At 39.5% G+C, this 141409-nt stretch overlaps 2 protein-coding genes across 5 annotated transcripts; both read right to left on the bottom strand.

Annotated features, from left to right (window-relative positions):
- Nucleotides 1–38671: 38671 nt before the first annotated feature.
- CNOT10 (CCR4-NOT transcription complex subunit 10) lies at nucleotides 38672–107424 on the bottom strand. 4 transcript variants are annotated; one of them, XM_063113972.1, is made up of 19 exons: nucleotides 107165–107424; nucleotides 91094–91188; nucleotides 90098–90259; nucleotides 87481–87631; nucleotides 85958–86100; nucleotides 83683–83769; nucleotides 82967–83050; nucleotides 80875–80992; nucleotides 74237–74386; nucleotides 73096–73298; nucleotides 69410–69531; nucleotides 67751–67927; nucleotides 66387–66467; nucleotides 49333–49446; nucleotides 45607–45737; nucleotides 45004–45039; nucleotides 44674–44801; nucleotides 40767–40842; nucleotides 38672–39081 (listed from the first exon to the last, which is right to left on the bottom strand). In XM_063113972.1, exons 1-19 carry the CDS (start codon nucleotides 107184–107186, stop codon nucleotides 38927–38929), a joined length of 2235 nt encoding a protein of 744 aa, XP_062970042.1. In that variant the 5' UTR covers nucleotides 107187–107424; the 3' UTR covers nucleotides 38672–38926. The 4 variants fall into 4 exon arrangements, with proteins under 4 accessions (XP_062970042.1, XP_062970043.1, XP_062970044.1 ...); XM_063113973.1 differs by having other exon boundaries at nucleotides 66387–66464; XM_063113974.1 differs by lacking the exon at nucleotides 66387–66467.
- Nucleotides 107425–113853: 6429 nt separating this feature from the next.
- On the bottom strand, nucleotides 113854–114533 carry LOC134391331 (NEDD8-conjugating enzyme UBE2F-like). Its single transcript, XM_063115359.1, has 2 exons — nucleotides 114238–114533; nucleotides 113854–114100 (listed from the first exon to the last, which is right to left on the bottom strand). The coding sequence occupies exons 1-2, from the start codon at nucleotides 114531–114533 to the stop codon at nucleotides 113854–113856; spliced, it is 543 nt and encodes a 180-aa protein (XP_062971429.1).
- Nucleotides 114534–141409: the final 26876 nt, after the last annotated feature.

Here is a 141409-nt window from a genome sequence, read left to right as displayed (position 1 = left end):
CGACACGCGAGGGGCGAGCAGGGGCAGGGAGGTCAGAGGACTCCCTGGAGCAGCTGGGGCTTCGCTTCACGGTAGCCGAGAGGAGTCCCCAAAAAGAGAGTCCGCTGTGCAGTTCCAGTCCTGGCGACAGCAGAATTTGGTTCGACCAGAATTTGGCTCGACGAGTATTTGGTGCGTTGCTTTTCTTTAAACGGATTTAGTCTCTTCTTGGGAAGGGAAGGCGCCACAAACTAGTAAAAGCGGGAGCGGCGCATCGGGAAGCCGGTGTCTCCCCGCGCGACGCCGGCTGTCCCGCCGCATGACGCGGCGGCCAGGGGCTCCTGGGTGGGCCGGCGTGCTGCGCTCAGGGCTTGCGCACAGCCAGGCGCGGCCTCCCTCTCAGGGCGGTCGGCCCTGAAGCAGCTGTAGCTCGTGGCGGCCCAGTCGCGGCTGCACGCGTGCACTACGCACGCGCGTCCCACGCGCCTCGAGTCTCCCGCGCGTCCGCCCGCCCAGCCGGGCCGCGGCTGCCTGCGCTTAACACGCACGCGCGCCCCACGCGGCCCGGGGCCCTCGTGCCCCCGCCTCGCCCGGCCTGGGCGCCTCCCGCGCGCTCCTTTCACTCCGCCTTAGCGGCGCTGTAGCGCGGGGCCGCAGGTCCCCGCGGGCCACCCTGAATTATTCATCGGCAGGAAGATATTAGATGTACCCGCTGCCCGCTCAGCGCGGGCCGTCGTGCAATGCTATCCGAGCTCCGCGCGCGCCCCGCGCCCCTCCTCCTCACGTCCGTCCTCTGAAACCTTGGCAGCGAAGGGGGATCACATTTCCTTTGTCATCGGGCCATTTCGCCCTCGCCTTGGTGCCCCCCCTCCGATCCCGAGCGTCGGGGACGGAGCCTTCTCCCGGGCGCGCTGGAATCAGCGGAACCGGCGGCAGCTGCCCCGCGCGGCGAGCTCGGGAGCCGCGTGGCCAACGCCAATGGCTCGCTCCCGCGTCATCTTCTTTCTGAAACGAGTCGCCGACTGGGACGCGGGTGGCCGCGCTGCGCCTACAGGGCTTTGCTCCCGCCGTGCCCTGGCCTCCTGGGGCTTTGCGCAACTCCCCCACTTCGCGCTGCGCGCGCGCGCCCCCTCTTTCTCTGCTTTGCCGCCTCTTCCTCCTCCTCCTCCTCTCAGTACGCCGGTTATTGGGACTGATCGGAATTCGGAATCCTTTTAATCTCCAAAGGAGCAAACTCACTTCCGCCCGAGTGCTGGGAGGGGGCTGGGGGAGGGGACCGAGGGGAGGGGGCTCCAGGCAAACAGGAAACATTAGCCCTCTCGGCAAGGCCCGCTTTTGTGTGCTCCCTCCCTCCTCCCTCCAACCTCCAACCCCCTCCCTCCTCCAGGCCGCTGGGGAGATGAACGCCCCCAGGCTTCAGTGTGACGACCTTTGAAACCTCCCGAGCGAGGAATGGAGAACGACTCTTCCGTTTATTTAAAAAAGAAAAGATTTCATTCTGAATCCCTGTCTCAACGGAGGCTGATATCCACTGCCCGGGAGATCTGGGTTCTTCCCCCCCCACCACCTTTTCTTTTTTTTTTTATTTATGTTTTCTTAAGGATTCTGCATATCTGTGATCAGCACCAAAACATAACACAGTGTGCAGTTGGATGCGTGGAATTAAACGAATCTGAATTCTGATCGGCGGAGGGGCCAGTTCCTTTTTGAGTTTTAACGCGGGGAGGGAGGCAGGGGGCAGCTGTTCAAGGGAAGCGACCTGGTGACGCCCCAAGGCCATCTGGGTGGTGCCCTGGGCTGCTTGGGCGGATCTGGGAGAGGAACTTGCTTGGCCCTGGAAAGAGACTGACTTGGAAGGGCAAAGAGAGCTTCTTACCAGGATTTAGGGAGTATCTGGCCTGGAGCCCAACAGGCAGAACAATTATCCCCGTCTTAACACTATCACTGTCAATGAGGTCTTGGGTCCTATTTAAACTGGTACAGGCAACAACCTGGATGAATCTCAAAAACATGTTGGGAAAAAGAAGCCAAACTCAAGAGTTTTTACCTTATGATTACATTTCCGGGAAATTGTAGAACAGACAAAACTAAGCCTGGGGATAGGAAAACTACCCTTGGGGATGAAGAAGCTATTGACTGGGAAACGGCATGAAAGAACCTTCCGGGGTAATGAAATAAAAATATATTGGTATGTACATGTGTCAAAACTTATAAATGCCATTTAAGATCTGTGCAAAATTTTGCTGTGTGTAAATTATACTTCAATAAAAAGAATTTATAAAAGACTTGGTGTCCAACCTGAATAACGATGCCCGGATCATAAAGATGGGGAGAAAATACACTACATAGACATCCCCAGCTCCTCCTCTGATTTTGCTCATCAGAATCCAGGGGAAGATGGAAAAAAAAAAAAAAAAAAAGAATCCAGAGGAAGATCAACCTGGAGAGTGCCCTTCAATCAACCCACCTGGACAGAACTGCTGAAGGCCCCAGGAAGCTGCAGGAACACCCACCTAAAGAGACAAAGCCATTTCTGGGTTCCACGTTCTGTCCTGAGATGGGAAGAGCATGGCAGCCCCACCAGGAAGGCCCAAGTCCTCAGCTCCCGTCCAGAGCACCCTCAACACCTGGAGCAACGTGAAAGATTGGTGAACTGAAAGAGGAGTGGGAAAGTTATTGAGCAAAAAAGCCAAAACAGAGCTCCATTTTTGCCAAATGAAGAAGTAAGCTTTTTATAATTTAAAAATTAGAGAGGAGCTTCTCATGCCACACCATCTATTGCCATATAATGAGTTTCTTCCATCATTTGAGACCCTTGTGTAAATATCTACAGGCTTGTATATGAAATCTACACACTCGTGTAACTTTCAGCCATACTGGCCTTACTCCAGAGGTGTTTTATGTATTTTTTGATTTTGTTTCTTTTCCTTTCTTTGACTGCTTTTACTTCCTTTCTTAAAAACAAAAACAAGAGGAAAACAGATGGGGGAAGAGAATTGCCAGAAGGAAGATGGCCCCAGAGGGTCAGAACAGGGATGGCCCAAGCCTGCTCTCTCCCTCTTCGTTTGGCCTCACCCACCACCAAAAAAAGAAGAAAAGATGACAAGGGGAAAAAAACCTCAATAGTTCCTCTGGTCCTAAGACTCAAAATATCTTGAAAGTGGATAGCAAAGGTGAAAAGCCAGCTGAGCCATCGTGGAGGAGCAGGAAGGCTGTAACTCCAGAAAGAGGAATCAAACTTTGACAGCGGTCAGTGGCTTGGTTTCCTGGGGACAATTGCTCAGAAACCAAAAAGACAAAAAAGAGAGCAACAGAGAAAGGGGGGTTGATTTCTCTTCATGAAGTAGCTTCCCTTCTTTCCTTTCTTGAATTGACTTCATATTGCCAGGAAGAAGGCCTGCAGTGTAAATTGTTAAATTAGCACATTCCTAATTTCTAAGATTTAGTTTAGCACTGGTAAGAAAGAGGAAAATCTTTAAATCAACCAATTTACCCCCAAAGTTATAGAAATACTCGTATAGTTATGATTTTTTTAATGTAGTCTAGTGATAGGTAAATAATAAATTAATATAAGAATCTAATAAGATTTTCGCTTATCCTTGAGAGGAGCCAGAGCTACATACCCTGATGAAAGGCCAAAGTCACAGTCCCCTGCTATAAACTGCATACATTGTATTAAATTTTTCATTGCCATGCTAGCTAATAAACACCCTTTCTTAGTAAGGGAGGAGCACACAGACTTCCAGTTTTTTTTCCACTAGTTTACATTTGAAAGAGAGTCTATATGCCTTTTTGAATCTTGAAAATAAATCATCTTGCTTTTTAATAAGTAACCTCTTTTTAAAAGAAACCAACCCTGAAATTACATAGGCAGTAAATTTGCATTCTTTCTCAAATTTGTCTGTAACCGTATTTTGTTTTCAAAAATGATACTAGCTCCTGCCACTGTCTCACGCCTTGGGTTTGGGGGTTAGACCACATTTCCATCAGACCAACATTGCCTCTGCTTTTTTAAAATCTGATCCTTTAATTAAATATTCGATGCACCTTGTTTTGATGTCAAAATTGCACCTTTCACCATCGTGCTCAGGGTGCATTCACATAATTTTTAAGTACATAAATCACGAGTATTTTTTAAAAACAGTAAACAAACATTACATCATAATTACTATTTTGAACTGTGGCAGGGAGGGGAGACCAGCCTAACAGACACCATTGAGTCACTGTCTGCATCCTGCCAGTTGAGGGGGAATGGAGTTCTATACAGTGGGCTGACTCTTCACTCTGCCCTGACTCCGGCCTTGGAATCATTAATAGAAGTGTGCCAGCTGCTTTCAACAACCCTGAGTTCATGATAGCATGAATAACATGTCAGATGATATAATGGAAGCTCTAGTAACCTAGAACTTCATAAACTACAGTAGAGCAACTTGAATTGCACACACAAAAAGTAGAAGTAAATATCCAGTTTGGGTAGTTAAAAGTAGTTTAGAACACGGCTAGGCTGATATCCCAGCTCCACCACTCTTTACTGTGTGACTTTGGGCAAGTTACTTAACCTCTCTGGTCCACACATTTTTCATCCACCTAGGGGAATGATACAAGTACTTAGCCTATCACGGTTAAATGAATGTACAGTGCCTAGTATAGTACCAAGTACATGTAAGTACTCAGTAAATATTCACTTTTTTTTTATCATCTGTATTCAGCAGTATGGTTTGCAATCTGCCTGCCTACCCTGAAGTTTGTCATTGCCTAATCATTACCCTCTGCTGAGCCTCGGCATCTCGGCAGCTCAACACAACCAATCACGTCCTCCTTCCCCTTCATAACAGAAAGTCAGGATCTTGCCTCCTGTCATTCCCAGCTCAGGACCCCACAGTGGCTGCCTCTCGCCTGCCATTTTAAAACTAAGTTTGTAGTCTGGATTTTCCAAGATGAAATCTGCGTCTTTCATAATAAGTGGAAAAACTATAAAAGTTGTTATTAAAATAAATATAGCCGAAAAAATCAAAAGATATATAAATCAGTACCTGCTGTTAAGCCTAAGCAGCTTCTAACTCCCAATGCTCTCTGATTTTGTAACTGAAAAACTCTGCGCCATTTATTCATCACTGTTTCAGCCTAACTGTTCTTCACTCATTCCACCTGCTCCAGAATTCAAGGGCTTCCTCTTAACCTAGAAGAGTAAACTCGAACTGCTGAAGCTGGCAGCCAAGGACCTCTCTGCTCTGATCCGAAATGTCTCTTTCCGGCATTACTTCTCATGACTCTTCCACGCAAACCCCACCCAGAACCAACACGAGCAGACTCAAGGGCTCATGAACCATATGCTTCTGCCTGGCAGTTCCAGCTCAGCCTTTTCCCTCTTCCCAGGGCTCTCATTGAGAGGTGGAATCTATTGCTCCTGCCCTAGAGTCTGGGTGGATTGGCTCGTGACTACTTTGACTAATAAAGTATGGCACAAATAATGCTGTGCCAGTTCCAAGCCTAACCTTTAAGACAACTGGCAGCTTCCACCTTGGTTTCTTACAGCCTGAGCCACATATGACTTCCCTTCTAGAGACCACCAGAAGAGACTCAGAGTCTACAGGGAGAGGCAGAGGGGCCCATTTGAGCCCAGCCTTCCAGCTGTCCCCGTCAATGTGGCAGGTATGCGTGATGCCATCTTGGAACCTCCATCTCTGAACATCCCAACCCGAATACTACCTAGCTGAGCCCATCTGAATTCTTGATCCACAAAATTGTAAATATAATAAAATGTTGTTTTAAGCCGCCAAGTTGTGGGGTCATTTGCTATATAGCAATAGATAATTGGGACACCCCCTACTCCAGCCTACTTTACATTTTCTGCCAGATTATTGACCCTAGGTTTCTTTCTCTTTTTTTTAGACTTTATTGAGGAATAGTTGATATACCATGAATAAACTGCATACATTTAAGGTGTACAATTTGATAAGTTTTGATATATGGATATCGCTGTAAACGTATAACCACAATAAAAAGAATGAATATGTCCACCCCCAAAAGTTTGGGGCTCTCCATTCCGCCCCTCCCCAGACAACCACTGATCTGCTATCACTGTGCCTTAGTTTGCATTTTCTAAAGTTTTATAGAAATGGAACCATTTGTTCTACTGTACAATTTGTATGGGGAGGTCTGACTTTCAGTCAGCATAATTACTTTGAGATTAATCTGTGTCGTTGTATGGATCAGTAATTCCTTTTTCTTGCTGAGCAGCGGTGCATTATGTGGGTGCACCACGATTTGTTTATCCATTCACCTGTAGATGAACATTTGGGTTGTTTTCAGGTTTTGACTATTACAAATCAAGCTGCTGTGAACATTCACATACATGTCTTTAAGTGGAAATGTACATCCTTTTCTCTTGTGAAAATACCTAGGAATAGAAAGGCTGGATCACATGGTAAGTGTATGTTAACTTTTCAAGAAATTGTCGAATGGTTTTCGATAGTGGTTGTACCATTTTACATTTCTACCAGCAGTGTATGAGAGTTCTGCTTTGTCTGCAACCCCACCAAAAGTTTGCATAGATGGTTTTATTTTTTCTTTAATTTTAGCTGTTCTAATAGGTGTGTGGTAGTATCTCATTGTCGTTTGAATTTGCATTTCCCCAGTGTTTAATCATATTGAGCTTCCTTTCATGTGTTTATTTGCAAATCATAGATCTTTTCTGGTAAAATTTCTGTTCAAAGGTTTTGCTGTTTTTAAAATTGTGTGGGGTTTAGGGCTGAGCCTGTGGCGCACTCGGTAGCGCGCTGCGCTGGCAGCGCGGCGACGCTCCCGCCACCGCGGGTTCGGATCCTATATAAGAATGATTGGTGCACTCCCTGGCTGAGCGCCGGTCACAATAAAAAAAAAAATAAATAAATAAAAATAAATAAATAAATAAATAAATAAAAAAAAAAAAAAAAAATAAAAAATAAAATTGTGTGGGGTTTAAAAAAAATTTTTGTTGAAAAATTTTGTTTAGGGCCGGCCTGTGGCTCACTCGGGAGAGTGCGGTGCTGATAACACCAAGGCCCCGGGTTCAGATCCCATATAGGGATGGCCGGTTTGCTCATTGGGTGAGCGTGGTGCTGACAACACCAAGTCAAGGGTTAAGATCCCCTTACCGGTCATCTTTTTAAAAAAAAAAAAAAAAAGAAAAAAGAAAAATTTTGTTTATTTGTTTACTTTCATTTTGTTTTGGCAGTTGGCCAGTACAGAGATCTTAAACTTCACCTTGGTGTTATTTTTAAATTATTGAGATATAACTTTATTGGGCTTTATTGAGGTATAACTGATAAATAAAAATTGTGTATATCTATTATATACAGCATGACTATACATTGTGAAATGATTACTACATCAAGCTAAGTAACATATCCATCGCTTTTAGCAAATTTCAAGTATATAATACAGTATTAACTATAGTCACCATACGGTATATAAGATCTCCAGAGCCTACTCATTCTGTAACTGAAATAGCTGTATTATAATATATAACATAATAATAACTGACCAGCATCTCCCCATTTCCCCCAGCCCCTGACAACTACCATTCTACTATATTTTGATGAAGTTCAACTTTTTTTTTTTTTTTTTTGTCTTTTTTCATGACCGGTACTCAGCCAGTGAGTGCACCGGCCAGTAGTCCACACGGGCTCGGCCCAAGTTCAACTTTCTTAGATTCCACATATGAATGAGATAATGCAATCTTTGTCTTCCTGTGCCTGGCTAGCATAATGCCTTCCAGGTTCATCCATGTTGTCACAAATGAGAGCATTTCCTTCCTTTTGTAGGCTGAATAATATTCCATTTTATGTATATCACCTTTTCTTTATCCATTCACCCTTCAATGGACACTTAAGTTGCTTCCACCTCTTGGCTATTGTGAACAATGCTGCAATGAACATGGGAGTACATGATATCTATCTCTTTGACAAACTAATTTCATTTCCTTTAGATAAATACCCAGCAGTGGTCTTGCTGGGTCATATGGCATTTCTATTTTTAATTTTTCAAGGAACCGCCATACTGTTTTCCATAGTGGCTGTACCAATTTGCATTCCTTCCAACAGTGTGTAAGAGTTAGCTCTTCTCTACATCACTGTCAACACTTATCTTCTGTCTTTTGGATTCTAAAGGGTGCAAGGTGACATCTCATTATGGTTTTGATTTGCATTTCCCAGATGATTAGTGATGTTGAGTACCTTTTTTTTTTTTTTTTTTAAAGATGACCGGTAAGGGGATCTTAACCCTTGGTTTGGTGTTGTCAGCATCACACTCAGCCAGTGAGCCAACCGGCCATCCCTATATAGGATCCGAACCCATGGCCTTGGTGTAATCAACACCGCACTCTCCTGAGTAAGCCACAGGCCGGCCCCTTGAGTACTTTTTAATATACCTGTTGGCCATTTGTATGTCTGCTTTCAACTAATGTCTGTTTAGGTTCATTGCCCATTTTTTAATCAGGTTATTTGTTTTCTTACTATTGAGCTATTTGAGTTCCTTATATTTTAGATATTAACACTTTGTTAGTTATCAGATATATGGTTTGCAAATATTTTCTCGCATTCTGTAGGTTGTCTCTTTATACTGACTGTTTCCTTTGCTGTGCAGAAGATTTTTAGTTTGATATAATCCCATTTGTCCATTTTTGCTTTTGTTGCCTGTGCTTTTGGGGTATATACAAAAATCATTGTCTGGGCCAGCCCGTGGCTCACTTGGGAGAGTGTGGTGCTGATAGCACCAAGGCCACGGGTTCGGATCCCATATAGGGATGGTCGGTTGTCTCACTAGGTGAGCGTGGTGCTGACAACACCATGTCAAGGGTTAAGATCCCCTTACCGGTCATATTTTGGGAAAAAAAAAAAAAATTGTCCAGACCAATGTCAAGAAGCTTCTTCCCTATGTTTTCTTCTAGTAGTTTTGTGGTTTCAGGTCTTACATTTTAAGTCTTTAATCCATTTTGAGTTGATTTTTGTGTGTGGTGTAAGGATCCAATTTAATTCTTCTACATGTAGATGTCCACTTTTCCCATCATCATTTATTGAAAAGACTGTTCTTTCCCTATTGTGTGTTCTTGGCATCTTTGCTGAAGATCAATCGACTAAATGCATGGGCATATTTATGGTTTCCATATTCTGTTCCATTGAATTGGTTTTATGCCAGTACTGTGCTGTTTTAATTACTACAGCTTTGTAGTGCATTTTGATGCCTCTAGTTTTGTTCTTCTTGTTCAAGATTGCTTTGGCTACTCAGGATTATGGGCTGTTTGTTTTCTTATTATTTGAGAGTTTTTTATGTATTTTGATAGAAGTCTTTCCTCCCAATCTATAGTTCATGTTTTCTTTCTCTTTTGAATGAGTTTTAAATTTTGATGAAATCAGTTTATCAGTTTATTCTTTTATGGATTGTGCTTTTGTTGTATCTAAAAAGTCTTTTTCTAGGCCTTGTTTTCCTTTTCTATAAAGTTGGGATAAAAATAGAACCTATAGAATTGGGTGAATTTGAGAATTAAATGAGATAGTGCTTTTAAATCATTTTTTAAAAAATTTTATTTTGTCGATATATATTGTGGTTGATTATTGTTGCCCCTTACCTTTTTAAATCATTCAACTCAGAGCCTGAGTTATAGCCTGAGCTCATAGCCTGGCCAGTTAGCTCAATTGTTTAAGTACAATCTTATAACAACAAGGTCAAGGGTTCAGATTTCAGTACTGGCCAGCTGCCAAAAACAAACAAACAAAATAACATGGTAAGAGCTCAGAAAATGGTAGTGATCTGTGTTATTACTAATAATACTTTTTCTCTCTAAACATTTTGATCACATACCATCTGAAATGCCCTTACCTTCCATCTCCATTCATCTCAACTCTCCTATCTGTAAAAGGCTGACATGAAGTCCACTGCTTTTTCCAGAACCCTGGGTCAAAAATTATTTCTCCTCTTTGCCACCTCCCATCCCCATTACAATTTAGCTGCTACTCATTCCGAAATTTCATGATTTCCCCTGTTGGGGTAGATTGTTGTTGTAGTAGTGGTCCCCAGTTTGTTCACACCTCCCTGTATGAGTGCCTTATGGTAGTGCCTGCTCACAGTGACTCTGGGAAGGGCCACATGACTTGCTTTGGCCAATGGGAAAACATGACATAAGCAGAAAGAGCATTTGGAGCTTGCTCTCTTGCTGCTCTTGAACCCTTGTGATCACCTGTGCTAACTTGCTAGAGGATGAAAGACATGTGGCCCAGTTACCCCATCACCCCTGATAGCTGGCCAGCTAATGAACATGTGAGTGAGGCCCTGCAGGAACATCCAGCCACCAGCCCACCTGCCAGATGACCAGAGAAGTGATTTGCCCAAAGTAACGTGGTGAGGGAACAGGCAATAGATGAAGTCACTCAGTGAATATTTATTGAGCACCTACTATGTGCCAGGCTTTGAGAAGGCAGCAGTGAACAAAAAAGTCCCTTCATTGAAGGGGGAGGCAGACCATGCACACGTAAATGACTGTGGAGTATAGGGCCGGCCCGTGGCTCACTTGGGAGAGTGCGGTGCTGATAACACCAAGGCCACGGGTTTGGATCCCTATATAGGGATGGCCGGTTTGCTCGCTTGGGAGAGCATGGTGCTGACAACACCAAGTCAAGGGTTAAGATCCCCTTACCAGTCATCTTTAAAAAAAAAAAGAAAAGAATGACTATGGAGTGTATTGGTTTCTTATGGTCAGTGCTATGAAGCAGAGCACAGCTGAACTGGCCAGTTAGCTCAGTTGATTAGAGCATGACCTTATAACACCAAGGTCATGAGTCTGGATCCCTGTACCGGACAGACCAAAAAAAAAAAAAAAAACATAGAGCTCAGCCAAGCAAAGCTGGGCAAGGGGACAGAGGGTGATGGTGTGGGGATGCTGTTTTGGATAGAGAGGTCAAGGAAAGCCTCTTTCAGGAGATGACATCTGGGCAGAGACCAGAATGAGGTGAGGGGAGGGGACTAGCCATGTAGATATCTAGGGAAGAAGAGTAACAGGCAGAGGGAATCACACATGAGAAGACCTGAGATGGGAATATGATAGATTCATTTGAGAAACAGCAATGTTGCCAGTGAAAGTAGAATGCAATGAACAAGGGGAACCTGGTAGGAAATGGAAATAAGGTCAAATATGAAGCAAGGGTTTGACTATATAGGGCCTTGTAAATCAAAGTTAGAGCTTTGGGAGCTGGCTGGTTAGCTCAGTTGGTTAGAGCACAACCTTATGACACCAAGGTCACAGGTTTGGATCCCCTTACATGCCAGCTGCCAAAGAAAAAAAGAAAAACTTATTTATTTATTATTTATTTTATTATTATTATTTTTTTAAAGATGAGGGGTGAGGGGATCTTAACCCTTGACGTGGTGTTGTCAGCACCACACTCTCCCAAATGAACAAACCAGCCATCCCTATATAGGGATCCGAACCTGTGGCCTTGGTGGTTATCAGCACCACACTCTCCCAAGTGAGCCATGGGTCGGCCCTGAAAAACAAATTTAGAACTTTGGATTTTCTTCTGGGTGATGAGAAACCAATAGAAGGTTAAGATCAAGAGAGACATATGATCTGATTTATGTTTTATTTTATTTTATTTTATTTATTTATTTATTTTTTCCTTTTTCGTGACCGGCACTCAGCCAGTGAGTGCACCGGCCATTCCTATATAGGATCTGAACCTGCGGCCGCTGGGAGCGTCGCCGCGCTCCCAGCGCTGCACCCTCCCGAGTGCGCCACAGGCTCGGCCCTGATTTATGTTTTAAAAGATCACTCTAGGGCCAGCCCGTGGTTCACTTGGGAGAGTGTGGTGCTAATAACACCAAGGCCATGGGTTTGGATCCCTATATAGGGATGGCTGGTTTGTTCGCTTGGGAGAGCATCGTGCTGACAACACCAAGTCAAGGGTTAAGATCCCCTTACCAGTCATCTTTAAAAAAAAAAAAAAGATCACTCTATCTCCTGTGTAGAGAATAGATGCGAAAGGGAATGGGGGCAGGAGGGAGAGTGGAATCACAGAGGTAGATGGATGCTGATTATGGCTTGGACCATGGTGTTAGCAGTGGAGGTTGAGGGGTGGTCGAATTCAAGATAGCATGTTTATGGACTCGAAGACCCCATTAATTGTAAGATACACTATGGCAGTTCTAAAACACAGCTCCAAGGTCTTTAACACTCCTCACATGGAGAGGTAGGAGATCTATGTGTCTTCCCCTAGAATTTGGGTCGGCTTCTAACTGCGTCAAGCAATAGACTACAGTGGAGGTGATACTGTGTGACTTCCAAGGCAAGCTCACCTTGCTCATTGGGCACACTGCCCAATTTCTGTGTAGGGCAGAAAACAGCTTCTGACTTAGGCTGCTTCTGGGCCTGTGCCCTCAGAACCATTCCTGACCCTTCCCCTGCTCTGTTCTGTATCATGGGGGCGGGGGGCGGGGGACTGATCCCTGCAGCTGTAATCCTTGCTGAGTCAGTCGGCTTCTTGCTGGGTCTAGCCAATAGGAGGCTGGCAGTTGACTGGAGGGTGGGAAAAAAGAAAAGCCGAGGTATTTCTCCCCTTCTCTCTTGGCCTTGGGCAGCACAACTCCAGTCTCCAGTAGTGGCTGCATCTTTTCCATGGCTCGAACTCCAGGTCTTTCATGGTTCTGACCCTTGGTTGAGGTGACTTCAACCCCTGGGTTCTGGTAATATCACTTCTTCCCTTGACCTTCCAGCCTACGAGTGGCAGTGGCTTCCTGCTCTAGTTGACCTCTGGATTTCATCGCCTGTCCAATCGTATCTCCCCATTAAATTCCCTCTGTTATAAATATGTGAAGTCATTTCTGTTTTCCTGGGTTGACCCTGACCATGGGACTATAGGCTGAGGCCTCACATGAAAGCGTGTAGGCTCAGGTGAGAGGCAAACACCTTGCACAACCCTACCTCTTACAGACTCCCAGGCTCCAGGGTGTTTACCAGCACCTCACCTTGGGATTTGCTCATTCCTGACCTCTGTGCTTTGTTCCAGACATTCCCTCCGTCCGTAACACATGGTTTTCAGGCATCCTTGGCAATCTATTTCTTTAAGACCCAGCTCAGAAACCCTAGACTCCTCTAAGCCTTCCAGAAGTGATTCACCTGTCCAGCCTCCTACCTGATGCTTTTCAGCACCTGCTTTACTCAACATGCACTTGCTGAAATGTTGCTTGGTAGTTGCATACTGTCTCCTGCTGCTGTGCTTTTTCAGACTGTTCCCTCCATCGATGCTCACAACTCCCTTCTCTGACTTGTACTCAGCCTTTAAAAACTGCTTCAAGTGTCACATCTTCTGGGAAGTAAGTCATTTCTAGCAGGTTCCCTCCCAGATGGAGATTGCACACTCCCAATTCATGCTGCCATCACAGTTCCTGTGGAAACTACACGGCAGTAATTTTGTATATGTCTGTCTCCCACATAAAACCAGCAACTTTTTGGAGGTAATACACAAGTCACAAACTCTGGTCTGGGCACTAGAGGTCTTCAATAACTCTTTGCTGAATGCCAGCTGCTGGATGCATGGATGACCACAGGTTTTCAATTATTGCAAGCAAGTGCCTTAGGTCTTCCCCATTTGGTTACAAGCCTTTCTTAGGGGTGATTCCTAATTCTTGTGCAGCCTATTTACACCTATCTAAGTACATTACTGTGCAGAGGAAACTGATAAATGTTGCCATCAGACATGAATGTTTTGTTTATTTTCCTATCTTCCTCCTTTTCTTTCTTTTTGTTTTAATTTTTTGTTTTTTTAGCTTTTATCTCTTCTTAAGTTTATTAAGTTTTACTAATTTTTACTTCTATTTTGTATTTTGAAATAATTTCAGATGTAGAGAAAAATTGCCATAATAGTACAAAGAATTCCCATATACCCTTCAGAGTTCCCAAATGTTAACATTTTGCCCAATTTGCACTATCACTTCCTCTCTCCCTCCCCCATATGTTTATGTACATATTATTATATATACATGTAATATGTATATACAGGTATTACATGTACATAATATGTATTATTGGGCATGTGTATATTGGTTTTTCTGAACCATTTGGTAGTAAAGTTGCAGATATGATGCTTCTGTTCCTAATCACTTTCTTGTGCATTTCCTAAGACCATGAACATTATCTTATACAACCAAACTATAGTTATTAAAATCAGGAAATTTAATGTTGATACAATACTATTATCTAATCCACAGATCATATTCACATTTCACCAGTTGTCCCAATAGTGTTCTTTCTGGGCAAATTTGTTTTTCCCTTCCCAGGATCTAATCCAGGATCACGTGCTGCATTCAGTGGTCAGATCTCTTCTATCTCCTTTAATCTGTGACAGTTCCCCAGCTCTCCTTTGTCTTTCAGGACCCTGACATTTTTGAAACTTCCAGGCCAGTTGTTTAGTTTCCTCACAGGTTTAAAAATGCCCCCTGAAGATTTTACCTCTCACCACATTGTTTCCAAACTCTCTTCTCCAGACTTAGGGGAGGGACTCTTTGCAGAACCTTGTAAAACCTTAAATAAACTACACGAACAAATTCCACTTTGACCACTATCTTGTTAAAATTCCTTAAAAAAGTTAACTCATTGGACCCAAAGTACCTTAACAAAAGCCAGGCTGTACTTCTAGTATTCGCTGTTCCTCAAAGGGTTTTATGTGCTGTTTAATGATTTTTCACAAATAGTTTTTCTTGCCCTTAAAGTCAGATTAATTGAATTTTAATTCAGCAGGATCACTCTCTAAAAAAGGAACACTGGCTATGCAGGTCGAGTTAGGGCCACTAACTAAACCTAATGAAGGCCTTTTCAAGCAGAGTGGGATTCTGAGGGACGAAAAATCCAGCCATACAGCACCCTAAACTTACCTCTATTTTGGATGATAATGAAAAAAGCCCCTTTTCCTTCTCCACAAAGGAAAACCTGGATTGCCTAAGAAAGGAAACCTACCACTTAAGCTTTCTCTGGCATGAGCTACTCACCCTCTCAACCTTAATCTTCTCCCGTTGATTTTGTGGACCTAAGAACACTTCCCTGTGGTCCACATCACCCCACTATTAGCTCCATTTTCTTCCATTTGTTCCTGATCCTTCAGAACTTCACTCTCATTTTTATTAAAAAACCCACAATTTTTGTAGTTATTGAAAATTTTCTGGAACAGCTAAATCTGGTTAAAATTTCCCAAATCAAAAGAAAAGTTTAGGCCTTCTCTTTTGAATCCTGGCCTCAATCTCACCATCCTCAGCTCTCTTTCTGCTGGCTCAGGTTTCCAGCCCTGAATCTTTTCCTTCTATGAATTTTACTGAATGAATCGCTGAATGAAGGGCCAAGGCTTGTCATTTCCTCCCACAATCCTGCTCTCTTTTTTCATGATTGCCATAGCTTGGTTTTCCTAAAAAAATAGACACAACAACCCATTCTCAGAGTTCTATAGAACATTAGACTTGAAGTAGAAGGGGCAGTTATCATATTTGTTTTTCTTGTTTGCAGCTGGTCTGTACAGGGATCCAAATCCTCCACCTTGGTGTTGCAGGGCCATGCTCGAACCAAATGAGCCAACCGGCCAGCCCAGTTATTATGAAAATACTGGGCTAGACAACAGCTGCTCCCCTTCTGTGGCCTATGCGGGGCTGACAAGGGAAATGAGGAGTTGCTTATGACTTCAGATTCCTTATCCATGAAGCCACTGATAGGGTTTGTAGGGTTTTTCATACTGTTCTTATGAAAAGCCAGAAAGGAAGAAACAGCCTCTCTTTTTCCCTGGAAGAGAAGACCTGGAAATGTCAGGAGATCCAAGGAAGGGGCAGGGTAGGAAAGGCCCCTTCTCACCTGCTCCTAACACCTTGTAGCAGCTGCCATCTCTGGTGGATTGGATTTTCACAGGCAGAAATTGAAAACTCAGCCTGGCTGTTTAGCTCAGTTGGTTAGACTGCAGCCTTGTAACATCGAGGTCAAGGGTTTAGTTCCCTGTACCATCCAGCTGCCGAAAAAAAAAGAAAAGAAATAAAAAACTCAGGGAACCACATCTACAACACTAGATGTCATTTACTGTGCAACCTTTGCTAAGGAAGCACTCCTCTTTACCACTGCCCTGAAAAGTGAACATTACCCTTATTTTATAGATGTGGAAGCTGAGGTCCAGAGAGGCCAAGCAGCCTATACATGGTCACACAGCCAGGGAGAGGCAGAGTGGCAGAGCTGGGATTGAATCCATGATGTCTAACTCCAATGCCCTTGACTTTTCCATGAACCTATCCTGCTTCACCTCCAAAACGAGAGGAGAGAGCTGGATTTAGTATCTCTACATGGCATCGATAGTAGTTTCTGTATTTATTTATCTAACTTTCACTGATCTAGGTGCCAGACACAGTTCTTAGATCTTTACAGGTACAAGTATAACATCATTTAAGCTTCATAACAGGCCTACAAGGTATATATTTTTATCGTCCCATTTTCCAAGTCAGGAAACTGTAGCACAGAGAGGTGAAGTAATTTGCCCTAGGTCACACAGGAAGTAGTGGAGCTGGAAATTGGACCCAGGCAATTTGGTTCCAGAGTCTATGTGTTTTCTACTTTCCCTGAATCCCTATCTAGAGGGAGAGAGGATATACAAGTGGGTGCATCACAAAGTAGAACGAAAGCAAAGTGGGGGGAGGGGGGGAAAGAAAGCAAAGTAAAAACCCCAAATCCGTGGAAAGGAAACCCATCTTTTGCCCAATTTGCATGATGAGAGCCTGCGTTGGGAATTATGTCCAGGCCGTATCATCACCGAGTCTGTTGCCAGCCCCACCCGTCCATGGGAACCCTTTCCCAGGGAAACAATAGGAATCTTGTCCGAACAGGCTCATTGGCTCCTCCACTTAGTGTGGCGATGTGACTCACAGGCCTGAGAACCTGAAGGAGGCTTCTTTCTTTATAACCCCTTCTGCCCATGAGCCTCTCCAGCCCTGTCATAAAGCCTGTATTAGTCTGTTTCTATTTCTTATAACAAAATACTTGAAACTGGGTGATTTATAAGAAAATGGAATTTATGGCTTGCAGTTTCTGAGGCGGGGAAGTCCAAAGTCCACCTGGTGATAGCAACAGTGACCCAGGGGTCTCACAGTGCAAGATGGTGGAAGCAGAGAAAGCAGAGAGAGACAGACTCTCCTTTTAAAGCCCTCAGAACCATGCCCCCGACCACCATTTTTAATCCATTCATTACTCCATAGTCCTACAAGCCAATCACCTCTTCAAGGCTCCGCCTTTCAATTACCATAATAGGATTTCCCACCTTCTTAACAGTCACAGTGAAGGCTAAGTTTCTAATACATAAAACTTGGGGGACACAATTTAAGCTTCAGTAAGCTTAGGGGGGGTCATAAATTCAATCCACTACAAAGCCCTACTGAGCTATAAGTCCCCAAAGACCTGCCCCCAACTCAGGACTGCTGTCCACCCTGCACTTCAGAAATGTGGGTCAAGCATGAAGAGCCACACTGAGTGCTTCTCACCGCTGTTGTTTGTCTCCTGAAACCAAGAGGGTTCCTTGGACAGCTTGTGGATTGTTGCCTGGGTTTCCATCTACCTCCACATCTCCCAGATTCCTACCTTCCCAGTGTTCAGTGCTAACAAAAGCCAAAGCAAATTATCATTATTTTTTTTAAAAGATGACCAGTAAGGGGATCTTAACCCTTGACTTGGTGTTGTCAGCACTATGCTCTCCAAGTGAGCTAACCGGCTATCCCTATATAGGGATTCGAACCTGTGGCCTTGGTGTTATCAGCACCACACTCTCCCAAGTGAGCCATAGGCCGACCCTAGCCAAAGCAATTAAATGCAATGGAAAGCTGAGTCTCTTAACCTGGAAAACATTCCATTTTAGGAAGGGAAATTTGGATGTCTTGGTGCTATCCTTATTGGGTTGTTTAGGAATGGTGTGGGGACAGGAGTGCAGGGATCTAAACAGACTAAACAAAAGCAGAAAACTTTTTAAGAAAACAGTCCAAGCCCTCTCTCCTGGCCAAGTGAGGCTACAGGGAGCCCGTAGCCATCTACAAACCTGGAAGAGAGCCCTCACCAGAACCTGACCATGCTGGCACCTTGATCTTGGACTTCTAGCCTTCAGAACTAGTATAGAAATATAACAGCAGATCACCAGGGAGACTCTCCATTTGGTATCTAATTTCCTTAAGGAGGATTATGATTTCAGTCTTAAGCTGTATAACTTACTGTGACCTATGAAGTTAAATATAATTAATTGGATGATCTGACAATGAATTGATTTATAGACATTATACAACATTATATTTTGTTTTCTGTGTGGATTCTGCAAAAAGTGAACTTGGCATTTTAGATCTAATTCAAGTATTTGTGGAAACATTAGACAAGTGTTTTGAAAATATCTGTGAACTGGATTTAATTTTCCATGTAGATAAATTTCACAATATTCTTGCAGAGAGCTGGCTGGTTAGCTCAGTTGGTTAGAGCTTGGTGTTATAACACCAAGGTCAAGAATTTAAGATCTCCGGGGGCCGGCCCGTGGCTCACTCGGTAGAGTGCGGTGCTGATAACACCAAGGCCCCGGGTTCGGTTCCCATATACGGATGGCCGGTTCGCTCACTGGCTGAGTGTGGTGCTGACAACACCAAGTCAAGGGTTAAGATCCCCTTACCGGTCATCTTTAAAAAAAAAAAAAAAAAAAGAATTTAAGATCTCCATACAGGCCACCTGCCAAAACAAAACAAAACAATATTCTTGCAGAAATGGTGATGAGAGGGCCGAGCCCGTGGCGCACTTGGTAGAGTGCTGCGCTGGGAGCGCGGCAACGCTCCCGCCGCGGGTTCGGATCCTATATAGGACTGACCAGTGCACTCACTGGCTGAGTGCCGGTCACGAAAAAACGACAAAAAAAAAAAAAAAAAGAAATGGTGATGAGGGAATTGTGTCAGAGACCCACATGAATGAGATTGTTACACAAAATACATAAACTGCACAAAAAATAAAATACGCAAAATAAACTGGAGAAATCTGAGGCTGGCTTAGTGGGAGCTCCAGCATACGCTGCATCAGCTATAGAGAATGCGAATCTTGGCTGGTCCAAAGGTAGTGAGTTATCTCAATTCATTGTTCACAGTCAGTTACAGATTTAGCACCTCTACTCTTTCTTCCCTTCTCACTACTGCACTTCACTAGTTTAGAAAAAAATTAAAACAGATATGATCTTCCTGAGGTCCCCAAAAATATTAACATTGGTGATTTCAGTATAAAAGTTCCAAACATGTTCTCTCTCTTTTTTTTTTTTTTGTCTTTTTCGTGACCGGTACTCAGCCAGTGAGTGCAACCGCCATTCCTATATAGGATCCGAACCGCGGCGGGAGCGTCGCTGCGCTCCCAGCGGCGCACTCTCCCAAGTGCGCCACGGGCTCAGCCCTCTCTTTTTAATAAAAAATTGTAAAGACCACTGTTAGGTAAAATCCAGGGAGGAAAGTCATCTAAGTTTACCATGCAGTTGTTTACAAAAAATAGGAGAGAGTTTTTAACTTTTCTCTCATATCTTCTATTCAATCAAGATACTCTGTAGGAGTTGTGTAAAGCCAATATGGAAGTTCAGTGTTTCTTTTTGTGCCCAGAGACTTTAAAGAAATTGAATAGTTTCACTGCAATTCTTTTCTTATTTTATTTCTATTTTATTTATTTATTTATTTATTTATTTATTTTATTTATTTATTTTTAACTTTTATTTTGTTGATATACATTATGGTTGATTATTGTTGCCCCTTACCAAAACCTCCCTCCCTCCTCCCGCTCCTCCCTCCCCCCCAACAATGTCCTTTCTGTTTGCTTGTCGTATCAACTTCAAGTAATTGTGGTTTGTGGTTGTTATATCTTCTTCCCCCCCCCCAGTTTTTTTTTTGTGTGTGTGTGTGTGTGTGTGTGTGTGAATTTATATATTAATTTTTAGCTCCCACCAATACGTGAGAACCTGTGGTATTTCTCTTTCTGTGCCTGACTCGTTTCACTTAATATAATTCTCTCAAGGTCCATCCATGTTGTTGCAAATGGCAGTATTTCATTCGTTTTTATAGCTGAGTAGTATTCCATTCTGTAGATGTACCACATTTTCCGTATCCAGTCATCCGATGATGGACATTTGGGCTGTTTCCAACTCTTGGCTATTGTAAAGAGTGCTGCAATGAACATTGGGGAACAGGTATACCTTCGACTTGATGATTTCCATTCCTCTGGGTATATTCCCAACAGTGGGATAGCTGGGTCGTATGGTAGATCTATCTGCAATTGTTTGAGGAACCTCCATACCATTTTCCATAGAGGCTGCACCATTTTGCAGTCCCACAAACAATGTATGAGACTTCCTTTTTCTCTGCAACCTCGCCAGCATTTATCGTTCAGAGTCTTTTGGATTTTAGCCATCCTAACTGGGGTTAGATGGTATCTCAGTGTGGTTTTGATTTGCATTTCCCGGATGCTGAGTGATGTTGAGCATTTTTTCATATGTCTGTTGGCCATTTGGATATCTTCCTTAGAGAAATGCCTACTTAGCTCTTTTGCCCATTTTTTAATTGGGTTGCTTGTTTTCTTCTTGTAAAGTTGTTTGAGTTCCTTATATATTCTGGATATTAATCCTTTGTCAGATGTATATTTTGCAGATATTTTCTCCCAGTCTGTTGGTTGTCTTTTAACTCTGTTAATTGTTTCTTTTGCTGTGCAGAAGCTCTTTAGTTTGATATAATCCTATTTGTTTATTTTTCCTTTGGTTGCCCGTGCTTTTGGGGTCGTATTCATGAAGTCTGTGTCCAGTCCTACTTCCTGAAGTGTTTCTCCTATGATTACTTTAAGAAGTTTTATTGTTTCAGGGTGTATATTTAATTCTTTAATCCATTTTGAGTTGACTTTAGTGTATGATGAAAGGTATGGGTCTAGTTTCATTCTCCTGCATATTGATATCCAGTTCTCCCAGCACCATTTGCTAAAGAGGCAGTCTCTTCCCTAGTGTATAGGCTTGGTACCTTTGTCAAAGATCAGATGGCTCTAGGTGGGTGGGTTGATTTCTGGATTCTCTATTCTATTCCATTGATCTGTGTGTCTGTTTTTATGCCAGTACCATACTGTTTTGGTTATTATAGCTTAGTAGTATAGTTTAAAGCCAGATAGTGTTATGCCTCCAGCTTTTTTTTTTGCTTAGCGTTGCTTTCGCTATGCATGGTCTTTTGTTATTCCATATAAATATCTGGATAGTTATTTCCATTTCTGAGAAAAATGTCATTGGAATTTTGATGGGTATTGCATTGAATTTGTATATCACTTTGGGTAGTATGGACATTTTCATTATGTTGATTCTTCCAATCCAAGAGCATGGGATATCTTTCCATCTTCTTGTATCCTCTCTAATTTCTCTCAGCAGCGGTTTGTAGTTCTCATTATAGAGATTTTTCACATCCTTGGTTAACTCAATTCCTAAGTATTTTATATTTTTGGTGGCTATTGTAAATGGGCAGGCTTTCTTGATGTCTCTTTCTGCATGTTCACTATTGGAGAATAGAAATGCTACTGATTTTTGTGTGTTGATTTTGTATCCTGCTACTGTGCTGAAATCATTTATCAACTCCAAGAGTTTTTTCATAGAGGCTTTAGGCTGTTCGATATATAGGATCATGTCATCTGCAAACAGGGACAGTTTGACTTCATCTTTTCCAATCTGGATGCACTTTATTTCCTTCTCTTCTCTGATTGCTCTGGATACTACTTCCAACACTATGTTGAATAGGAGTGGTGAGAGTGGGCATCCTTGTCTAGTTCCTGTTCTTAAAGGAAAAGCTTTCAGCTTTTCCCCATTCAGGATGATATTGGCAGTGGGTTTATCATATATGGCTTTAATTATGTTGAGATACTTTCCATCTATACCTAACTTATAGAGGGTCTTTGTCATGAATGAATGTAGAATTTTTTTTTTTTTTTAAAGATGACCGGTAAGGGGATCTCAACCCTTGGCTCGGTGTTGTCAACACCACGCTCAGCTAGTGAGCCAACCGGACATCCATATATAGGATCTGAACCTGTGGCCTTGGTGTTATCAGCACTGCACTCTCCCAAGTGAGCCACGGGCCAGCCCTGAATGTTGAATTTTATCAAATGCTTTTTCAGCATCTATAGAGATGATCATATGGTCCTTGTGTTTGATTTTTTTAATATGGTGTATCACATTTATTGATTTGCGTATGTTGAACCAACCTTGCATCCCTGGGATGAATCCCACTTGATCATGGTGAATAATTTTACGTATGTGTTGCTGTATTCTGTTTGCTAGTATTTTATTGAGGATTTTTGCATCTATATTCATCAAGGATATCGGCCTGTAGTTTTCTTTTTTACTTGTATCTTTACCTGGTTTTGGTATCAGGATGATGTTTCCTTCATAGAATGAGTTTGGGAGATTTGCGTCCGTTTCAATCTTTTGGAATAGTTTGTAAAGAATCGGTGTCAGGGCTGGCCCGTGGCTCACGCGGGAGAGTGTGGTGCTGATAACACCAAGGCCACGGGTTCGGATCCCATATACGGATGGCCGGTTAGCTCAGTGGGTGAGCGTGGTGCTGACAACACCGAGCCAAGGGTTGAGATCCCCTTACTGGTCATCTTTTAAAAAAAAAAAAAAAAAAAAGAATCCGTGTCAATTCCTCTTTGAATGTTTGGTAAAATTCTGCTGTGAATCCATCTGGTCCTGGGCTTTTCTTTGTTGGGAGCTTTCTGATAACAGCTTCAATCTCCTTTATTGTTATTGGTCTGTTCAGATTTTCTACATCTTCATGGCTCAGCTTTTGGAGCTTGTGTGTGTCCAGGAATTTATCCATTTCCTCCAGATTTTCAAATTTGTTGGCATACAGTTGTTTATAGTAGTCTCGAATGATTCCTTGTATTTCTTTTTTTCTTTTTCTTTTTTTGTGACTGGTAAGGGGATCGCAACTCTTGGCTTGGTGTTGCCCGCACTGTGCTCAGCCAGTGAGCGCACCAGCCATCCCTATATAGGATCCAAACCCGCAGCCTCAGCGCTCCCAGCGCCGCACTCTCCCGAGTGAGCCACAGGGTCGGCCCGATTCCTTGTATTTCTGATGAATCAGTTGTAATATCACCTTTTTCATTTCTAATCTTTGTTATTTGAATCTTCTCTCCTTTTTTTTGTTAGCCATGCTAATGGTTTGTCAATTTTATTTATCTTTTCAAAAAACCAACTTTTTGATTCATTGATCTTTTTTATTGTTTTTTGGGTTTCAATTTCATTCAGTTCTGCTCTGATCTTAATGATTTCTTTCCGTCTGCTAACTTTAGGTTTGGATTGTTCTTGTTTTTCTAGTTCTTTAAGGTGAAGTGTTAGGTTGTTCACTTGCCTTCTTTCCATTCTTCTGAGGTGAGCATTTAATGCAATAAATTTCCCCCTTAGTACTGCTTTTGCAGTATCCCACAGGTTTTGGTATGATGTATCATTATTTTCATTAGTTTCAATAAATTTTTTGATTCCTGCTTGATTTCTTCTTGGACCCATATGTCATTAAGTAGACTGCTGTTTAATTTCCATGTGTTTGTATAGTTTCTAGAATTTCGTTTGTTATTGATTTCTAGTTTTAATCCATTGTGGTCTGAGAAATACATGGGATAATTACAATTTTTTTGAATTTATTGAGACTTGATTTGTGACCTAATATTTGATTATCCTGAAGAATGATCCATGTGCTGACGAGAAGAATGAATATTCTGAGGTTGTTGGGTGGAATGTTCTGTAGATATCTGTCAAGTCCAATTGGTCTAGAGTATTGTTTAGATCTTGTGTTTCTCTGCTGATTCTTTGCCTAGATGATCTGTCTAATATTGACAGTGGGGTGTTCAGGTCCCCTGTTATTATGGTATTAGTGTCTGTTTCCTTTTTAGGTCTAATAGAGTTTGTTTTATAAATCTGGCTGCTCCAACATTGGGTGCGTACATATTTATGATTGTTATGTCTTCTTGATGGATTAGTCCTTTTATCATTACATAGTGTCCCTCATTGTCTCTTTTTGTGGTTTTTAGTTTAAAGTCTATTTTGTCAGATATAAGAATCACTACTCCAGCTCGTTTTTCTTTTCTGTTTGCATGGTAAATCTTTTTCCATCCTTTCACTCTTAGTCTTTATGGGTGAGGTGGGTCTCTTGTAGGCAGCATGTAGTTGGGTCCTCCTTTTTAATCCAGTCAGCCAGTCTGTGTCTTTTGATTGGGGAATTTAAGCCTTTTACATTAAGAGTTGTTATTGAAAAGTGTTGATTTATTCCTAGCATTTTATTGATAATTGTTTGGTTGTCTTCAGTGTCTTTTGTTCCTTGCTTTCTGATTTACTGTTTGTTTTCTGTGTTTGTAGGTTCCTTAGGTTGTAGATAGCCTTTTTGTTTGTTTGTTTTCTCTTCATGAATGACATTTTTATTATACTAGTGGGTTTTGATTTTTCTTGGGTTTTTATGGCAGTGATAGTTATTTTTCAGGAACCAAACACAGTACTCCCTTGAGAATTTCTTGTAAGGGTGGTTGTGTGGTGGTGAACTCCTGCGTTTTTGTTTGTCTGAGAAATGTACTATTTGCTCTTCCTTTCAGAAGGATAGCCTTGCAGGGGAGAGTATTCTTGGCTGGCAATCTCTGTCTTTTAATATTTTGAAAATGTCATCGCATTCCTTTCTGGCTTTTAGGGTTTGTGATGAAAAGTCTGATGTTAGCCAGATTGGGGCTCCCTTATAGGTGATTTGACGCTTCTCTCTTGCAGCTTTTAAGATTCTTTCTTTGTCTTTGAGTTTTGCCAATTTGACTATAACATGTCTTGGAGAAGACCTTTCTGGGTTGAATACGTTTGGAGATCATTGAGTTTCCTGGATCTGAAGATCTGTGATTTTTCCTATACGTGAGAAGTTTTCTGCCACTATTTTGTTGAATTTGTTTTCAATACAATCTCCTTTCCACCCCCCTTCTGGAATACCCATGACTCGGATATTTGAGCGCTTAAGGTTGTTTGATATCTCTCTCAGATTTTCTTCAATGCCTTTGATTCTTTTTTCTTTCTTTTTTTTTTTTGTCTGCTTGTGTTATTTCAAACAGCCCATCTTCAAGTTCAGAGGTTCTCTCTTCAACTTCCGCAAGCCTGCTGGTTAAACTCTCCATTGTGTTTTTTATTTCGCTAAATAACTTCTTCAGTTCGGCAAGTTCTGCTACATTTTTTTTCAGGGCATTGATTTCCTTGTACATTTCTTCTTTCAGGTCCTGTATACTTTACCTCATTTCATCATGATGTCTAGCTGAGTTTTCTTGTATCTCATTCAGTTTCCTTAGAATTATCACTCGAAATTCCTTGTCAGTCATTTCAAGGGCTTCTTGTTCTATAGGATCTAGAGCTTGAGAGTTATTATCCTTTGGTGGTGTACTTTCTTGATTTTTTGTATTTCTGGTATCTTTTCTTTGATGTTTATTTATTGTGGCAGGGGGTTTCACAATCCACAGGTTTGACACTATTGACTGACTAAGATGTTGCTGTGGTTGCCAATTTGGTATGGCTACCTCAGTGACTGCTCAGTTGGCCACTAATGCCTTGCATGTGTGGTTGCCTCGGGTCTTGGGCCTCTCTGCCGAGCCACTTCTCTGGTCAGCTTGGACTCCGCCAGGCTGCTGGATCATGGGGCAGTACCGCAGGGTGTGTGGTCTCTGCTGAGCTTCCACCTCCCATGCTGGATTTCTCCCTGTGCTGTGCACAGTAGGCCAGGCTTGGGATGGAGCCAGGTGGCGGCAGTGAAGCCTACCTGCTACTGGATCACGTGGCGGCGGCCCCCCCACAGGGTGTGTGGACTCTACGGAGCTTCTATCTCCCCTGCTGGATGTCTTTGTGCTCCACATGCATTGGGTCGGGCTGCTGGATCTCGCGGCAGTGGTGTGGTCCCCGTGGAGTTCCCACTTTCCCTGCCGGAAGTCTCCCTGCTCCGAGTGCACTAGGCCAGGCTGGGAATGGAGCCAGGTGCCTGCGGTGAAGCCTACCTGCTGGATCACGCAGTTGCCGCCCCACAGGGTGTGTGGTTTCTGTGGAGTGTCCACCTCCCCTGCCGACGTCTCCCCACTCTGTGCACACTGGGCTGGGCTGGGAATGGACCCGGGTGGCGGCGGTGAAGCCTATCTGCCGGATTGTGTGACAGCAGCCCCGCAGGGCATGTGGTCTCTGTGGAGCTTCTACCTCCCCCGCTGTACGTCTCCCTGTTCTATATGCACTTGATGTTATGGTTTTATAGTTTAAATCGGTTGATTTGTGAGAGAGAGTGACGCTAGGGACTGTCTATTCTGCCATCTTGACCAGAAACACTGCAATTCTTTTTATTTTCTAAATTGCATTCCTATGCCAACTAAGGCATGCCTCTATGTATTAGCTACTACAGTATTTCGAAGGGTTTGAGACATTTCTTTAATTATTTATTGGCAGCTGGCTGGTATGTACCAGGACCCAAACCCTTGACCTTGGTGTTGCAATACCAGACTCTAACTGAGCTAACTGGCCTGCCAGCCCACCTTTACTTATTTACAATCCAAAATGTTGGGTGTTTTGTACGGATCACAAGGCATTCCTTGATCCTTTCTGTTATTTGTCACAATTGTTATTTAAAGAACAAAGTATGTGGATTAGTCCATTTCTATTGCTTATGACAAAATACATGGAACTGGGTATTTTACAGAGAAAATAAAATTTATTGCTTACAGTTTTGGAGGCTGGGAAGTCCACAGACCAGGGAATATATCTGGTAAATGACTATACAGCAATGCCACGTGTCACATGGCGAGAATGGCAGAGCAGAGAGAGATAGCTCCTCCTGCACTCTCCTTTTAAATCCCTCAGAACCATGGCTCTGACCACCATTTAAAAAAAATTTTATTTCACTTTAATTAATTTTAAGTTTAATTGGACAATTGATACCCAATTTCATTGTTGGAAAACCTTTTTTTAATTTTAATTTTATTTTTTTATTATTATTTTTTAATAATTTATCTTATTTATTCAATCAAAATTGATTATAAATATTTTGGGGGTTAAACATTGAGATATGTTGATCAAATCAATATTACTGGCATATATATTGTTATAAATCATAATGATTCTTTATGCCCCTTGTCCAATCTCTTCCCTTCCCTCATTCCCTCCCCCGCCCCCCTCTAATTACTCTAGATTTCTTCTCTCCTTCTGAAAGAGTAATGGTTACTTGTTGCCTAGATGATCTGTCCAATGCTGAGATATGTGATCAGGTCCCCAATATTATCATAGAGCAGATGTTGCTTCTATCACTCTGAAATGGGCTTTGTGGAAAGAGACATTCTCTTCTTTTCTTTGTCTCTGCTGGTGACTTTTCTTGTGTGAATGCACTCCAGTGGTTGGCGGACCATTTGTGTGGTGGTTGTGGTGTCTGGTTGCTTTTGCAGCAGCCATGGTTACTGTGGTGGCTGTGGTGGGACACCCACGTGGAGGTGCTGTTTTTGGTATGCTCCTTGGCACTGGCAGTATGCCTGGTTGTGGGGTGTGTCTGATCCCCTTCTCCATACCTTTGGTCCCTGGGCAGGCCCCAAGTCGCTGGCGCCATGTGCCTGGTTGTGGGAGGTATGTCTGGTCCCCTACTCCACGCCCTGGGTCCCTGGGCTGCCCGAGGTGCTGGTGTGGTGTGCCTGGTTGTGGGAGGGGAGTTCAGTCCCCTTCTCCGTGCCTTGGGTCCCCGTGATGGCCCTGAGGCACTGGCACAGTTTGCCTGGAGGTGGAAGCGGGTCCGGTCCCCGGATCCAAGCCACCAGTTTCCAGGCAGGCCCCACGGTGCTGGTGGTGTGCCTGGGCCGGAACTAATTTTTTGTCCTTTGCTTCTAACAGGGGGGAACTTCCTGTGAGAACCAGTACCTGAGCTGTGTGGTTGTTTAAGTTGCAGCTTTGCTGCTGTTTCCCTAGGGAAAGCTTGTTGTGAAGCTCAAGGTTTAATGGTTGGCCTTATAGATACTTCCGGCTCTCCAGAGACCTGGTGGATCTGTGTTCTGTAGAATCGCTGATCTAGGCCTGAGTTTTTTTTTATCAAACTGCACCCCATGCGGTTCTTCATTCCTGACCAGTCTCCTCTGAGTGGTCCTGTGTTGATTGGGGGTGGGTCATCTGTTATTGCTGTGTCCCAGTGATCTCCCGGTGTTCCCATCTTGCCCACTGCCCATGCTCCAAACACTTCCCATGGGACGGGCCCTGCGCGGGTCCCTTGCAATGACCACCGGTCTCTGAATGGCTCCCTTTTTTCAGTTGTTCTTGCTCCTCGCTCCTGCGTGGGTCCACGGGAACCCTATTAGTGCTGACCACCATTTTTAATCGATTCACTATAGCATGGTCCTACAATCTAATCACTTCTTCAAGGCTCCACCTTTCAATTACCATAAGATGATTTCCCACTCTCCCAACACTCATAGTGGAGGCCAAGTTTCTTTCTTTCTTTTTTTTTTTTTTTTTTAAAGATGACCGGTAAGGGGATCTTAACCCTTGACTTGGTGTTGTCAGCACCACGCTCAGCCAGTGAGCGAACCGGCCATCTCTATATGGGATCCGAACCCGGGGCCTTGGTGTTCTCAGCACCGCACTCTCCGGAGTGAGCCACGGGCCGGCCCGGAGGCCAAGTCTCTAATACATTAAACTTGAGGGGCACAATTCAAGCTTCAGTGAGTTGCGGGGGTGGACCTTCAATTCACAGCAGTATGTATTGCATGAACACATTTTAATCTTTTTCTCTTAGTTTAAACAAATTCCAAGGTAACTAGACTTTTTTTCTTTTTATTTTGGTGGCTGGCAAGGGGATCCAGGGATCCAAACCCATGACCTTGGCGTTTTAAAGTTGTCCTCTAACCAATTGAGCTATTTGGCCAGCCCTAAGACAACTAGACTTTTTTTTAAAGATGACCGGTAAGGGGATCTTAGCCCTTGGCTTGGTGTTGTCAGCACCACGCTCACCCAGTGAGCAAACTGGCCATCCCTATATACGATCCGAAACCGTGGCCTTGGTGTTATCAGCACCACACTCTCCCAAGTGACCCACGGGCCGGCCCTGACAACCAGACTTCTAAAGTGCCTTTCTGTTTGCCTGACTTCTACTATAGCAATATTTTTTTGTTTTGTTTTTACAACCCTCTTGCTACCGAACCCAAGTCCGGTTGCCTGAACAATACAAAAACAAATAACCCAAAATCAAATGTTGGCGGAAGAAGAAGTCAGCGTTTATTCAGGGACACCAGTGACTTGAGGAGAGATGTTAGACTAGCCCATCTCTCTGGTAAACCTTCAGGAGAATGGCCTGACTAAAGCCATCACAAAAACTTACATTTACTAAGGGTTTTTTTTTTTTTGTCCTTTTTCGTGACCGGCACTCAGCCAGTGAGTGAGTGCACCGGCCAGTCCTATATAGGATCCGAACCGGGGCGGGAGCGTCGCAGCACTCCCAGCGCCGCACTCTACCAAGTGCGCCACGGGCTCGGCCCTACTAAGGGTTTTTTTAAAGACAGGGTTGAGGGAATGGAACATGGGAAGTGAAAAGCAGGAGGGACGGGGATGTTTAAGGGGCAGGTGCAAATTTTCACCATCTCCTTCTGGCTTCTGTTCTCATCCTTAGGGTCCCGCAGGATTTTGATTTGCTTTGGGGTGGAATCAACATAGCTTTATTTATGTCTCCCTTGGTGTCTCAGGTTCTGGATAGTACATGTCTCATGTCTCATGGCAAGTTTGCAGCTCTAGGCTGACTGGAAAACAACTTTACATTTATGTAAATAATATCATCTTGCCTCTAACCAAAGTTCAAAATATCAAGTGATCATGGGAAAGAGGGAACTCAGAGAAATGCATGCCAAGAAAAACAACTGTGTCCCCCGACCCCCTTTTTTTCTTCCTAAAGCTCATGCAGTTTTAGGTCCCAACATGGCTTCAGTCCTGGTCACTCCAACACTCTAACTCAACACGGTAAGTAAAAGTATATTTTATCACTGCGAAAACCAAACAAACAAAAAACTCCAATCATGGCTTCTGAGGAGAGGTCCTTTACCTTGGGGGAGGGGGTTTCATGACTGAAAACAATGGACCTTCTCCCTGTAAAAATGGATGTATTCATCAAGAACTAATCAGATAAATTCAGATGAATGAAATTTCTCCGAGACCACTGGCCTGGAGCCCCCCAAACTGTCAATGTCATGAGAGACTAAAAAGGCTGGGGGAATATTCTGAATTAAAGAAGACTAAATAAGGGGGCCGGCCCGTGGCTCACTTGGGAGAGCGTGGTGCTGATAACACCAAGTCAAGGGTTAAGATCCCCTGCATCTTTTTTTTTTAAAAAAGGTAAAAAAAAAAAAAAAAAGAAGACTCAATAAGGACTTGTGACAACCAAATGCAATCTGTGATCCTGAATTGGATCCTAGACCAGGGGAAAAAACAGCAATAAAGGGCATTTTTGGAGCAATTGAGGACATGTAAATATGGACTGTGTATTATTAGATAAAATTATTGTATCAATGTTAAATTTCATGGGAATTATAATTGTGTTATGGTTATATAGCAAATGTTCTTGTTGTTAGAGATACAGGCCTTTAGTGGTGATGTGTCATGGTGTCCACAACTTATTATGAAAAGTTCAGCTAAAAAAAGAAAATGTATACACATAGATAGATAGATAAGGTGTGTGTGTGTGTAAGAGAGAGAGAGCATGCTAGAGTAAGTTTTGGCAAAGTGTTAATTGGTGGATCTAGGGCATAAAAAGGTTTATTATACCACTTTTCCATCTTTTCTATCTATTTAATATTTTTCAAACTAAAAGGTTTGGAGAAAATAAGGTGAAAATTCAAAAATGCAATTCATAGGGCTTTCTAGAGAATTGATAGCAGAAAAATAGTGAATCATCTTTCCTCCTCCCTCTCCCCAAGTAACACATGACACACACCACACTCTCTTCATATGGTATTTTGGAGGGCAAGGAGGGTGTCACAACCTCTAAGGCACGCCCATGAAATCCACAGAACCATAGGGTCTGAGAACTGAGACTTCCTGCCACATGACCCCCTGGCCTACCTTGAATTGCAGACAGCTCTCCCCAGCACGAGATTCTCTGCAGAATGACAGAGAGGATTTTTCCTACATTTATCTATCCAGAACATGCTTCCGTTGTCTAGTCACCCAAAGCAGCCTCCTCTCTGTCTCTCTGCCCACCTGAAATGACACCTCTTCCTTGAAACCTTGTTTGAATCCTTCTCTCCTTGTCTTCATCCTCAATTTGGCTTGGAGCTCTTGTGGTCACCTCCTGTCCTGTATGCCAGGCAGTGTCATACCCAGAGAAGGTGCCTTGATGGGGTTTAAAATTTGACTTAAGGCTGGCCAGTAAGCTCAGTTGGTCAGAGCGTGGTACGATAACACCAGGGTCAAGGGTTTGGATTCCAGTGCCGGCCAGTGGCCAAAAAGAAATAATTGACCTTATTTGCGGTGATTTTCCTACATTGTGTCAGCTGGAGACATTTATTTACAACATTCAGTCAATTAATAGATATTTCCCTGGCCCAATTATGACATAAAACCTTGTCCCTGACTTTCAGGAGCTTCGAATTTAGTTGTGGAGATGAGACAAATACCCTGTATAATTAGCTGAAACAATATTTATTTTCACCATTTCTCAAAACTCAGAGGCAGAAAAATATACAATATATAGGATGCAAAATGTGTCCACCCTTTCACCCACAAAGTAAAATAAGATAAAATAAAATATAGAAGTGAAACAAATAAAAGAGAAACAAAATAAATGAAATTAATCAACGAAATAAAATCAATAAAGTGAAATCATAAACCAAACAAAATAATGAAGTGAAATAAACGAAATGGAATAAAACTGCAGAAAACAAAGTCGAAGTAAAGTGAAATAAAGACGAAATAGAGAAAAGACGAAAATGAATAAAATAAAATAAAATGAAATGAAATGAATAAAATAAGCACGGCAATCACTGAATGCAACTGTGTGTGTAACGTGCTGTGCAGGATCCCGTCGCTGCGCCCGCGTCTTGGGGCGCCCGGGTGTCGGCCACAGCTGGAGTTCAGCTCTAGGAAGGGAGGGGCCGGAGCGCTGTGCCCCTCGGTGTGGGTGAGTTCCCCGCCCTTCCGGGGCTCGCCGAGCCGACCGTGCGGCCGGCAGGGGGCGCTCTGGGTACCGCGGTCCACGCGCGGCTGCACCGCGCTGCCTGGCTGCCCGGCCCGCCGCTCGCATCTGCGCTGCGGCGCCTTCGCTGCGGGACCCCGGGCGGCCCCTAAGCCCTGTGGGTTGTGTCCCCTCCAGGAAAGATGTGCATGAAACACCCTTTCCCCTTCGCCCCCGCCACCTGCGGTCCCACTGTATGAACCCACGCAATGGTTAGTTTGGAGTATCTGGTAAGGGTCGCATCAAACGCAGGGTACCTGCCACCAGAACATAAATGTGAACTGGACCGGAAGACTGTTCATCCAACAGTTCATCTTCCTTGATGGAATAGTCACAAGTTGTTTCATATAAAATGATTGAAAGTGCCAACATCTTTATAAGAATGGAGTAAAAAATATTCACTGCCTGGTGCCTCAGGGGAAAGGCTATTCACTCAGAAAGCAGCTACCTGTAGCTTTAGCGGGGATTAGGCAGTGGCAGAGGATATTTGCGGGCGGCCTCTCCCTGAGTCCCAGAAGTCCTCAGCAAAGCCCTGTTGGGGGAGGGGAGGGGTGGGGGTGGGGATGGGGACAAGGGGCCGCTCACATGCAAATGCAGCTGTGACAATCCGGCTGGGCGCCTCTGCGCCTCCGGGAGGCCGAGGCAAGAACAAAGCATTAGCATTTTCTACATGTGAAAGGCCCGCATTCCTGGGCGGGGAGGCCGCGAGGGCGCCGCCCCCCTCTACCTATTCACACTCGGGACCACACAGAGCGCCTCTCGCGCCAAATGCTCCAAAGGTTCGCTTCAGCTTTTCTTTTGACCCGGGCGATGCATATGAAATGTAGATATTTCCCTAAACGCCGGCTTTGACATTTAATGCGATCCTAAGTAGTCTGAAATGTGGACGGGATTAGGAGGAGTCTGGGGGCCCACAGGGACACTTGGCCAAATCCCCTAAATCCTCCAGGACAATTGTTTGTCACCACACGGATTCCCGTTGCTCCAAATGAGGGGGCTAATGAACTTCACTGCCTCCTCTCTGTGGCAGCCCCGCTCCCACCCTGGAGCCCACATTTCTGCCATCTTTCCCAGAGAGAGAGGGGAGGTGAATGTGTGAACTGCTGGCTTTGAGCGTGGGTCTGGTTACTTTAGGCTGGGCCAGCTGACTTGGAGGATTGAGTTTGACCAGTAACCAATTCACCCATCCTGGGCCACTATTTAACTCTCCGTAAGGCTCAGAGGGTCAAGGATGTTGAAGCCTGAGTCTTGGGGTTATGTTAACTGTCATTCCCACCTTGAAAGAAGCAGGTCCTGTGTTACATTGCCAGGCCTTAGAAACACCAAAAATTCTGTTCAGCAGACTATTGTTCACCTAGAATAATCCACATCCATGCACAGCCCGTTTTCAAAGGCACTTACAATCCAGGACTGACAGGGAAGAAAAAGTTGACAAAGAACACGTCATGAAAGACAGAACACTGACTGTGCTTGCAGATCTGCCAGATGACTGTGGGGATCAACCAACATGCTCAGCAGCCCAGAGCATGCCCTCATTAAGCACGTGTGAACAGTTGGGGCATAAGAGGACTCTCCTTGGAGAAGAAGGTCAGGGCTACGGAGAGGCACTGTAAGATGGCGAGGATGCTGACACGTTGAAACTGGAAGGGAGAAAATTCTAGGCAGCATGAGAATTTCCTGGGGGTGGGAAATGGTGATCCTTTTGGGAGATGGCAGAGAATCCGGTTTGGGGAACACATAGGATGTAAGGGAGGGATTAACAGAAGCTAAATAGGGTGGTGGAGTAATTACCATGAAGATACCTGAAAGGTCTCCCTGAAGGAAACCCATGAGGCAGAGCTGTGCTTTAGCAAGTTACAAGCTGTGGTGAGGAGGAAAGGGTGGGAGAAGGGGCCTGACACAGGGAGGCCTGGGACCTCTTGTCATCACAAGATGAGGACCTGGGCAAGGCAGGTAAGAATGGGATGAGAATATAGGATGCCAGTATTTACTAGGCACCAGACATTAGACATATCAAAAGCAGAACGGGGCTGGCCAGTTAGCTCACTCAGTAGAGCATGGTACTAATAAAACCAAGGTCAAGGGTTCAGATCTCCATACCAGCCATCCACCAAAAGAAACAAAAAAAAGTGGAGGTAATAATTTACCTCGAGTCTCTCTAACTCCCCACTGCCCACCCCCAGTATTAACTCTATAATGTCAGTGGCTCAGGAAAGTCTCTACTTTGGTATCACTTTTACATCACACAGTGAAAATTATGGAGTTCTCTCTTGAACATTTGGAGTTCAAGGCAAATTCAGCAATGAATGGTAACAAAAGCCAGGCCCTTAAACCTTATTCCAACCCTACGAGGTAGGTACTATTAGTATTCCCATTTTACAGATGAAGAAACTCAGGCACAAAGAAGCAAAAGCAACTTGTTCCAGATCAAACTTGTCACAGGGAGAGAGAACCAAGATTTGAAGCCAAACAGTCTGGCTCCAGGGTCCATGATGTCATCAGGCACTTTTCTCCAGGTGGCTTTCAAGACAGGGATAAGAGAGATTCAGAAAGGTAACAGAGTTGAAGGAATTATAGAGGGTGACTGGGCTGAGCAGGTCTTTCTGTTTTTTCAGTGTCTGGCCAGTATGGGGATCCAATTATAACATCATGCTCTAACCAATTGAGCTAATCGACCAGCCCTGAGCACATCTTTCAGGTAACAGAGGGATAAGTGAATTCACCTGTATTAAGTGTCCACCAGGGGCTTTTGCAGTCATGAGCTCATTTTAATCCTCACACTGGGCCCTGAGGAAATGTACCCTCATTTTACAAACTGATCAAAAAACCTTGAAAGAGATAAAGTCATTTGCTTAAAGTCACTTGGGTTGAGTAAGGGGCAGAGCTCCCAGCTAACAAGTTCCCAAAGGGACTGTGAGTGGTAGGACTATCAGGACGTATTTTGTTATGAAACAGTGGCACTGTGTACAAAAGAAGTGGCAGAGGGTGAGTGGTGTCCATATGCATGCAGGTGGAAGTAGACAGAGAAAGGCCATGGAAGGTTGCTGGGCCTAGATGCCAGTCAAGGACATGGCTTGAGTAGAGCTCTGCAGGGGGCTATCCTATGGTGGAAGGGCCAGGAGGTGTAATGGAAGACTATTCCAGCTATTCTGAGAATTCATGCGTTGCACTTTCAGAGACACTTACAATAACATTCTTATTGGGTCCATGAACAGATTCACAAGGCAAATTTTGTTCCATTTTGAAGACGGTGCAGCTGAATGGCTGGTAAAGCTTAAACAGAGCTAATGGGGCTCTTCACAGAATTCAAAACCCCAGCAAATAAGAGGCCATCCTTTGAGGTTGATGCCTATAGCACCTACATCTGTCAATTTCCATCAAACCATATACCACATAAGAAAGTGCATATACCAGGAAAGAAAGAAAGGGGGAAGAAACTGGGGAGAGTTAGGAAAAACTTCAGGGAAGTGGCATTTAAAACCTTTTAATTATGTTAAAAAAAAAAAAAAAAAAGGAAACTTTTATTTTTATTTTTTTAAAAAGATGACCAGTAAGGGGATCTCAACCCTTGGCTTGGTGTTGTCAGCACCATGCTCAGCCAGTGAGCCAACCGGCCATCCCTACATAGGATCCGAACCTGTGGCCTTGATGTTATCAGCACCACACTTTCCCGAGTGAGCCACAGGCCGGCCCCCAAAAAGGAACCTTTTTTTTTTTTTTTTTGTCGTTCTTTCGTGACCGGCACTCAGCCAGTGAGTGCACTGGTCAGCCCTATATAGGATCCGAACCCGCGGCGGGAGCGTCACCGCGCTCCCAGCGCAGCACTCTACCAAGTGCGCCACGGGCTCGGCCCCAAAAAGGAACCTTTTAGTATAGATAGGATTACCTCCCTTGGCAGAGGTGACTTTAATGAAGGGGCAGGAAAAATAAATAGGTGGGAAGAAGCCTTCCTAAGTGCAGGAAGTGTGCCTGAGCCACAGAGGTGAAGAGCTTACGTGTAATGTGCAGGGCTCTGCCAAGGGTGGGCTTGTAGAAGGCAAAGCTGAGCTGCTGGAACGTTCATTTGACAAGGCATCAGATATAGTTCACCTGGCTGGGAAAACACGTGACTGGCTCCTCTTAAGATGTGTGGGGCTATTCCAGCAACTGCAACAGACACTGTTAGTGACTTCTTTCCCAGGCTTCCCTGTGGCTAAGGATGGCTACATAACATGATCTGACAAAGGAAGTGTAAGCTGAGGTCTGCTGGGGGTTTCTGAGAAAGTTTTGTTCCTGATTTGTTCCAGATTGGTTGCCTTTGCCCTCTTCTTCTTGCCTTCATTGCAGTCGTGATGCTGGAACACCTTGTGGCCACAGGGATGAAAGCCCAAATGCTAAGGATAGTGGCATGGAAAAACAGAGCCGAGTCCCTGATGGCATCATTGAACACTAGAACCTGGGCCAGTAGCTGCCTAGGTTCCCCCTTCTCAAGTGAGAGAAAAACAATCTTTGTTGTTGCAACTAAATGTATTCGTATTTAAGATGGGGCCTGCCCTCTGCCCTTCATAGCTACTCATGCTTTCCCATAAACAAACCAACAAGCAGAGAAAATTCTAATTTCTTAAGATTTTGCTAAAGATGTGCCGTTTTCAAGAACAATTTATAGGCCTTTTCCTACTTTCATACTACCAAGACCCTGTGGGTTCCTAGCAATTCAGGAAGTCTGTGGACTCACTCTCTAGAAAATGCCCAGGCTAAGCAACTCTGCTACCATCATGCAGCATGAGTGGGTCCCACTCTGTTGTTGTTGGTCTGGGTGTTGGGAAATATAGGAAAATGGTCAGGGCCCCTCAGATGTTCAGAACCTTGCCAAGCATTTGACATAAATATGCATGTGCGCTGAGTTGTTCCTTGGTTATTGTCTAATGTAATTGTGCATGTGCGTCCAAGTGTCCTGGGTTATGGACTTAAGTATAAAGGAAGAGTGGCTCTAATCCCCAGGCACCTCCTGCCCCTGGGATGCCCCTGGGGGGGTCACGAGGAGGACACTACTGCTGCTGGAGACTATTGCTGCCAGGGCCCCCAGGACCCTTTGAGAGTCCGCCACTGGACTTGTAAGCTGCTGGATCTGTAAGCTACTGCTGCCGTAGCTGAGGACTGAGCTCGTGTCATTTGCCAATGGCTCCCAGGATCCTTCCCAATTACCTAGCTTGTGGACCTGCATGTGAGGGGTCTGTACAACGGTTTGAAGGGTCTGTGAGCCCTAGCCCTGATAATACAAATGGAAAACTTAGTATAACTAAAATAATGAAACGTTTTGGCTTTAGTTATGAAATGCCTGGCCATATAATTGGTGTAGCTATTGCTGTAACCCGACAAGTGGTGTAGTCGCGTAGCTTTATACTGGGGCTGGAAAAGCAGAAGCTGCAGACTTGGATCAATACCAGTGCTGCTTAAGGGTCCTACTCTCATCTCATCTGGAAAGGGCTTCAAGAGGCCCAAGGAAGCTAGGACACCTCTGCTATATCCACTTGGGAAGAATCTATTCTGTGTATAAAACAACTACAACTGGAAATAGAGCAATGAAGTCCCCACGCACACCCATCCATGTTTAAGTGGAGGAAGAAATCTGCCCCCTTGAGTCTGTGGGCAATGTCTACTTAAATCAAATACTCAGTTCCAGTATACATCCCTATCTGAATTTCTTTGATGTCAGCAACAGAATTCAGGTAAAATTTCAGATAAATCATGTACTTATCCAAATACTTGCCTGTCTAGTTATGAAACTGAGGAACCACTTACATTCAGCTAGTGTGTTACACTTCCCTATTTGAAGTTGGTCTCTAAACTAGGGAAGTGAAGAGATGTTGACAGCAAGAGACACGCTTAAATGGCAAGCCTTTATAAATCTACCAAACACCATCTTAACTAGAGGGTCACTTGATTTTTCTAAAGCAAGTCTGTATTTTTTTTTCCCCTACTTAAAGATAGTGTATCCACCCTATTGGCAAATTTTGGCCATATCAATCCCACCACACATACCTGTCTCTTGGGAAAAATCTTTTAACTTCTTTTTGCACGTGCAAAGGGCTTAACAATGAACCTTGAACTGCCTGCTAACAGACGCCAGAACCAGTGCTTCTGTCTATGAGTGTAGGAGGGTGAACAAGGCCAATGCACTAAACCCTGTCTGTAATCGGTCATTTCTTCTTAACTCAATTACACCAGCCCTATGGGTTATTATGCATTTTCTGGTCTTTTTAGTCATAAGTAGGCACAAAACACATCAACTCCCTCACTCTCCCTTCCCCACAAGGTCAGGTTTCGAGTAGCTATTCATCTATTGCTGATGTTCTTCTGTCGATTTTTTAAACTTTAATACTAAATCTCACATGCTAAAATATTCTAATGGTTGCAAGAAAGACTGTACACGACTGTTCTAAAAAGATGATGTTTTAATTGCCTGTGACACAGATAACATCACATAATGTCTCAAAATTAATAGTATGGCAGAGATTAAAGAAAACTAGCTGAAAATAAATTTGTGAATACTTAAAGTAAGCTTCTGGCAAAAAAAAGTCAGGGACAACCATCTCAAAATTTTGTCTTCAAAACTAGCACTCTTTACCATCTGTCTTTTATTCATTTTGCTGTGGTACAACTAAAATGGCCAGTAAATACTCCCCTGGGTCTCAGGTGACAATTATCCAAAAGCAAAATATCACTTTCTCTGCACAGTGGTGAAAGCTGGCATTTGGATGGGCTGGATCGGGTGGACAGGCTGAAACACTGGCTTCTTTCTCATTTCAGAGAGTGTTTTCACTGCCGGGAGCAGTTGATTCCTTTTGATGATCTGTAAGGCCAGCTGGGTATTACCTATGAAAAACACTTCTCGTTAAAAAACAAAGCATACAACAATACCACTGCATGTAAACCAAGCCATCAGAATCCTGTAAGGGAGATAAAAGATGACCTAGAAGAGCTGTGGTCTGCAGCCGTGGCTATACACTGGATGAAATCTGTCTCATCTCCAGAAATCTGAATTAAGTGATGCAGGGGTGTCCTGGCCAACAGGATTTTTAAAAGCTCCCCAGTGATTCTGAGGTACAGCCCAGGCTTAGAACTGGTTACAGGTGGGCTGTACAAAAGAGGGGATCTAGGATGTAGGAAAAGTAAAGGAAAAGGGTCATGTTCAGAATCTTGCTGAACATTTGATGTTAATATGCACATGCGCCCAGGTGTTCCTTGGTTATTGTCTAATGTAATTGTGCACATGCACCCAGGTGTCCTGGGTTATTGGACTTAAGTATAAAGGACAAGTGGCTCTGATCCACAGGGCCCCCCGCCCCTGGGATGCTCCCCACCGGAGGGGCAGGCACAAGGGGAGCCGCTACTGCTGCTGGAGGCGGTTGCTGCAAGCTGTTCCTGTCAGTGCCCCCTGCCCCTGGGAGTCAGTGCCGCTGCTGCTTCTGCTGCTACTGCTGCTACTGCTGAGGACTGAGGACTGAGCTTGTATCATCTGCCAATGGCTCCCAGGATCTTCTCCCAATTACCTAGCGTGGACCTGCATGTGAGGGGTCTGGTGACCCAGTCTGTAGAATGGGTTTGAAGGGTCTGAGCCCTAGCCCTGACAATACAAATGGAAACTAAGTATAACTAAAATAATGAAATATTTTGGCTTTAGTTATGAAATGCCTAGCTATATAATTAGCATAGCTACTGCCTCAACCTGACAGCTGGTGTAGTCATGTAGCTTTACATAGGACCATGCACTAACCCTAATCATGCCTTTCAGAGGGACAAGCCCTGCTGTGTGCTAGGCACTTACAGCCCCTTCTTCAACTATAAAAAGTGGGGAGCCTTGTAAGGGTTTCCATAATCAACAAGGAAGTATAGCTTGTTTTCTGTGGGTTTTTTTGGTGACTGGAAAGTATGGGATCCAAACCTTTGACCTTAGTCATATCAGCACCTCACTCTACCAAGTGAGCTAACGGCCAGCCCAAGGAGGTATAACTTAGAACTCTTAACATTTCTGTCCTTCTAATTTCTCCCATTCACATATCTTTTCTGCATCATGCCATCTCATACTTAGGGCCTACTGCCTTTCTTCTAGTAAGCCCTATCTTGGAGGCCATATATGCCCCAGAGGCAGGACCCGGATTTATGTCTGGATAAATAAGTCTCAGCAAGAACTGGCTTTACTGTAAATCTCATTATGACATCTGAGTTCAAAATACTCTAGTGTACAACTCCAAGCAACTGGCGTTCTGACTCATGTTCTCAATTAGAGTCACTTAACCATCTAAGAGAAAGGTTAATTAGTAGGGATTAATTATGAAGTGTCAAAAGTTATGATTTTGCATTTTCACAGATAAAAGGAAATACTTAATTTGTAAGTAGGAATTTGTAAGATACCAAAAACTCCCCAACTACATTTTTGTTTAGAAGAACCTGACGGGTTATCTTCAAGTAAGTTTTGATTTTGAAGGGAAAAAGCAAACATTAAAAATTTGGGACTCTTTGAAGGTATATCATCCTAATGAGAGAGAAGAATTACTCACCATTCTGCAGCTCAAGGTAGACGGCCAGCAAGATGGCCTCAGGGGGCACCTCTTTAGGATGGATCATTGAAGCCGCCTTTGCTCAAAACAGAAAGATACCCATGAAAAACCAATAGCTTAAGATAAAAACTCCAAGTAATGCGAGAAGAAAAAAAAAAAAAAAAAAAGAGCATCAGCCAACCAATGACAAGGTAGCAAACTTATTCAAGCTCATTCCCACATGACTTCCTAGGTACTATCTATTGTTCTGCTGTGATGTCCCTCAGCTGCCCTTGTCTTGAAACCTACCAATTAAGCTAGACATGTAATTTCTAGTTAAGTGATTTAATATTTATTTTCTCTTGTCTAATCCATGATGAGTTCTTAGTAGGAAAAGTTTTTCTTCTCTCTTGATTTTCACCTACTTGGGGTTCTTGTTCTGTCTCATGGCTCTCTCGGGTTTTGAGATGGGTGACAGCACACTTCACAGTCATCTGGCCTGGTCTGCTGGTGGCTCTTCACCATAGACACAGTTGCATTTACATGAAAATCTGCATGCCCATTTGTTTTCCTAAGTAAAATCTCCATATTGTAAGCTGCAAGTTGCCAATATCAGGAATAAGAATTCAAACTTAAATGGGTGGTAATACAAAAAAAAGTACCACTTAGCATGTTTGATTGTCCCCATTTTTAAGGGCTGAAACATAATACAACTTAGTCAAATAAAATAATTTACTGGTTTAGGCAATGCTACCTTAGATCTGAGTAAGAACCATAGCGTCAGCTAGCAGCTTCTTTCTGAGCCATTCCTGAGGAAAATAAGTCTGGACTGCTTTGGTCAAAGGTGCTGAAATTATAGGTTTATCTCCTTAGTCTGGACCTCTTTGGGCTGCAGGCCTTTTTCCTCACTTTACTAATCAACTTGTATTTCCACATCTAGTTTCAGATGCTCACTGCTTCCAAACTACTTTGCTCTTCTCTTTAATCAGAAAATGTATTTCTAGGGCCTACCCCGTGGCGCACTCGGGTGAGTGCGGCGCTGGGAGCGCAGCGCTCTCCCACCGTGGGTTCGGATCCTATATAGGGATGGCCGGTACGCTCACTGGGCGGCTGGTCAAAAAAAAAAAAAAGAAAATGTATTTCTTTTTTTTTTTTTTTTTTTTTTTGTCGTTTTTTCGTGACCGGCACTCAGCCAGTGAGTGCACCGGTCAGTCCTATACGGGATCCGAACCCGCAGCGGGAGCGTCGCCGCGCTCCCAGCGCAGCACTCTACCAAGTGCGCCATGGGCTCGGCCCAGAAAATGTATTTCTATAAACGCTTTTTTTTTTTTTTGGCAGCTAGCCAGCGCAGGGTTTGAACCCTGGACCTTAGTGTTATCGGCACCATGTTCTAACCAACCAAGCTAACTAACCAGCCACAAATACTTAATAACCAAAAGTGAGTATGGGGGTAAGACAAGGACTTCCCCTTACAGTAAACAAGGATGTAAATAACAATAATCCAAACAAATTTACCTAAAATGCCAGGGAGAGAGAAGCAAGTGAATACGCTGTGAATGTGGAGACAGAAAGAAGATTCTTTTGAATAGAGAGCTTTGGGGTAAGAAAGGCCTGCATTAGTTCTTGCAAGGTACTTATCTGATAGAAAATGGGCTGTGTGTGTGTGGGGGGGGGAATGGTATTGAAGGCTGCAGACTGAATGCACAAGATGTCTGGTGGACCAGAAACTTGTACCAGGTTGGTCCCTGACAGCATTAGGAGAAATTTCAGACAAGTGGGGATCTTGGTGCAGAGCACATGCTCCTAGGAAGTTCCTCATGAATGAGGTGGGGAGACCTTTATTACTCTCACCACATCACTGAGGTATAACAACTCAGTTCACTATATGAGATTTCATACTTCTAGACCTTGTTTTATATAGGCAAAATAATCTTTAAACATTTTGCGGCTATTAAAATCTATACTTTCACTCCAACTGGCTAATACACGTGGGCCATTTACTATTCTTTGCGTTGACCACAGTCTGCAGCTTTTTCTAAAATACAAATATTCAAGGCAACAATTTTATGAGACTGAATGGCATTTTGCTTACTGGCTGTTCAGAATGGTTAGTGGTGGGCAGGCAACCTCGGAAACATCTACTCGGAGCCCTTTCCAACTCTTCACATCATTGTTCTGCCCTCCCAGGCAGGGTGGGCCTCCCAATTAACAAAGGTCCAGCCATTGGATTAACCTAAAAACCAAGGGACCAAAACAAAACCCCCTTGAGACCCCGAACCAGGCCTGACCCCATCTGTCTCTCCCAGCGTGGCAGCAGCCACAGCCACCTGCTGTATGAGAACCTGAGCTGGACTGTACACACTGTAACTTCAAATCAAAAGCCTGGTTTGCTGCAGTGATTAGGGTCCAGAGGAACTTTCATAAGGGCTGTTAAACACCCTAGCCTTGCCACTGAAAACCATGAAACGGTTTAACTCTTACCAATTTAATTGATACACTCAATTCCCAGATAATATCAAATATGTTTCCCTGGACAGTCAGTCCATCACTTAACTTTTCTGATTTTGGATCCGAAATGCTGATCAAATGCCAGTAAGTTGACTAAATATCATTTGTAGATATTTTACACATGACAAAGCATCATCACTTCTAGGCACAACAAGTTTGCCTGCAGGAAATTTCTGGAAGCCATCATATTTCCCAAGAGTAGGTTTAATTTCAATTTTAGTTACTCTGGCAAGCATGTGGGGATGTGGGCTTTCTCACGTGCTGCTAGTGAATGTACCATTTGGTACAAACTCTATATATTAAAAGTCTTAAAATTCTGCATACCCTTTCACCTTGCAATACACCTTTTAGGAAGATGTCTCCTAATTGTAAGGTCCTCAGGGGCAGGGTTGTATCATGTCTGCTTATTTAGACTTATTCCCACAGATTTGCACAGAAGTAGGTGTTCAACAGACATCTGCTGGATGAATGTCCTTTTGAGGAATTATCCCTTTCCAATTCTGTGTAATCCCTCAGGGACTGCCAATGGTGGTACCCAGTCTCCTACTACAGGTATGGTTCCATGCCTATGACTGGTCCAGGGAAGGGGAGCTGACCTATAAAGTCTAATCAGAATCTTCCTTGAGGCCTGATGATGTACCATTTCAGCGACTGAATTCAGAGGTCTATTTTAGTTATACATTATCAGCAGCTTTCTTCAGTGTTTGGAGTTTGTCTGGTACTAGCTTTCTGAACCCTGACTTTCTGAAGGGTGTATCTATAATTAACTTTTTGAATATAGATTCACACAACTCAAAACTAAAAAACATGAGTATACAGCTAAACGTCTACCATTCTAGTGCTCATCCTGCCAACCCTATCACTAATGTTAGCAGCTTCTGGTGCATCCTCTAGAAATCTTTTATGCACATACAGGATTATATAGAGACTGTTTTACACCTTGCTCTTTTCACTTAGTATGTCTTGGATATCTTTTCATTTTGGTGCACAGAGTTTACAGTTGCACTGTGTTCAACTACATGGATGTACTTATATGGATTGCTTTAAATCTCTTGAGACAATTTTCAATCTTTTGCAATTTTAATTATTAAAATCATTAGGAAAAACTCTGTTAAGTGTCTACATTCATTTGCAACTATGATCAGTTGTTTGTCTTGCAGGAATTTTTTTTTTTTTTTTTTTTTAGATAGCTGGCCGGTACAGGGATTGAACCCTGGACCTTAGTGTTATCAGCACCATCACCCTCTAACCAACAGAGCTAAACGTCCAGCCTGTAAGAGTATTTTTAAAGCTGGAAAAGTAATATTCCAATATTTACAAACTGACCAGAAGCCTCAAGCAAAATAAGAAAAAACATAAACCTCAAACCCTCTGCTAGCCGCTTTACAAGAAGGTTTGGCTCCTCCCACGCTGGCCTCACCTGGTGGAGACACTTCCGGGCTTTGTCGTACTCGCTTCTCAGGCAGTAAGCACTGCCAAGGTTGAAGAGCATCACGGTCCTGGCAGAGTTGACAGAACTGGGGTAGCACTGAGGGGCCCGCTTCCCAGCTGGGGAAAAGAGTGCAGATACTGGTGAAGAGGCTGTGCCAAGGGCAAGGGGGCAACCCAATCTACTGCCCTCGAGGAGTCACTCAGAATAAAGCACAAAACTACTACTTAGGCTGACAAATGAAGGGCACAGAAGACATAGAGTCTAAATCTTTGAGATGCAGAGTAGGCTACCTAAATATTTACAAAACTTCTTACTTACAGGATTCCATTGCTTCATTTTCACCTCTGTCTGATCCTACAAAGACAGGAAAATAAATCTGAGGGGCAGGACAACAATGAATACTTTATAAAAATCTAAACATTCTTTATGAAGTAGAAATATAATATAAAGCAATTTGTCACAATATTTTCTTTTCATATAGCAGAGCTTCTATTAAAAGACATTAGAATGCTACCTACCTCCCCCAAAGCTAAGAGCTAACCTTGAATAAAGTGAATGCCACATAGTTTCACTTCTTCAAAAACTGAGCCATGATTTAAAACTGACTTTTGAATGCAATATTTTTACTCCCCCCTGGATTGTGGAATCACTCCAAAGAAAAAAATTACAGATTCAGAACCAAAATAAATTCTCCTAACACAATCAGCCTTACAAAAGTGAGAATTCAGACCATGTGATAATCAACTTCCAGGTCTACTTAACAAACAATTACTACAAAGTAAGTATAGCCAAAAATGTGGAAAGCTGACCTAAAACTTCCTTCCCTTCACAACCATGCCCTTAAATTTCCACACATCCTGGATTACGACAGGAAGGAAGTGGAAATGGTGACCAGTTCTGATCAAATGTGTCCTCATTAACCTTGGTCCTGCTCATTTGAAGAGATCCCTAAGGAGACATCAGTGACATTCTCTGGGTTCAAGTGAGTAATGGCATCAGATATTCTGTCGAGAGAGATGAGGGCTTCTGCAGCATATAAATGGCCCAAAAACCTAAAATGAAAAAACAGATTCCAAACTGAAAAATAGTTTATCACAAAAATACCCAATGTATAATAATATTAGGTGTATTATGTTGTTATACATTGGGTATACATTCCATATATTTCATGTTCTTGAATTGAAATCTATCAATTAAGGATCACTTAAAGTTTATCTCTTTAAAAACATTTTAAAATATATAATAATAACCTTTATATTAGCTAAGTAGAACAAAGTACACATATCAATTAAGAAAGTAGTTCAAAATTGGCAAATTAAGGCTATTCCAGATTTAGGCTGGCTCAACGTTATTTCTATTCCAAAGGTTTCCTGCTTTTCATACCATCTATTTTATGCCCACTGACACTAGGTCAGATTCACATCCTCCTGGCTTACAATAGCCTGCTTCTTTCAGTCTCTTATTTTGAGCTGTTTTCTCCATGATCATCTGACTGATTTTTCAAAATTAAAACAGTCTTAGACATATTTACATGCCTGCTTAAAATCTGAATGACTTTTTCTAAAGAGAACAAAAGAAACAAAACTAATCTTTTATAGTTTTAAAGCTCTCCACAATTTGACCCCACTTTCCTATATCCAGCCAATATTCTCATTCCCCCCCCAACCCAGTGCTCCTCTGTGGCCTAGCCTCCTCAGGCTCAGAGTCTGGCCTAATCGCCACAAGCTGAGATCTAATTCCTCCTTTTAAAGGGCCAGCTCAGGTCTCACCTCCTGGGCTAACCTGCCTGGACTGTCTGTCCACATGGATCTTGGGACTTCACATCTTAGGCTCTTTTCAATTTGACCATTTTTCTGGGATTTATGCACATTAACAACCCAAGAATTCTTTATTTCTTTATTATGCAATTTCTTTCTTTTCTTTTTTTTTTTTTTTTACATATTTATTGACTTATATATGCATGTTTATTTTTTTATTTTTTTTAATTTTTTCTCGTGACCGGCGCTCAGCCAGGGAGTGCACCGGTCATTCCTATATAGGATCCGAACCCACAGCGGGAGCGTCGCCGCGCTGCTAGCGCAGCACGCTACCGAGTGCGCCACGGGCTCAGCCCACAATTTCTTTCTTCTAACTAGCAGAGGCTGCAATGACCTTTTGTTTCCCCACCAAATATCCTAACAGAAATGACATTAAAAAAAGATATTTAGGGCCGAGCCCGTGGCGCACTCGGGAGAGTGTGGCGCTGGGAGTGCAGTGACACTCCTGCCGCGGGTTCGGATCCTATATAGGAATGGCCAGTGCACTCACTGGCTGAGTGCCGGTCACGAAAAAGACAAAAAAAAAAAAAAAAAAAAAAGATATTGAAAAAATTTCATTAATGCAGTATCCACAAGCCAATAATCATAAAACACAAACACACATGCACAAATTCAAAGAGCTACTCCAATTCGTTTTCTGTGGATTTAACTTAAAAAAAATTTCTTAAATCAAATGAAATGCCTTAAAAAAATTTTTTTTTTATTATTAGCACGTTCATTTTTATAAATCGTGGTTTTTCTTAATGACACACAAGGCCCAGATATCCCTGACTAGGAGTATAGAAAGCAACAGCAGCGGGGCAAAACCTGCTATGGTTATTTAAGGGCAGCAAAATGCAGGAAGACCTCCTTACTTTCACTGGGAAGACAGGTAGTCTTGTTATTAATTAATTAATTAGGGTAGAATGGTTAGAAGAACTAAAAAAGAAATTTCCAGACATGGCTTGGCCAATCCCTCAGAAGGAAGCTAAGGAATCATATAATCTAGGAATTTTGTTTCTTTGACTTCAGAGTGAAGAAGTTGATAAACAAGGTTAAAAACCCTCAAATAAATGCCACGTAAAGAATCTACTTAGAATTTATTGAAAACAGTGACCACAATATCAACCAAAGGATTAAAAAAGCAGCTAGAATTTGTTTCATTTTTGTTTTTTTTAAAAAAAAGTCCACTACATGGGCCGAGCCAGTGGCGCACTCGGGAGAGTGCAGCGCTGGGAGCCGGGCGACGCTCCCACCGCGGGTTCGGATCCTATATAGGAATGGCCAGTTCACTGGCTGAGTGCCGGTCACGAAAAAAGACAAAAAAAAAAAAGTCCACTACTCTCAAAATGGCCATACTTACCACAATCTGAACATCATAATCCCAGAGGTGGTGGCAGCAGTGGTTCTTGACTTTGGAATTTCACGGAGTTGGGCAATGATAAGAATGGAAGGCACTTTAGAGACAACCAAACTGCCTTGAACTGGAAAGCAGGATCCAGGCCTGAATATTAAACAAGGTTTTCTTGCAGAAGAGCAGAAGCTCTCTTATATTTGAGTTGTGCCAAAGTCTCTTATATTACTGGATGATTTCTTAATTACTTTTTATTTTAAACACAAGGCATGTTTGGGGAGCACTGGTCTGAAACAACTTTACTCAATGAAATGAAATGAAATTAATTAATTTTTTGGTGGCTGGCTGCTATAGGGATTGAACCCTGGACCTTGGTGTTATCAGTACCATGCTCTAACCAACTGAGCTAACTGGCCAGTCCGTAATGTTAATTGTACATGCTTGTATAAAGTAGTTTTTTTAAGGCAAAAAAATTAAGTATTTACATAATTATTCGCAGAGTATGATCTCACAACTCTAAGTGTTGCACATTGTAACAAAGATCACTAAAAGGCAAAAGAGTAAGCAGTTATATTTTGATATTTATAAGCATATATCCAAAGGATGAATGGAAAAAAAAAACTATCTTAATGTTTCACAGAATACATGTGGCTTTGGATAAAATTTCCAGGATCACCATCATACAAAAATTCAAAGCATGCTGTATTTTACTCAATTTCAATAAAAGAAAAGATGATGTGCTTTGGAAAATTTTAGAACGACAATGAAAGACATTAATATTGAAGAGGCATGTGAAGAGTCTGAATAAAATTATCTCATGAAATAATCAACGATAGCTTGGGAAAATATTTTAAAATTCTTGTCTATCTAAATTGCATTCTTCGGACCAGCCTGTGGCTCACTCGGAAGAGTGTGGTGCTGATAACACCAAGGCCACGGGTTCAGATCCCATATAGGGATGACCAGTTAGCTCACTGGGTGAGCATGGTGCTGACAACATCAAGTCAAGGGTTAAGATCCCCTTACCGGTCATCTTTAAAAAAAAAAAAAAAAAATTGCATTCTTCACAGTAGATTTATTATGTTGACCAAACACCTTTTTTTGTGGGTCTTCTTTCTGAGGACTCATCTTATTTGGGGGCCTATCATGCTCCAGTAAGATCTAGCAGCAGACACTAGAGAGTCCAAAGTTTCTGTCTCCTAATGCTCAGTACAGTAAATGCCATTGCCACTAATCCTTGGGAAGCAACAAGTGAAAAAATGTCCACTGCCAAGACATGAGCTAAGAAATCTTTTGTAATGCAAATCCTTGACCTTGGTGTTATAACACCACGCCCTAACCAACTTAGCTAACCAGCCATCCCTAGTTAAGAATTTTTTTTTTACCAGTTGCTTTCCCTACAAATATATATTTCATTGGAGGAGTAAAAAGAAGCGACACACACCACAAACTAACCAGAAACCTTGGAACAAAACCAACAGGGCAAGTCATACTTACTTAAGAGATCCTGACAGCTTGGGCTGCTGAAGAAGTTTATCTGCATGATTCAAAGCCATAAGGTTATCACCCAAAGCCAGAGCCACATAAGCACTGCAAGCAAGTATGGAGCACCTAGAACACAAAAGGGAAGAGCTGAAAATCTGAGTTAAAAAATTAACACTGGTAATATCTGCTAAATAGGAAAAAATGCCGTAATTATATTTGTGACAATCTGGACACAACGGAAGAAGAGAGGAAGCCATGTCACTAATGGTAAGAATTACAGTGATGTATAAAACTACTATCCACCTGAAGCACAGGTTAACTATTTACCTAAATCATTTTTAGCCTCCATCCAATTGACCCCCATCCCCAAGAAAATAACCAAATTCTGTTACTATATATATTTAGCCTGTAAAAAAAATAATGTTGCAGTTAAGGGCCTAATGAGAACTTTACTTCAGTAGGACATTTCTTTTAACATCCTAAAAATAAAGCTATAGAAGCAAATCTTGTTCTTTCTAAAATACGATTTTGCAAAGAAACACAATTAACTTATTGAATCCATTTAGCTGGGCTTACTGTAAAGTGTTCTTCATTGAACTTATTAAGAAGTCTACAGTTCTTGCTAAGCAACAGTATCAAGAGTAACTAAAAAATTTAATTTGCGCAGTTACTATTATCCTAAATGAATATTCAAGAAAAAAACAGGTCAAGTAAACATGTGAAGATAAAATTTAAGTTACATTGATTTTGCTTAGTTCGGCTGGAAACCTAAATTTTCGTTTGGTTTTCTACTTAACAGGCAGCTCATTTAAAAAAGGTCTAACTAAAGACTTGACACTAATAGATCACTTGAATGTTAAACAACTGCTCTGCAAAGCAATCTTAAAATAAACCCTTGTCAAATAGAAATGAGGTCTGAATGGCCAACCACAAATGACCTGACTCAGATACAAAGTTTTGAGTTATGTTTACAAATTACAATATACATGTATATCATTAAGTGCATTCAAGTTGTAATTTCAGTCTACTGAAGAATGTAACTATCATATTTCCACAGTTTTCTAATACCCTGAAATACTCTGACTACAAATGGCTCTTCTAGTAAAAAGCACAGCTGGGCAGTCAGAAGTAGTCTGCTGTTTCCTCTTTACTTGCTCACTCCTAGTTGCTGGAAACAAAATTATTCACCAAAGGAAAAGCAGCCCCTCAACTCCCAACAACACGGAAACGTAGACTGGTTCTAGAGAAGGCACAAGGAAATTGAGGTTTATGGCCTTAGGCTGTCATGGAAGAGTTGAAAGACTGTCTAATGCAGTTTCTTATTTCATCAGTGTAGAGACTGTGATCCAAAATGGTTAAATATATTATCTAGTTTAAAGTGTGTGATTAGTCAGGACTAAAGTTCAAAACCGTAATCTCCCAATCCACTGCTCTTCCGATCCTATCACTGTGCCTGTCAGCTTACAAGACCACCCTAAAAATAAAGTATAAAGAAAAGATTACATTATGATTTTTCTAAGTTGTAGGCATATATAAATAGGTATTCTAGCCTTTTTAAAAAGAAAGCAAAATTTAATCCAAACACTATAAGTTTGTATTTTGTTACAGAGTATATAATTTTAAATCTGAACCCTGGTCACAGAAGACAGTAATTTGAGAGCAGACAAGTAGTGCCACTTCCAAAGGGATTTTCCTGGCAAGCCCACCGTCAGTATCCCTGGGTCTCCAAGAGCTGGCTTCACCAGCAAGGTTTCCCTGTGGCCATGGGGGCAGCCCTCTCCTTGATGGAAGACGCAAGGGACCAGAGGAGAGAGGCATTGGTTAGGTGACTCCCATCATCAGAAGCAAATCACTCATTAGGTCTGTGTGGCAAAATTAGGTGACTTTATTTCTTCTTTTGGCTTATTTGTAGTTTCTATTTTAAAATGGCAATGAACATTCATTTATTCAAGAAATACACCAAGTGCCTACCACATATCAGGTATGTATTGCTTATGAAGGAAGAAAAAAAATAACTGCCTTTTAAAGGTCTGGGTCTCCAGAGGCTCAAGAAGACCATCAGCTCAGGGCCTGTATGAATGACATTTACAAAGTTTAATATTCATATTTATCTGTGACTTTGCCAAAGGTCAGGGCAAAACATAAGCTCCTTAAAAGTGGAAACACAAATCTTTTGTTTCCTACACAAAGACTATAGCAATTTCTCACCATGTACAGTAAGTGCTTCATAGGTACTTGCTAAAGACTCCAGCTTTCAACATTTTAAATTTGCTTTTCCAAGCACCCGGACTCCTACCTCTCTTGTTGGTAGGTCACTTGGCTGATGAAGCTGACTCTTTTTTTCTTTGTTGGCTGGCCGGATCCAAACCCAAACCATTCCAACTGAGCTAACCAGCCAGTCCCTAAAGCTGACTCTTTCCTGGCTCCCACAGACAGGGCACTCTTCCTGCATGCTCTAGGTCCCAGAGTCTGGGACAAGCCCCACCTCAGGCAGACTTGCTGGGAAAAGCCTGCCCTGGCCTCTCCTGACAGTAGGTGGGCTATTACTGCTCCAACCCACTGTCAAGCCCACTTTGGGTCCAGAAATCAGTCATGTAAGATTTGCAGCAGGATTCTGTTTCACAGGAAGCCCAAACTATAATTATGTACAAGAACATAAAATTCTTTTTTCTCAACTTTTACCTTTTTAAGATATAACATTCAATCACATCAGGGTAAAAGATTCTAATGATACAATAATCATTCTATTAAAAAATACTTAAATATGTGAACACAAAACTTTGGGGCCAGCATTCTTATCAAGGGCCATCAGGATTAATCAAATCTCACTGTCTGAAACTCAAATCAATATTTATGCTCTCGGGCCGGCCTGTGGCTCACTCGGGAGAGTGTGGTGCTGATAACACCAAGGCCACGGGTTCGGATCCCATATAGGGATGGCCGGCTTGCTCACTGGGTGAGCGTGGTGCTGACAACACCAAGTCAAGGGTTAAGATCCCCTTACCGGTCATCTTAAAAAAAAAAATAAAATAAAATATTTATGCTCTCTTCTTGTTGCCTTACAGTCCATCCCAACTCACCTTTTCATCACCCTCTCAAACTCATCCTTCTGTCCTCTTAGAAAACAGCATTCCACACTGCATAATTCCTGCAGACTAGTAACAGTAGAAACTCACACGGCTCTATCTACTAAGCCCCTGGAGAAATTACTTTACTTTTGATAGTTACTGCTTAAAATACTGCCCTACCTCCCCCCCACCCCCACCCCACTGCTTCCTAGAGTCACTGTCCAATCTGCTTTACCAACCACTTAGCAGATCTGACAGTTCATCAGACTGGAAGAATTATACCTCAAGGGAATAGACACACTAGCTTCTCCCCCCTGTGGAGGATCTGACAAAAACCCCATACTCTGCCCTTCACATGCTGGAGGAGTTAGCTCTAGGTCTTCAGAAAAACAACCCTTGGAAAAGAGAAGAAAAAAAGGAGAAAGAAAAGAAAAGGGAAAAAAATGTTCTTAAAGTACCAAATTGCAACAAGCTATGTAAAACTGGGCATTAAAATCTATCAAAACACATATCCTGTCAGTAAAATGAAACTAAACTGAATATGTGAAATAGTTTAACCCTTATTAAAGAGGCTAAAATGGGGATAAATCCAGCAGTCACTATTTGCCAAAGGAAAATAAATTTACAAAGCAATCTCACAGCAAACATTATTTGAAAAAATGGGCTCAAAAATCTATTAAAATTCCTTCAACAAGCTGAATATGGTGCCAGATTTTAAAATTTCAAAAAAAAAAAAAAAAAAAAAAAAATCAAGCTGATTCCATTTATCCACAATTTAGAAAATGTTAAACTTGTCAACTTTCAACTCTTAAGAAAAGTTTAAAAGTTCAATTAGTTTTTCACATCTTATCTTCTGTAAACATTCTGCTTTCTAATAACAGTTCTGTGCAAAAGAATCTTACTGACAAACACACCCCAAATCCAACACGAACAGAATCCAGCACAAAGAAGCTAAAAATGTTTTTATTTTCATCAAATCTAGCATCCCAAAGAGCCCAGTCCTACTCCAGGAAACAAATAAAATGTATTAAGTCACAGACTTAGCATTTTATATATGGACAGGACCTTAAGATCACCCAATCCAATTCCTTTAATTTTTAAATTTTTTTCAATTCCTTTACTTGACAGAAGAGAAAAGGAAGGCCCAGAGGGATTAAATGATTTGTCCAAGGTCAGCAGTGGCCCTGTGGGGTTTCCACAGTGTCAGACCACTGAAAAATTTAACCCTGGCTTGTGATAAATCTGGTCACCAGTTCATCTAAATGAGATCCACAGAAACAGAGTGAATTATACCAAGGTGAACACAAACTGCTGATAACATGAAGGAAATGTCACATGGGCAGGTTCCTTCCTTGATTAGATGGACAAGTTTCAGTAGGACCACACTCAGTCATAACACTGAAATGGGGCTGGGTCTTTATGAAGAGCAACATGAGATTCAAATGATTATTAGCCATCCCATTTTAGGTATGTCTTATGAGCTACAATGTCACCATTGGGCTAAGACAAAAAGAAGCATGATTCCTTAAGTACACTAAAACTGTCTATAATATTTATGTTGTCAACCATTTATTTGATTCATTTTCTTTTATAAACACTGGAGCATAGGAGGTCCCTTTTAACTGAATGGGAAATAATTCACTGAGTGTCACATTAGACTCTGAAAGAACTAATTAAGCTTCCATAATTTATATTTGTGGAATAATTTAACTAGGCTTAATCAAATTTGGTCCAAACATTTCCTTTTATCTAATCTAATCCAGCACCTCCCATAAAAAAAAAAAAGGTAAATTAAGTTAAAATTTCATTTTTATTTTGTATGCTTTGATTTTAATTTCTTGTAAAGACATTTCTTATGTTGGCCCCAACATCATCTTCTACCCTTTTCCTGTTCTGTTATACTCTTTTCCAGATTCTAGAGCAGCTTCCTTTTAATTTTAAAAAATAAAAGTCCAGCTAATATCACAATCTCAGAAAGAATAACAAAAATCTTCTGTAATGTGCAACATGTAAGACTCAGTAATACCCATGACAGTCATAAAACCACTGTGCAACAATGAAATGTTAATATGTGACTAAATCTATGAACTTAATTTCTTTCCTATTAATAAGATTCCAGTATGTAAAAGAATACAGTTGAATTTTCCTTTTTTTTGGTAGCTGGCTGGTACAGGGATCAAACCCTGGACCTTGGTGTTATCAGCACCATGCTCTAACTAGCTGAGCTAACTGGCCAGCCCAATTGTGAATAAAGTTGTTGTGTGATGAAATTGAGCCCTTACCTCACACCATATACAAATATTAACTCAAAATAGATCAAAGACCTAAACGTGGGTGCTTAAACTTTAAAGTTTTAAGAAAACACAGGAGTAAACCCTCATGACCTTGGATTTAGTAAGGGATTTTTAGACATGACATGAAAAGCAAAGGAAATAAATATAAACTGAACTTCATCAAAATAAAAAACTTTTGGGCTAGCCCATGGCTCACTTGGAAGAGTACGGTGCTGATAACACCAAGGCCACGGGTTCGGATTTTATATAGGGATGGCCAGTTTGCTCACTGGCTGAGCGTGGTGCTGACAACACCAAGCCAAGGGTTAAGATCCCTTTACCGGTCATCTTTAAAAAAAAAAAAAAGAAAAAAAGAAAAAGAAAAACTTTTGTGCTTTAAAGGACACCTTCAAAAAAATGAAGATGACCCACAGAATGGGATAAAATAACTACAAGTCATATATCTGGTAAGTGACTTGTATCTACAATATATAAGGAACTCTTACAACTCAGATAAAGACAAATAACTCAATTTTTAAAATGGGCAAAGAATGTGAATGAAAATTTTTCCAAAAGAAGATATATAAATGGCCAATAAGCACATCAAAATATGCTCAACACCAGTCTTCAGGGAAATGCAAATCAAATCCAATTCACAATGAGTTACCACTTCACACCCACTATAACATACAAAAAAGATGGACAATGACAAGTGTAAGTGAGGATGTAAAGAAACGAGAATCCTCATACACTGCTGGTAGTATTGTAAAATGATGCATCTGCTTTAGAAAACAGTCTGGCAATTCCTCATACAATTAAACAGATGCAGCAATTCCACTCATAGTCACACTCATAGTCACACACCCAAGAGAAATAAAACATGTCTAAACAAAAACTTGTACACGAATGTTTACAGCAGCATTATTCATAACAGCGAAAACATGGAAATAATCCAAATGTCCCCCAATGGACAAATGAACAAAATATGATATAATCATACAATGGAATATTTGGCAATAAAAAGGAATGAAGTACTGATATACCCTACAGCTTGGATGAATCCTGAAAACATTATGCTAAGTGAAAGAAGCCAGTCACAAAAGCCCACATATTATATGAATCCATTCATACTAAAGTCCAAAATAGGGAAATCTATGAGACAGAAGGTAGGTTAGGTCTGGGGGCAGATTGGGGGAGAGGGAGAGAAAGCTAAAAGGTATGGGGTTTCTTTTGGGGGTGATAAAATGTTCTAAAATTGACTGTGGTGAAGGCTGCACATATCTATGAATATGCTAAAAATCACTGGGCAGTACACTTAAATGGGTAAATTTTATGTGAGTTATATCTCAATAAAGCTATTTAAAAAAAAATCAGTAGGCAGTCAATAAATGTTTGACTTTTTTTAAAAAATAAGAACATCTAAAGAGAAAAATATACCCTTATAATATAATTGATTATTGTATAAGAAAATCTTACACAATCTTATTATAGAAGAAAATTTCCCAAATGCTTGTGGCAAACTTTCAAATTTAAATCAAAGCACATGCACAAAATATCAATCTTGCATACGCAATTATATTCTAAGATTCATTTGGACATTAGACCTTTTTGAGAGAAAATTTTTTCTTGTCTTTTCTTTCTTTTTTTTTAAAAGATGACCGGTAAGGGGATTTTAACCCTTGGCTTGGTGTTGTCAGCACCATGCTCACCCAGTGAGCAAACTGGCCATCCCTATATAGGATCCAAACCCGTGGCCTTGGTGTTATCAGCACCACACTCTCCCGAGTGAGCCACAGGATGGCCCAAGAAAATTTTTTCTTAAGAGATGAACTCCCTGTACCAGCCAGCCACCAAAAAAAAAAAAAAAAAAAAAGAAAGAAAAGAAAAAAGAAAAAAAGGAACAATTCAGCTTAAATTTCTGACATGAGAGAACTTTAGCCAAATTACATTTGTAGAAACCATGTTACATAACTAACGACACTTCAAACACACAGATGTTCTAACACCTTAGAACAGCACTGTTCAACAGAAATATAGTAAGAGCTATAAATGTAATTTTAAATTTTCTGGTAGACAAATTTTTAAAATTAAAACAGGTGAAATTAATTTTAATATATTTAATTTAACCCAATATATCTAAAATATCATTTCAACATGTAATCAATATAAAGTTATTAACGACATATTTTACATTTTTTTCATATTAAGTTTTGAAATGTGGTATGTATCTTACACTTGAACAGTGCACCTCCATTCACACTGGCCACATTTCAAGTGATCAGTAGCAATATGTGGTTAGTGGCTCTGGTATTGTATACTGCAGCCTTAGAATCTAAGGAATACATGTTAAATACAAATAGATAAAGATTTTGGGGGGTTAAGAAACCAAGTTTTACATGTCATGCCATCTCATAAATGATATGTAAGAGAAATCCACCATTTATCAATTATGGGTGGTTAAATTATATTTCCCAAAATAATGTATTTAAAATCATGTTAATTTAGCAAAATTTCAAAATATTTAAAATACATTACCTTAAATTTTTAAATTGGGGTAATTTATTCACATGAAAATGCATCATTTATACTGTACAGTTTTATGAGTTTGAATATACACATGTAACCTCCAGATCAATTAAGATGTAGAATACTCCCATTACCCCAGAAAGTTTTTCAGTCAATTCCTCCAACCACTATTCTGATTTCTATTGACATAAATTAATTTTGTCTAACGAGATAGTCTTGTCCGTCAGATAAATGTCATAAATAGAATCAAACAGTAGTTTGATTCTAGGTACCTTATACTAAGTAATAGAAGAAACACACACAAAAATGTTTTCAGATTAGTCCAAGATAACTTGATCATTGGTAATTTGTTCCTTTTTATAGCTGAGTAGTATTCCAACATACAGATGTACTACAACTCAGTAAGCCATTCTCCTGCTGATGGATACCTGAGCTATGTCTAATTTTTGTCTATCATGGGTAAAGCTGCTATAAAATTCTTGTGTGGACAAGGTTTAATTTCTCTTGGGTAAATACCTAGGAAAAGAATCACCTTAAAATTTTAAAGTCATAGCATTTATTTAATTCCAGGCTGCCGAATGTGTGTATATATATTTCTCTAATTGAATGAAACTCACTTTTTACAGCCTTTGAGTGGTTCAGGAACCGAAGCACTACTCTAATACTGTCATATATTCCCATTATATTAGTATCTCTAAGTTCATCTCAGCCTTGTAATTAAACTATTTAGTTGATCACTGGGACACTTTTCTAATTTGGGGACAAGTTTTTGCTTCAATTGTGAGAATATTTTTCTGAAAGCTACCTTGATTTAATAAAGAATGTCACAACTGCTTTAACTGTCATCTGTCTTCCGAAAACATATTTGTAACTTGGTTAGAATGAATTTTTTTTTTTCATCTTCATTTATGTACAAATGGAGAAAAAAAAAACCTGAAAATACTCAAGAAGCTGTGAACCCATATTGTAAGAAGTGGCCATTAGAACAGTCATGATAATTTACTGCATATTAGTTATGCTAGAAGTAGGAAATGAGGCTTTGCATTGGTGTCTTGGGTATTATAGAGCACAAGGGGTCAAATATAATAGTCCATAAAAACTAAACTATACACTAGTCACACACATTTCCAATCATATAAAAGAATTCAGATCAGAAATAGATGAAATCTCTAAGAATTACACAGTCTTAACACAGAACCAACGTGTCCTGGCTCCTTACATAGAAGTCAGCTGGCTCTTGCCACAGAACTGCCCTTTAACATACCCAAATGCACTGTGAGCTTTTATAGCTTTGAAAATTACACCACAAATCTTTTACGACAGCTTCCCTTCACCATTTGCGTCCACATTACCATTGCTACTGACTGGCATAACAGTCCTTTTTATAAATCTACCCTAAGGCTCCTTCCATCTTCTTCCATTTCCTTTTTCCCATCTGCTCCTTAAAAAAAAAAAAAGGTTAATACATACCAGAGAATCCATCTTTGCCTCACTTTATGCTGACAGAAATCCTGATAGAGACATTTGCCCCTTTCTACAAGAAGAGGGAAGTAATTTTATTTTCTCTGAAAGTTACCAATTCTCCTATTAGGACATAAGGAAAGCAAACTAGTTGTGCCATGACAGGTACAAAACTCTTTGAGAGGAATTCCACCCTGCATGCACCCTTCTCTTTAATGACATTCAGAGAAGGTAAAGTTAAATTACACAACTCTGCAGATATTCAACCTTCATGGGCTAATGTATTTCTTAAATTGCATGCATAAATAATGCAATCCTAAGATTAGTATTCATTCAAATTTGTAAAAAATTAAATCAAGTTTGAAAAATTGTTTCAAATATCTTCTTCATTAAGGATTCCCCTTAAATGGATACAGTGATATTCACAGCAGCATTATTTATAACAACAAAAACTGAAAACATTATAAATATCTAAATATAAAGGAATGTTAAATAAATTATGTCATATTCATGTAATGCAATTCTATGCGCCCTTGAGAAAGAATGAAACAGCTTTGTATTGTTATGGAGCAATTTCTAAAGGTATATTGTCAAAAAGGAAAAGTAACGTACTGTAAAGAGCAGTGTGGAGACTTAGCAATAGCTGGTGTAAAAACACCATACACACATATACTAAGATAAGAATGAGAAATGTCTTTGGAAGGACATAAAAGAAACCAGTCAATGAATGCCCTCAGGACAGAGGAAACAGGACTGGGATGGGACAGGGTTACTTTACATTAGATAACTTTTTTTACCGTTTGGATTTTTACCATATAAAATAACCTAATAAAAATAGGTAAACCCTTGGATAAATATGAAATGCAGGTAGTTCTTACATAGCAGAAACATCTCTAGAAAATATCAGGCATAGTGGGAGGAAAAGGAATGTTTTTCAGCAAGTTAAAGCATTTTCCCAAATATTGTCCTAGCTGAATTTTACAATCCTTCCTCCCCAGCTCACTTTGTACCAAATCCAGTTTAGCTTTACTTACTTGCTTTGTTTTAACACATTTCCACTCAGGACAAAAACCTAGCATAGTGATTTTATTTTAGTTAAATGAGAGACTTCAAAAAGTTTGTCGATGTGCTGGCCAGTTAGCTCACTTGGGAGAGCATGGTGCTGGTAATACCAAGGTCACAGGTTTGGATCCCCATACCAGTCAGCCGCCAAAAAAAAAAAGTTTGTGGAAAAACAGAATTAGAAGATAATATGAATCTTTCCATGAACTTTCTGAAGTACCTACATATAGCTAAAATTTGATTGCTTTTTAGAAATTCAATTTTATTTCACACAATAACAACATTCTTCTGTACGTATTACTTTTTGCCACTATTTCGCTGGTGATTTGTCATAATACGTTCTTTCATTTTCTTGTTAACTTATAACTCACACAAGAAACAAGAATTTAAGAAATGTTAACATAACTGAAGATAATTTTTAAAAATTACCTGTATTACCTTTGACAAGTTTTAAAAAACCAAAACACTACTTTCAAAGCAATAAAATGACCAACCCCTCACTTCTAAATTTGAGATGAGTCGTATTTAAGGTTAAGATTTTCTTCCATATCCAGGGTCAATTCTCTTCTCTTGATAACAGGATACAGAGGGGCAATATACACAAAACACAGGATACAGAGGGTATTACTGCAAAGTTGGAATTTATGGTATACTTTGACAGAAACAAAATAAAACAAAGAGGAAAAAAAAGTTGTTTTGCTGAGCAGGGTGCCTGGAGCCCTGAGCTCACTGACAATAATGCTATGCCTGAACACACTGATGTGACAATACATGATCAGAAAAAGACACGTGTGTTGGTCAGCCTTTCTCCCAAACATACTGAGTATGCAAAGAGGAGCATCACTAACATTAGTGAAATATCTTCATTTATAAAAATTTAGAAAAAACAGATATCCAATAAGAAAATAAAAATCATCAGTTATCCTACCATTCAAGAACAACCACTATGAAGGTTTTGACATGGATTAGATCCCTCCAGGTATTTTATGCATACAGAAATACACATACGCTGTTTTATAAAAATGTAATTTCGAACTATTTAGACATAAAATCTTACCATTTTATAGTTGTCTGTTCCATGCTTTATTCTGTTCTTGTCTTTTTGGCGACTAGCCAGTAACAGGGATCAAATCCTGGACCTTGGTGTTATTGACCATGCTTTATTATGAAAGAGCTAAATGACACTAACCAAATGAACTATGAAATGCACAAAATAAGGACATATCCCTACCTTATTTGTTCATATAAAATAAATTCTAATTGAAACAAAAACTTTTGTTGCTGGCTATGACAGTGTATCAGTGAAAGTGCTAGAAGAAAACATGGGGAAATTATTCTTAAACTCTTAGAGACAGGAAGGTCTATATTGCGTGAAATGGAGAAAAAATAAAGATCGGTAACGTGATACTTAAAAATAAAATTCTGACTTACAACTACATACCATAAGCAATGTTACCAGACAAATGATAATGGCTAATTTGAATAACATACAAGAACTCTTTCAAAAAGGATGAAAAATCTGGGCCGAGCCCGTGGCGCACTCGGGAGAGTGCGGCGCTGGGAGCGCGGCGACGCTCCCGCCGCGGGTTTGGATCCTATATAGGAATGGCCGGCGCACTCACTGGCTGAGTGCCGGTCACGAAAAAGAAAAAAAAAGGATGAAAAAGAAAAAAAAAAAGGATGAAAAATCCAATATGAAAACAAAATTCTACAAATAGGAGGTTCAGGGAAAAATGAATACGTAGATGATCGTTAAATCTTGGTATCAGATTGAGCACTTTTTCATAAAGAAGAAAACACAAAATTTTCCAATTATCAGATTGATAAATCATCATAAGAAGAAAAGAGAAACCCCAAATCTCACATCAACCTAATGACTAATAGAATTTTCTTCTAATCTTTTGTCGTCTGCTTTTGAGGGCAGTGCTTTTTCTTCCCCTGATTCCCCTGCACATTGCACAAGACTAGCAGTAACATTTGTAGGAAAAAAGTGAATAAATAAAGTCACGTATCAATTTACAATGCTATCATCAATATGTAAATATTTTACTGCACTCTTGTCACTTTTTTTTTTGTCATTTTTGTGACCGGCCGCACCGCGCTCAGCCAGTGAGCGCACGAGCCATCCTTATATAGGATCCGAACCCGTAGTGGGAGCACTGCTGCGCTCCCAGTGCCGCACTCTCCCGAGTGCGCCACGGGGTCGGCCCTTCACTCTTGTCACTTCTATGCAATAGGCCAATTTCCATTTTCATTTACAGTCCTATTATTGAAATCATTCTTAAAAGTAATGCCATATCATTAAGCCTAGTTCCAAAAATAATATGAAGAAATAATAGTAAAAAATAACCCAAATTTGTTGAAAAATAAATTTACAGATTTAAGGAAGTAAGTCAGCTAACCTCAAGCAAGATTAAAAACAAAGGAAAATCACTCATAATAGCCTAACTACTGAAAAATAAAGAGAAAAATCTATCTTGATAGAAAAATGGCATCTTTCACATAATAATTATGAACTTCTAATCAGAAACAACAGAGGCTAGAAAACAGTGCAGTGACATTGTGAAAGACCTGAATGAAAGGAACATCTTGAAAGAGCTGAAGAAAAGAAAAAACAAAACCCACCAACCCAAAATTTTCTATTCAGTGAAAATATCCTCTAAGAATGAAGATAAAATAAAGACAATTTTATTTGTTTGGTTTTTTTTGGCTGGCATGTGCAGGGATCCAAGATGCAAAAAGCAAACAGTAAGTATAGAAGCTGGAGTGGCTCTGTTAATAACAAATAAATTAGACTCCAAGACAGAAATGCAGGGGAAAAAAAGATCTTAAGTTCATGGCTGAGGGCCATGAGAGAAAAACATTTAAATTTACTCAATAAGTTTTACATGACACTGGTGCCTTCAGAAATGAAGACTCAAAGAAATAGGGAAAATTGTGTATTTTATGCTTAGGTTTGATGAAGAGGTGGATAATTGTGGAGAAGTATGACTGGACAAAGCGGGTATGATCTAATGGTAATAAACTGGAGGGGGGACTTAGCAGATCCCTCCCCCACCCCACCCCCCAGAGTCTTCTCTGTGTCCCTATACCTTGGAGGTAGCATGTGCTGAATGCTATCAGAAATTATTACCAGGGATAAAGAAGGACATTTCATAAAGACAGAAAGGTTAGTTTATCATAAACACTTTGTGGTATAAGAAATATATTTGATCTTTGTCCCCAGTTCCTGGCAGAGAGCTCCTAAACCCCCTGGAATTTTCTGAGTGATATGTCTTTTGTCTTTTATTGTTCCATAACCAGTCCCTTTTGATCACACCTGAGTTTATGCTAATGAAATGACTTAGGATGGGGCTTGTCACCAGAAAGACCAAGTGGTTAGAGAGAGTGTTGAAACTTTCAGCCCACCCACCATCCTCTGTGGTGGGGGAGTGAGCATGGGAGGATGGGCTGGAGACTGAGCTGTATAAAAACTCTTGAGGGTGACAATCAGCTTTGTATCTCATGAATATTCATAACCAATTAAAAAACCCTAATGAACAACAATATTTGATGACCTTACAGGTTGTGACTGCATCTGCATGCCAGAGGGTGGCGCACCCAAACTCTATGGGGACTGAAACTCCTATGCTTGGGACCCTTCTGGACTTCATCCTATGTACCTCTTCATTTAGCTGTTCATCTGTATCATTTATAATAAACGTAAATGTAAGCAAAGTATTTTTTTGAGTTCTATGAGCCATTCTAGCAAATTGTCAAATTCAAGGAAGGGGTTGGGGGAAACCCCTGATTTATAGAAGTACGGGAGGCCCAGACTTGGTTTGTCATCTCACGTGGGGGCAGTTTTATGGGACCAAGTCCTTTAACTTAGGGGATCTGATGGTAACTCCAGGTACATAGTGTCATAATTGAATTAAATTATAGGATACCATGCTAGCGTCCACAGAGTTGGTGAATTGGTTGGTATGAAGGAAAAACCTGCACATCTGGTGTCAGAAGTGTTCTGTGTGGAAATGTAAACAATGTGTTTCCTTCAGACATGGTATGTGCCTAATAATAGGTCTTTCAAAATACGTGAAGCAAAAATGGGTACAATTAAAGGGAGAAATAGATAAATCCACCACCACAGATAAATATTTTAATACCCCCCAACAATTAACAGGACTGAACAACAACAACAACAAATCAGTAAAGACATGGAAAATCTCAACAATACTATCAGCTATATTTGAGCTAATATTTATAGAATAGTATACTCAACATTTGCAGGACACATTCTTTTCAATAGTGTATAGCTCACTCACTAAGATAAACCATATGTGGACCATAAAACAGGTCAAGAGTTGAAATCACACAGAGTATGTTCTCTGACCTCAATGGAATTAAATTAGAAATCAATAAGATATCTAGGGAACCCACAAATATTTTGAAATTAAGCAACACACTTATAAATAATCTACATCAGAGAAGAAATCACAACCGAAATAAGAAAATTAAAACTGAGTGATCATGAAAACACAACATATCCAAATATGTGAGAATTGAAATTAAAAACGTTCAGTCTGCAGAAAACCCTGGGCTAAGAAAATGAAGACAAGCTACAGATTGCACGAAAATATTAGCACATCACATATCTGACAAAAAAGTAGTACACTTAAAGAACTCTCAAAACAACAGTCAAAAAGCAAATAATCTAATTGTAACATGGACAAAAGACATAAACATTTCAACGAAAAGCTTTACCACATAAAAAGAAGTTCAACATCATTAATCATCAGGGAAATGCAAATTAAAATCACAATGATATATCAATACACACCTTACATCCCTATCAGAATGAGTAAAACAAAAGTAGCTACAACATATACACACACAGATATAAATATGTGATAAAAGGACAAATGAAAAAATAAGAAATAAAAAAAGTAGTGACAATACCAAATATTGGCAAGGATCATTCATACATTGCTGGTGGGAATGTAAAATGCCATTATATTAAAGAGTTTGGAAGTTTCTTAAAAAATTAAACATGTAACTCCTATACTACCTAGCAATTGCACTCTTGGGCATTTATCCCAGAGAAACAAAGACTTAAGTGCACACAAACACTTGTGAATATTTAGAGCAGCTTTATTTATAATAGCCCTAAACTGAAATCAAGCTAGATGTCCTACAATGAACAAATGATTTTATTGTGGTACATCCATACCATGCAATAAAAAGGAACAAACTATTGAATATACATGCAACAAACTTGAATTTTCAGAGAATTGTACTGACTGAAAAAAGCAAATCCTGAAAGGTTACATATTATATGATTCCATTTATATAACATTTCTGAAATGACAAAATTACAGAAATGGACAACAGATTAATAGTAACCAAGGGTTAAAGAAGGGGTGGGAGCAAGAGGGGAAGTGGGGGTGATTACAAAGGGCAACATGACGGATCCTTTGTAGTAATGAAAATGTGACCATATCAAGGTCAATATCCTGGTTTTGATATTATACTATAGTTTTATAAGATGTTACTATTGCGGAAACTGGGTAAAGGGTACATTTGGTCTCTGTATTATTTCTTACAACTACATGTGAATCTACAATTATCTCAAAATAAAGCTTAATTTTAAACTGTTACCATGAGGGAGCTGGCCCGTTAGCTCACTTGGTTAGAGCATGGTACTGATAACAATGAGGTCAAGGGTTCAGATCCCCATACCAGCCAGCTACTAAAACAAAACAAAAAACTACACTATGCCAAACAAAGAAACAAACAAAACAAAACAAATGAATAATTTGTGGGATGAAGTTATAGCGGCTTAAAGGAAAATGTGTAGTTTTAAAAAATGCTTGTATTAGAAAAGAAGAAAGTTTTAAAATCAATCACCAGCATAAGAAGCTAAGAAAAGAGCAAAACAAATTCAGAGTTAGTAGAAAGAAAAAAGAGCAGAAATCAGTGAAATAGAAAACAGATAGTGAAGTGAATAAAGTGAAAGTTTGTTCTCTGAAAACATCAATCTAAAAGATAAATCCCTAACTAGACTGCTCAGGGAAAAAAAAGAGAGAGAGAGAGAGAGAAAACCCACAAATTACCAATATCACAAATGAAAATGGAGATATAACTGTAGATCCAACAGATATTAAAAATATAAGGGAATATTGTGAACTACATTATGCCAACAAATTTGACGTCTTATATAAAAAGAAATAGTCCTTGAAAAATTTTACCCAAACTGACACGAGATGAAACACAAAATCTGAACAGTGCTCTATTGAAGAATTTGAAGTCATTTTCAAAAATTTTCTTACACAAACCCTAGGCCAGATGTTTTCACTGGTGAATTCTATCAAGCCCTTGAGAAAGAAATAACACCTATCTTACATAAACTCTTTCAGAAAACAGAGGAAGAAGCATTTCCCAACTCATTTACATGGTCAGCATAACCCTAAACCGAACCCTGATAAAGATATTACAAGGAAAGATAAGTATGGACCAATTTTCCTCATGAATATAGAAGGAAACATTCCTAACAAAATATTAACAAATTGAATCTAAATTTATAAAAATATAACACATTCTGACCAAGAATAAAAGGTTGGTTTAATATTAACAGTATAAAGAAGATAAAAGACAATGTGTTCAATAGGTGCAGTGATAAATTTGTTTTGATACTCACTTTAAATTTTCTAATTCCTGCTTTCTCAATGGAGAAGAAGGTGGAGCTGGAATGAATTTATCTCCATCGTGGCTTTTACTGCTAAAATAGAGATAGTCTCTTAATTATGAAGAGCAACAAATAAATATAAAATTTTGTTTCCCTATCCCCACTCTCGTAATTTTTTATGACAAAAGTGTAAAAGAGTCAAAACAATGAAAATGCTTGGTAATTTGGTATCATTAACAAGAGAAAGCCATACTGCACATTAGTTTCTTTTCCTCAGGACATAATACTGCTTTTAAAAATCTCTTAACTGAAAACAATCTCTCTGCTATATATAGGAAATCACTCCAATATTTTCACAAATTTCTCATTCTTTTGATTGCTTTTTATCAACTACAGTAAAACATAACTTGTTGATGGGGATAAAAACTCCACAATTTTGTTTCAAATTTTCTATAATAAACATGTATTTCTATGATAACCAAGAAAAAAAATGCTGGGATGGAGACATGAGTTAAAAGATGCCATGTGTAAAAAAGCAGAACTTTATATATACAAAGGTGTTTGTTGTGTTATTACCAGGTAAGCTCTCCCAATTTCTATAACTGGAATGATTTTTAATTTATATGAGTGTACTTCAAAAAGTTTGTGGAAAATAGAACTAAAAGATAATACCAATCTTTCCATGAACTTTTGAAGTACACTTGTACTAGAAAATAGAAACATATAGAGGGGCTCACTTGGGAGAGTGTGGTGCTGATAACACCAAGGCCACGGGTTCGGATCCCTATATGGGGATGGCCGGTTAGCTCACTTGGGAGAGCATGGTGCTGAGAACACCAAGTCAAAGGTTAAGATTGCCTTACTGGTAATCTTAAAAAAAAAAAAAGAAACAAACTAGAAACATATAGAAATATTCTGCAGGTTAGTGGTTTATAGTATGTTAAGAGAAAAGGCAGAGTATAATAAGAAACGAGAAGTTTTAGGATTTAAGTATTTATTTTAATAAATGTAAAAAAATGCTATGTGATAACAACAGGATTTCTTGCAAATATCTTTCCTGTCAACGAAAAGCTGTTAACTTTCCTAACGTGTCACCTGATTCTTGAATCTCAATAAAGCCAATTGAGATCTCCAAAAAAAAGAAAAGCTGTTACTTTCCACTTTACTCTTTCAAGGTTCTCTCTTCACTTAGACTCCACCTTATTTCTCTTTTCCAGAAATACTTAGAAACATAAATATTTTCCTTTCTTATTATTCAAAACAGAGAATTTTAGAAATCCAGGCTGAAGGTCTTTGAAATTTATCTAAAGGACAAAGGGGCTTACTAAAGAAGTCCTGAAAGGATTTTGCCAAGTAAGTCACAGGGATCAGAATACCTGCAAGTTTCACTGCTTTCGCTGCTTTCTGTGTTCCCACCTAATTGATTACTATTTTTAGACCCATTTTCCTGCTTGGGATCTTGCTGTTCTTCAGGTAATAGCAACAAGGCATTTCTGAGACAAATGGCTGCAAACTCCATACTGGCTACAGGAATGGCTGAAGACTGTCCATCACTTAAAAGAACAAACCCAAATTAGCTAAGCAGATAGCATCAAAATAAATAAGACTTCTATTATCAGAAATAAAACCAATTAGTTGTAAATGAAAGCTTTGCCCTTTGATAGGCAGAAATTTTAATATAAGCAGTTACAAGAGAAGGCTAAAGAACCCAAATCCTGAGTATTGAGTATAAAATGTAAAAAGTATAAATAATGGACTGCAAGTATATACATCATATACATAGGAGATGACTTGAAGTGTATTTGCAATGTCAATAAATTGTAGACAAGGAAAATTGTAATGAGATCCAAGACAAGTATAAAAATGGGAATAAGAGGAAGAAAATACATTTTCACATTTGAGCCTTGCTTTGGTTAATCCTTGCTTTCAAAAATGTCTTTATAACTTTTGAAGCATCATCATTATCTTTTGCTTTATAATTTCACTGACATTTTATATAGGTTGAGCACTCCTAATCTGAAAATCAGAAATCTGAAATGCTCCAAATTTTGAAACTTGTCATGCTCAAAGGAAATGCTTATTGGAGGATTTCAGGTTTTGAATTTTCAGATTAGGGATGTAATAATGTAAGTATAATGTAAATATTCTAAAATCCAAAGAAATCCAAAATCTGAAACACTTTTGGTCTCAAACATTTCAGATAAGCGGGTACTTAAGCTGTATAACTTTCTATTGCTTTGATAAACCAAAATGAGTTATCTTTATTAAGAAAAAAATAAAATATTGAAAAGTAGTAATAATTTTGAAATTGTAGGAAAATGATGCTTTCTCATAATAGTCTTTTTAAAAATATTTGCATTAAAGTTGAACTAAACTAAGACCAAAACATTGTGTGCCAGATACTATTTAAACTTTGGAAAAACTTTTAAATGGTAGTGATCAGTTTTTTTTCTTTGAAAAAAAGAAAAAGGCAGCTAATTTGTTGCAAAGTCTACTACTTTAGAAATAACAGCAACTTCAAATTAGAATCTTTATACAAGATAAAAATATTCTTATTTAAAAGTTGTTCAACTTAAGGTTGTACATGGGGAAGCTTCTACAATGCTTTAGTTGCTTTATGTATATATACATTTTTCTTCCTAATACTAAGAATTAACTTTAAAGTACCTTCATTCCTAGAGACTATGAGAAAATATACTTTTTATTTAAGTATCAATGATAATCAAAACCATATAAAAAGAAGGTACTAAGATGCCCTCTTCTGGAAATTATGAATAATGGCACTGAATAGACTAGGGTTTCTTAGGCCATCAACAATTTCAGCATCCATGGATTTAATAAGCCAAAACCGCATGTCAGATAACATTCCCTTTGGACCTATGTATAGGGCTCTGTATGATGAAGCAGTAATAAAACCTGGTTACAAAGTAGTTCCTCCTATAAAATGATAAATCTTAAGCATACTTTTATACATAAGCAACAGTATGCATAACAGTTTCAAACATATACACACATTTTCTTTGCAAAATACTCACTTATAAACAGTATTCTGTATGGATTGTGATGCCAGAACTATTTTACGATGATAGCCTTGCCCAACAATAGACTGTACAATTCCTTTTTTGCTTGGAAGACCTTTAGTTTCCTGTTCAGAAGTCTATAAAATACAAATAATTTCCAATAAACTTAAGGGAGCTGTAAGATGTAGTATGAAAAATGATCGAATACCCTCACAATTACTCTAAACTCTTAAGATCTATCAATATTCTTAAGATCCATCAATGTGGAACATTATGGTGATAAAGGAAGTATGTTTGGGATTGGGGGAAAAAGTATATGGGGCTGAAAATCTGTTAACATATGCAATATTTTGTTAAAATGAGATTTGAGGTAATTCTAAGAAAAAAAGCCAATTCAAGAATGAATCAAGCAATTATTCAGAATGTCTTGTTTAGACATTCTGTACCATGCTGCATATTATGGGCACTTTGACAAGAGTAAGGAAAATAAGACAGCCAAAAGTACAATGTAAATGAAGAAGGAAGCAGCTCCACTTCCTAAAACACAGACCTATCCCTTCTTAAATGAAAGCATTAATTAGACTGTAGGCAATATATAAACTCTAAAAGCTACACATTAAAATTTACATGAGCACAATTATTGCTTTCTAGGAAATTAAAATCCTCGAACCCTAAAATCAATAAACATTAAACTGAAATACTAAAAGCTAGTTAAACATGTACATTATTTTAGGATGTTTCATTAAGATGTATTATTTCACTATACGAGCTTGACCGTGCCAATTTCATTTCTTTCCCCTTTACTCTAAGTCTCACATTTACCTGCAGTTGGAATCCCAACTAGTCATCTTATAGTAACATCCAGATTCTCATATAGAGGAACAAACTGGATCCTATCAATGTAAACTTGCAGAACTAAACCCTGCCCTACAAAAAGCCTTTTCCGAAAACACAAATGTTTTTGTACTGTTTCTTATTGCTCCCTAATGTAATTTTATCGTAGTTGCCTTCCATGCATGACTTTTAATTAAAAAAAAGACTCACTTGTGTATTCTTTTTAAAAATAACATATTACATAATGCTAAAAAATAGAATAAAACTGCTCCGATTGGAACTAATTCCATGTAGAGGAGGCATCCAAGCAATATTAATGAAAAATAAGAAAAAGTTATCAGTGGGAGGTCTTCCATTCCAACTTCTCTTAGTGGTGGTAACAAATTTATAATGATTCACCCATACTTTCTTCCCTGATCTGTAAAGTTATGCAAACTGACCCACATGGCTAGTTCTGATGATGCAGCAGATGAAAACAAACTGGCCCGTGATGGAATGAAACTCAACACCCACAATAACAAACTGTACCTTCAATCACCAATACCCAAAAAGTGTGCCAGATCAGCTTTAATGTAAAAGGATCATACATAATTAAAATACTGGGTTTATGTTTTGTTTAGCAGACCTTTTCTCATATATTATACGATGCCTGGGTAAGGATAAGCCCTACCTCTGCCAAGAGAAATCTGAAATAATAAGCACCAAATAAACAGGACAAAACGACCTCCTTAGCATTACCAATTTTACAATTAAGTTTTTTTTGTTTGTTTAATTCAAAATGAATTTATTTCTGAAGGTAAAAACTGCTTTAGCATCCTTCCTCTCCTGACAAAATAAGAAAAATCTTACAGAGTTTTATTTGGAATTTATAATTTCTATTGGAATGTTGCTCTCTCATTTGATTTGACAGTTTCTTGGGGTTGTTTTTACTGTCTTTTAGGTCACCTCAAATCTTTTTTTAGAGGGCTGGCCCGTGGCTCACTTGGGAGAGTGTGGTGCTGATAACACCAAGGCCATGGGTTAGGATCCCTATATAGGGATGGCCGGTTCGCTCACTTGGGAGAGCGTGGTGCTGACAATACCAAGTCAAGGGTTAAGATCCCCTTACCGGTTATCTTTAAGAAAGAAAAAAAAATCTTTTTTAGAAGGAGGAAAAGCACAAAGATAGAAAATTATTTATGGCAAGTTTCCTATTGGCAGCACAGATTGTGTATTTTGTTATCTACCAAGTTATGGCAATCAAAAATCATCTTTGCCATCTAAAAAAAAAATTACACATTTAGTACTTGCTAGAAGAAAATGGGGATGGGAGGGAACAAGAAGAGACCTTGTAAGCCCAATGAAATCCACAGAACAAAGACAATCCTAAAAGTACTATTTATAAAAACAATTAATTTAAAAAGGAAATACTAAATTTTACTGTATTTCCCTAGTCCCAGGAAGAAGAAATTCCCTGATTTTTAGTAATTGTACAAAAGAAAGGCTCCTGGGGCCGGCCTGTGGCTCACTCGGGAGAGTGCGGTGCGATAACACCAAGGCCCCGGGTTCGGATCCCATATAGGGATGGCCGGTTCGCTCACTGGCTGAGCGTGGTGCTGACAACACCAAGTCAAGGGTTAAGATCCTCTTACCGGTCATCTTTAAAAAAAAAAAAAAAAGAAAGGCTCCTGACGCTTAAATTCATGAATGGATTAAAGAAAATAAACAATTTCTAGAGATCCTTTTATTTTGAAAAAGAATAAAGTCTGCCTAGAATTGTTTGTCAGTTAATTTAAGAATTATCCAATAAGAAAGTTGTCTCTTAAAAAGCAAAAGTACAGAGGGCTGGCCAGTTAGCTCACTCAGTACAGCACGGTGCTGATAACACCAAAGTCAAGGGTTTGGATCCCTGTACTGGCCAGCCGCCAGCCAATCAATCAATTAATCAAAAAGCAAAGTATGATGAAATAAACCATTAAAGCCTTTCAAAGATATCACTCATCTCTTCCTCCAATGGTGTACTCAAATCATAAACTACTTAAGTATGAAAACTGCCAAGCAAACGTACTTCTTTAAATCCCTTAGTTCTTGTAGTTGTTTCTCAGAAAGTACTGTTCAGCAGCAGGAGAGCCTCAACATCTTCTATCACCTATGGCAGGCATGCCAGGCAAAACCTCAGGATGCCATACCTCTCCAATCTTCACACTCCCCAAGAGCTCAGCAAGGACAGGGGGTAGGTAGAAAATGGGGTGATATAGACATTTGGTAATTCTGATACAACCTGTCTTTCCCTTACCTCTCACTGACCCCTCCCAACTTGAGATTCAAAAGGCTTCCACCAACTGCCATTTAAAAATAATCTAGCCATGGATACTAACATAAGCCAGCCTATTCTCATAGCCTATTCTCATGGTGGACAACCATGTGTCAGAGAAATAGCCTGGTAACTCATGAACTCTATATCATTTACTTAACAAAAGTAAAACCCCCAGTTATTGAACAAAATGCAGTTTAATGCAGTTCTTTCCACACTATGTTATCAGTCCTTTAATCACCTGGTGCACACACACCATTCCCATGCCAGCAGATGGCATGGCCCCTGCCCTAGCAGCTAGGAGACACTGTTCCAACAGATAGGACCTTCTTTCTTATTGGCTCCAACTCTTCAATGTTGCCATACTTACCAAGAACCAGAATGTTAACAAATGACTTTTTGAAACCAAATTTTTTTCCTCAACTATTAAAGAACAGAGGACTATCTTTATAAATTCACAGAGGGTTAAAAAGAAAGTGAGATCTTATATGTTCCCAAGTATTTTTTGCTTTCCACGTAACAAGTTGGGGGAAGGGGAGGTGGGATTTCAAAAAGATACCCAAATAGCTCTCACCCCCTTATTGGCAGCAATGCAGCATTCAGCGAGGCGTAGCCAGAGGCGGGGATTTGCATGATAAACTTGAACAGCTTCAATCAGACACTCGAAGGCAGCAAGAGGCCTTCCAATGTGAAGAAGCTGAATTCCACAGTTATACAGCAACTCATACCTCTTGTTGGTTAGTAATGTACACATGGGTCTTCCTGAAAATTTCTTGCCTGGTGATAAAAATCAGATAAGAATAAATAATTAAAGTAATACTGACTCCACCAAGTACTTAAACACTACCATGTCTAATACCAATAACCCTGATTTGAAGTTGTAATAGCTCTGACTAATGGAGGTCTCTATCCCCAACCCCATAAACATTCTCCAGAGTCATCTCAGTTGTCTATGTCAGCAATGCCAGAGAGACGTTTCCGTTCATTTGCCAGGCAAATGAATTTCCTCAGGCAACAATGTTCCAGGAAGGCAAAGATAAGAAATAGGACCCACTCTCACTCCTTTGAACCTTACACAGCCTTCCCCAATTTTTTGTCTGTAAGAAGTTTCCACTCTTTTATTTTCAATTTGGTTAACTATTTCATTGTCATGTGCTATCACATACTCAATGTTTTGTAGTCCATAATAAAATAAGATCATTTGTGATTTAGAAAACATTTTTCACCAATTAAATAGGTTTTATTATTTTAAAAAGCTAAATAAGTGCCTAAGCATTTCAGATCAAGGATCCATATAATACAGATATTAAAGGATTAGCTTCAGGAATTTGCTTAAAGATTGTTGGATACTCCTAATAGTGTCACATGTGAAACTCTGCAAAGAAGCCATAATAAAACTAGTTTGGCAGTCAAGAAATCTTAGTTTAAACTAATCAAATATTCTGGTTTACAGCAGTACCATGCAGGATTACTGATTTTCAAATCCATGGAAAATTAAATGTAACTTAATTTTTTGAATCATTCAAAACTACTCATAACACCTTGCTATTCAAAATAGCAATATCTACTAAAAATGCCCAGAACCAAACTTACCGGGCAGGATCAGTGTTAACTGTATACAGATCCACATTGCATATATTTTGACCAGATGCTCATTCCTTAAATCATGCTTTTCTCAAGTAAAATACTAACTGTCCCGCCAGTGTTGGGCTTACCTGGATCAGTGCTACCTGCACTGAGTTGTGCACAGACATTGTCATTCTCCTGCAGAGCCTTTTTAAAGTAGAAAATTCCCAAATTGTGCTTGCTCATGGCAAAATGAATGCAACCAAGATTATTCCAGAACATGCACCTCAAGCATTCACCTAACAAAAACACAAATAAATGTGCCCACATAAAATTTTTACTGTTGATGTCCTTACATAAGAATTTTGTAAGAGATAAAAATTAACATGACTTTATTAAGCATGGTGGTTTCACATAATAAATGTGATTTTTTTTTTTTTTTAGTTAAAAGAATTAAGAGTTTTTTTATTTGGAAAGAACAATTTTATATTTGTCTATTATAGTTATACTATACAGTATAATATTTTATAATTTATAATTATATATAGGTCAAAGGAAGTTACACGTATATGACAGGTATCTTGTAAATGGCAGTTAATAGTTTTCAAATTATCATTTTTCTATAATATAACTTAAGTAAGCAATTTGTTTTCTAACTGAAATAGTCTTCAAATCCAACTCCAATAATGAACTGTTTTTTGAACATTTAGCTTTTGGAAATAATGTTTCCAAAAAACAAGCCTACAAAATGTAACATGTAGACTGATTTCAAATATGTCCCCAATTTTTTTGCTCCTCCTTGCATCCACCCCTCTTGCATTGACTCCTGTTAAGAACTGGAGTGTAGCTCCCCACCTCTTAAATCTGGACTGGCGGCCTTATTTATGACTTGTTATGGCCAATACACTGTGGTAGAGGCGACAGTGTGCCAGTTCTTAGCCCAGGTATTAAGAAGTGTCCTTGCATAGTTTCTTTCTCTCTCTTTGGACCCCTGTCTCCTCCATAAGAACAAGCTGCAGGATAAAAGACTTATAAAAAGAACTGAGTCCATTCTGCATTAGCTAGCATCCAGCCAATCTGCCAGCTCTCTGTGGATTCATTAGTGAGCCCAGCAAAGATGAGCCAAACCAGCCCAGATCATTCAAATGATCCACAGACTTGTGAACAAAAATAAATGCTTATTGTTGTAATGCCATTGAGGCTTTGTGTTTGTTGTTAGCTGCATTACTGTGGCAATAAATAATAAGGAAATTGATATCTAGAAGTGGTATTATGTACCATAACAAAAACAAAACAAGTGGCACCAACTTTGCGGCCAAACTAATGGTTACAGTTACAGAAAGTGGAAAAATAAATAAGAAACTATAGGAAACTAGAAAAATGATAACGCATGTTATATAGTGATGAAATATTCTGTCTATAATAATTTAGAAGAAGACAATAAACCTAAAAAACTTCTGAATTTGAGCAAGCTAATTTCCAGGTAGAGTGCTGAGAAAGCCATCTGGTTGCTCCTAGCTAAGTATAAGGTTCTGTAAGAAAGAGATAATCTAAAGAAAGAATTAGACATTTTACAAGCAGAATCCAGAAGGAATAGAGGGACTTGCTAGGTTGGAAAATAAAATTGTTTCCATCTCCATTCTCCTGAAAGATTTTGAAAATAAAATGAGGCTCATGAACAAAGATCCAATCAAGGATGTAGCTATACGTTCCTTTCTTAAGATTGCTAAAAGAATTAAGGCAGGGTCAAAGAAGACATGCTCAGCTTGACAAAAGGGTTTTTAGGACTTTTACAGGCCATGATCCCACAGAATTCTGATACCCAAGTCATGATGATTATATCTAAAGAGAAAGCATGTCTCAAAAAACTGTGGGTGTGTGTTCTAGAGCACAGAATGGACTTATCAGTCATATAGAAGGCCCACAATGTTTTTTAAATGAGTTGTACTGGCCAAAAAGCCATCAATCTGGATGCCTGGCCTGGCCTTGTGACTTGCTTGGTCAAGAGAATGCAATGTGAAGTAACAGTGTGCCAATTTAAGGGTCTTCCATCTTCTGCTCTCTTTCTTGTACTCCTGCCTCCATCATGAGAACGCCCAGGCTGGCCTGCTCAAGGATGAGAGATCATGTGGAGCAGAGCAAAGCACAGCTGTTTTTATTTTTCCAACAAGATGGCAAAGCCAAGCCCCTCTGAAATAAATCCATGCTGTAGAATTTGTTTAGCTCTACGGAGAATTCTACCATTGCTTGAACTTCAGTCATTTTAAATTTACACCCAGAAGACAAATCTGGTATCAGAACCTCTCCTAACCAAAACTTCATTTTAGCATTAATAAACACCAATCTTGTACTTCCAGTTATTGATTCATGTTGTTAATACATTGTTCCCCCTGACATAGACAACGTAAGGAAGAATTTGTTGTCTGTGGACTGCTTTGAGATTCCAGAACAAAATACATAATCCAGTTGATCTTCTAATCTCTCACCTGGCTCGGCCTCTTCCCGTCTGTCAGATGGAGGCGCTCACTGTCCAGCTGGAAAAAGACTGCCCTGCCTGGGTCAGCACCATCCCACCCCCAAGCCCCCTCACTTTGCTATTACTCCAACTGCAACTAGTACAACTAAGGAGTCAGTTCATCACCCTCTCATATAAGAATTGGGCTTATCTAGTATAACTTTTTTTTTTTTTTGTCTTTTATGTGACCGGCCGCACGACGCTCAGCCAGTGAGCGCACCGGCCATCCCTATATAGGATCCGAACCTGCGGCAGGAGCGCTGCTGCGCTCCCAGCGCCGCACTCTCCCGAGTGCACCACGGGTCGGCCCTAGTATAACTTAATTGTTTGCAATTCCATTTAGTCCCTACAGAACAGTTCACCAGGCATTTGAAATTTGGAAAACATCTAAAAAACTTTTAAACTCCCTTTCTTTTAAAATCTCTTTTAATAAAGGTGATAAAATTATTTTTAAAAACCAATGCTGGACTTCTGGTCAAGATGGCAGAATAGACAGTCCCCAGCCTCACTATCTCCTACAAATCAACCAATTTACAACTATTAAAAGCAACAACAGTAAAGCTGGGGCCACTAGACCTTAGTTGGAGGAGGAAAGACATACGGAATTCATGAAGGCAGAAAAAGCCACAATGAGAGAGAGAAAGAACCATTCTAACCAGTTCCAGCCCTGGCTGCTTTAGGGCTGGAGCCAGTGAGCACACGGAGCAAGAGCTGGCAAAAGCTGCAGCTGTGCCCTTCCAATGAAGTTGCTTGGAGGCGGCAGGGGAGAAGAGGGTCTTGGTGGCAGCCAGGCCAGTAAGACAACTGACAGGGTTCTCACAGACCCACATTGGAGTGAGGAGACATAGACAACTGAAAAAAGGAGCTACTCAGAGAACAATGAGTCACTGCGAGGGACCAGCACATGACCCCATCCTATGGGAAGTGTCTGGAGTATGGATGGTAGGGAAGACGGGCCACTAGGGGAACACTGGGGCACAGCATGGACAGCTGATCTGCCCCCTAATCAACACAGGACCACTTAGTGGAGACTGGTCAGGAATACAGAACTCAGGAGGTGCAGTTTGCTGAAAAGACTCAGGCCCAGATCAGAATTTCCATATAACTCAGGTGTAATGGACCTTAGAAGACCTGGAAGTGCTTACAAGGTCAACATTTAAAACCTGAGCTGCACAAAAAGCCTTCCCCAACAATCAGCAGCAAAGCAGCAATATAGCTTAATGACAGGGCTCAAGTGCTAATTCCCTCAGGAACTTCCCCCATTTTAGAAGTAAAGGACAACAAATTAGTTCCAGTGCAGAGCTTAAGTGGTTGGAACAGTGAATAATCCAACACAGAACTGAAAGAAAAAATACCCAAAGATCAAAGCTTGATATTAACTAGTAAAGGTCTAACACCACCAAAGAATACCTACAAAACCTAGAAGGACTAGAAGCCCCAGGGGCTCCCAAGCCAGGGAAGGGGGAGGGCTGTGGACCTCAGCCATGCCCTCCGGACAACTGCACCCAGTCCAGCGACGACCACAGAGCCATCACAGGAAGTCCTCTGGGTTCCTGAGCCAGGACAGTGGGGGGCCGAGGGCCTCAGCCATGCCCCTCTAACTTCCTCAACCAGCTCAGCAACCACCACTGAGCTGCTGCCAGAGGTGCCCCAAGCTCCCAAGATGGAGCAGTGGGGAGCCTCGGCCACACACCCTGACATCCACACCACCCATTGATGAACACCAAGCTGACACTGGAATCCCCCTGGACTCCCAAGCCCGGGCAGTGGAAGGCCAAGGGCCTCAGCCATAACCCCTGACATTCCCAACCAGCCCAGCAACGACCAAGCCACCGCTGGAAGCCCCCTGGTCTCCCCTGCTAGAATGATGGGGATGCCACAGGCCTTGACCACGCTCCCCCTCCTGTCTCCTCCTCCCACCCTATTTCCATCCCCCTTTCCTTCTACCCCTACCCGCCAACTGCTCAACAACAATATCTTAGAATGTAAAAAGTAACATTAATAAATAAATTTTTTAAAAAACCACCTGACTTTAAACTATACTACAAAGCTATAATAACCAAAACAGTATGGTACTGGCATAAAAACAGACACACTATGGCTGGCCCTGTGGCGCACTCGGGAGAGTGCAGCGCTTGGGAGCGCACCAGCACTCCTGCCGCGGGTTCAGATCCTATATAGGAATGGCCGGTGCGCTCACTGGCTGAGCACGGTACGGGCGACACCAAGCCAAGGGTTGCGATCCCCTTACCGGTCACAAAAAGACAAAAAAAAAAAAAAAAACAGACACACTGATCAATGGAATAGAATAGAGAATCCAGAAATCAACCCACACACCTACAGCCATCTGATCTTTGACAAAGGCACCAAGCCTATACACTGGGGAAGAGACTGCCTCTTCAGCAAATGGTGCTGGGAGAACTGGATATCAATATGCAGGAGAATGAAACTAGACCCATACCTTTCATCATACACTAAAGTCAACTCAAAATGGATTAAAGAATTAAATATACACCCTGAAACAATAAAACTTCTTAAAGTAATCATAGGAGAAACACTTCAGGAAGTAGGACTGGACACAGACTTCATGAATACGACCCCAAAAGCACGGGCAACCAAAGGAAAAATAAACAAATAGGATTATATCAAACTAAAGAGCTTCTGCACAGCAAAAGAAACAATTAACAGAGTTAAAAGACAACCAACAGAGTGGGAGAAAATATCTGCAAAATATACATCTGACAAAGGATTAATATCCAGAATATACAAGGAACTCAAACAACTTTACCTGAAAAAAACAAGCAACCCAATTAAAAAATGGGCAGAAGAGCTAAGTAGGCATTTCTCTAAGGAAGATATACAAATGGCCAACAGACATATGAAAAAATGCTCAACATCACTCAGCATCCGGGAAATGCAAATCAAAACTACACTGTTAGATACCATCTAACCCCAGTTAGGATGGCTAAAATCCAAAAGACTCTGAACGATAAATGCTGGCGAGGTTGCAGAGAAAAAGGAACTCTCATACATTGTTGGTGGGGCTGCAAAATGGTGCAGCCTCTATGGAAAATGGTATGGAGGTTCCTCAAACAATTGCAGATAGATCTACCATATGACCCAGCTATCCCACTGCTGGGAATATACCCAGAGGAATGGAAATCATCAAGTCGAAGGTATACCTGTTCCCCAATGTTCATTGCAGCACTCTTTACAATAGCCAAAAGCTGGAACCAGCCCAAATGTCCATCATGGATACGGAAAATGTGGTATATCTACACAATGGACTACTACTCAGCTATAAAAATGAATGAAATACTGCCATTGGCAACAATATGGATGGACCTTGAGAGAATTATATTAAGTGAAACAAGTCAGGCACAGAAAGAGAAATACCACATGTTCTCACTTATTGGTGGGAGCTAAAAATAAATAAATAAATTCACACGCACACACAAAAAAACGGGGGGGGAAGAAGACATAACAACTACAATTCCTTGAAGTTGATACGACAAACGAATAGAAAGGACATTGTTGGGTGGGAGCGGGGAGAGGGAAGAGGGAGGAAGGTTTCGGTAATGGGCCACAATAATAAACCACATTGTATATCAACAAAATAAAATTTTTTTAAAAAGTCTTTTTTTCATTTTATTTTTTTTAATTAAATTTTATTTTTTTTTGTCAGCTGGCAATTACGGGGATTGTTTGTATTTTAAACATATATTTTCAATAGTTTACCCTCACTCGTTTCTTGAATAACTGGTTTTCCTTCTCCCTCCCTATAAAATAGCAATGACATAAACTAAACTACAGCCACAATTTTTACCTTTCATTTTACCATTAGTACCAAGTGGTTTATTAAGACTTTCTACATAGAGGCAAAAACAGCTAACAATAATTATCTTCCTAACTTTATAGATGTATTTTTGATACAGTTAATGGTCTAAAGAAATCATATTATTCACTGCTTTTATGAGAGAAAAGGGAAAAGTAAAAACATTATCTCGTTTCCTTAAAAGGTCTCATTTCAAAAAGCAAAAGCTGAAGGACCTTATGCCCTGGACAAAATTTCTAAGCTGGTATTGAAAGAGCAAGTGAGGTTAAAGGAAAGCAAAAGAAAGAAGAAATGAAGCTTCTTCTAAAGTGGAAACAACTCATAAACTAAAATTTCAGGAATTTTCTGCAGCAGAAACATTAAAACATTTTCATACAAAAATTAGCTTTATTCACTTTGAAGAGTTGTCTAGGAATAATTTCACAATTTTCTTTTACCTGTTTTCATGAATCCTGGATGCTCAGCAATGTTTGAACTATTTAATAGCTTCACAGCTTTTCGATAATTGCCCCGTAAGTACTCAAAATTGCTTTTAAGAAAAAGAGAGGGTGCAGACTGTAAAGAAAATATAAAAGTTACTTACGATTTGTTTTCAGATGCCTAATCCAAGATCATAATTATACTATTGCACTGCTATATATTCAAAAGCATAAATGAATCAGTTAAGTCATGATCACAAAAAGCTTTTATAGCCTCTAAATTTTTCACTGCTCTTGCAATCTAAAAAATTGAAATCTATCAGAGAGCACCTTATAAAGAGAATTATTAAGGTCTACCTAATACAATATATATATGCAAACGGTCTTCAAAAGGTTCATGGAAAGATTTGTAGTATCTTTTTTTTTTTTTGTCTTTTTCGTGACCGGCACTCAAGCCAGTGAGTGCACTGGCCATTCCTATATAGGATCCGAACCCGCGGCGGGAGCGTCGCCGCACTCCCAGCGCTGCACTCACCCGAGTGTGCCACGGGCTCGGCCCATATAGTATCTTTTAATTCCATTTTTCCACAAACATTTTCAAGTACCCTCATATAAGGATACAGGCTGTAGAATATCAACTGACTGTCTTCATCTATTACACTACTAACAATTTGACAGCACATACAAGGTCTTTCATTTTAATAGTTATTAGAAAGATAGGTGATCTTATTTCTTAGGATACAAATGTGCCTTTCTTTAGAACCCAAAAAGATACAAATAATGAAATACTTTTCCAAATAGGGGGGAAAAACTGTCATATGAATGAAGGAATTTTTCAACAGAATGCCTTATTTCTGAGTGCTAATTTTGCTCTTCCAGAGACCATGTTTTGGATTGCAGATCATCTTCCAATTTTCCTAAGAATCCTCATGGTAGAGGGTCCTCTAAATAGTACCTATTTAGAGGGCAAATACATGCAGAGATCTGGAAACTAAATTTCAATCCAGGAGAACATCTGGAATCCTTGTCTCATTATTTACTCACTTCAGCTTAGCAACAGGCTTTCCTTATAAATCCTAGTTCATCCTTTGCTCTGCCTCCTGTCCACCCCAGAGTTCTGGTCACTAAGAAAACAAGGGCTTTCGAGGCTTGTTCTCAGCAGCAGTGCTTCCTCCTGAAGTTTTCCCTGATTCAGGTATGACTATTACACTGCATTACAATTTATTATTTTTGTTTGTTTCTCCTTTATGACTATGCTCTTTTTTAAGGCATGGATTTTAACTTGTATCCCAAAAAAGGTTTGATAATGGCTGCCTGGTTAGGTAGGCCTTTCCCTCTTAGCCTCAGGTCAAGGCTACAGTTGTTCTGAATAGTCACTAGAGTAGGGCTGGCTGGTTAGCTCAGCTGGTTAGAGTATAGTGCTGATAATACCAAGGGCCAGCCACCAAAAAAAAAAAAATATCACCACAGGACTAACCAGTGGCTAATCTGGACACTGCCTGAGATTTCTAACCACATCTCCTCATGATTTCAAACTTCTAAATTTATAGTGTTCCTAAAAGCACCAAGATTGTTCACAACTGTTTCCTCTCTACACTATCTTAAAAATTATTTATCAATGGAGGATTAGGGTGGAAGGAGTGGAAGGAAAGAGTAATTATATCTCAAATATTCTAGTACTAGTCAAATCAAAGGTACTGTCAAGCCAAAACTATTTGGAAGGGGCAGGTTTTTGCTACAATCTGACTGGTAAGTCTTTAATAAAGGTTTTGAGTATAATACTAAAAAATTCTAAAATAACCTAAATGTCTAATATCAATAAAACGTTTCAGTGAATTGTGATAAACCACTCACTAGGCAGCTATTTAAAATGGTGGTTTTGAAGGCTACATACAAAGGAGAAATGCTTGCTTTAATCTTAAGTGAAGAATGAATTATATTAAACTATAGACAGTATGATTACAATGTCCCAATTCTATAATATCAAGGTTTATATCTGATAGTATATATTCTATAATAGACTAAGATAAATTATTTAAAACTGACAAGTACCCATACATTAAATAAAGTCACAAATTGAAAAGCAAGAGAAAAGTTCAGAAAAACTTACATTTCCAGCTGTGTTCATGACTGACTTGATTTCCCTTTTGCATGCTTTCAAGGATTTCATTTGGATATAAGCTCTTACTTTGTACTGTCAAAGGAGAAATGCTAGTAGGTAAGAACCATGGTGAATTTACATATGCTAGGAAATTAAACCCAATCTGTTTAAAACATAGTTACACCAGTTACTTGCAAAAGCAAATTCAAAATTATCTTAAATATTCTACTTTGACTGTACTTTTGGAACAGACTCTAAAAAACTAAAAGCATAGTAGAATAAAATTTATACTTAAGTCCCATGCAAAAATCCTATCAATCCTTATTTTATTTGCACATGGTTAATTAACAATGACTTTTAAAATTCCACAAATTAATTTTATCATCCAATACATTACCTGGCCATTTCTCTCAACCTTTTATAGAGTATTTTTTTGGGGAGCGGGGATCTGGCCAATATGGGGATCCGAACCCTTGATTTTGGTGTTGTCAGCACCACACTCTATCTATACAGAGTAATTTGAAGAAATTATATTGCCTGATCATCTTAAGTAAAATATATTTAGAAGGATAAAAATGTTCTTCTAAACTGCAATACTTCAAAAACAAATAAATATTCATGCCTTGAATTATTTACTGCTTTCAATGATCTATCATATTGCTTCATTATTCATAACTACGAATAAATATACATGATGTATAACTTCTCATTAAAATTTACACTACCTGATGTATCTTTGATTTTGCAGCTTCTATTAGAGCTCCACTTTCAGCTTTATGATTAGATCCATCTTTGCTGGTGTTATTACCAGTCTGTAGGGTGGTGAAACAAAGTTAATTAACCAAAATTAAATATTTTTGACCATAATTCAAATGAGTGCTTTCCTAGTGAGTTCATCTGAGTCATCAGAGAGCATTTTCAAAATGAAGAATCCCAGGTCCCACTCTGACAGAATCAAGTTTAGTAGTCTGGAGTGGGTGACAGGAATTTCTACTTACAAGAAAGCTCACAGTTTAGCATAATGATGGGCTTGTTTTAAAAAGTATGTATATTACTCAGGCAAAACTCAGATTATCCTTCTAAAACCCAGAACAGATCACATCACTCCCCTGTTAAAAACTTTCTCTGCTATAAACACTGCAAACATTAAATCCTAAATTCCAAGTTATGTATACAAAGTTCTTCAAGCTATGACTCATATTCACATTATCAATCTTATCTCCTACTGTCTCCATTACATTTCTCAGGTACTGCCAATTTCATTACCAGAAATTTCTCGGGCTCACCAGACACTCACACCTTTTGTGTTGTTTTCTGTGCCAGAATGGTTATCCCACTCCATCCCTCCTTTTCTGACTCGATAAACTATTACCCTCTTTCAAGGCCCAAATCCAACATCCAAACTCCTCTGAAACATTCCTTAACCTCCTTTCTCTCTGTCCATGAACATACGTTGCTTATATCTCTTCCCAGACCTGAGATCTTTGAAAGAAAAAATTGCAACGCTTTTATTTTTGTCACCTTAGTACCTAGCAGAGTACCTTAGAAACTACCAGAGCATATAAGCATCTGCTGAACTAAATTATATTAATCAATAATCAATAATAATAAGTACTAAATATGAAAGTGAAATATTTTACTGTACAATGTTTAGGAGTAATGTTAAGATTACTCGACTGAAATCCCTTATATATGCACACTTGTTAAGTTGAAAAAGTAATGACAGATGTTTACTTTATTTTTAAACTTTGAGAACTTATACAGGCAGAAAGGTACTGACAATCTGCTTCCTGCAAATACTCCTTTTTTTAACAAAGAGGCAGGAATAGGAAGAGAGAAGGGTCATCCCTTGACAACTAGAAGCACAAGCAAAAGAGAAAACATGAGACCCAGGATGTATTCTTAATGTGCACCAAGTCTCTTATCAGAACATGGTAAAGCTTAATCGTCATAAATGAATATTGTTTTTTGGGGGGCAGCTGGCCAGTATGGGGATGAACATTCCTTTAAGAACTTTGAGGATGAAATTTTCTCTAATGAAAGCTACACTATTTATCCAAATTATGGATTTTATTGTCTTAATTCTAACCTTTACATTCTGTAAAAATAATACTTCACACATGAAAAGATGCTCAATGTACACCCTAAGTCATTAGGCAAATGCAAGTCGAAACTATAATAAGATACCACTTAAGATTGTTAAATTTTTTTAAAAAACAGACAGTAACAAACATTGGCAAGAATGTGGAGAAATTATAACCCTCATAAGTTGCTGGTAGGAACGTAAAATAGTGCAACCACTTTGGAAAATAGTCTGATAGTTCCTCCTAAGGTTAAATATAGAGTGAACATATGATCCTGATTCCACACCTAAATATATATATACTCAAGAGAACTGAAAAGATATGCCAACCAAAAATTTGTACATGAATGTTAAAAGCAGTATTATTTTTAACAGCCCAAAAGTAGAAAATAACCCAAACGTCCATCCACGAATGAATGGATAAAAAATGTGGCATATCCATATAATGAACAGATTATTATTCAGCCATAGAAAGAGAAGTAGTACATGAAAAACGAGTAAGTACATGCTACAACATGTATGAAATGTGAAAGCATTATACTAAGTGAAAGAAGCCAGTCATGAGAGGCCAATATTTATATGATTCCATTATATGAAATGTTCAGAATAGGCAAATCTACACAGACAGAAAGTAGATTAGTGCCTGCCAAAAGCTGAGTGAAGGGGGGAAATGCAGAGTGACTGCTGATGGGTACAGGGTTTTCACTGGGGTAATGAAAATGTTCTGGAATTTTAGATAGTGGTGACGGTTGTACAACTTAGTGAGTACACTAAAAAAAACACTGAACTGTATATTTTAAAGTGGTAAAGTTTACGATATATGAATTACATATTAATAAAGCTGGTAAAATAATATTTCATAACCACAAATATTAATCACATTATAAAATTTAATTTGATCACCTCAGAACACTCACCTCATTTTTTCCATTTTTGTTATTGTTACCCTGTGAAATCATTTTTTCTAGGACAGCAAGAAGATGCAAAGCTTTCTCAGCTTGGTAGGTTAATATATACAAGTCTACAAGCAAAAAACAAACTGCCTGGGCAAATTTTTCTTCTGGGAGGAAAAAAAACCAGGAAAAGAAAAGTCACAATCCAAAGTGAAGCACACATCCCAGACTACCCCCCAACAAAAGGATGCAAAGGTTTAAGGAGCAGAGCCTAAGTCTTTACTCAAATGAATGCACATCACCTAGAACCATGAATGGAAGCACCCTACAGTGCCAACAATATCATTCTATTAGGCATCTCAGGGCCTCTCATTTCAGGGGATTCCAGTGACCAAACCTTCTTTGGCAAAATATTTACTAAACACCAGCACATGAAATAAGGAATAATACTTTAGGTGGAAGTACTGAATTCCAGTACCTACTCTGCTACTTACTAGAAGTGTAGTCTTTGCACATCATTTAACTTTTTAGACCTCTGCTGGCTGACCTGTAAAATGGGGAGAATACTTTACCTGCCTGAAGGCAGAAGGGTGGACCAGTGTATCTCTTTCAGGGAACTATATTTAAAAAAAATTTTAGGATAAAAATGAGTGAAAAATATTTGGAAATGATTTGTTGTTCTAAAAGCTGATGTGTAATTTGTGTCCATCCTGCCACCAATCACTCACTCAGGATTGAAAAAAGAGAAACACCTCAAAACGGTTCCCTGAAGCCACAGTAACCAGCTGTTCAACCAGCTGTCAGCAAGAGGGGACCCTCTCTAACACTTCCCAAAGCACTAGACAGGAAGCATCACACTTACCACCTGTCCTGTGGTAACTACATAAGCAATCAGGTGTTCATAAATTAGGAATTCCCATTAGTGTTTTGAATTTTTTAAAAAGTAACCATGCAGAAAAAGACAAAAATGTGAATCACAAATGAACTTTAACTGCTTGTGGGCTGGAAACCAGCAGTCCTAACAACCATTTCCTGGGTCCAGCTTTTCCTCTGCTGCTTTATTCATCTGCTCCCTCTTTTTTCCTTTGCCCTTACTGTTCTTACTACTCCTACATGAGGCTTACCTAATAGTAAGATAACACAAAAGCTAACATAGTTGTATACTATCTACTCCATGCTTACCCACAAAAATTTCAGTTAGGCAATAGACAAAAACCTAACATTTCCAAATGCTCCTTCCTTATTGTACTAAAGAAAGGATAAGGTGCACTAAGGTAGTAACAGCAAAGAAAAAAAAATCAGTGTTGGAAAGATTCTAAAGGTTATCTTCAAAAATTGGGGGAGAAGGGTTACTAAAAAATAACCTGTATTCATCTAAATGTCATATAATTTTTATATTTTCTAACCATTAAGAAAAGTTGACACAGCTTTTTTTTTCTTTAAATACTGACATGTAATCCTCTGATTTAGGTTATCTAGGTAAAAGGACTAGACAGCCTTACAAGCATGAGAAGATAGGGAAATTTCTGACTTGACAGATAACATACCAAAAGGTTCTATGAACTGATAAAGTTTTTCACCAACTGATATCGCTTCTGTATACTGCCGCAAGTGATAAAGAATGACTGCTTGATTATAATACAACATACTGTTTTCAACATCATCTAATCCATCCATTTCCTCAACAGCCGAGTGGACCTATAAAACAATCAACAGAGATTGTGTTCTAACAACAGTAAGGAATAAAGAGCAAAAGTAAAAGAATCCATAAGAATTAACAGAAAACACCAGCCAACATTTCTGAATTTTTCAATACTTTCAAACAACACTTCTAGATTTTAATTACTCTCACATACTAAAAATTATTTAATTCACCTGTTTCATACATAATAAAATTCTGTTGAGTAATATACTTTGACAGCACTTTATTAAGTACTCAGCATCTTTCCTGTTTTAACTGTCAACACGGCTTCTGAGTGGGATCCCCAACTTCTAGCCTCATGAGCTGCAAGAGTCTACATGGGGAGTGGGCAAAACTCAAACAATCTTTCCCATAAAAATGTTACACAGTATGCATAGTCTGATTCCTTTTAATAGTTTCTTTAAACAGAGAAAACTCAGTTTTCAAAGAAAGGCAACTCCTGTAGTTATATGATAAAGAGAGAATAAGCTACAAAAGGGTTCATTCCTGGCCAGAAAGGGGGATTTTAGATAAATTAAGGAGTTTTGAAGTCAGCCATGGTTAAACTTACAACATGAATAACTGCCATATTTTTTACAATTCACCAAAATAATCTAGTAATAGCTCCAGCTAGAACAAAAACTACTCATTAAATGAGATAAAACGTTAATGAAAGTGACATAGGTTGAAAAGGTATGTCACTGTGCCCAAACACGTAACTGTGGACAGAAGTACAATTTAAAGAAGCCAAGAGGCACAAGTATAAACACTTTTAGGAAACTCAAGAGTTGGAAGGCACTTAACCAACTCTATAAGAATAAAAGCTGATGAAAGGATTTCAAAAAGCAGTTTTTTTTTTCGCTTAACAGGAAGTTTGCAGGAACCTCTTATTCTAAAAACTAATTTTAAGGCTGAACTTGTGCTCAAAAACCAAACCAATTTGTCCTGGAAGAATGTGTCTATGGGGTCATAGGGTACATGTATTAGGTATCAACAAACATCATCCTTCCTTTGTTTCTAATTCCAGATAAAGTGGAATTAGGGTAACAATACTGGAGTAACAATGAAATGTGATGATGTATAAATTTATGAAGACTGAGGTTGTTATGAGAACAGGATCAAGTCAGAAGACCTGGTTCAAATCCTGCTCCTCTCCTTATAAGCTATATAAATTAACTTTATTAGACTTCCTAAACCCTTATTTTAAAATAGACACAACAAAAACAAAAACAAAAGAAAAAAACCACTGAGATAACAGGTACCTACCTCTAGAGTTAAATGTGAGGATTATATGTGATAAGGCATAAAAAGCACTTAATATAGAATCTGGCATTAAGTAAGTATTCAATAAAATACTGGCTATTATTCTCATTTTTGCTGAAGAATTTTAATAGTAACTGTACCATATTTTAGGGTGATACTGTATGGTATAGAGGTACTCATGACTGCAAGACAGGGGATCAAAAGGGTCTCAAAGACCCCCTACAGCATGAAGCAATAATTAAAAGTACAGGTTCTAAAGTCATACAGAACTGGGTTCATGTAGGTCTAACTACTTAAAAGCTCTGTGTCTTTGGACAATTCACACAGCTATCTGTGCTTCAGCTTTCTCATAAAATGAGTACAATTTTAGTAGCTACTTCATAGAGCTGCTGAGAAGAATAAATGAGATGGTGCACACAATGTTCTTAGCAGAGCCCTGTTACACAGTGAGTACTTAACGTCTGCTAGCTGATCCTATTGGCATCATCACTATTATTAGCCCTCTTGAATATCACTGGTCTAATCCTGTGATAAGAAATGTTGCTGTTATGACCAAACCAATGACTGATTCAAGCCCTAAACCAGATATAAATCAAAACATCTTCTATTTAATTAATCATCTCTGATCCAAAATGCTAAAACAACTTGGCATTATTATTTATAATTAGATCACTGCAATTACAAACAAGATATATCGGGCCGCCCGTGGCTCACTCGGGAGAGTGCGGTGCTGATAACACCAAGGCCCTGGGTTCGGATCCCATATACAGATGGCCGGTTCGCTCACTGGCTGAGCGTGGTGCTGACAACACCAAGTCAAGGGTTAAGATCCCCTTACCGGTCATCTTTAAAAAAAAAAAACAAAAACAAAAACAAAACAAAAAAAACAAGATATATCTCAGCAGCTAAGCTTCTTCATACAGTTCTACTTTAATTATTTCTCAAAACTCCAAAACTCATTAAAATTTGATTTTTTAGTCTATTCTGTTCAAATTAATTAAAAACACAATAGGAAAAAGGAAATCACACAACATACCTTTCATTTCCTGGGATATTAATTTTATACAAATAAAATTAAAACCAGCAAATGTTTCGGATACATAAGAAATTGTACTATGAAAATCAGAAAAGAAGTCACATTTATTTTCCTTAACTACTTGTATTTCACAAATTAAAAAAAACAACAATATTTTTAATAGTTAAATTCATTTGTGAATCACCTGATTCTTCAGCTGGTTAAGGGTTTGTCTCAAATTATCTGTTGTTGTTTGGTTACTTTTAAAAAACTCAGCTACTGCTGTATTTAAAATTATTTTATAATCATCTTTGTTTATATCTTGTAGACAGGCAAGGTGTTGCAGACAGGCATCATAACTTCCAGACTAAAAAAAAAAAACAAAAAACAAAAACAAAAAACAAAAAAAAAAACACACACATAAGTTACATATCAGCTTTAAGAACAATAAATCATTTCCAAATATATTTCACTCATTTTTATCCTAAAAATTTTTTAAAATATAGTTCCCATAAGTATAATAATTGAAGTCCCTAGATAAAACAATACTCATGTCAATTAAGAATCTGTGAATATTTCCTAAGACTCAAACTCAGACACTGACACATTATAAGATATATATAAATACATATACACAAATATAACAGATATATCGGTATATATGTATATTGATATCTGGGTATAAATAGCCGAGGCTAGCCAAGAAAAGTAATATAATTACTCTAAATTTTAATTCTAGTAAATATACTTTTAACATCCAAGTATCAAGTTCTTCTGCTTACATGTATGTAATGTAACCTGATAATCAAATAAGGTTTTCTTTCTGACAAAAAACTTTTGGGATTCCACTTTAAAGTATATTAAAAAAAAAAAAAAAGAATTGAACAGTAGTGAAATAGAAAGACTGACCCACATATTTACAAATCTAGATTTAAAAGACTTAAAAACAATAGTGTGAGATTTAAAACACGTTTATGAAAACACAAAAACTTGGGAATGGTCAAATTACTTCCATTTCTTTTACCATATTTAGCTAAACTCTAAAACTCTTTTTTTATTTTAAAAATAAGCCTACTTCTATGTAAACTTAGCTCTTGAGTTATTATAGAACAAAAATTATAAATTTACAAGTTCACTGGGAAAAGATCCATACTTGACAGAGTCCTACAACTTGAGCAGATTAAGAGAAGCCATTTCTTACTGTGAAAGCTTGGAAAGCACTGGTGGATAACTCCTTCTCTTGATCACTGATCCCAGAGGACTGACCTGTCCCCTCATGTTTCTCTGCTCCCTGATCTGTAAACACACAAGTTTTACGGTTCTTTAAAAATAAAAGTTGTACAATGAATTTGTCCCTAGTTCTCTTCTTGTCTCCTTCCTGATAAAGTTGCCAAAGTTAGAGCTTTCTCAACAATGTCTAATCAGCATAACAAGTGAGTAAGCCACTCCTCTGAAAACTTTAAATGTTTCCCTTTGTCATGGCGAAGCACAATAAAAAACCTGCCTACTTAGGTAAGGACTTCGGCTCTGTTGAACGGGACATTCAAGTAGTGAATATTGTGCTCTTAAAAATACTAGATCTGCCATCCAGCAATGTACACAGTCCCACATATTCAAGAAAATATGCCAGGTCCTAGAGACACAAGGAGATTATAAATACACCTACAATGCCTTTGAAAGGTTTATAATCTAGTTGGAAAGTAGTAATATTTAACAAATAGAAAACTACATCGATAAAGGCTCACTGTTAATTTCTAGGCAAAGAATGTTTTCATAGGCTTAGAAATCCAAGACAAAGAAGAACAAATTTTAAAAGTTTCCTTGACATGATTAAGTGTCTATATACATTCTAAATAAAGATTAATGATCCCATTTAGCTGGGAAAACTACCTCCTATCTGATAATTTACTATTTTAAAAATTAAGCTTTTCATTTTTATTTTTTAATTTAAAAACATATTCCCAAAATTCAGGTAACAATCTTAGCTGAACCAAGTCTAAAATTCTACTCAAAAGTATGTAAGTATAAACATTTTTAAGTGTTCTGACTAATGTTTCAAAACTTTATAATCCACTAAAGAATCACCATCACTCCCAAAATTTGTGAGCATAATGCAATTAAATTATCTCACTTCTTGTTCAAGATGGCTCTTTCTAGATTTAGCCCGGTCTGTATATTGTGGTAGGTTATCTAGAGAGATGGGTTTGAAGGAAACTTTCATCTATTTTCTTCTCCTTGGAATGTGGAGCCTTGATGTCAGATGAGTGAAAAGAACCCAATTGGCTAAGTCATATTCTTTGGAGACAACATGATGCTTATTTAGTTCTCACAAACGTCAAACCTTCATCTGTAAATTACATGATAAAAGCCACAAAACATATTTTTTTTTTGGTGGCTGACTGATATGGGGATCCAAACCCTTGACCTTGGTGTTATCAACACCACCTCTAACTAAACACAAACATAATTAGAAAAGCTTAAAAACAGTTTCTATTTCTGTTTGAGAAATAGACATGACTTAACTTTTTTAAAGAAGAGGCAACAAAGTAAGTTAAAAAACTGAGTTAATAACAAATACTTCCAGTTAACCACATCTACAGAGCTGTTAAACTCACATCTAATACATCAAGGGAATATAAAAAATGTTAAGCTCTTTAAATCTGTGTTTAAACAGATTACAAAATCTTTCAAACCCTTTCATGTTTATTCAATGCTAAAATAATAATAAAGACTTTGGGAACAGGAATGGCAGGTGGTGAAGAAAGCCACAGTCCTTGAGAAGGCATAGCTAGTAGCTACATTGCTATGGGTTAATTACATCTTTAGCCTCAAAATTCAAGATACCTCCACTGTGACATTTCCAGCTTTTCCCTGAGGTGCTGATCTCAACATACAGTTGTACTTATTAGTCTTTAGAAACTGTTTTCTTCTAAGATTTACAAATATTTTTCCCACTTAGAAAACTTTCTTTTGACTTTTAAAAGAACAACCTACTCTACTATTACTTTTTTGGGTCTTTTTATCTTCACCCATTCTCTTCCACTTTCAATTTTGAAAACTTTCATACCTACAGAAAAGCTGAAAGGATATACAATGAACATCCATATTTTCTTCACTTGGATTCACTGTTTTTTACATTAAACTTTTTATAATTGCAGATTCATATGCAATTGTAAGACATAATACAGCAAGATCCCTTGTATACTTTACCCAATTTCCCCCAGTGGTAATATCTTCCAAAACTATAGTACAGGGTCACACCCAGGATACTGACAGTGATACAATCAAGATACACATTTCCATCAACACAAGGATCCTTCCTGTTGAACTTTAATAACCACACCCACTTCCTCCCCTCCTCCCTATCTCTAGCTAATTTGTTCTCCATGTCAATAATTCTGGGGGTGGGGGGAAGGGGAGAAATTGGATAAGGGGCATAAAGAATAAGCATGATTTGTAACAACGAATATGCTAATAAAAAATAAATTTTTAAAAATTCTGTCATTTCATAAATGGAGGTTCACCATTTTTTAACATTTTGCCACATTTGTTTTACCTCTTGCTATTTATATATACTTTTCACTGGATCACTTGAAAGTAATATATCATGGCACTTAACCCCTAAATACTTCAGCATGCCTCCTCAAAGATTAAGGACATTCTACTACATAAACAAAATGATCACACCAAGAAAATTAACAATAGTTCAAGAATATGATCTAAAATATAGTTCACATTCAAATTTCCCTGATTGTTCTAAGAAATGTTTTAGAGTTTTTTCTTTCCCAATTCAAGAACTAATCAAGGCTCACACATTTTATTTCCCTTGGTGTTATGTAGCTTTAGTTTCTTTGACTCCAGAACATTTCTTCACCTTTTTGTTTATTGGGTCACTGATTTTTTTTTTTTTTTTAGGGGTCACTGATTTTTTTAAGGAATCTAAGCCCACTATCCTGTAGAAATGTCCCACATTCTGTATTTATCTGATTGTTTCTTCAATATTAGATTAAGTTTAACATTTCTGGCAAAAATATTATATAGGTGATGTGAGTATAAGTCATCTTTAACGTTAATATTTTCTTTTCTGTTAAAAATTTGCCATTTGTTTTTGGTTTTTTGCTGTATTTTGCCACTGGCTGGGATGAGGATCCTAACCTTGGTGTTATCAACACCCTGTGTAGAGCCTAAGCAGCCAGCCTACCATTTGTTTTTAAAAAGTGCCTTTTATATTTTAATATTTCCCAAAGGATATTCTGTTTTTTAGTTCTACTCACCAGCAAAAGCTCCATGTATCATTAATGGAAATACCAATAAAAGGAAACATGACTACCGCATAAATGTGATGTCATGCGTTGCAAACATAGATATGTGAGGATAATTTCATTGCTTATGACTTTTAAAAAGAATTTCAAAGTCTTATGATATTTGAATTTCTTATTTATATGGGGAATATTTTTCATAAAGAATTATTGCTTCGGCATGAAATTCTAAGCCTTCCAAAGCTTGACCCTACCTGCAAAACGAGGATAAGAAAATTCTTTTGAGTTTACTGGGAGGCATTAGTAAAAATATATGTAAAGTAATTGGCATGCGTCTGGCAGAGTAACTAACTACACAACATGCTGTATGGTAGTGCAGATTCTATCATTTTCAACATACAGATGGGAGGCAGATAGACCAGTGAGGTGGAAACATACTTAGAATTGAAATAAAAAGACTAAAGCTGGCTAGTTAGCTCAGCCAGTTAAAGTGCAGCCTTATAACACCAAGGTCACAAGTTCAGATCCCCGTACAAGCCAGCTGCCAAAAAAAAAAAAAAAAGATGACTAAAATTCTGGTGCAGCTTCTGAAATTAAATAGATACAGGCATGGGAGTGGAGCAAATCTCAGCTTCTCTATTCCCTAAAATGAGGGTCTGTATCAGATGGCTTTTAGGGTCCCTTCCAACTCAAATTCAGTAACTCCAAACAAGATCTATAAAAAAACTAACGTTTCTTACTAAAGCAGCACGCATATCCAGCTAAGGTAGCAGCAGAAGACAAATCTCCACGAGAAGGAACAGGAGAATACCTTGTTCCCCAAATTTACCACTATCAATAATGCCTACAATCACTAACATCACCGTCATCCCAAGGTCCTCAGAAGACACTCTTTAACCCTTGCCATTCAGACACACCTAACACTTGCCTGGGAGTTTTTAACCGTGATAATATGGCTTGTGTACAATAAATTCAGGCTATACATTCATTTAGTAAATAGCCAAGGGACTACTATCACTCAAACACTGTTGTAAGTAAGTGCTAGGAATACAAACATGAAACACAGAGAAAAGGCTGAAACTCAGCAACTCCTCAGGGAGATAGAATACAAATGCAAATAGTTGTCCCTCAGTATCTTCGATTGGTTCCAGGACCCTCCCCCCCACTCCCATACCAAAATTTGTGGGTGCTCAAGTTCCTTTTAAAATGGTATAGTATTTGCAAAAAACCTATACACATCCTCGAATATACTTTTTTTTTTTTGTCCACTGGACCCGTAACCTTGCTGTTATCAAGGCTGCACTCTAACCAACTGAGCTAACTGGCCAGCCCCTCCTGTCTACTTTATGTCATCTCTAGATTACTTATATTATCTAAGATGAGGGTACTGCAAAAAGTTCATAAAGAAATAGAATTAAAGGATAATACAAATCTTTCCATGAACTTTCTGAAGTAATCTCGTATGATGTAAACACTATGTAAATAGTCGTTATACTGGTTTCTGTTTTTTAATTTTTGTATTGTTATTTTTATTTTCCCAATATTTTCTATACCTAGTTGGCTGAATCTGCAGATGCGGAACTATGGATATGGAGAGCCAAATATATAGGATTCCAGATCTGAATAATGTTATGATAATAAGAGGGGGTATGATAGAGAATAGAACAGGGGTGGGAAGTGAGGCTGGTTGTCAGCAAAAACTCTGAGGACTTAAATGACAAGTAGGAGTCAGGAATGGGAAGTCCTGGCATGAGGGAACAGGGTTCTAAGTGTAAAACCTGCTTGCAGCTTTGGAAAAACCGCCCCTACTATATGCCACCCCTACCTTAACATACTGTTTGCTTCCCCATCTGTATTTGTCTGTTTTTGTTGCTTATAACAAAATATCTGAAAGTGGGTGATTTATAAAGAAAAATGACATTTATTTGCTTACAGTTTCTGAGGCTGGGAAGTCCAAAGTCCATCTGGTGGTGGCAAAAGTGACCCAGGGGTCTCACATTGCGAGATGGTGGAAGAAGAGAGAAGAGGAAGGCAGGCTCTCTTCTTCTCTTAAAGCCCTCAGAACGACACCCCTGACCACCATTTTTAATCCATTCACTACAGCATGGTTCTACAATCCAATCACCTCTTCAAGGCTCCACCTTTCAATTACCATAATAGTATTTCCCTCTTAACAGTCACAGTGGAGGCTAAGTTTCTAATATATAAAACTTTGGGGAACACAATTCAAGCTTCAATTAGTTTTGGGAGGACATAAATTCAATCCACCACACCATGCTATACTACCTGCAATTTCTGCTTAATTGTAACAATAATAATAGCAATTAACATTTATTGAGCACTACATGTTAGGCATGTTCTAAACACTTCAAATGGATTACCTCATTTAACCTTTAAGTCAATCCCCAGATGGCTACTTTCCATTTTGTAGCCAAACAGACCAAAACATGGAGTTTTAAGAACTTTGGTCAAGGTCAAAGTCAGCAAGTTATGGAACCAGTCTCAGACTCCAGCAGATTTGCTCATCATTTGAGTGCTACACTATCCCCAGGGAAACTTTTCCTCAGTACAGTGTCTAAGAGTGGAACGGGAAGGGGTAGTCTAGGGACTTCCAGCAGTCCTCAGTTCCTTTCCACCTCCCCTTTCAGGTTGCTCCCTCTGTCTTAAGGGAAAGGACCAAGTTCAGGGCAATACTTACAGAGGAATTAGTATTTCCAGCTCCTCTGCTGAGCATCTGCTCCTCAAAGGCCATACATGGACCACTCAAGGACATCAATTACCTCCTTGGAGCTCACCACCCCCATTTCCAGGGTGACAGAGCTCTGGACATTCATTAGTATCAGCTCCCCAATCTTTTGACCTTTACTTCTTTTAATGTAAAATCCTCTTCACCAGAAAGGGAGAGAAATTTGGATCCCTGGTCTATATTCCCCAGGAGCAGCCACACATTCAGTTTGTTATTGGTAATAATAATAAACATCAAACATTTACCTATACACCACCCTTACACTAGGACCTTTATGTAAATTACCACTAATAATTTCAACTAGCAAAACAGATGTTAATGCCACTTTATAGACAAGGAAACTATGGCTCAGAGAAGTTAAGTAACTTGCCCAAGGTCACCAAGAAAGCAGCAAAGTGAACTTTGAATACAAAGCTGGCGTCCTTCTACCATGTCAAACTACCTCCTTCTTACTCTCCCTACATTCCAGAAAGTTCTTGAGAAGTACACCAGTCATAGGGTTCCTCTGCTCAGTTTACTTTCCACTCTCCCCTTCTTCCGTATGTCTGCCAATATGGACTTGGGTTGGGGCTGGAGCTGGCACAATGTTCCCCCAGAGTTCTATCTTTCAAAAAGTTCTCTTTTATACTTCATCCATCACAAACCCCCTTCCAGGACACTGGGGAAGTGTGACCCGCCTCCATAGTGGCTTCCCAACAGTAGCCTTGATAAACAAGTTCCATAATCCTCAACAGTCTTCTGGACTCTTCAGAAAGATCAGCCTCATAGCCACAGTCCTTCACAGCATTCCTCAAACACCAGAAACTTGTTGAAAGGGTAAATATAAATAGTTTTATAACACGTGAAATGAAACTCAACCTCATTATTAATTAAACAAATGTAAATTAAAACAATAATAGTGAATATCTAGAAATAAATATCTTTCAGTTAAGAGTTGTATTAACTAAATTATGGTATAGAAATAAAATAGCACATTAACAGTTATTAAGAAAAGTTAAGTCTACATGTTTTGACATGGAAAAATATCTACAATATCTTGTTAGATAAACGAAACAGATTGGAAACCATTTTGTACAACTGAATCCCATGTTTTATAAAAAATATATATAGATAGATATGTATATTTGAATGTACACAAAATAAAGTCTGGAAGGATACACATCAAATTCTTAGTGGCTACCTCTGGGGAATGTGATGGAAGAGAAAGAGATTTTATTTTTCTTCACACTCCTCTTAATTGTTTAAATTTTATAATGAGTATGGATTACTTTTTTTAATAGTGATCCATTGGTATGCTCAGTGTATGAGAATTCTTCAAACTGTATGTATATACTTATGATCTGAGTATTTTCTGATAACTACCTAGAAATTTATACTCCAGGAATATCTCAAAGAACCAGTTTTCAGCAGAGATGACTTTGGGAAGCCATGGCCTGGCAGATGTTAGCAGTCAGTGAAGTTTCCCAACTTCCCTCTTTCAAGAAGGCAATATGGTATAATTCAAAGAGCAAAAGTCTTGGAATCAATCCCATCTTCAGTCCAGTCTCCCGCTGACCTGTCTTTAACTGGAGATGCTAAATAAATATTAGCTCTCTTCCTCCTTTCCTTTTGCCAGAACAATTAAGGATTATTTCAGTTTTTTAAAAAAATATACTTACATCTGCACTTTAAACATACAAATTAGAGCTGGCCTATGGCTCACTTGGGAGAGTGTGGTGCTAACACCAAGGCCACGGGTTTGGATCCCTATATAGGGATGGCCAGTTAGCTCACTTGGGAGAGCGTGGTGCTGACAACACCAAATCAAGGATGAAGATCCCCTTACCGGTCATCTTTAAAAAAAAAAACACAAAAAAACCCCCATACGAATTAACAATGAAAATAGATTTAATGTGATTTGATTATGGAACAGCTCATTAGATCACTGTGAAGCCACTAGAAGACTGCACACTCTTTTGAGACTCACCACTTATACTAAGAACATGATATAACTTACATTTAAGAGAACTTATCTAAGATTTACCTAAGCACTTATCTGCCTTATAAAAAAGGCATCTGGTATTTGGGTTTATTAAAAGTGTTACTTCTGATAATTACAGTTAGGAGATAAACTGGTATTCCACTTCCACTTCAGCATACAGATAAATAAGATTTAGTCCTACTAGGGAGGAGAATGTTCACCAGTTTAAATGGACAATGTTAAACAGCTTTTGCTTTAGAAAGTGAATAAGAGTGAGTTTGACTGCAAAACTACCAACTCTATACACAATACATCTGTTCTGCAAAACTTACAGTGAGGATCAATTACTTTAAAATGTGTAAAGATGGGATGCAGGATTTTAGGACCTCAGAAAGTAAGGTATAAGTTTAACTTGAAGCAGAACCCTCAAGTCCATGTATATTCATCATAAAATTTTAACAATGATCATAAATACTTTCTACATGTTTCTTTCATTATTTAATGTTTTAGAAAACCTAACACTTAAAAAAAACCCTTCTTTTATGAAGTAATAAATTTAAAACAAATGCCAAAAATTCTTAGTTTCTCATCAAATTATCTTCATAGCTTCCTCTAAAATATGCCCTCTCTAGATTAGATGACATTCTTTAATGAGATTTCTGGATCCAACTGTACAAATGACGTAGAAATATACAGCAGAGGGAAACACCCAACAATTCACCAAGGAGATGAAGATCTTAAGCTTCTATTCTCCACTAAAAGCAGAGTGGCTCATGTAGCCACTGCTGTCATCATCCCTTAGGAAATGTGAAAGTCTCCTAAAATTCTCCAGGAAAGGAGAGAAGCCAATTTTAAGATAAATAAATAAGCTAGATTCTAGAGCTGATAAAAGACTCTGAAATTCCCATTTCTACACATATTTCAGAGACCTGAGCTCAAGAAATAACCTTTTACATGTTAATCAACCATTATTTTACTTACATTCTTTTACTTCAGGATAAAAATTTTATTTTTTTAAAAAACATACCTCAATCAGATCACCATTTTTATTTTCTTGTTGTATATTTGTACACTTTTCAAGTTTTCTGCAAGTAATAGGTAATAACTTTTGAATCAGTTTTCTAAATGCTTTTAAAACATGCATTATTTGTAACTGCTGACTTCTTACCAGACAGAGTCTGTACATAATTCCACAATGTGTCTTTATTTGTCCAAAAGTAGTCTCCATTGCCAGTTGAAAGAGTATATGACCGTTCCTCCATAAGTTTGACTTTCCTTCTACTCTGGCCTAATAAACATGGCTGACCTAGGCGTACAGAGCTCTTTGACCCACAAACCTTGACACTCTTTAAGCTAACAGACTTCATTTCTAACCAAACAACTGCCTTTAGGTTTGAACTAAGTAGAAAAGAAACAGACCACTTTATCAAAACTGAAAAAATCAGTTAACTGAAAGCACTGGCACATTCCAATACAGAATGTTTTAAAATTCAAATCGGATTGGAGGATGACTACAAGCTACACTCATCAAAATATAGCTCCAATGAAGTTCAAGAAAAGAAATTTTTTCCAATGAAAAAAGGAACATTAAAAGGCCTAAGGAAATCAAATGCAACAGATGCAAAATATTGATGATGCCTCCGTGAAGGAAAATCTTAAATAAGAAGGATGCTATTTCAAAGAAAAATAATGCAGGCTTACTAAAGTCACCATATAGCTGAGGTTAGCACACCTCACATGTGGTTTCTATCACCTAAACAAGCACACCTGACTTATCAAAATGAATGACTGATATGAATATGAATGACTGATTTCTACATAGCTCAGAGAAATAAAACGTGACCAATGGAGATATTTTCTTCAGCCCAAGACATATTATTTCCTAAACCATGTTCTCTCGTTAGACTGAACAAGAGGAACTGGAGAAATGGAAGAGCACAAATTCTAGAGCCCAAAGGATAAGCCATTCATAACTGGCAATTCTACAAACATGAGCACCCTGTCCAGTACTGCAGAAATGAAAGAACAAATTCAAATCAATAATATCAACATGCTTTAAGGAAGACAGACAAAGCAGAACACTGCATTGCCAATGAGTACTTTTATTTTCATATCTAACAGCAGTTTTTAATGCACAGAAAAGACTGACATTTACTCTAGTTTTAAATATTAATACTTGGTTTATTAACGTTACAAATTCAAAAAGCCAAGATTTCCCTCAAACTTTTACATTCAACTTATACATCTTATTCTAGTTAGAGATCTAACTTTAAAGGGTTGTAATGAATGTTGGAACTCACAAAGTTAAACACCATCAAATATAAAATTTTAACTACTTAAAAAAAAAATTTTTTTTTTAATTTTTTTTAAAGATGACCAGTAAGGGGATCTTAACCCTTGGCTTGGTATTGTCAGCACCGCACTCTCCCGAGTGGGCCGGCCCTAACTACTTAAAAATTTTTAATAATTCAGCTTTAAATATAATTGCTTAACTTAAAAAGACAAAATTTCCTGAAAATTTAAATAACTTATAAATCTAAAAATCTATATTATACTTATAAATATAGTGACTTTTAGGTATTCTTTAATGTCCATGCAATAATATAAATATGGTAAAATTTCAACTTAAATTCACAAGCATAAATCAACTATTCACTCAGATATACATTTTAAATTGGAATCGTAAGACCAATATATTATTCTAAATTCTAACATTAAAAACACTTAAAATATCAAATGCAGATGACTATTACATCAACCCTTTATTCTGAAAACTGATAATTGAAAAGGATGAATTAAGCTTTTAACATTTAACATGTCTTTCTAGGAAGAATTAGTTTATCCCCAGTTGATATGAGAGAGCTATTCTTTACTGAAGAATACCAACTAATAAATGTAGAAACAGTAATAGAACTAGGAAAAGTACCATTTTGCAACTCCCCAATGATATAACTGATCAAGGAAATGATCATCAATCATAGATGTTCACACGATGCCAAATTATGACCCCACAGATTACTTCTAATTGCAAATGGAAAAAGATGTTCCTGCCACCACCTTAACAAATTGATCAAATTTAGCATCACTAATAGTAGAAACCTGACATTATGTACTCTATATAGAATATAAATATATATACAGCATCACCTACAGAGTATCTTGAAAATATGTTAAACCTAAATCTAATCAAGCTTGTACAAATAAGTTTCAGTTTATGGAAATACAAGAAAGGAACTAATTAAAGGATATCAGGAAGAAACAATCAGATGAATACAGAATGTGGAATATCCTACAAAATAACTGACTTAGTCTCTCTGAAAAGTCAGTCACACCAAAAAAAAGTGAATATTGGAAACTAAAGAGACATAACGAAATATAATGCATGAACCCTGACTGCACTCTGATCTGAAAAGCACAACTTTATAGGCACCTATAATTAAAATTAATTTACTGCATGTTATCAAATGACTAAAAGAGAGGAGATCAAATGTCCATAACACAAAGAAATGATTACGTTTTTTAATGATGAATATGCTAATTATCCCGACTTGATCATCACACATTGAACACAGTTACTGATATTCAACTCTGCATCCCACAAATATGTATAATCATGTTTCAATAAAATAAAGGCACAGCTTTAAAGAACATTTTTGGGACAATTGGGAAAATTTTAATACATTAAAACATTACTTTCTATATATGTATAACCCATTTAAAAATGAGTCAACACTAAAAGTTGTAGCTAGAGATATAGGAAGCAAATACGGCAAAATGTAACAATTTTTGAACTAGGTGGTGGACATATGGATACTCATTTTATTTTTTTCCATTTTTTTGATATTTAAAATCATTTGTAATAAAAAGTTGAAAAAATATCAAATAATGCCCATAGTTCTTATTAGACCCTGAAAAAAGCAAATGGCATCTATATATAACATATGGATGACTTAAAATACATACATATATATATATATATATTTTTTTCCTTTTTTTAAAAAGTCAATGTGAGCTTGTGTAGGCATAGAAAAAGTCTAGAAGAACAAAAAACTTAGTACTAGTTAGCTGGAGAGTGGGATCAGCTAAAGTTGATAGCAAACTTATCCTTTTTGGCCTTGGCTTAAAATATTCTCATTTGTTTGTTCTTCCTACAATTTTTCTGGTCACCCTGGGCTCAAAATTTCAAAGCCACCTTTATGTATTCTCTTGATTCATATTACTCATCTGGTCCTATTTTTCCTTTCTACATAATGTCATCAATCTTTTCCAATTAAGTGTACTACCACCAACCTCACAGTCCAAATTCTCACATAACCTTAAATCTAGGATTTTGTATTCTAACTCCACCGACTTCCTCCTTTCAAATAACCATAAAAAGTCAAATAAATCACCCTCAAATGATGTTGGTATTTCCTCAGTCAAGAATGATACTGCCCTGTATGGGCCAGCAAAAAAAAAAAAAAAAAAAATGATACTACTTTCTTACCACTTTTCTGTGTAATAAAGGGCCACAAACTTTGCGAACCTTCCATTGCCCCTTTCAATCTTTGTCTTTGGTTGGTGCTCCTCTGCCCTGGGACACTCCTTCCTTAACGATTTGGCTGGAATGTAAATCAGGTTGTGGGATCTGCTGTCTGATCCATCACTGAGAAGCCACACAACCCAAAAGCACAGGGAAATTAGCTCCCGATGAGGAGTCTTAACCAACTAGAAACATGAAATGGGAGGAAGCTGGACAGATGAATCATTCCTCCTTTCTCTCTTCTATGGACTACTCTGATGTTTCTCCTCAAAACCCTTCCAGAAAAATCCACATGCAAGTTACTTGCTGTCTCTTCACAGCTCCAGGTGAAGAAGTAGCCAGGGATGTAATGTACTGTATTTCATCTTCCTTTACCTTACTTCCTTCTCTCCCTTACTTTCACTACCCTGGGCTTGTACCTTCCAAATAAAAAGTTAGCACCTTGATGGGGTTCTAATTTCCAAACGATATGGGTTACAATTTACCTCAGTTGATCCTCACAAGCTACAACACTGTGAGGCAAATAAACTAGAAAGCAATTAGGATTCCCATTTTACAAATGAAGAAACTGGGGCTCAACTAAGATCCTTTTCTAAGGACCGCAGCTTTTTGCTCACCTACCAGTCACCAAATTCTGCCAATTTTACTCTCTACATTTCTCATAACTGCCTCTCCTCTCCATCCTACCACTACCCTAAAGGATTAACCAAAATTTTTAAAAACTCAGAGCCTGAGATTATCTCTTTTAACCCTTCACCAGCCCTGTGAGGTAGACACTATTATCATTCTCATTCTATACACAGAAAAGCTGAGGCTTAAAAAAACAAACAAACAAACAAAAAAAAAACTTAAAATTTGCCCAAGGTCACAGAAATACCAAGTGGTACAGCTAGGATGAACTTAGGCTGTCCAATTTCAAACCCCATGCTCCTAACTCATCATTTCTCATCTGGCTCAGTTAAAACATGTATCAGATCACACCACCATGCCCTTGTGAAACCCCCCAGTGGCTTCCCATTAGTTAAACTGAATTCAAATTTTCTCCATGGCCAATAAAGCCTAGTATATGCCAGGTCCTGCCACAACTTTGACTTCATTTCTTGCCATGTTATCTTTGCTTACTATGCTACAAATACATATTGAGTGCCTCCTATATGCCAGACATTGTTCTAGATGCTAGAGCATGACTAACACAGACAAAAGTCCCTGTCCTCAGAGAGCTTATATTCAAGGAGTCTTCTTAATGCTTTTTAAACATTTGCCAGCCAATGTACACTTGTTGCTCTTCCTACCTGGATCATTCCTCCTCCACATGGCTCTTTATCTTTAGGGTCTCAGTTCAAATGTCACCCCCAAAAGAGCCCTTCTATAACCAATCTATCTAAAATAGAATGCTTGCTCTCAGTTATCCTCTATCCTCTTACTCATTTACCTTTTCTTCAGAGTATCACAATCTCATATCATACTCATTTTTTGTGTTTACATGTTTCCTGTCTTTGTACTAATGTCCATGAGGACAGAGATTTTTGTCTTATTTCTTACCCAGTGCCTAAAGTAGTGCTTGGCAAAGCTGGCCATGGTGAACCTTTACTCAATAAATTAATATCACAACATTAACTTGTCTTAGGTGGTCTCTGGGCTTCCAGTCTTGCTTCATTTAAATCCACCCACTACCACAGCCAGTGTGATTAGGTTACTTACCTTAACTCCTTTCACAGCCCTGTTTTTTCCCTACTGAAGAACAAATATACAAAACTGTCCATGAAAAGGAACGTGACCTCAGGAGCTCAGAGAGAAGTCACATGGAAGGTAGATTGTGAATGAAGAGAGTGTTCACCAGATGAAGAAGAGAAAGAAGGGCATTACAGCTAATAAGCTCAAAAGAACACAATGCTTTGCAAGTCATTTCTAGAGTGAAGAGCTGGAAATAGACTGTGAACAGGTTCACAAACCATATTAAAGAGTGAGGACTTGATACCCAAAAGATGGAACGGTATTAAAAAATTTATAGGTGGGGAATGGCACGATCCAATGAGTGTTTCAGAAATAAAAAGAAAGGACAGCGGTGAAGGAGAATGAACTGGATAGGAAAAGACAAACTTCATTCAGAATACTTAATGTGAAATACATCTTATTAAGAGATAAAGGCCACAACCACAGCAGCTGAAATGGAGATGGAGAAGAGCAGAGACATTCAAGGGAGCCACACTAAACATTTATCTACTTTCTACAAATTCAATCTTACTATCTAGGTAGGAAAAGTTTCCTACAATGCGGCCTATAAACTTAAACCAGTTTAAAAACAGTCCCCTAATTATTCTAGACCTTATTATTCACTTATACATATTACACAGCTCTTATCAAATGGAGTGAAACTATGATAGGTCTGTCTCCTCTAACAGACTGAAGAGCGGGTCCTCAACGGCAGAAAGTGTATCATATCCATTTCTTCAACATTTAAGGCAGCTTGCACTCAATCGTTCTGAGTGAACGAATGAACAAGTAAAGGAATGCTTTATGACTGAGGTAAGACTCAGAAAACTAGATGAACTTTAGGTGCAAGAAGGTGATTCCAGGCAAGTGTGATGGTATGAGAAGTAGGAATGATAAACCTGGGAAACAGGCACTATCATAAATAAAGGACATGCTGGTCCCCTTGTCCAGTCCTGGACAGGCTCCACGTTTGTTCCCTGCCTGTAACATTCTCCCCATCCACCCTTTCCCATTCCATATGGCTACTGTTTCATTTTCACTCACATCTCTGCTCAAATATCACCTCACCAGAGGGATTCCCTGACAATCTATCTAAAATTCTATAGCACACTGTATTACCCTCACTACCCAACCCTTTTCTGTTTTGTTCTCAGCAGATTACTGAAGAATCCTCTAATCATTTTATTCATTTGTACCTATATTAGGATTAGCTCACTTTAGTTTCAAACTGAAATTCATTTGTCAGTTATTTAGATCAGAGCCTACTAAAACTTACAGCACACTGGGATTTTTTTTTTTTAAATTAAATTCACTGTAAAAAGTCTAAGTGTTGAACAATTCTAAATCCACTCACTTAAGTTCCTTCCAATGAAACCTGGATGTCACAGAGAATATTAATTTCTTGCAGGAAACATATGCCAGACCTTCCCATGGGTGGGAAGGAAAAAAATTTATATTCCTTAATGGGGAATATTCTAGGAATGGGGGTAATAATCCAGAAAGAAACGCACCGAGATTAAGTAATCTTGAGCAACTAAAGGAAAATAGGTACCAAGTACAAGATATTAGAGAGCACAGACCGCAGAGAGACACTGCAATTTTAAGCCTATTTAAATAAGTGGTTTTCACAAAGTTAATTCCGTAGGACGTCGCTGACCAGAGGCAGTTTCATGTGGCCAAAACAGCCGAAGTGAACACAAGCCTGAGTCACAGAACTTTAATGTAGCTGTGTGCTCCGTGGCGACCTTCCCTTGGTCTGCCTTTCCCACAGGAAAGTCGAAAAATATGTGAAGCGACAAAATAAATGTAAGCTTTTTAAGCCAGACCTATTTAAGAGAGCAGGGCAAAGGCGGTCAGTAGGGGCTTCATGGCACTTGAGTAAAACATTATCGGACTTGGGACCTAAAGACTCATGTTAGCGACAGCCGAGCTAAGGGATGGGGGAGAGAAATACACGCCCAAATTAAAGTCGCCCTCGAGTCCCCCACCCCGAGCCCTGCCGCCTCCACGGGCGGGGTATGAAGGCCCCCGCGTGTCCAGCAGCCTAATAGCGCGGGGCGCGGGCGCCTCACCTGCAGGCTTGTCTGCAGCCATCTTCCCGCCTCGGCTCGGATTCTTCCCCCCAGGTGGCGTGGCCCCGACTCCCGCCGCCGGGTTGGCCGCTGTCCTAGACCTCGGAGGACAACTCTGTGCTCCCGGACCCTTAGTTCCGGCCTGGGGAGTGGGCTGAGGAAGTGACGAGAGCTAGTTTGCGTCGTCTAGCAACAGAAACAGCGTCTTCGCCCAGTCAGCCCCACAGCCTCCCGCCATCCCCGGCTTCCGCCCCGCGGCATCCGGGTACACACTACTTCCGGGAGCCGCGGCCAGCCGCGCCTACAGCGCCGGCGTGGGAACTGCTGCTGGCCCCGCCCCACGCCAGCGTCCCTTCCGCGCCCCGCCCCCGGCAGTGCGTGCGTTCGTGCCTAGCTGGACAAGCTCGCTAGTTCGTGCTTGTGGATTTGTGCTGGGTGCACCAGGAGGGAGATGCGCGAGTGCGCTTGGCGTACCCTGATTAAAATACCGAAGTGTCAGAGCTCCTGTTCTTTACTTTACATAAAATCACAATAACCACACTTGACATGTGCTAAGCACTGAGCCTTGCACTTGGCCTGTACTGTCATTGATTTCTCACAACTCTGTAAGAGAAGAGTTGTTGAGGTTCCCTGTTTAAAAAAAAAAAAAACACAATTTTTTTATTTTAGAATACTTTTAGATTTGCAGAAAAGTTGCAAAGATGGTACATAGAGTTTCTGTGGACATACTCCTCACCTAAGTTCCCCTATTGTGAACATCGTAATTACTAAATTACTATGGTACATTGATCACATCTAAGAAACTAGTTTGGTGCATTACTATTAACTAAACTCTACGCTTTATTCAGATTTTACCAGTTTTCCGTCAGTGTCTTTATTTGGTCCAGGATCACGTCCAAGATACCACATTTCATTTATTTGCCATGACCTCGTAGGCTGTTTTAGGCTGTGACAGTTTCTCAGATTTTCCTTGTTTTTGATGACATTGACAGTTTTGAAAAATACTGGTCAGATTTTTTACCTCAATTCGGATTTGTCCAGTGTTTTTCTCATGATTAGGCTAGGGTTACGGGTTTTTAGGAGAAAGACCACAGAGGTGGCTGGTCGTTCTCATCACATAAAATCCAGAGTACATGTTATCAAAATGCCTTATCACTGATTATGTTAACCTTGATCATCTCTCTAAGGTAATGTCCAACAGGTTTCTCCACTGTAAAGTTACTACCCTTCCACACTATTCTTTGGGGGTTTTTTTTTAAAGACCAGTAAGGGGATCTTAACCCTTGGCTTGGTGTTGTCAGCACCAAGCTCTCCCAAGTGAGCTAACCAGCCATTCCCATATAGGGATCCGAACCCGTGGCCTTGGTGTTGTCAGCATCACACTCTCCCAAGTGAGCCACGGGCCGGCCCCATACAACTTTGAAAGTCACTAAGTGCAGCTCGCACTCAAGGTGGGGAGATGGGTGTTTAAGATCTACCTCTTGCAGTGGGAGTATGTACATAAATTATTTTCTTCAAGGGAAATTTGTGTATTCCTCCCCATTTAGTTATTTATTTAATCATGTATTTATATCTGTATAGATTCATAGATATTTATTTTATACTTTGGTTATAATTCAATTCTATGTAATTTTGTTGGTCAAATTGTCCCGGCTTTGTTAATTGGGAGATTTTTTTCAGGTTTGCTCCTGTGTCCTTTGACGATTGCCTGTTTTTTTTTAAAAAAAAAAAAAAAAACCTTTTTTATTCACATTAACACACACGGAAAAGTTCGCGAATCGTAAGTACAGTTTATTGAATTTTCATCAACTCAACACACCCTTTAACTTGTACCCAGGGAAAGGACAGAGCATTACTGGCACCCGGAAGCTCCCTGCCTGCCTCTTGCCATCCCTCCACAAGGATTATCATTATGCTGATATCTAACAGGACGGATTAGTTTCATCTGTTTTAAGCTTAATGAGAATGGATCATGCAATATATTTTCTTTAGGGTCTATCTTCTTTTGTTCAACATTATGAAATTCTTCCATGTTATTGAGTGAAGTTGTTTATTTCTCAACTATATAATATTTGTTATATAATATTCCTTTATGTGAATGTACCATAATTTATGCATTCTTTTTGTTGTTGGACATTTTGACATGTATCTATTTTGAATAAGGCCAATATGAATATTCTAGTTTGATTTTTGATTAATGTGTTAGTGCCCACCATAAAAAAAGGCACACCTGAAGTGTAATAGGGAGATTCTCAATAAAAAGGAATTAGGAGGAACCTCTTACAGAATTTGGGCCAGTGCTAGGTGATTCTATAGAGGAATTAGGGAAGTAGGGGGCCAATAGATTGGGTGCAGTCAGGAAACAGACAATTCAGTGATTGTCAGTTTTTTATCTAGGAGGCAGGAGGATTAAAGCAAGCTAGAGCAGTCATTGGTAAAAAGGCAGCATCACTCATGTTAGAAGAAGGGGCTATTCATTTTTGTGGTTGTAGAGGGCCTTGTTTCTGTCTTGTCGGAAACACAATCATGGTGTAACTGTCTCTGAATGTTGTTCATATTCTGTAATGTTGATTAGGACCAGTTGGGAACATTATGCTAGCTTAACTGTTTTTTTATTTTCTTAGTCCCCCTACATAGCCTATCTGTTAGCAACGCCATTTTTATTTTTTCACATGTGGTCACATATCTGTTCTTCTCCCTCATTTCATAGATAAGGAAACTGAGATGTTAACCTACTTTCCCAAGTCACAAGACTGTTAAGTGACTGTTATCTTAACCACTACATTCTAGGATCTAGAATTTGCCTATATTGAGGATATTTTGGGTCTGTTCTCTCACCTTTCAATATTGACAGCACTCCTTCCACTCACAGCCAGGTATACATCAATGACAGAGGATTAACTCAGGAGCGGGAGATGAGTGACTCTGCTTTGTCAATAACTATGGTGAGTTACTTTACCTCCAGCCAATGATGGTACACCACTGTCCATTCACAATCCCTCATCCCAGCTGTGGTTCTTGCTGTTTATATGGAAGACTGTCTCCAGAGATGTTTGTTGAACATGCTGCTCCTCCCGTCGAGAGGTGGAGTTGGGGGCTGGCCAGTTAGCTCAGGTAATTAGAGCATGGTGCTAACAACAAGGTCCAGAGTTCAATCCCGGTACCAGCCATCCGCCAAAAAAACAAGCAAGAGGTGGAGTCAAACCCAATGTATGGTGACTATAGTTAATAATTGTGTATTGCATACTTGAAATTTGCTGACAGAAGATCTTAAGTGTTCTCATCACACACACTCAAGTGGTAATTCTGTGAGGTAATGGATGTGTTAATTAGTTTGATTGTGGCAACCATTTTATAATGTATATATATATATATATATATATAAAATTATCACATTGTATACCCTAAATATATGCAATATTTCTTTGTTAATCATACCTAAATAAAGCTGGGGGAGGGGAAGAGATGGAGTCACGTTCCCTCCCTTGAATACAGGTTGGCTTTGTTACGTGCTCTGACCAATAGAATGCAGTAAAAGTGATGCTGAGCCAGTCCTGGGACTAGCTCTTTTTTTTTTTAATTTTTAATTTTTTTTATTTTTAAAGATGACTGGTAAGGGGATCTTAACCCTTGACTCGGTGGTGTCGGCACCACGCTCTCCCAAGTGAGCTTCGGGCCAGCCCCCATCCTGGGACTAGCTCCTAAAAGCCATGTCTACTTCCATCTTCCCTCTCTTGGAACTCAGCCACTGTGCTGTAAGGAAGCTCAGGCAGTGCTGCTGGAGAGAGAGAGAGCATGTGGAGGAGAACCAAAGTATCCCTGCCGACAGCCAGCATGGAGGTTCCGTACAAATTAACGAGGACTTTTTGAACCACCCAGCCCAGTCTAGCTGCCGGCTGAAAGTAGTTGCACGAGTGATCCCAGTTAATACCCTATGAAGCAGAAAAACTGCCCTGTCAACTGCCAGAATTGTGAGAAATAATAAACCACTGTCGTTGGGTTTTTTAAAAAATATAATGTTAAAAACTGAGATATAATTCACATACCATACAATTCATTCTTTTAAAGTGTACATTTCCATGGAATTTAGTATAATCACAAAGTTGTGCAATAATTACCACTATCTAATTCTACAACATTTTCATCGCCCCCTGTAGTGGATTGAATTATGTCCCCCCAAAACTAATTGAAGCTTGAATTGTGTCCACCAAGTTTTATGTATTAGAAACTTGGCCCCCACTGTGACTGTTAAGAGGGTGGAAAATCCTATTATGGTAGTTGAAAGGTGGGGCCTTGAAGAGGTGATTGGATTGTAGGACTATACTGTAATGAATGGATTAAAAACGGTGGTCATGGGTGTGGTTTAGAGGGCTTTAAAAGGGTAGCATGAAGAGTCTGTCTCTCTGCTCTCTCTGCTTCCACCCTCTTGCATTATAAGGGGTAACTGTTGCCACCACCAAATGTGTTCCTTGGACTTTGGACTTCCCACCTCAGAAACTGTAAGCAATAAATTTCATTTTCTTTGTAAATCACCCCATTTCAAGTATTTTGTCATAAGCAACAGAACGGACTAGTACACCCCCCAAAAAATCTCCGTACCCATTAGCAGTCACTCTCCATTCCTCCCAACACCTGGCCACTAATCTTTATGTCTCTATGGATTTACCTATTCTGGACATCTCATATGAAGAGGATCATACAATATGTGATCTTTTATGTCTAGCTTCTGGAACTTAGCATAATGTTTCATGAGGATTTATCCACATTGTAGCAAGTATAAGCACCTCATTCCTTTTTTTATGGCTGAATAGTATACCATTGTAAGGATATATCACATTCTGGTTATCTATTCATCAGCTGATGGACATTTGGGTTGTTTCCATTGTTTAGCTATTATAAATAATGCTGCTATAAACATTCATGTACAAGTTTCTGTGTGGACATATGCTTTTATTTCTCTTGTATATACAGTATACTTATGCTGGATTATATAGTAACTCTTGGTTATTGAGGAACTGTCAAACTGTTTTCCAAAGTGGCTGTCCCATGTTATATTCCCGCTAGTAGTTTACGAAGAGTTCCTATTTCTCTACAATCTCACCAACACTTGTTGTGTTTTTGATTACAGCTATCCTAGTAGAATGTAAAATAATATCTCATTGTGGTTTCATTTTGCATTTCCCTAACAGCTAATGATGTTGAGCTTCTCTTCATGTGCTTATTGACCATTTGTATATTTTCTTTGGAGAACTGTATATTCAAGTCCTTTGCCCGTTTTTAAATTGGATTATTAGTCTTTTCATTGTTAAGTTGTAGAAGTATATATTCTGGATAAAAGATTTTTATCAGAAATATGATTTACAAATATTTTCTCCCATCTATGGGTTCCCTTTTTAAAATTTTATTTATTTATTTATTTTTGGAAACCAAACAAATGTTTATTTTGCATTTGATTTCATTGGCTCAAATGTATTAACACCGTATAAATCCACTTGCCTCTCTTCAGGGCTTTTCCTCTGAAGTGCATTAGCCTGACTGAGTGTGGCTATACATCACTGCTGATTCCTGGTCATCTGAGGCCCAGGAGGCTCACCCCCGGACAGGACCCAGACTGCAGTCAACTCAGAAGGCCACAGGTAGTTTCAGTGTCATTAGACACTGTTTGGGCTGATTCCTGAAGTATGTTTCCTGTCTCTTAGGACAGTGAGGGTCTGTCTGGTAAGTAGCCACTGGCTCCCTGTCACATGACCACTGCAGAAACACCAGACCCACAATGGTCCAGGCTCTGCCAGTTTCCTCTGGATAGCATCTGAGAAAGGGCTCCCTGCCTTTTTGTTTGTTAGTTTTTATTTTTATCATCTTGTTCTAGGCTCAAAGGGCTCCAAAACGTCCTTGCCACATCTCAACCTGAAAGCAAGAGCTGATTTTAAGAGCCAGATTCTTGTTTCATTTGGACAGAACAAATAATGTGTCTTTCATTTTGTCTTTGTATTTCTCTTCAATAGTTGCTTGACCCAGCATCTTTCTGTCTGCACTATACAATGAAAATACAAACTAAATGAGAATAGAAAAAAAAAAAAAATTAAAGCATTAAATTGTACAAATACAAATCTGTTCCAAAATATACTTACATTAAATAAAATATGCATTTCAGTAAGAGATCTACAGTGAATGACTCTAGGCATTCTGGGAAGCTTCACAACACCTAGGCAGGGCCAGCATTTGTGGAAGAAGCTAAGAGAATTTGCATCCAATCACAGTTTGTAGTGGGTTTCTTATTACCAATCTGCAAGTTACACTGAACACATCATTAGCATCACTTATGCAGGAAATTAATTTTGTGTAGGAAAAGGGGAAGCAAGCTCTAGTCTCAATTTTGAGTTCATTACAACGTCTCAAGAATTTCACCAGCAGCCTACACAGTACAGTTTCAAAAAAGTAAACATGTTAAGGTAAGCAGACAACTCTTTAGAAGTCCAAACACATTTTCTTGCTGTATTTATGCTGAATTCTCCATCTACAGTGGGCAGTCATGAAGATGGTCTTCTTCAGGACAACATGGTCACAGGACTGGGACAATCTGATGGGACTGGGAGGGAGCATGAGGATGGGGGTGAGGAGAGGCTGCCTCTTGCTGTTTCACCTTAGAGAAAATCGATAACACACAGTTCTGGGCCTGCGATCTCCTATCATCTGGCATAACGCTTGATGTAGTCATCCACTTTATTCCACAAGTCCTCTTTGTCCTGCAGATGATGTTCTGCAGCTTCAATATTCAATGGATCATCAAAATTCAAAAGATCAGTAAATAAAGAATTTAATCCCCAAACAATATCCTTTAATGTTCTCGTCAGAGCCCAGCCAGTGCCGTCGATCAAATGTTCTCTTAGTAAACACCATGTTGTACGCATCGGGAGCTTCAGTTTCTTTTCTTTTCTTTTTTTTTTTTAAAAAGATGACCGGTAAGGGGATCTTAACCCTTGACTTGGTGTTGTCAGCACCACGCTCAGCCAGTGAGCGAACCGGCCATCCCTATATGGGATCCGAACCCGCGGCCTTGGTATTATCAGCACCGCACTCTCCCGAGCGAGCCACGGGCCGGCCCGGGAGCTTCAGTTTCAAGTTGAAATTTTCCTCCCTGGTAGTTACCCTCATCTGGGGTTATAGGTAGCTGAAAGCAGCGAAGCTTGTTTGGATCAGGAAAGTGCATTTTACACGTACAAGGTAAATTAGCTTCAAGTTCTGCAACCTCTTTGACCAGCAACTTTTCTCTCACAGAAACCCTCCTAGTGGAGTCAGCTGTGGCGGCTGCTGTCCGAGAACCTTTGAGACCGTCATCCCGCTTCAGTTTGCTTGCCAGCGTGAGCATTACTGCTACCTTTACTCTGTGCACCAGCAGACAGGCGAGGTGGGCACAGCACCCAACACCATGCCCGGCCTGAGCAGCGGCAACGAGACACGGCCCCTCACAGCTGCACCGGCTCCCCGCGGCCCCTTTTTATTTCTTGATAGTGTCCTTGAAAAGCACACACGTTTTTAATCTTGATGAAATCCAATTTATTCGTTTTTTTCTTTTGTCACTTTTGCTTTTGGTGTTGTATTTAATAAACCACTGCCTAACCCATGGTCATGAATATTTACTCCTGTGTTTTCTTTTTTTTTTTTTTCTTACTTTTTTGCTGTGTTTTCTTCTAAGTGTTATCAATAAAATTTTAGCTCTTAATTAAGGTCTTTGATCCATTTTGAGCTTTTATATATGTTGTGAGTTAGGGGTCCAACTTCATTCTTTTGCATGTAGATACCCATGTTGTTCCTTTAAACCACTAAGTTTTGGGATGCTTTGTTGTGTAGCAATAGGTAACTAAAACAACATCTCCCATTTCTTCATTTTCACATCTGGATCAACCAACCAACCAACATCTGTGGATTCTACCGCCTTAATATGATGGATCCTTCTATTCTATGCCACAGTCCTCTCTCACTGAGACTGTATCACTGCAACCTTGCCATTTGGTCTCTCTTCTTCCAGAATGCCTTCATTTAGCGAGAGATTCTTTTTAAAAAAATTAATTTATTATTATTATTATTTTCTCTTACAGTCTAAGATGTTGCGGAGCAGTTGGGGTGGAGGTAGAGGGGAAGGAGGAGAGGGATAGGGTGGGAGGATGAGGAAGGGGGAGACGGCCATGGTTGAGGCCTGTGGCACCCCCCTCATTCTAGCAGAGGAGCCCAGTGGGCTTCCAGTGGCATCTCGGTAGTGGCTGGGCAGGATGCAGACATCAAGGGAGGGTGGCTGAGGCCCTCAGCCCCCCCCACCTCAAGAGCCCAGGGCACTTCTGGCAGTGGCCTAGTGGTTGTCGCTGGGCTGGTTGAAGATGTTGGGGGGGCATGACTGAGGCCCTCAGCCCTCTCCCCAACCAGGTTGCAAGCCGAGGGGCTTCCAGTCCTTCCAGGTTTTATAGGTATTCTTTGATGGTGTTAGATCTTTACTGGCAAATATCACAACTTTGATCTGTGGGATTTTTGTATCTTCTTTGAGTTCTATGTTGGATTATTAGCGACCCCCCCTACTTAAACTCTGTGCTGTAACTAATTTGTTGTCCTTTGCTTACTTCTAAGATGGGGGAACTTTCTATGGGGACCAGCACTTGAGCCCTGTGGCTGAGCTAAATTGCTGCTTTGCTGCTAATTCTCTGGGGAAGGCTTTTTGTGCAGTTCAGGTTTTAAATGTTGACTTTGTAAGCACTTCCAGGTCTTGTAAGGTCTGGTACACCTGGTTTGTGAGGAAACTCTGGTCTGGGCCTGAGTTTTTTCATCAAACTGCACTCCCTGTGGTTCTGTATTCCTGACCAGTCTTCACTGAGCGATCCTCTGCTGATTGGAAGGCAGATCAGCTCTCCACGCTGTGCCCCAATGTCCCCCAGAGGGCCCATCTCATCTAATGCCCACACTCCAAACAATTCCCATGGGACAGGCCATGTCCTGGTCCCTTGCAGTGACTCACCAGCCTCTGAGTGGCTCCTTTTTTCAGTTGTCTGTGGCTTTTTGCTCCTATGTGGGTCCATAGGAACCCTGTTAGTGGTCTAACTGGCCTGGTAGTCACCAAAGCCCTTTTCTCCTCTGCAGCCTCCAAGCAACTTCATATGAAGGGCACAGCAGCAGCTTTTTTCACCTCTTGCTCTGTACACTCACCACGGCCGGCCTTGAAGTGCCCAGTGATTGAAACAGTTGGAGTGGTTCTTTCTTTCTCTCACTGCGAGTTCTCCCACCTTCATAACCTCCATAGGTCTCTTTCCTCTTCCCCTGAGTTCTAGCAGCCCCAGCTTGGCTGTCATTGCTTTTTAATAGCTGTAAATTGGTTGATTGTGGGAGAGGGTGGAACTGGGGACTGTCTATTCCACATCTTGATTGGGAGTCCCTGAAATTTCAAATAATCTCATAGACAATGTAAAACTTTTATGTTCATTAAAAGTGGACCTGCGTTCAAGAGGATTATGAAACCGCTGTTGTGACATTAATAAACCGTCAAGTCAGAAAAAAATAAAAAGCACGAAGAGGGGATCAATGCCAAAGCAAATGCCTGTAGGATCTACAGAGTAGTCCTAAAAACAAAGTCCTTTTCTTCCTCTTCTTTTCCTGCACCTGTTAGTAAACTGTGTTTTTCAAATGAAGACAGCACTTGGATCCATCCAGGCCTGGTCCTTGCTATGAGCCAGGAGAGAAGGCTCCAGGTTACCTCTCTGTTGTACCACCTTCCTTGAATGCAGCTGGTCAAGCTGGGCAGAGAGCAGTGATCTAAGTGAGCAGGCATGGAAAAATGGTACTATGCTGCTCCTTCTGGAAACTGGAGCCCAGGGCTACTAAGGCATGGGCACGTTGGTTGCTCCTTTTACACTAGGACTCCAGCCTCCCAGTTACTCAGCAGCTGATTTTCTAGCTTGCAATCTGGCTCTGACCTATGGCATCTTCTTTCCTTATACTCCTCACTTCATCCATACTACTTGTGCTTTCTCAGAGGCACCATATTTGTTTCTTTACATATGTTGTGCACTTGCCTATAGTCCTCTTTAGCCTCTACCCCCAACACACACTCTCTTGTAGCCAGTGCCATCTCTTTCCAAGGGAACATGAGCATGATTTTCCCAAGAAGCCTTTCCTGACTGCTAAAGACTGCACTAACACCTTTCAAATCTTCTGTTACACTGTGGGAACAATTTCTTGGCATGAATCCCCTGGCCATCACCTTAACTCTAATCCCCAAATTCTGTTTTCAAATCTTATCATTATTGTATTTCTTGCACAGTGTGTCTGATACTTGGTAAGTAGTACAGTATCTACAAGTGCATCACGACTTTATGATAATAGTTTCTCACTGTGTGAGGGGTGTTGGTCTTTACTTATGTATGGCCTTTTACAGTTTCATAAAGAGCATTTACAATTATTTCTCTTCTTGTCCTCAACATTCCTATGAAATGGATATTCATACCCACTTCGTGGATGAGGAAACTGAGTCTTTTTTGATTTCCAAAAAGTAGATCAACTTGCTCAGCTAGTAAGTTTCAAAACTGGAACTTGAAAAGAGTTCTTGGACTCTGGATGTGACTTTTTCTAGTCCTAAGTGTTAACAAGTGTTAAATCAAGGCATTATAATTCCCATAATCAAGCTTTAGGTGGAAACTCAAATGACTTCACAACTGATTCATTACAGCAAATACATTTTTTGTATTTGAAAGAAGTACTACAAAGGTGCGAGAGCATAAACCTCTGCCCCTTTTGCCAAAGCGTGACAACCACAGGAACATCAAGCTCCTGTCCCAGCTTTGCTTTCTTTCACTGGCTATTCAAATCAAGCTTCCAAGGCAAAGCTATCTGCTAACTTAAAGTGTGGCAGCAACCATCGGACCCAAATCTGGTGAATTTTGTGTGATTCTGAAATGGTTTCAAACAGTGCTGGGCACTTGCCTCAAATACAAGCACTTAAGGAAGGGCAGAAAAATTCAGTAATCAAGACAAATAATACATTAATGCAATATTTTTTAAAATAAAAAATTAATACACAAAAATTCATGATGAACAGCATATTAACATTTTGAATAATGACAGGATCAACACTGGTGATTTTTCCTTTGCTTCGGGCTCCAATATGGCTCAGTATGGCAGTTACTGATGCTGTCATTATTAAAATTTTTGGTATTTTGTTCATCATGAGTTTTTTTGGCATTCATTTTTATTTTTAAAAATATTACATGAAAGGGCCGAGCCCGTGGCGCACTCGGGAAAGTGCAGCGCTTGGGAGCGCAGCGACGCTCCCACCGCGGGTTCGGATCCTATATAGGAATGGCCGGTGCGCTCACTGGCTGAGTGCCGGTCACGAAAAAAACAAAAAAAAAAACAAAAAAAAATTACATGAAAATGCTATTTATGCAAATTACTGAATTTTTTGACACCATGAAAAATTTTGTGCTCAAGGTGAGTGCCTCACTTGCCCTGTTCCCACCCTGTATCCAAAGGCAATGCCATCAGAATGTTTGGAGCACAGAATGTTTGGAGTACATCCAAGTCTGTGAAATTGTCTCGCCTGCTGTTTAAAAGATATACAAGTTAAGATAAGTTTTGTTTTTCATGTACTTGGATTTACAATTCAGTTGTTTTTACAAGAGGTTTCATTTAGACTTATACCTAATAGATAGTATAAAGCATAGAAAATACAGCTTTAAATACAGGATGCCCAGTTAAATTTGAATTTCAGATAAATAATAAATATTTTTTATTTGAAATTCAGATTTAAGGGCCAGCCCGTGGCTCACTCGGGAGAGTGCAGTGCTGATAACACCAAGGCCATGCGTTCGGATCCCTATATAGGGATGGCTGGTTGGCTCACTTGGGAGAGCATGGTGCTGACAACACCAAGCCAAGGGTTAAGTTCCCCTTCCGGTCATCTTTAAAAAAAAAAAAAGAAAGAAATTCAGATTCAGCTGGGCATCCTGTGTTTCCTCCCCCTGTCCCTCTCCCCCAATACAGTAACTCTGGTTACACAGGAGCTACGAGCCATTTTTAAAATGAGTGTGAGAGAGGAGCAAGCTTAACCATAATTAACTAGGGTTATAACTAATGACATGGATCCCGTGCCCTTGGCTCTGTATGTTGACCTGCCCTGTTTTGCTCTGCATCCCAGGGCTCACTCCTGTAGGCTGTTTCCCAGGCCCCGACATGAGCGGGCTTCCTGCTAAGTCCAGCCAATTGGAGGCACAGTGGGAAGTTAGCGGGCAGGACGAAGGGCAAGGTATTTCTCCCCTTCCTTCTCTGTCTCAGGTATGTTTTCTGGCAAAGGTTTTATCCCTAAACAGGCCCATGGTGGTTCCAGCTTTGCTTAGTGACCTCTGCCCTTCCCTTCCCTCTCCAGGGAAGGTGGTGTTGGTGTTTGGCAGTTGCCAAGGTCTGGGATGCTTCACTCCAGTGCCTGGTTTCTTAGCTCTTTCACCCAATTCCCAGTATTTTTATTCTTATTTTTTAATATTCAAATATTATTTAATTGCTTAGAGTGTTTTCTATTTTCCTGGCTAGACCCTGACTGATATATTTCTTTTGCAAAAGATTTAGAAAAAAGGAAAATGAGGGCCGGCCTGTGGCTCACTTGGGAGAGTGTGGTGCTGATAACACCAAGGTCACAAGTTTGGATCCTATATAGATGGACGGTTAGCTCACTTGGGAGAGTGTGGTGCTGACAACACTAAGCCAAGGGTCAAGATCCCCTCACTGGTCATCTTTTAAAAAAAGAAAAAACGAAAACGTTTAAACCCAGTCTCTTCTCTCATCCCAAGGCCTCCCCCAAAGAGCTTCTTTATTGCTTCTAGAGACATCTTTCAATGTTTGGTGGCATTTAGATCTGTGGCTTTGTCATTATTTCCAAACAATTACTATGCAAATACAAGGTATTCTGGGTAGAAGTATTAATAGTTTACATGGGATTTTCACAGGTGTATCAATATTATATTATTAGGTCCAATTGCCAATGAAGAGGATTTCTCAATCATCTGTTCGCATCATCTCCTGTGGACATTTCTAATTCACATGTGAAGAAAAAATGTGTATCTTAAACATACCTTTATTACTCTCTAAAACATGAATCTGAGAAGATTATTTCAACTATAAATATGGAGAAGTTGAGTAATAAGATGTTTTATTGTCATCATCATCATTGTGACATATTTCAAGACACAGAAAAGTACAGAATAAAACATGTCAATTTTATTTACCACCCAGATTTAACAAATGTCAACGTTTGCCACATTTACTTTGGATATTTTTTTGAAAAATGTGCTAATCATTACTGGTACAGGTGAGTTCAGTTTATATTCCCTCCCTGATTATATTTCCCTTACTTCCTTCCCAGAGGTATCCACTATTCAGAAGATGGTACGTATCCTTCTAGTCCATGTTTACAACTTATAAATATCCATAGACGACCTTTATTTTTTTCATTCAACTTTAAATAAATGTCACACTGACAGTGTCGTTCTGCAACTGGCTTTTTTTATACTCAACATTATATTTTTGAGATTTAACCACATTGATATATATATGAAAATCTTGTTTTTTTTTGTTTTTTTTTTGTCTTTTTAGGTGACCGGCACTCAGCCAGTGAGTGCCCCGGCCATTCCTATATAGGATCCGAACCCGCGGCGGGAGCATCGCCGCGCTCCCAGCGCTGCACTCTCCCGAGTGCGCCACGGGCTCGGCCCAAAATCTTGTTTGTTTTAACTGCGGTTCAGTATCGCACTAAATGATGCATCAGTCATACTTTTGTAGCTCAATCCCTAACTAAACGTCTCACAAGTAATACGGATATTAATTATCTTACTGACAAGAAACCTGCAGGTAAGAATTCCATTGCTAGATCAGTGGCTCAACACTGTCAGAATGCAATTTGGAATTCCTTTTGTCTTCCACTTGTGAAGTACTGCCACAGCCCTGAGCATCATGCTCTGACCCTACACTATCCAAAGCAGGAAAGGGAAAGGGGGGACAAAGAAGAATTCTCCTTTTCTAGCCTTATTCTCTAATCGGTAGGCACCACATTTCATCAGACACAAGATGCTATCAGTTCTAAGGCACACTTTTAATTTTTTATGACTACCAAGAAAAAAAATTCTGACAAATTAAACCATGATTTCATGATTTCTTATCCCTTAGAGGCTTTATCTTATACTTTTTAAAAGGGCTCTTTTAGACTAACTGACATAAATTTTAAAAAATTACATGTTACTCATGAATATACAAAATGGGAAAATATAAATGAAATAAATTGGTTAAGGTATGTCCAGAACATCTTCCCATGAAAGCCCCACTCTGAATCTCTTTTTGATTTGGCGCCTTTGATGTTTGTGTTCCCCCCACGACGTTGTTGTCCCCTCTCTGTGCCATCACAAACATGAGCAGTGCAGCATCTTCTCAGAGAGTGCACCACTGTTGTCTTGAGAAGGCCCATTCTGCAGATTTTAATTTTGGCACTTTCTGGATCTTACCAAAAGAAGTCAAAAAAGGGAGGTTTTCAGATCAAGTTTGCACACACACAGGGAATGACAAACACACCACAACAGTCATTAGACCAGCAATAATTTTGAGACCCTATCAATTGTAAGAAGCTTACCAATTTCAGAGCTGAAAGAGTGTGTCTCTTAGAATCAATGAAGTACGGTGAATCTTTCCTAGAAGCATCTCACCAAAATTTCCCTCTAGTTCTCATTGGTGAATTGGTTGCCTGCCCACTGCTGGATCGATTACTGGCAAAAAGAAAGGAGATTCCATCACCTGCCTTGGACTCATCACCGTGCATCCTCAATGGCTGGGAGCATTTCTATGGGGGATAAAATCAGAATTTTATTAGCCAGGAGGAACAGAGAATGGCCACTGATGGGACAACCTCTTATCACTTTACCTCTACATAGTTATCTCTTCTTTTGTTGGCAGACATTGAAGTCATTTCCAATTTTCATTTTACAAACACTGCTGCAGAGATCATTCTTGAACATGTGCAGTTACAAGAGTTTCTCTAGGATACCTACTATAAGGTGGGATTTAGCTGCATAACAGTGTAGCTATTTAAAAAATTTTTTATTAAGAAACCCACACAGAAAAGCAGAGATTATAACAAATATCATGTGTCCATCCCTCAGCTTCATTTTGCCATATATTAGTTTCATCTAGCCCCTCACCCTTACTGTATTTTGTGGCTAGAGTATTTTAAAACAAGTCTCAGACATCATATCATGTCACCTCTAAGCACTTTAGTAGGCAACTCGAAAAGAAATATGCAAATATTTTCTTGCATAACCACAATGCCATTATCTCATCTAAAAAAATTCAAAATAATTCCTTAATATCCTTCATTACCCAAGCCATACTTAAATTTCCTATATTGAATTTAAAAACTTCTTTCGTAATTTCTCCTTAGAATCAGAATCAAACAAGATCCATTCATTTTACTTGGTTATGTCTCTTATGTTTCTAAGTCTTTTAAGTCTTATGTTTCTCTCACTCTACAACAGTTCCTTCCTCTTTTATTTTTCCATTGACTTGTTGATGAAATTAGAGTCCAATATAAGTTTCTTCCTTTGTGATTGGTTATACTGCTTCTTTGTGGATTGCGTCCTCTATACTCAATATTTACTGTGGTCTAGAGGTCAGTTCTAAAGGCTTTGATTAAATTATGATTCAAAAAAATATTTTCCCCCAAATTCACATTCTGTATGCCCTGATAAGGCACATAATATTGGCTGACTCACTTTTTGTGAAGTCAAGACTGATTCTTGGGTTCAGGTTGTGATGGCCTGATTTTGTACATTTCCTTTCAGTTTTTCACCTTGTGATTTTAAAAGCATTAACGACCACTGCCTGAATCAGTTATTTCACTAATGGCTGAAATTATTTCCTAATTTGGACACTCCTGTATTTGATAGCTAGCATCAAGGATAAGTGTCTCCTTAAATTTTGTGTACCAGACAGCTCACTAGCTTCTCCTAGTCCCAGCCCTAGTTAGAATTCTTCTGTGCTGAAGAACTTGCTTTATCCACACGGATATTCGGTTGCACTGAAATTCACTTTATATCAGAAATGCAGGGTGAAAGTTTAGTTCATACCCTATAATTATCCATTTTCAGAGGAATAAGTTGATGTCCCAATAATCTCCAGGACTACTCCCTTTCTAAAAAATTATTCTGTTCTTGTGGCTTTTTATATATTCAGTATGTTTAATCAACTACAGTCCTACATCTTTTTGATATTAAAATTATTCCACGTGTGCCAGTGGGAGCATACAACCCCAGTGATTGTCCATTATTATAATTTTACCATGGTTTTAATTCTCTAATTTAGTTGTTGTCATTGTCATGTGTGTTTTAGATATATCCTTTTGTTTACCAGTTTCTTTGCTCATCCTTGCCTTTTTTTTTTTTTGACAGCTTGTTGAGATATAATTCATATACCATACAATCCACTCATTTAAAGTCCGTAATTTGGAGGTTTTCAGTATATTCCCAAAGTTGTGCAACCATCACCAATATCTAATTCCAGAACATTTTCATCACCCCAGAAAGAAATATTTTTGATTGTCGTATCCCTGATGATTAATGATGTTGAGCATGTTTTCATGTGCTTATTGACCATTTGTCAATAAACTCAGATAAATATCTATTAAGATTTTTTGCCCATTTTCAAAATGAGTTGTCTTTTTATTATTGAGTTTTATGAGCTCTTTATATATTCTGGACACAAGTCTTTAATCAGATAAATGATTTGCAAGTCTTTTTTTTAAATCAGAAACAGAATTTGCAAATATTTTTCCATTCTGTGAGTTGTCATTTTATTTTATTTAGATTTAGATGTATAACCTTTTTTCTTTTTAAAAAAATTTTTTAAAAATGGACAGATAAAATTGTATGTATTTGACATGTACAACATGTTTTGAAATATACATACATTGCGAAATGACTAAACACATTACCTCACATAGTTATGATTTTTGTGGTGAGAACACTTTACATCCACTCTCTTAGCATTTTTCAAGAATACAGTATGTTGTTATTAACTATAGTTACCACGTTGTACAATAGGTCTTTTGAAATTTTTCCTCTTCCCTAACTAAAATTTTGTATCCTTTTACCAACATCTCCCTCCCTCCCCACACTCTCCATTCCTCCCCTCCCCTCTTCCCCCCCAACCAACCACCCCAGCCCCTGGTAACCACCATTCTACTCTCTGCTTCCATGAGATCAACTTTTTTAGATTCCATATATGAGTGAAATCATGCAGTGCTCATATTTGTCTCTCTGCACCTGGCTTATTTCACTTAATATAATGTCCTTTAAAGTTGTACACGTTGCAAATGACAGAATTTTCTTCTTTTTTTATGCTGAATAGTATTCCACTGTATATATATCCCACATTTTAAAAAACTTTTAAATTTTTTTGGTTGCTGGCCAGTATGGGGATCTGAACCCTTGACCTTGGGGTTATCAGTAGCATGCTCTAACCAAGTGAGCTAACAGGGTGGCCCTACACCACATTTATAAAATCTATTCAACCGTTAATGGACGCTTAGGTTGATTCCATATTTTGGCTATTGTGAATAATGCAGCAGTGAACATGGGAGTACAGATGTCTCTTCGATAGTATATGCTGATTTCTTTTCCTTTGGATATATACCCATTAATGGGATTGCTGGGTCATATGGTAGTTCTATTTTTAATTTTTTGAGGAACTTCCATGCTGTTTTGCATAATGGGTATACTAAGTTGCATCCCCACCAACCATGTGCAAGGGTTCCTTTTTCTTTGCATCTTCACCAACACTTGTTATCTTTTGTCTTTTTTTTTTTTTTTACTTCTCAATATACATTGTAGTTGATTTTCGTGTCCCTTTACCTGTTACTCTTTCCCTCCTCCCCGCTCCCACTACATCATATCTGTTCACTTGTCTTAACAAGTTCAAGAAATTGTTGTGATTGTTGTGTCTTCTTCCTCCCTCCTTTATTTGTTTGTATATTTATGTATTTTTAGCTCCCACAAATAAGTGATATCTTCTGTCTTTTTGATAATATCCATTCTAACAGGTGTGAGGTGATAGCTCATTGTGGTTCTGATCTGCATTTCCCTGATAAATAGTGATGTTGAGCATTTTTTCATATACCTGTCAGACATTTGTACGTCTTCTTTTGAGAAACGTCTATCCAGTCCATTGACTTTTTTTTTTTTTAAAGATGACTGGTAAGGAGATCTTAACCCTTGACTTGGTGTTGTCAGCACCACGCTCACCCAGTGAGCTAACCAGCCATCCCTATATGGGATCTGAACCCGTGGCCTTGGTGTTTTCAGCACTGCACTCTCCCGGGTGCACCATTGCCCATTTTTTAATCAGGTTATTTGTTTATTTGTTATTGATTTGTTTGAGTTCCTTATATATTTTGGATATTAACCCCTTATCAGATGTATAGTTTGCAAATATTTTCTCCCATTCTGTAGGTTGTTTCTTCATTCTGTTGATTGTTACCTTTGCTGTGTAGAAGCTTTTTAGTTTGATGTAATTCCATTTGTCTCTTTTTGCACTTGTCACCTGTGCTTTTGGAGTCATACCAAAAAAATTATTCCCCAGACAAATGTCATGGAGCTTTTCCCCTGTGTTTTCTCCTAGTAGTTTCATAGTTTCAGGTCTTACATTTAAGTCTTTAATCTATTGTGAGCCGATTTTTGTGTATGGTGTGAGTTAAGGGTTTAATTTTATTCTTCTGCATGTGGGTATCCAGTTTTCCCAACACCATTTATTGAAGAAACTGTTCTTTCCCTATTGTGTGTTTTTGGCACCTTTGTCAAAAATCAGTTGGCTGTAAATTTGTGGATTTATTTCAGGGCTCTCTATTCTATTGTCTTTTCACTTTTTTGATAGTGTCCTTTGAAGCAGAAGAGTTTTAAGTTTTTGGTGTTTTTTTTTAAAAGATGACCGGTAAGGGGATCTTAATGCTTGACGTGGTGTTGTCAGCACCACACTCTCCCAAGTGAGCGAACCGGCCATCCCTATATAGGATCTGAACCCATGGCCTTGGTGTTATCAGCACCACACTCTCCCGAGTGAGCCATGGGCCTGCCCAAGTTTTAAGTTTAAATGAAGTTTAATTTACCTATTTTTGTCTTTGTTGCCCATGCTTTTGGTCTCATATCTAAGAATCCATCACCAAATATGAAGTCGTGAAGATTTACCTCTATTTTCTTCTAAGAGTTCTATAGTTTTAGATCTTACATTTAGGTTTTTGGTAGATTTTTAGTTAAATTTATACATAGTATGAGGTAAGGATCCAACTTTATTCTTTTGCATGTGAATATCCAGTTGCTGAAAAGACTATTCTTGAATGGTCTTGGCATTCTTATCAAAAATTAGTTGACCTTAGATAAATTGGTTTATTTCCAGACTCTCAATTAATGTTTATGTCTGTCCTTATGCTGATACCATAAGGTAGCTGTCTTGGTTACCATTTCTTTGTAGTACATTTTGCAATGGAGAAGTATGAGTTCTCCCAGTTTGTTCTTCTTTTTGAAGATTTTTTTATCTATTTGGGGTCTCTTGTAGTTCCATTTGAATTTTAGAATCAGCTTGTCAATTTCTACAAAGATGCTAGCTGGGATTCTGACAGGGATTTTGTTGAATCTGTAGATCAGTTTGGGGGTATTGACATCTTTATAATATTGCATGTTCTGATCCATGAACATGCGATGTTTTTCCACTTATTTAGATATTCTTTTATTTCTTATAACAATGTTTTATAGTTTTCAGAGAATAAATTGTATACATCTTTTATTAAATTTATTCATATTTTATTCCTTTCGATGATATTTCAAATGGAATTCTTTTCTTAATTTTATTTTCAGATTGTTCATTGCAAGTGTATAGGAATATAATTGATTTTTGTATATTGATCTTGTATCCTGCAGCCTTGCTGAACCTGTTTATTAGTTCTAATAGTTTTTCAGTTGATTCCTTAGGATTTTCTATATACAAGATCATGTCATCTGTATCTCTTTCCATTCCAATTTCATTGGCTTTTATTTCTTCCTTGCCTAATTTTCCTAGCTAGAACTTCCAGTACAATTTTGAACATAAGTAATGATAGTGAACGTCCTTGTCTTATTCCTGAACTTAGGGGAAAAATATCCAGTCTTTCACCATTAAACATTATGTTAGCTGTGGGTTTTTTGTAGATGCTCTTATCAGGTTGAGAAAGTCCTCTTTTTTTTTTTTTTTTTTTTTTTTTTGTCTTTTTCGTGACTGGTACTCAGCCAGTGAGTGCACCAGCCATTCCTATATAGGATCCGAACCCGCGGCGGGAGCGTCGCCGCGCTCCCAGCGCCGCACTCTCCCGAGTGCGCCACGGGGTCGGCCCGAGAAAGTCCTCTTTTATTCTCAGTTTGTTGAGTTTTTTTCCTCCATAAAAAGGTATTATATTTTGTCAAATGCTTTTCTGTGTCTAATGAGATGATCATGTGGTTTTTATTTTTTATTCTATGGATATGATACATTACAATAATTGCCTTTTGGATGTTAAGCCAACTTTTCATTCTTGGGATAAATCTCACTTGGTTATGGTGCATAATTCTTTTTTTATACTTTGCTAGATTCAATTATCTACTTTTTTGCTGAGGATTTTTGTATCCATATTTATAAGAGATATCAGTTTTTAGTTTTCTTGTAGTTTATTTTCCTGGTTTTTGTATTAGAATATTATCGGCATAATAGAATAAACTAAGAGGTGTTTATAGTACTGTTCAAGTCTTCTATTTCCTTGTCAATTTCTGTTAAGTTGTTCTGTCCATTATTGAAAGTGAGGTATTGAAATCTCCAACTATTATTGTTGAATTGTGTATTTTCCCCTTATTTCTGTCAATTTTTTTGTTTCACATATGTTGGTGCTCTGTTACAGGTGCAAATATGTTGATAATTCTTATATCTTTATAATGAATTGATCCTTCTATCATTATAAACTGTCCTTCTTTACTCTGGTAAAAAAAACTTTTTTTTGCTGCTGGCCAGTATGGGGATCTGAACCCTTGACCTTGGTGTTACAAGGCTGTGCTCTAACCGATTGAGCTAACTGGCCTCCAGTAACTTTTTTTTGTTTTAAGTTCCATGCTGCCTGATACTACTATTGCCACTCCAGCTTCCTTGTGGTTGTTTTTTGCATGATATATAATTTTTAATCTTTCTACTTTCAATGAATTTGTATCTTTGAATTGAAAGTGTGTATCCTGTGAACATAAGTATGGATCTTGCTGTTTTATATAGTCTGACAATCTCTGCTCTTAATTGGACTGTTTGATCCATTCAAATTTAGCGTTAATATTGATATAGCTGGATTTTCATTTGCCATTTTTCTTTTTGTTTTTTACATATCTCATATTTTTTGTTCCCCTCTCCTTCTGGTTCTTCCATTACATGTATATTTGTGTTTCACCATGTCCCACATTTTTTCTGCATTGATTTTTTTTCTCTGTTCTTCAGATTGCATAATCTTTATTGATTTGTCTTCAGTTTGTCTGCTTATTCTTTCTTCTGCTAGTTTCAATCTACTGTCATGCCCGTCTAGTGAACTTTTTATTTCAGTTGTTGTAGTTTTCAACCTCAAAGTTTCCTTTGCTTCTTTTTTGTAATTTTTATCTCTTTTGCTAATCTCTATTTGATGTGAAATTATAATCACATCATTCTCTACTTCTTTAATCATTGTTTCCTTTAGTTCTCTGAACAAATTTATACTGGCTACTTAAAAGGCTTTATTTGTTAAATTTGACATCTGGTTGCTCTCACATACAGTATTTGTTGCCTGGTTTTTTCCCCCAGTGTATGAGTTATACTTTCTTGTTTATTTACATGCCCAATAATTTTTTTTCTTTTTGCTTAGGAACATTTTATATAATATATTGCAATAACTCTGTCTACTGGTCCCATTCCTCTGGGGCTTGTTACTGACATTTGCTTATTTGTTTAGTGACTGGATACATTATTTTAGCATAGTCTATGCCCCTTTCCCCCCATGTTAAGTCTCTAATGTTCCTCAGAGGAAAAAGCTGTATGCCCACTGTCCCCTGTCACACTGGAATGACAGTGGTTTATTTATTTTTTAAATTTATTTTATTTATTGAATCAAAATTGATTATATATATTTTGGGGGCTGAACATTGAGACATGTTGATTAAATCAATATTACTAGCATATACATTGTTACAAATCGTAATGATTCTTTATGCCCCTTGTCTAATCTTTTCCCTTCCCCCATACCTTCCCCCTCCCCCCTCTAATTGCCCTAGATTTCTTCTCTTCTGAAAGAATAATGGTTACTCTGTTAATTTGTTGCCTAGATGATCTGTCCAATGCTGAGAGATGTGATTGGGTCCCCCAATATTATCATAGAGCAGATGCTGCTTCTGTCACTCTGAAATGGGTTTTGTGGAAAGAGACATCCTTTTCTTTGTCTCTGCTGGTGACTCATCTTGTGTGAATGCATTCCAGTGGTTGGCAGACCATCTGCGTGGTGGTTGTGGCATCTAGCCTCTTTTGCGGCAGCCATGGTTATTGTGGTGGCTGTGGTGGGCCACCCACATGGAGGTGCTGTTTTTGGTATGCTCCTTGGCACTGGAGGTATGCCTGGTTGTGGGGTGCGTTTGGTCCCCTTCTCCGTGCCTCTGGTCCCTGGGCAGGCCCCAAGGCACTGGGTGGGACCTGAGGCACTGGCTTGGTGTGCCTCATTGTGGGAGAGAGGTCTGGTCGCCTTCTCCATGCCTTGGGTCCCCAGGCAGACCCCGAGGCACTGGTGTGGTGTACCTCGTTGTGGGAGAGAGGTCCAGTCTCCTTCTGCATGCCTCTGGACCAAGCAGGCCCCAAGGTGCTGGTGCGGTGTGCCTGGTAGTGGGAGGAGGGTCTGGTTCCTGACTCCATGCCTCAGGTCACTGGGCAGGACCCAAGGCACTAGCTTGGTGTGCCTGGTTGTGAGAGAGAGGTCCAGACCCTTTCTCCATGCCTCAGGTCCCTGGGCAGGGCCCAAGGCACTGGCGTGGTGTGCCTGGTTGTGGGAGGGGTATCCAGTCCCCTTCTCCATGCCTCGGGTCCCTGGGCTGGCCCTTAGTCACTGGTGTAGTTTGCCTGGAAGTGGGAGTGGGGTCCAGTCCCTGGATCCCAGCCCCCGGTTCCCAGGCAGGTCCCAAGGTGCTGGTGGTGTGCCTGGGTCGGAAATAATTTTTTATCCTTTGCTTCTAACTTGGGGAACTTCCTGTGGGAACCAGTACTTGAGCTGAATGGCTGTTTAAATTGCTACTTTGCTGCTGTTTCCCTAGGGAAGGCTTTTTGTGCAGCTCAGTGTTTAACGGTTGATCATATAGGTACTTCTGGCTCTCCAGAGACCTGGTGGATCTATGCTCTGTAGAATCTCTGATCTGGGCCTGATTGTTTTCATCAAACTGCATCCCATGCAATTCTGCATTCCTGACCATTCTCCTCTGAGTGGTCCTGTGCTAATTGGGGGACAGGTCGGCTGTCCTTGCTGTGCCCCAGTGTTCCCTGGTGGGCCCGTCTCCCCCACAGCCCATGCTCCAAACACTTCTCATGGGATGGGCCCTGTGCTGGTCCCTTGCGATGACTCACCGGCCTCTGAATGGCTCCCTTTTTTCAGTTGTTCTGGTTCCTCACTCTTTTATGGGTCCATGGGAACCCTATTAGTGGTCTTGCTGTCCTGGGGGCCGCCAAGGCCCACTTCTCCCCTGCCACCTCAAGTAACTCCATCTGAAGGGCACAGCTGCAGCTCCTGCCGGCTCCTGCTCCAGGCGCTCATCAGCTCGAGCCTTAAAGCAGCTGCGGCCCAAAACTCTCAGAGCAACTTTTTCTTTCTCTCACCATAGTTTCTCCCGCTTTCATGAACTCCATAGGTCTCTCCTCCTCTTCCCCTGAGCTCCAGCGGCCCCAGCTTGGCTGATGTTACATTTTTATAGTTGTAAATTTGGTTGATTTGTGGGAGAGAGTGGCGCTGGGAACTGTCTATTCTGCCATCTTGACCAGAACTCCTGACAGTGATTTAAACTACTTTTTTAGGTCCTTTCCCTTATTCTGGCAATTCAGCATATGTTTTCTTACTAAAACAAAAGATAATAGTTTTAAACCTCTTCCCTTTAAAAAAGTATAAAAATATATTTAGTAACTGTTTGCTATAATAAATTATTCACACCATGCTTGATATATTGTTCAGGGTTTGTTTTGTTTTGTGTTGTGTTGTGTTGTGTTGTTTTGTTTTGTTTTTGCAGCCGGCCAGTATGGGGATCCAAACTCTCGCCCTTGGTGTTATAACACTGTGTGCACTCTAACCAACTGAGCTAACCAGCCAGCCTATTCATTTTTTTTTTTTTTTTTTTTTGCCCCAGACTCTCTACTGACATTTATAGAACCACACTTCTTTAAAAAAACTTCTTTATTTTCAACTGATTTCAGACTCAGAGAAAAGTTACAAAAATAGTTCAGAGAGTTCCCACGTACCTTACACCCAGCTTCATCTAATGCTAACATCTTACATAACCAAAGTACAGTTATTAAAACCAGGAAATTAACCTTGGTATAATACTATTACCTAAAGTACAGAATTTATTCAAACCTTAGCAGTATTTCCACAGATACCCTTTTTCTATTCCAGGATTGCACATAGCATTTAGTTATTTTCCTTCTTTAGTCTCTTCTCATCTGTGACAGTTCTTCAGTCTTTTCTTATCTCCCTTGACCTTGATACTTTTTTGAAAAGTACTGGTGAGTAATTCTGTAGGATGTCCCTCAATTTGAGTTTTTTGATGTTTTCTTTTGGTTATAATAAGGTTACATATTTTGGGCAAGAAGACTACAGAAATAATTTTGTGTCCTTCTCAGTACACCATGTTAAAGAGTTTATGATGCTGATATGTTATTATTGGTGATGTTAGCCTTGGCTATTTGGTTAAGGTTGTGTCTGTGTGGTTTCATGACTGAAAAGTTACTATTTTTCCCTTTGCAAATAATAAATGTCTTGGAGTAAATACTATAAGATTATGCATATATCCTGTTTTTCCTCAAATTTTTGCCCACTAATTTTAGCATTTATATTATCCAAAAGAATAAGTACTGTGGTATTTCCCCAATGTTGATTTTTCTAGTTCCCTGTTTTCTCTTACATGCATAAATTGGAATTTTTCTGCAAGAATTCTTCTCCCTATATTTATTTGTATATTTATTTATTTTATTCTATGGGTTAAAATCCAACACTATCATTATTTATTTTAGTGACCAAATTTTTCTGACTTTGGCCATTAGAAGCTCCTTGAGGTTGGTTCCTGTGCCTTTTTTAGAAGTTCTCATTCTCCTGTGAGTACTTCCTTACATCTAGCACCACAGAATATTCTGGACTTATCTGCATCTTCTCTTCCCCAGCCCTTGAATAAATCATTTCTCCAAGGAATCCTGCTTATTTTCAGTGGAAGAGTGGTGTGTAGAAGCCAATATCTAGGCTCTAGGTATGCTCATTGCTATGGGGTCTCACTACTTCTTGGCTCATTCTATGGAAGAAGCTAGGGAATATATGTATCTATTCTAAATCTCGCACACACACATCTATATTTTTGTACCCTCTATCTGTATATTCAAAAACCATAATTTTATATTGATACCTCTGAATCTAATACGATACCACAGGATTCCTTACCTGTAACTTTTTCCCCAGGGGTGAGAAACCAGGCTCTCCCTTGTACACAATATATTTACTTATTTATTCAGTTCTAGTATGCACATAATATAGTGTCAAAATTGCTAACCCATACTCTTGTGAAAAACACAGTTATCCACTAAATCACAGTTATCCACTAAATTCTTTTTGTGTTTAATCTGTGTCGGGCAGGAATCTCAGATCCTTCTGCCCCTTCCTGTGCAGGTCATGAGTCAGGTAATTGAAAGAAGACCCTGGCAGCTTTATGTAAGGTAGACATACTTTATTTTTCAGATGTGAGCTTCACAGACATGCTTTTTTCCTCTAAGACAAGCTCAGCCTCTACTCCACTGACCTTCCATGCTCTGCCATCCCTCCATCCTCTGCTGACCAGTAGTTCAGAGCAGTTACCTTTATGCTCTTAGTACACAATAGTGGCTACAAGCCAAATGCAAAACGTAACTACAACAAACATGCTGAATCAGTAAATAGGCACACATGCACAGTTACACTACTTTTATAACTTGTTCCTAGTGAATGTGCTGAATCCTGCACATTTGTAACAGTTGTAAGGTGAGAGATCCTGACTACACTTTTTCTACTTTCCTTACAATCTGGCAGTATCCAGACAAGGTACTGTTTTCCAGAATTACTTAGCGTAGTTCCTTTCATCCTTACCTCTTCAGTGTGACTATGTTTTTCATTTACAGTACAGTTAGGTTCATGGGTTAGTGTTTTGTTTGTTTGTTTGTTTTTAAAAGATGATCAGTAAGGGGATCTTAACCCTTGACTTGGTGTTGTCAGCACCACGCTCCCCAAGTGAGCCATGACCGGCCCACGTGTTAGTGTTTGTATCCCATTTTGGGTTCCCTCCACATGCTCATCGGTTTGAATTATTTGTTTATTTTTTAAGAACATGAAGAAAATGTGAAGAATTACTATGGTTCTAAGAGTCATAGTTACACAAAAAGGTATTCTCAAAGAAGTGTTAACTTTATTCTCATCCATACTACCACATTCCCATTCTCCCCTTCTTTTTACCTATTTTTGAACTACCCTGTAACTGATTTCTTAAGTTTCTGAGAACTGCATTTTTCCTCCACCTTCTAAAAAATAGGGTAATGTGGGACTTCTGATCGGATGGCGGAATAGATGGCCCACAGTGTTACTCTCTCTCACAAATCAACCAATTTACAACTATTAAAAAGGAACAACAGCCAAGCTGGGGCTGCTAGAGCTCAGGGGAAGAGGAGGAGAGACCTACAGAGTTCATGAAGGCAGGAGAAGCCACAATGAGAGAAAGAAAGGATCGCTTCTACCATTTCGAGCCCTGGCCACTTCAAGGCTGGCCCTGGTGAGCACATGGAGCAAGAGCTGGCAAAAACTGCTGCTGTGCCCTTCCTGTGAAGTTGCTCGGAGGCTGCAGGGGAGAAGAGGGCCTTGGTAGGCTCCCAGGCCAGCACGACCACTAATAGGATTCACGTGTACCCACATAGGAGTGAGGGGTCACAGACAACTGATAAAAGGAGCCACTCAGAGGCTGGTGAGTCTCTGCAAGGGACCGGTGCTTGTCCAGTCCCATGAGAAACATTTGGAGTATGGGCGGTGGGGGAGACAGGCCACTGGGAGAATACTGGGGCACAGCATGGACAGCTGATTTGCCCTCCAATCAGCATAGGACCACTCAGTGAAGACTGGTCAGGAATATAGAACTGTAAGGGATGCATTTTGCTGAAAATACACAGTCCAGACCAGAGTTTCCATACAACACAGGTATACCAGAACTCACAAGACCCAGAAGTACTTATAAGGTCAGCAGTTAAAACCTGAGCTGCACAAAAAGCCATCCCCAGAAAATCAGCAGCAAAGCAGCAATTTAGCTCAACCACAGCTCAAGTGCTGGTCCCCACCAGAAGTTCCCCCGTTTTAGAAGTAAGCAAAGGACAACAAATTAGTTACAGTGCAGAGTTTAAGTGCTGGGTGTAGCTAATAATCCAACACAGAACTGAAAGTAAAAAACAAAAACCCCACAGATCAGACACAAAATTGTGATATTAACCAGTAAAGGTCTAACACCACCAAAGAACACCTATAAAACCTAGAAGGACTGGAAGCTCCTTGGGCTCCCAAGCTGGGGTTGGGGAAGGGCCAAGGGCCTCAGCCATGCCCCTCCAATGTCTACATCCAGCCCAGCAACAACCACTAGGCCACTGCCCTGAAGTGCCCCAGGCTCCTGGGTTGGAGGGGGCCGGAGGGCCTCAGCCATGCCTCCCTGAAGTCCACATCCAGCCAAGCCATGACCAAACTGCTGCCAGAAGCCCCCTGGGCTCCCCCTGTCAGAATAAGGGGGGTGTTACAGGCCTCAACTATGCACCCCCCTCCTCTACCTCTCACACTATCCCCCTCCCCCTTCACCTCTCTTCCTGCCCCCAATTGCTCTGCAACCACATTTTAGATTGTAAATAATAATAATAATAAATAAATAAATTTAAAATACATTTTTAAAACAGGGCAATGTGAACATGTCTGAAGCAGAGACTTTTAGCTACCTATCCTAACATCTCTTCATCATCTTAAGTCATATAATCTCTGGTTTTAGCTTGGCACGTAACCACCTAGATTAAACACTTTCATTCTCCCAGTCTCCCTTGCAGCTAGGTGTAGCCACATGACTAAGTTCTTGCCAGTGAGATGCAAGAAGAAAAGCTTATGTCAGCTTTTGGCAAACTGCTTTAAAAGATTGCTGGCATGTTTTCTTTTTCTCTTTTCCCCCAGTCCTTATCCTGCTGCTTGGAATGCAAATATAATGGCTGGAACTCCAACAGGTATCTTAGACCATGAAGACAAAGGTCCTAAGAATGGAGAAGTGGAAAGCTTAAAGAGCCTGTGTTCCTGATGATATCTTAGACTCTCTGTACCAGTTTCAGGTTGTGTGTTTGTGTGTGTGTGTGTGTGTGTGTGTGTGTGTGTGTGTGTGTGTGTGTGTGTGTGTGTGTGTGTGTGTGTGTGTGTGGAAAACCTTATCACATGTAAGGTTTATTTATTGTTAATTTGGGATTGTCTATTACATACAGCTGAAATGAATCCTAACTAATTGTGTTGGAATAAAAGCAAATGAATCTAATTTAATGTTTGTATTTGGCATTGAAATATATCATTTTATTACTTACCATTCCATGTAAATTCTGTAATAGGTCAGAATAAAAGCAATAAATTTATGTTAGAACCTTTGGTATTGTAATATAGTCAGGGCTAATGTAGTGGTGTTTATGTGTATGGTCATTCTGGCTGTTTATAGCTAGCTCCAGCACTAAATGAGAAGTGCTAATGCCATATTAATTGTTAAATATTTTAAAAATCGCCACAGATCAGAGTTGCAGTTACTGATTTAGACATTTATTTATTTATTTATTGGTGGCTGGCCAGTAAGGGGATCCAAACCCTTGACCTTGGTGTTATCAGCATCATGCTCTAACTAAGTGAGCCAACCGTCCAGTCCCTGATTTACACATTTAATGCTAGCTTGGAATGTATTGTGCTGGGTGTTGATTCAATAGAGAAAGAAAATGAACGTAGATCCTGTCCTCTTACAGACCAATAAGGCTACAGACATTAGTCAAAAGAGTAATATGTGTATGTGTGTGTACATTTGAATAAACACACACATATAATTTGTTATTATGACAAATGAGAGGTAGAAGGAGAAGAAAATTCTGTCCTGAGAGTGCCTATTTGAGGAATGTGGCCCGGTCAGGAGGTCAGCGACAGCCTGAGGAAGCTGAGATCTGAAGAACGGGTAGAAGTTATCAAGGTGAAGGGAAGAGCAGGTGCAAAGGCCCTGTGGGAAGAGGGATCCTGGTGAGAGTGTGAGGTGTTGGGGTTCAGAAAATGATATCCTAAAGTACGGTGCTTGGGCATGCTGAGCACTTTGAACTAAAGGAAATTAAAAGGCCTTAGAAGCATCCTCAGAACCAAAGACTTTGACTTTCTCCTGTTTCTTCCTGCAAGCACAGGGTGAAACTCATTCTCTGAAGTTCCCTTATCTGAAGCTTCTCCAGAAGGAACACAATTGCCTTTGATCCTCTCCCTGAAATTTCATTAAGCAGAGAGGATTAAACTCGTATTGTAGGAAGGAAGACTGAGGAATGTCACTACACCTAGACTTTATTACAAGCTATTGTCTGTTCTTCAGGTCCCACTCAGTTTTCAAAGAGAATCATTGTTCTTTGGGTCCAACTAACTCTCCTAAAATTCATTTACCACCCCTTACAACTGCCTGCACTCACCCATTTTCTTCTCCCCTATGAAGAGGGTGCTATTTAAGCTTCAGCCGTCTGGCTCTTCTTTGAGTCTCATATTTTGTATGTCCCCTGTGCACACTTGCACATTAATAAATTTGTCTGCCTTTTCTCCCGTTAATTTATTGTCAGTTTATTTCAGCAGACTCAAACCTTCGGAGGGGGAGGAAAAAATTCCCTTTGCCCCTACAGAGGGATGAATGTGTGTACAGTGTGGCTTGAGCAGACAGCAAGGGACAAGGGTGAGGCCCGTGAGGTGGGGAGGAGCCAGACTGCCTGGCTGTACAGCAACATTAAAGAGTCTTATTGGTTTCCTGTCCCTAAAGGATCACTGTCCTTTACCACCTAATGTTCAATGTTCTGAAAACCATTGTTTTCCATATATTTTTTCCTTTTGTTACTGTTTTTTTGTTTTGTTTTTTTTACCTTTTCCTCAATGGTTACCTAGTGTTCCATGGCATAAATATATCTTTAGCCAATTTTCCACAATGATCACCGTAATATTTTCCAATTTTTTGCTATTTCAAAGAGTATAACAACCAACATCTTTATGCATGTAACTTATCTTCCTTTGCATGATAACTGTACAGACATATGTCAACAGAGGGTTCTGATGGAAAAAAGCCAAATGCAAATACCCTTTAGGTGAATTAAACAAGGTTTCTCTCTTTCAGTTATTTATCTTTCCAGAACCTGCTATCTCTCACTCCAGACCAGCTTTCTTTGGGAACTTCCAGTTTACTAGGCAGGTCTCTGTCTAAAGCTCAATTGTGAATTGCTTCAATTTCCTTCTCTATGTTTAGAACTGCTGGGTCATTGCAAATTCAGAAGTGAGGTTAAGCAGCTGTTTTAAACAGCCCTGAACTGTCAACGATAGTTAAGAATTTCCCTGAACCTTCTATAACAGAGAGGAGGCTGTTCTGCCCAAGGCACATGGGGGCTCTCTAGGAACCTCATTTTCTGACCCGTTGTTTGGCAAGTGTATTGATGAATGTCAATAGTTGATTCCATTTGAAGGAAAGCCAAGTCCAGTCACCCCACTGGGTAAATCAAGCAGGTTTTACATACATATCTAAGGAATCAAGAAGAAAATGAACAGAGTCAGAAAACAGCAAAATGATCAGCAGCGTTCTTTGGGATGGTGAGAGGTACAAGCTCCAGAATCTAAAAAACATCTCACCATCTGTATGTGCGTGCTTAGTGGTGGGGGTGAGTTGCAGATGGTAATGACTGGGCAAGCTAGAGTCACATTAGGCCTTCAGAAGCTCAACTGCCCCTCTAAGGCTCAGCCTACTGTGTGTATATGTATCAGCCGGGCTGTGTGCTTGCCTAGTGACCCTCATCAAACCTGGAGTTAAGGGCCGAGCCTGTGGCGCACTTGGTAGAGTGCTGCGCTGGCAGCGCGGCGACGCTCCCGCCGCGGGTTCGGATCCTATATAGGACTGACCGGTGCACTCACTGGCTGAGTGCCGGTCACGAAAAAACGACAAAAAAAAAAAAAAAAAAAAAAAAAAAAAACCTGGAGTTAAACAATAGGACTGTGGGGCAACATTCAGGTGCCCTCAGCATAAATAGTCTTCACTCACCCTCCTCCCTGAGGGGGAATGACACAGCCTGGTCCAAACCATTCCTGAACTCGAGCAGCAGGTCTAGAACAAGGCTCATTGCCCGAGAGTCTCTGAGATCATTCAAAAGATCCCTAGAACAGCTGAAGGGCCGAGCTACAGGCATCTAGGGTCAAAACCTAGATTCACCTTTACAAGCTCCTCTCCATTCTTGGAAAATGCGTCTCACAACCTTTGCCTGTTTCCACAGCCACTGCTGCCACCTGTTCCAGGACCTCTCATTAAGCCTCAGAATTGGCTTTGGAAATGCCCTTCATGGTCCTGGGTTCTCTACACACCTCCTGCATATGTGGCTCACATTAAGTATGTATTGAACAGCACCGGATTTTACCTTTGTGGCTTTGCTTTTGTATTTCTGACTGGAAAACATAAATTTATCATTGACCACTAGGTGGTACCATATCACAAATTATACTACACTTAAACTAGGCATGTTAAGGCAGGTTTCTTTGTTTGAGGTTGTCTGAATCTGACAAAGATAGTGTCTCCCTCAAGAGTGTTAAGTTTACACATTGTGGGTCCAGTCCCAATATGAATTTTAAAAACTTAGTTGAATGATATACATAAGTAACCGCAGGGTGAGACTGGCTGGAGTCTCTCACTCTATGTTCCTCTGTTCAATCTGTACTAGAATTTGTTGAATGCCAATTATGGATTAGCCACTGCTTTTCTGTAGAAATGTCTCTTCTATGACTTATTTCTATCTGGACTACCAGATATCCCTGTGCATGCCAATTTTATGTCTCTCCTCCTCAGTCCTCTGGTTCACTCTCAGAACTTTGCCAGTGGTGGGTACGCCTTCCACCTTTGCCTTTTCATTTATCAATAAAACAGAAGAAAGAACAATAGGACCACACAAATCCTTTCTTAGGATAGTACAAGGAAGTCGAGGCTGCACTATTTATACCAAATACTGCAAATGGGAATAAATCAAGATATCTTGTCTGTGGGTAACTTTGATTGTTTTGGCTCTTTGCTACTGTTCAACTTCCTTTGCAGATTGTAGCCATATTTCAAAAACCCTGCAGGCAGCTGGGCCTTGCTCAATTGCAGCAAATGCTGTGAAATCTTACCCAAGTCTCCCTGAGTCTTGTCCCAATGCACTTGCAGACTTATGTCAGATTGTTATCTGACTTCCTGTCATGGTAATTTACTGTACTTTGTGTTTCTACCATTTAAAATTTTTAAAATTTTATATTTAATTGACAAACAATGATTGTATATATTTGTGGGTGTTTTAGTTTTGTGTTGCTATAACAGAATTACCTGAGACTGGCTAATTATAAAGAACAGAGGTTTATTTGGCTTACAATTCTGGGACAGCTGCATGTGGCATGGGCCTCAGGCTGCTTCTCATGGCGGAAAGTGGAAGGCTGCCGGCTGTACAGGCAGATCGCATGGTGAGAGGAAGCAAGAAAGAGGAAGCCAGAGAGAGAGGGGAGGTGCCAGGATCTTTTAAACAACAAGTTCTCATGGGAACTAATAGAGCAAGAACTCACTCATTAATCCCCCCTCCCCCAGGGAGAGCATTAATCCATTCATGAGGGATCCGCCCCCATGACTCAATCAGTTTCCAACACTGCCACATTGGGGATCAAATTTCCACACGAGTTTCGGAGGGGACAACACATCCAAAACTCCATCAGTGGGATACAGTGTGATGTAATGATACACGTATACGTTGTGAAACAATTAAATCAGGCTGACTAACAAACTTATCCATCATCTTACATACTTATTTCTTTTTGGAGAGAACATTTAAAATCTCCTCTTTTAGTAATTTTGAAGTATATAATGTATTATTATTACCTATAGAGACCATGCTCAGCAATGGATCACTAGAACTTATTCCCCCTGTCTAACTGAATCTTTGGACACTTTGACCAACATCTCTCCTTTCCTCGCTCACCCTCACTCCCATCCTCTGGTAAGCACCATTCTTTTCTCTACTTCTGTGAGATCAGCTTCTTTAGATCCCACATATGAGTGAGATTATGCAGTATATGTCTTTCTGTACCTAGCTTATTTCACTTACCATAATGTTCTCCAGGTTCATCCAAGCTGTCACAAATGACAGAATTTCCTTTTTTTTTTTTTTTTTTTTGGCTGAATAGTATTCCATTGTGTATGTCTACCACATTTTCTTTATCCAGTCATCCATTGATGAAAACCACAATGAAATATCACCTCGCACTTGTTAGAATGGCTATTTTCAAAAAGACAAAAGATAAGTATTGGCAAGGATGTGGAGAAAAGGGAACCTTTTCACACTTTTGTTAGGAATGTAAATTAGGAGAGTCTTTTTGGAAAATAGTAGGGAGGTTCCTCAAAAACCTAAAAATAGAATTATCATATGATCCAGCAATCCCGCTTCTGGGTATATAACCAAAAGAATTGAAATCAGTAGGTCAAAGAGATTTCTGCACTCTCATGTTCATTATTCATAATAGCCAAGATATGGAAACAACCTACCATTCTTGATTGGAAGCATTTATCAGCCTGCAGTATGTGTCAAGGCCTCTGTCTGTACCTGACACCCAACACCTTGTGAAGGACTTTGCCTGGCAGGTATTAC

This window comes from Cynocephalus volans, chromosome 11 (assembly GCF_027409185.1).
Source record: "Cynocephalus volans isolate mCynVol1 chromosome 11, mCynVol1.pri, whole genome shotgun sequence".
NCBI lineage: Eukaryota > Metazoa > Chordata > Mammalia > Dermoptera > Cynocephalidae > Cynocephalus > Cynocephalus volans.
Note: the sequence above shows the minus strand (reverse complement) of the source record. Positions and strands in the feature narration are given on the sequence as shown.

Excerpts from the sequence above, each read along its gene's own strand:
- CNOT10 (XM_063113972.1), bottom strand. The coding sequence starts at position 107,186 with ATGGCTGCAGACAAGCCTGCAG. Across the intron at positions 73,299-74,236 it reads TGCAGGTAGCACTGATCCAG|GCAAGAAATTTTCAGGAAGA; the intron begins GTAAGCCCAACA and ends TTTTATCACCAG. Across the intron at positions 39,082-40,766 it reads CTACCTTGAGCTGCAGAATG|GTAATACCCAGCTGGCCTTA; the intron begins GTGAGTAATTCT and ends TGTTTTTCATAG.
- LOC134391331 (XM_063115359.1), bottom strand. The coding sequence starts at position 114,533 with ATGCTCACGCTGGCAAGCAAACTGAAGCGGGATGACGGTCTCAAAGGT. Across the intron at positions 114,101-114,237 it reads GGCTCGCTCGGGAGAGTGCG|AAAAGAAAAGAAACTGAAGC; the intron begins GTGCTGATAATA and ends AAAAAAAAAAAG.